This window comes from Lytechinus variegatus, chromosome 9 (assembly GCF_018143015.1).
Source record: "Lytechinus variegatus isolate NC3 chromosome 9, Lvar_3.0, whole genome shotgun sequence".
Classification (NCBI taxonomy): Eukaryota; Metazoa; Echinodermata; class Echinoidea; order Temnopleuroida; family Toxopneustidae; genus Lytechinus; species Lytechinus variegatus.
This window is the reverse complement of record NC_054748.1, coordinates 17,047,750-17,191,928: the sequence shown is the minus strand read 5'-3', so window position 1 is coordinate 17,191,928 and position 144,179 is coordinate 17,047,750. Positions and strand designations below refer to the sequence as shown.

Below are 144,179 nucleotides of genomic sequence, written 5' to 3'. Positions count from 1 at the left end.
TGTCGTGTGCGAGGACCCTGGTTCAAAACTCGGATTAACTTGGTTATTTTTTTTTTTATTCCTTCTCGTCCCTACCCAGCTTTTTTTTCTTGTGAAATCCCATTCAGACCTGTATTTATCAAATCTTATTTAATTGCTGCTTTTGATTTTCAAGTTCTTGATTAGATTCTACTCTTATTTGGGATGGGAGGGGTACAGGATGAGTTAAAAGTCAAGTCCACATCAACTAAAAATTATTTGAATAGAGTAATTTCCCTTGATATGTAAATTAGTGTTGTCACATCACATTCGTTTCTAATTTTTTTGTGGCATTTTGTTTTTTAATTCTTTGCAGATTTGAGTATAGGAATTTCTTCATCCGAACACAATAGGTTACATTTACGGAACTGTAACTCTAAATGTTATTTGGAGGAATTAAAATCCCTCTGAAAATTTTTCAGAAAATAAATAGAAAATTAAATATCAAATCTACATGTCATGTAAATATATCAAACAACAAAATACAAAAGAACTTAGTGCGTGTGACATAACGGTTAGTGTAATTTGCACATCGACACAGATGAGCATATCATCGTTTTATAAATTAGGCTAAATTTCTCAATGTTAGAGTAGTAATTATATTAATTTGAATCAAAGTTTTTATGAAATTTCCTGCAATATCTTATTTTTCTTTAAATTCAAATGAATTTTTGATTGTGTGGACTTCTCCTTTACTCTTAATGTAGGGAATGCATAGCAATATTTATCCAGAAACAAAATTGTCTTAAAATATGCAAATCTGTAATTGGGCACATGTTCACTTTTCTTTCATCCAGGCCACTTCCTCACACCCACCAGGCTTACAGTCTTAGAACAAAAAAAAATGATGAACCATCACACAACAGCACACAACATTCAGTGCTTCACAATAAATATTTCACTTCTGTTCATACATGTACATGCAATAAATATTGTGGAAAACAAATAAAAGGCGTACCCATATTCAAATACCGTTTAAAAGGACAAATATATTATACCTTTCGAGAAAAATCAGCACGTTAGATATCTGATAACAAAACACAAATATGGGGCACTGCAAGAAACTTATATTCCATTGCAAATCAAGCGTAAGTCTTAAATTCAAATTCAAGCGTAATAAGGTTGAGTTGCAATAGCAGTTCAACTACATGTACATGTTTGTCTTTAATCAAAGGACTTACCCTTGATTTGGGACGTGTGATTGATTAGAAAATTTCTTGCAAAATGCCCTAATAACATTAAAATTGTTTTTTTCGTTTTAAGTTGTGTGTTCTTATTTTCGACAAGCTGTATTCCTGTCCAAGTCAATTTTTTTAGTTCTCTCCAAAACTGTGCTCAAAATCGTTTCCAAGATCGATAAAGATAAATTTTCTGTTGCATCATTATCAGTCCAAAACTTGCATCGTAGCTCCTGGAAAGAGTGAAAAAAAAAATGGCTATATCCAAATCAGTAAGAAGACATGACGGAATCTCCCAGATTGAAGTAGCGAGCAGAGACCAGAAGTCACCAGAGTCAGCAAGTGTGCAGATCTGTGTGTAGAAGAGAGAAAAAATAAAGAAATAATTTAAATAATCAAATCAAAGTATGAATTTCATTATCTTGATGATTGACGACGTGCGGTGGCATGTAATTCCCGGTCAACAACAAATAATAGTAGGTTTAGACACCTGAAAAATTCCACTCAGAACACTGGTGCTCTACCTCAACGCTCAAGTGATGTTTGTGTAGGCCCCACTCTACTTACCACTTAGCGGTAGTGAATCACTTGAGGTACGGTACTCTGTGTCATTACAAAGAGTGCATTTATCTTCATTGTTTTATGTTGAAGGCACTACGCATTCATATGTAGAAACACCAGACTCTAGTTTTGGCCAGGAATCAGCATGATCAGGGTAACCACTGCTGAAAATTTGTCTTGCTTCATGACATCGGCATTATGGTGATATAATTCTGTGTATCTGGATGTATACGATACAGGGCCCTCCTGAGCATAAACGCATTGGGTACTAGACCTGTGTATAATAAAAACTTAAACATTTGGCCTTATCGTGAAAACATTCGGCCTTATCGTGAAATTTGGTGTTTGTGCGCTCGTTGTGTACAAAGTCAATGGGAGTGGATCACCGCCGTTGACGAAATAAACGGCAGTGAATGGACTGGTGACAAAAACTACGATAATGCCAAACATTCCTCTGAAACAGCATATTTTCAGCCATGGTCCATGCCAGTGCTCCTAAATAATTTAATCGCCTGAGTCCTGACCAGTTTATTTAGAAATCTGACTGAAGTCTTTGTGAAGAAAAATCTGCTGGAATTGTGCAAAAACATTATTTCTAAAATAAAGACTTTTTAATTTTAATAGTAGTCATGCCAAAATGCATGATTCTAAAATTATATCAGATCTGTATCTGTCATCTGACCTGAATGCATCGTCAGAACAAGTACAGACTACAGTTTCCAAACATGCTTACCTTGACTTTTGACTGGATCAAACAGCGTAACCTGCATCGGCAGCAAGTGAATGGGACCGTACACTACAGCTTGGAATCAGAGCAACACAACGAAGACTGTCGAGTGGACAAAATCGGTCTTTCCAGTTCATAATTCAATAAAAATGGACAAAGTAACACAGTTCTGGTTCTCTTATAGTCTGAAGATGTCGAAATCGGATATCACAACACATGAAGAAAACGGTAAATTCGAAGAAAAATAGAGACCAGGAAGGTGTATCAGTGTATTATGCACAGAGAGATAGTGTGTAGTCGATCATGTGACGTCATTATTCTCGACTGTTTTCGATCGCGTGAATGTCTGCCTGGGGGCGGCTGGGGGGCTGAGAAGGGTCTCTATTAATGTCATTTCTTGCATTTCCACAACATCTGTAAGACTTTTTAGTGACATATTTGTGTATAAAAAGACAAGACCTTTCCATTCATATATAATTTGTCTATAATCATCACTTTCGTGAATTTTCTTTGTGTGTATCCTTTAACTTAATTTTATTTGCATAATTTACATTAAATATTCTTATATTTGTTTATTTTCAATGGATTTCCTTCTCTTTTGATGATGATGATGCAGAGCATTTGTATATATATTGCCATATATCTGTCAAAGATATTTAAAGGCGCATTTTTGGAGGAGCCAGCCAATCTGGGTTCCCTAGACGGGCGCGCACTTATATTTGACTTTTGACTTTAAGACCACTGTAACTCAACCTGAAAATCTTTGTTATAGCGACCACCACTGAAATGGGTATAGCTAGAAGTTTGCTGATGCGTTATTCTTCGTCTTTGACCAGCGTAAGAATAACATGAGGGCAACGAGCGAGAGCCCAGTTTGCCCCTAAAATTCTCCCAAAAGCATGTTCTGGGGTGCTCCAAAATCTGTCACAATCAATATTCAAGATTACAGCAGAATGATATCTGCATTTACAATCTACTGCATGATTGCTCTTTGCCCATAACAGAAGCCCTTAAAGGTCAAGTCCACCTCAGAAAAATGTTGATTTAAATCAATAGAGAAAAATCAGACAAGCACAATGCTGAAAATTTCATCAAAATCGGATGTAAAATAAGAAAGTTATGACATTTCAAAGTTTCGCTTATTTTCAACAAAATAGTTATATGAACGAGCCAGTTACATCCAAATGAGAGAGTCAATGACGTCACTCACTCACTATTTCTTTTGTTTTTTATTGTTTGAATTATACAATATTTCAATTTTTACGAATTTGATGATTAGGACCTCATTGCCTGAAGCACAAAATGTTAACATAATGGAATTCCACGTGTTCAGGGAGGAATGAAACTTCATTTCACATGACAATGACGAGAAAATAAAAATATTTCATATAATAAAATACAAAAGAAATAGTGAGTGAGTGATGTCATCAACTCTCTCATTTGGATGTAACTGGCTCGTTCATATAACTATTTTGTTGAAAATAAGCGAAACTTTAAAATGCCATAACTTTCTTATTTTACATCCGATTTTGATGAAATTTTCAGTGATATGCTTGTTGAATTTTTCTCTTTTTATTCAAATCAAGTTTTTGTTGGGGTGGACTTGTCCTTTAAAATGAAATAAATAGCCCCCAAAATCATGCAATCGCCCCAACGTCAAGAAAAAGATAGCCCCCATGTAATGAACAATTATTTCCTACCCTGTCTTTCCCTTTTCAGATCCGCCGTCAAGCCATCAAAGAACTACCCAACCTATGCAGAGATTCGGCTGATCATCTACTAAGGATTGCAGACGTTTTAACGCAGCTTCTTCAATCAGATGATCTTCCTGAATTAAACATTGTCAGGTCGGCTCTTATGGCTCTATACAATATAGATCCTAAAGGTAATATCTCCTCTGATACAGGTGCTACTTTATGATATTGTGCTTTCATGTAGAATACTACTGTACCTATACAGGTGGTACTACGTAGCTTGCACAGCTGAATGTCTAGATAGGTGATATTTTATGACATTGTACTTTTATGTACAATATATAATTCAATACAGGTTCTTAAATGATTATAATAATGTGATAATGTACAACTACCTTTTATGTAGTTTGCAGGTGGCTTAATGATTGTTTTTTCACTTCTCAATTAACCCCAGACTAAACTACTTCCCTAGAAATTTGCAGTGTGAATCCGAAAGTTTATCCCACATTAAAATGTGGTGTTAACTCAATTTTTACTTTAACATGCAAATCAAAGACTTATTATTCCCATATTAAAGAGAAATGCCAGTAGTTGCAGTAAACACTGATTTCATGAGAAAGTCTGTAAAACCAGGCTTAATTGTCAGAATATTATCAAGGATCTAGATCTGGTACAGTTACATAAACTGAACTTTGTGAAATCTTGAAATCTATGCTGAAAAATGTTCACACTGAAGATCACCAACACAGATAGGCACACGTGGGACAGTGTATTAACCCTATCTAGGCCGGGGTATTTTGGGAGTTCCTATGGCCGGGGGGGGGCCTCCCAGGCCCCCCCCAAAGATCTCGGCCGTCGACCGCGTGATCGCGCCGAAAATTGGCACGCGGGTTGCCTGGGGCATAATCTACAAGATTGTATAGTAATTTATTTCATGCGAATCGCTATTAAGTGATTATGCTAATTTATGCGTAATTAGTATGCGAAATCATACTTTTCCCTCTAACTCCCTAAATAAAGCTCTAAATGTACTAATTTTTGGTATAGAAACTCTTTGTGGTGTCCTTAGCAAGCGTACATGAAAAAAATTGTGATATCGAATCATTTTCTTATGTATTATATTGCTTTTTGCAATTTCTTATGTATTTCATTGTTTTTTGGACCTTTTGTTTTTCATTGTTTTTTCAATGAAATTTGTTGGGGACTCTTCTGTGATCATAAAAAGCATAAAATGAATACATTTAGACTAGAAAAACAATAAATAATCATACATTTATGAATTTTGGTTGAAAACACAATTTGCATTGACTTTGTACACGAAATCACGTTTTTGAGCAATTTTCGGTCTGACATGCACTTACATAATGTTGCGTAATTTCGGAACCACGTACCCGGGTGATGCAAAATTGGTCTCAAAAGTTGCGCAAGACTTGAAAGTAAAAAGTCAGCGAGCGGCGCGGTCAAAAAATTTCGCACGGCGAAAATATCGCGCGATTCGTTGAGGGGGGGGCCTCCGAGGCCCCCCCCCCCGGCCTAGATAGGGTTAATATTGCTAGAATAAAGACCCGACGGAAGTGACCGAATCCACGCTTATTTTGCTTATTTCTCAGCAATTACACAATTTCTTCCAGAATCTTTTGGCACATATTTTTTATTCATACAAACAGACACTTGGGTGGTCATCTTATTAGATTCTGTAAAAAGTCAGTTTGAGATCGTTACCAAAACTGGAATTTATCTTTAAAGCCAAAAACATGGTAGTAGTGACCAAATTTGTTTGAACAACGGTTTAAATTTTTTTAAACATCTCCAGATTTAGGTATTTATATATTGTCTTCTACAAGTTAATTCCTTAAAAGGATCAGTGCATTTAAAGGTGAATCTCAGGGCACTCCAGTATCACCCTTGCTTTTCTTAGCCTATATTTTAAAGCAGTATTCAATGAATTATAAATAAGTGATTTGAAATGATCTGATTTTTTTGCAGGTACTCTTGGTGGAATCTTTAATCAGATTTTATCGGGAGAAGACAAGGTTAGAGATCGAGCTATTAAGTTCCTCAGCAACAAGATTCAGACGTTGCCTCCAGACCGCATACCTAAAGATGTTGAGGAGTTTCTGGTGGAGAAATCAAAAGAGGTGAACTTTGTCTTTATGATTTTGATAATGAGGGTTTCCGGTAATGATGATGGTAGTGGAGGTGGTGATGAAGGTGGTATTAATGGCAAGGGTGATGATGATGATGATGGTGATGGTGATGATGATGATGATGATGGTGGTGATGATGGTGATGATTGGGGTATAATATGATAATGGTGATGGTGGTGGTGGTGACAATGATGATGATGATGACAATTGTGGTAATAGTGATGATGAGGATGCTGGTGAAAGTGGTATTGGGGATGATAATGATGACAATAATAATAATGATCACCTTCATCACCTTTTTCTTCCCAGTATTCCCCATCATAATCTTATTATTCTCAATCATTTTTTCCTTGTTTGCTAGGTACTTGCTGATGTGACCGGGGAAGAGTTTGTTATATTCATGAAGCTTTTGACTGGATTAACCAGCATGCAGACGTTATTAGGAAGGAAGCAATTACTTGATCTAGTTACAGAGCAGGCAGATCTCACATCCGATTTCCAGGTTTGTACATGTTGGAATGCAGTTAACCTGTTGATTCCTGATTTCAATCATTCTCATAGACTTTGTACAGGATGGTACTGGTTCCAGAAGGAATTGGGTTAAATTATCTATACATGTAGCCAAATTCATAATTGTATCATTGTTTTTACTTTTGCTGAATTAAACAAACTGACTACATTCAGGGTTCTTAGCTAGAACCATTTTAGTGGTGGTCGCTATTTTATGGCGTAACAAGTTTTTTCATGCTGATTTAGCAGTTTAAAACAAAATATGAAGGAACATGTAACAACAATCTGACATGAGCAAATCTTTGATAATAAATAATATCTATCAAATTTAAGAATATTTAATGTAAATTATGCAAATTAAACAAGATTAAAGATGGAAATGAACGCAAGTTGTGGCGTGCGCCTGTAATCCCAAGCTATGTGGGGAAGTTACAAATTGACGCAAATTGAGGTTCGAGCCCTGGTCATGTCTTTCGGATGATGACGTTAAAGGTTGGCCTCAGACATAAATAATCATATCTGAAAACTTAAGTACAACTGCAATTCCTCTTTCCAAGGAGTTAGTTTTGAAACGCTTTTCATTTGAAATTAGTGGAGGACGGAAGCAGTGTTTTTCATGATGAGTGATGGTCGAACTGTGCCAGTTGGTCCGACTGCTGCCGTCCACTGTAGCTATAACACCGATTACATTTAATACATCATTCGTTCACATAATGTGATTCCATCTGTCTCTGAGATGACTTTATTTTGATCCCATTTCGTTCCCATTCACCTCAGCAGTAGTCAATACGGTCTACATTAATAATTATCGATACTGTATATTTTCCAATGTTTCTTCACAGCACACAGACTCTGACTGCGTTGATAGGTTGATACAGTGCATTCGCCAAGCCATGCCATTCTTTTCGGTAAGTCTTTTCCTCGCACGTAGGTATTCCTCCCTGTAACAGAATAGGATGATGGGGAAAAAATCCTCAGGAAGAATGAAATATACATGGATACCTTAAGGTATCATTGGTTGTACATGTATGTCCACACTTCTTCATTTGAGGTGTTATAGTTCATTTGTTAGGGTCGATATGGAGCTGGAATAAAAATGAGCAGTACCTTCATTTTTTTATAAAGAGCTTGATGGTGATGATGAGAAAAACGGATCGCACTGTAATTCGCAGTTTTGATTTGCAAATTTAATTGCAATACAGGGTCTTGGCGAATTGATAATGCGCATCAGACTTCCTTCGAATTTTAGTAATTTTTCTATTCTACTAATTTTATTTTCAAAATTGGATGTTTACTTTACCATGTTTACCCCTTCTATTCCTCAATTCAAACTTACCCCTTCTTCCACTTCTCCTAAGACCCCTCCCCCCCTGCAATTGCTGCTCTCTTTTTGTCTCTGGCTGTTAGGCTACATAATTGTCTTGACAAGCTCCCTTCCTTTCTTCGAATTCTTGTTGAATATCCCCCTTTCTATTCATTCATCAACTTGAAATACTTGCAGGAAAATGCAACAGAAAGTACGAGCCAAACTTGTAAAGTAGCATCTCAGTTTATGCATGGAACTCGATAGTTTCCTTCCATCTATGTGTCTATATCGTCAAGTTTGAATGTAGAGTTGTGCTCAAAATTAGTGAACCCCACCACAGCAACACTACAAAGTTGGCGAGTCCAGAGAAACTTTATTGAATGTAATATTTTATCACCTGACTTAACAATTACATATTTAATTACAGAACTCAAACATTTTAATGTGTTCATTTTCGTGTAGGGTGCACTAACTTTTGAGCATTAGTACATCTGTTCATATCTTCAACTTCTGATGTTTTGTCACAGAAAAACGTTCAATCAACTGCATTTGTGTCGTACATATGTGAACGTGTCCTACCCAACCTAAGCTCCCTTGCTTCATCGCCCGATGAGAACGGGGCAACGGAGGAAGAGAAGAAAGACAAGGAGAAAGACTCGGATTCCGACGGCGCCAAACTAGAAATGTTGAAACTGCTCGCCGAGATGGCGTCCAACTGCGGTGATCTACCAGACGAACCTCACATAGCAAACCTCTTCAGCACATTAGTGGTAAGTTCTTCCTCTGGTGAAAGTATTTCGCATCTGTTTCGGGACTGCCCTGCAACTCAAGAAATTTCCGGAACGTCCAACTCTCTTTTTTGAACAATGACATGTCTTTTTGGAGTTACCCAGATGCTCCATATTCCATTGTAAATTGTTATATTCTCCATGCTAAATACTTCATTGAAAATGAAAATTCCATTATATATTTACAGAAGTACATGCAATGATGCCCTCCCACTGAGAGTGAAGAAAGTGAGAAAACACCAGCTAGTCATGCACTCTTTCCACTTCCTATCTTTAATGATCATATTTTCATATTTATATACAGGAGTACATGCCATTACCACCACCAGCTGAAAATGAAGACAGTGAGAACACACCTGCCAGTGAAGATCCCCAGCTCCAGTTCTCGTACGTTGAATGTTTGATGTACACATTCCACCAGCTAGCCAGAAAGCACCCTGAATACCTCACCAGCGAGGAAGAAGCTGTCGCTGAAAGGCTAAAGGATTTTAGGCTCAGGTAAGTGTTTACAAAGTCTATTCTCAAGGCCTCTTGTCTTGGCTATTTTTCTTGTTAGTAAGTGACTGAGATGAGATGAGACGAGCATTTGGCGAAGAGAGTTGGGAAGACCCGGATGAACACGCAATCCAGCCAATCCTTTTAGATTCGAGCAGAGACGTAAAGGTATGAATCATGTACATGTATGAGCATGGCGATGTGCTGATCCGCGCCATCGATGCTGATGACTGGTCAGGAGTTCAATGGTGCGAACGATATGCTCACAGACTGTTGGGCCGCTACCTCTTAGGTAGCAATCGCGCAAGTTGGAAACAAATAGCGTAAGGAATCAAAGTCCGGTTCCTAAAGGCTCTGAGGCTGAGTACACATTCGCCTGACCTTTCGCAATTAGTCTTTTTTTCAGGCATTATGCGTTTGATAAACGTCATAAAACACACAAAGCCTTCTCTAAAGGCTTGTGTTTACATTGCTATGTTTCTTTCATCTGTTTCTTTCATCATCTAGTTGTAATGGCACCTGATGCTTTTGTCATGCCTAAAGGATCAAATAAGTGTCTAATAAAAGACTCTGCTTTATTCATGCTGTGAAAAAAATTTGTTTAGATGAATGTTAACTCTGACAAGTTTGCGCTGTTTTGGGAGATCATACAGCCTCGGGGAGGGAAAATTCTGCTGGGACTTGGCAATTTTGTTTTGGGTTAAAGGTTTGTGAAAAACAGTTTCAAACTTTTTTGAAGTTGACCGTAATGCAATATATTTGTCTTATCCTAATAGGTTGCAGTACTTTGCTCGAGGTGTTCAGTTGTACAAGAGACAGCTTCGTTTAGCGTTGGAGGGGAAGGTTGGCGATCAGCTGAAAACAGATGAAAACAAACTCAAAGTGGTAGCTCTCAGAATTACATCAAATATTGATCTACTAACAAAGGTATGTTCAGATTCACATTAGGTATCGTTTTACTTCACGAAAGTAAAAAAAATAAAGGGACCGGAAACCCTGCCAAATTTTATGCCATATTCACAATATGCTATACTTTCAATTTCCCCATGGGATGAATTAAGAATGGTATTTCAGTCACAATTCTTGTAAAAAAAAATGTCTGCACAATTTATTCTTCCTGTTTTTCCCCCCATAATAACGATATTACATACAATACACATCAGAGTTCTGGATTTTTTTTAAGTTTGACCTTTGTAATGTTAACCTATGTTTTTAATTGAATGTTTTTGAAGTAAGTCCCGTCTCTTTCTTTGTTTTGATTCAGGATCTGTTCCACAATCCCCCGTCTTATAAGAGTTCTGTCATTTTGTCATGGAGACCGGTTACTAAGCAACCACCATCACCGAAAGAACAACCAGGGTATGTATTGACAGATCATCATCAAGAATTTGTCTTTTTTCGGTTTAACCAAAAGCTTCCTGGTAATGATAATAATAGGCATTTTAGCGCAATCTCTCTAGAAATAATCTATTCGGAGGTGCAGTGTTTATTATTATAATTACCCCGGCCTTGCTCGAGCTGCATTTGATAATGATAATAATAATAATAGCCAATTTTTATAAAGCGCTTTTCCCAGAATGGCTCAAAGCGCGTTACAGCATATTATTACCCCGGACATTGGATTCATTTCAATCAAGCACGAAAAGTGCACAATTTCCACTCCCTGGGGAGCATTCCTTGCATTCATCTTTCAGTGCTCAGTGCAATCAAGGAATTAATCCTGCCGGGTACCCATTCCCCTCACCTGGGTTGAGTGCAGCATGATACGGATAAATTTCTTGCTGAAGGAAATGATGCCAAGGCTGGGATTCGAACCCACGACCCTCTGTTTCAAAAATCAGACTAATCCGCTGGGCCACAATGCTCCACAACGTACCGGTTGGTACCGGTACACTGTGGAGCATTGTGATCCATGATATGGGATCCATGCAGAATTCAATAGTCGAGTTAAAGACCGATTGTCATGTGTTTTCATGGGAAATTTGACACCGTTCAGATGTGAGTAACCTTAGGGTAGAACAAGATTTATGTCCAGCAGACATTTCGTAATGCCACTGGTTCCAAAACTTACAGTCATCTTGTAGTTTTAAACTACGACACTGCCTATACGGACATAAACTTAAAAGTTATAGCTGTCATTGTTACTTTAACTTTGAGGTTTAGATAACTTCCAAGTTGAGGGCCCTCGTGTGAACCCCACTAGAGATGATTTGACTTGGTATATGTTTGTAATTACATTCCTTTAGTCTTAATCATACTTCCATTTTCCTTTCAATTTACATCAGACAAAAGAGGAGTAACATCACTCCCATCACATTCCCTGAGGGATCTACACCTGCCAAGAAGAAACAGCAGAATAGAGGAGGCGGTGGTGGAGGTGGGCAGAGGAGGGGTAACAGGGGTATGTACGCACCCCCCAGCGGCAAGTACAGTCAGAAGGCAGGCTCGGCGCCCGGAGGCGGGGATGCCAACTATGGAGATAATTATGGTAAGTTTAGCATCTTTCCTATACTTCAGAATTGTTCTATTTAAAGGGCTTACACCAACTATGGAGATAAGTATGGTAAGTTTAGCATCTTACCTGTACTTCAGAATTGTTCTATTTAAAGGGCTTACACCAACTATGGAGATAATTATGGTAAGTTTAGCATCTTTCCTATACTTCAGAATTGTTCTATTTAAAGGGCTTACACCAACTATGGAGATAATTATGGTGAGTTTAGCATCTGTCTTATACTTCGGAAATGTTCCTTTTAAAGGGCTTATGAGCCAGCAGCCTTGAGAGCCCCACCTCAGCTACTCGTGTCTGACCAAGGGGTGTTTCACAATGGTTTAAGTATGACTTAGGTCGCACTTGAATGCTGACGCGTACACGATATACAACGCGCAATCTTATTGATCAATACGCAGTAGTGCGCGTCCTCTTGTCATGATCTGACCAATACTGCCATGCTTTTTATACAGCGAGCAACTAGACATTTGAGTGCGACTCTAAGTCATACTTAAAAGTTTTTTTAAACAACCCCCCATGTTCATTACCCATAATGCAACCATGGACCCTATTCTCTGAGCAGTGTAGTCTTGTAATATAGGCCCACTTAAATGATAACACACCAATTCACTACTCAATAAAATAGAGTCATGATTTACCTTTAGTCAGTAACACCCTTTTCGTTAAAATTTACAATTTTGCCTTACAAAATCCACCTCTTTTTCTGTTATCACTGGCCCGTTTTAGGAGCCATAATACCCCTTTTCTTTATCAAACGGCCCATGTGAAGTGATTTTGTTCTATTGTAGTCCTGCATCATTCATATTTCATGCAAGATCGTCTTACCATTACTATTTTATATCTTTTGTTTGCTAGGAGGTAATCAGAGGTACCAGAACCAGCGAGGAGGCTACGGTCGCGGTCGCAACAGAGGAAGAGGGAGGGGTCGATACTACTAGATAACCCATCATCATTGTATGCTAGCTGTAAATAGACAGAATACTTCACTCTAGTCTGTAGTTATTCCACCTCTGTCATACCTGAGGGGGGCGTTTCACAAATCGATGAGTGCGACTTCTGCGGGTTTGCATGAAACTTGCGTTCAATCCCCTATCATGCGCAATACCCCCCAAATAAGCATTGGTACTTTGATCAGGGATGACGTGAAGGCCGGTACTTCCGAGTCACGAGGTCGATGGATGAAACGCCCGTTGACTGTATGCACATGACTCGGCCCAAAGGCCAAGGCCGGCAAATCTAACCTCAAGGCCGGCCTTGAGCACACACCTGACTTTGATTTAACGCTTATTTTTAGTTGACTCCAATCTATTGCAACACCCAACCAATTTAACAAAAGTTTCTTGCAACACTCCATCAGTGTCATAGCTTAGACGTCAACCCGCACATGATATTTAATGCCTAACCTTGTTGGTGAATAAACAGTGGTGCATGTTGTCCGAGATTGATTTGACCAATGCGATGATGCGTTATATAACCCATGCAATTATTAATCAAGTATGAGTTTCAGTCGCACTTAACTTTTTATGAAACACCTCCCTGGTATTATACAAAATTTCTGTGACGAATTCAAGGTCGGCTAATCAAATTCTCTTTCAATAGCTGTGAACACCGACTGTCTTTTTTAATTGTGCTGAATGACCTGTCTCATCTATTATAGTGAGCTACAATTATGTGTTTTATTGAAATATTGCCGGTTTACTGGCCAAGAATGAATTCATCATTAGTGACTGATTTAGTAATATCGTGAAAGAGCGGCCATTTGTGATGATACTCATCCGTGGTTTCAAGTTGGTTCATGACGCGATAGGTGATAGACAAATCTTCACACTCTTGGTTTTTGCTCCATGATCACCAGCAAAATGTTCTCTGGATGGATCGCTCTGTCATCTATGACCTTTGAAAGAATTACGGTGTATTTAGAATCTTGCGTAGAGTGTACCCTGCCTTGAATGAATACTTTTGAGGATTATCCCAACTAATGATATGACTGAAAAAGACTGTTTTGTTGCTTTTTTAAAAAGCATGTTCGGTCATAGAGAACCAATCTGTTGGGAAGAAAGGTTGAAGAGGAGAGGTTTGGGCATCGTAACTTGATAATTTCAATAATTCAGACATCATTATCAACAAAACCCTCGCCGTGTTGGTGAAAGGTCACATGCACTCTTCTTTTCATGTAAGTCGAATGCATTCAGTTTGCAAAGGAAATGTTAGAGGATATTTTTAGGATTAAGCAGAATGTAAATTTTCATTTTGAAGAAGGTATATGTCTAAAAATTATCCTTTAAACACATGGGTCTACTCTATGTCAGGAACATCCAATGTCTAATTGAGCACACAATTACATCAGAATAAAATTACTCCTTGTTTAACATTGCTTTCTTTGGTTAAAATGATTTTAAGTTGGCCAAATTTACTTGTACTGCCGAGGTTGTAAAGACTCCTTTTATATTATGTCACTTTTATATTACTTAGGGGGTGTTGCAAGGTTTGTTATCATCAATTGCAAATTTCTGTTGCAATTTTATAATAGATTGATCAGTTTTGATTATAGCACACAGATTTATACCCCTTGTTGTAAAAAAGCAGGGCAGTAAATCAAGGGCAAAGTTGCATTTAATGGCGAGACGTATGGTTGATTTTGGACCCAAGGTAGACTAGCAATTGATCGCTAATTTCTTGCAACACCCCGATAATTTGTTGTTGACGTTAGTTTGGTTTAGGCACCACAGTAAATATCTCTTAGATGTCGTAGCTGTGCAGCATCTTTTAAATGTCTATGTTCCTGGGAATTAAGAGGGCGCTGTTGGACATACTACGCCCTGCACGCGGTGCCAGCTGCCCATTGACGCCGACTTGATATGATGCTGATGCAGATACCATGTTCTGAATGTCCAAACTCTGAGGATTCTTAGTTTATGCTTCAGCTGCTGTTCGAAGATCTTGGCTCCAACTTCTGCTGCTGTAGGAAGTGACATCAGCAAATTTTTGGTCCAGCACCGATGTAGCCAAAATCAGCGCAGGGTGTGTGTACTATGAATGTGTACATGTGCTGCGCAACTGACTGAAGATTGACAGCTGCATCACGTTGCATTGATCTTTGTAATTGCGGCGAGTACAGCACACAGCGAAACCGTCCAACAGCCCTCTCCTGAATCCCAGGAGCATATACCTTTGAAGCAGTTTCCCTTCCATCCTTTGTTGTTAATATGATGAAATAGCAGGATTATTTATTATTATGATAAAAATGCACTTTCCAGATTCCTGTTGAAATACATTTTTTTTTACTTTTGTTTTATTCTTTTAGTATACTGATCAAGGTTTTGTAAATGTTAAAAGAAATTTTGTTATAAAACACAAGTACACGTAATTTTTTTTTTTTTTAATTTAAGAAAGACCAAATTAGTCTATAATTTATATGCAAAGGAAACTGCGTGTGACTTATCTTCTACTTTTTTAAATAAAAATGCGGACAAAGAGGGATTTGAAATGGAGTTGGATTATCTACAAATGTAATGTTTTTTGCACAATTCTTTGGTGTGTTAACGAAATCTCATTGTCAGGAGAAATAGGAGGGGAGGGGCTTTAAAAAAGGTTAATTATTTATATTTGTAATGTTCTAGAACTTAGTAAAATCTATCAATGTGAGAAATAATCATTTTACACAATTGTGAGCATGTCAATAATGTCAGAAATAACGATAAATACATTCTGCTTGTACAAATGTTTTTAAAGAAGATTTTGTCCTGTTCTTTTCTGTACAATTTCTTCATTCTGAATTTCTTTAATGCCACTGCACACCTTAACCCTAAAAAGACTGGGGGGGGGGCTGATTCAGCCCCCCTCGACATTTTTCGCGATAGATCGGCCGCTCGAAATTGTTTGACCGCGACACTCTATGACTTTTTATTTTCAAGTCTCGCGCAACTTTTGAGACCAAAATTGTGACCCCCGGGTACGCGGTTCTGAAAATTACGCAACATTTTGTAAGTGCATGCAGACCCAAAATTGTGAATTTGTGTACAAATCCAATGCAAATAGTGTTTTCAGCCAAAAATTATAAAATGTACCATTATTTTGCCTTTTAGTGCTAAAATCAATTAATTTTACCTTATGGCCAAAATACAGTCCTCGACAATTTCCATTGAAAAAGCAATAAAAAACAATAAGTCGAAAACAAAGAAATACATAAGAAATTTAGAAGACAATAGAATACATAAGAAAATAAACGTGATGTTGAAATTTTTTTAAAAATAAATTTGATCAAATGCCTATCTAGAGTATGTAAAACAAAAATTAGCATTTTAGGGGCATCATTTTATTAATTAGAGCAAACTTATGATTTTAAGCATAAGTTAGCATAATTAATGAGCAATGAGATTTTTCGCAGAATTTGATATTATAGTTTTGTAGATAATGCCATGGGTAATGCACGCGCCAATTTTCATCACAATCGCGCGATGAAGGCCGAGATCATAAGGAGGGGCTGAATCAGCCCCCCCCCCCCCCCCCGTCTTCTTAGGTGTCGAAATAGCCCTGTCTATTTAGGGTTAAGATTGGTCGTGACCCGATTTTAGAATAAAACATAGTAAAATTTGTTGTGAATAACGAGACCTTAAACTAAAGTTCTAAATCATTGTACGAACATTGGGACTACCCTTCTTTCCACATTAGAATAAATGTGAATTCAGCATTTTAGTCATAATGACGTCATATAGCATCCAGTACACTTAGCTATGATTTGAAATCAATGTATCATCCTTTACTCCAAAATAGTGGCTTGCAATCATATGAAATTGGTACATTAGTTTTCATTGAACCTTAAATAAGATACTTTTCATTTGCCTATTCAGAAAATAATCAAAATGTGGTTTGTTCCAAAATCAGATCGTGGACCACTCGTGAGGTGTGCAGAGGCAGTTGTCCGTTTCCACATTGGTGTAGTCTTTTATCGGGTGCTTCCGCTTTCTTCTGTCTGTCACTGTGTCTGCCCTTCCTTTTGTATTAGACACGGTGCCCTCTCATCGCTCCTCCTCTCTGTGCCTCAGCTCCCCGCATCATGCATCACTCTTACTCTTTCTCAGTCTAACCCCCTTCTATCCACATATCTCCCCCCACACACAAACACACACGCACAGACACTGCACAGTCTTCCACCATTCACCCCCAGTTCCTTTCTGGACTCACACACACAAACACAACAGACACACCCACGTGTACCATCTACAACCCACATATGCGCTCCCAGCACACACTGTACAGTCTTCACCTTTCACCCCCAGTTCCTTTCATGATTCTCACACACACCCACACCAGCATGCATACCCTCACACACTAGACACACCCACACTCACGCACATACACCCTCTTAATCCACCCACACATGCACCCTCACGCACACACACTGACTGCACAGCTCCAATTACTGACCTACATAAGAGCAACTGATAAGTAGATTAATTGGAGAAGATTGGAGAAATAAATGGTCTCAATTTGTGAAAATGAAGATACATGTATAGTCTTCTAGATAGGGGGCTTTATTCAGAATTTTTGGTGGGGGAGGTTCGACAGGCTTATCAGGGGTAAAATTGTGTGCTGATTCCAAAAAATGTAAAAGATTGAATCTTATTGATCACACTCGCGCCATTTTGACCAATTCTTGACAAAAAATGACCATTTTGACCACTCTTTGGAAATGGTCCCTTAACAGAATGCTTTTGTAACCACATCCAATTTATCCTCAGTAAAAAGGCACCCAGATTCCCAATAAAGTAGTTTCATTTGCCAAATAATAATAGAAGTGGTCATTTTGGCCATGTTTTGACCAAACATGACCATTTACATGATTGTTTTTGTCCAAATGTGTTACAAATATTGATCGGAACTACGATTGGATGTCTTTAGAAATCCAGATTCAATTTTAAAATGTGCGCTGGATCATAACAACCTTATGTAATTTATTCCTTCAGTTTTGACCTATGAGGATCATTTTGGGTAGTGTAGACATAACTGACCATTCGGCCATTTGTGCAGTTTTGCATTATAAACTGTTTGAATAGGCACTTTTGTCAATAAATGTCCAAAGTGACTATCTTATTGTGATTTTTAGCATGGGCCAGCCCCCCCCCCCCCCCCACACATTTTGAAAACCATTCCATGGTCACTGAACAGCTCCACAAGTCCTCGACTACTCAAACCTGGCCAGAATCCTAACCCATAATGCAACAGTCTGAGCAGTATATAATCCTGTAAAATATATAGACCCACTTGAATGATACCACAGTATTGCTACTCCTCAATACATCGACAGTAGTAATTAGCGTTTATCAAGAAGCAATGCAAGGCCTATCATTTTGACATGTATCTTCTCTGTGCAAATATTAACTCATAGATATCAACTAAAAAGAGAAACCCAACAAATATACATTATACAACTTATCCTCTTCTTCTGATCTTCTTCCTCCTTTTCTCCTCCTCCTTCTCCTCCTTTTCTTCTTCATACTAGTAATCATTTGTTATATTATTATCTTGATTAGCCTATTTTTGAAAAAGTAAAATGTACATCAAACTGTGGAATACATAGGGGTGCATTAAAAAAAATATATATTGTTTTGTTCATCGCTTTCTTGGCAAATCTGCTCATTAAAGGAAAAGTTCATCCCAGTTTACTGGCAACAAAAACTTGATTTTAAGAAAAAGAGATATTTAAAATCAAACAAGCACAACTCTGAAAATTTCATCAAATCGGATGTAGAATAAAGAAGTAATGACATTTTAAAAATTTTGCTTAAATTTCACAAAACATTTATACGCACATCCTTGTCAGTATGCCAATGAGGGAACTGATGATGTCACCCATTCACTATTTCTTTTGTATTTCATGAAATATTCTAATTTTCTCTCATTGTCATGTGAAACAAATATTCCTCCCTGAACACGTGGTATATTACCATATTGTTCTAACTTTTTATGGCTCAGTGAAGTTAATTGGTCCTTATTGTCAAGTCTGTAAGATTGAAATATTGTGTAATTAAAAAAAATAGTATAGGGTCATCATCAGACTCTATTTGCATGTCACTGAGTTGTGCATATAACAGTTTTCTTTAAAAAATAAGTGAACCTTAAAAATATCATAACTTTCTATCTGATTTTGATGATTTTTTTAAAGCGACGTTAATTATGTTTCATTTTTACGATCAAATCAACATTATTCTAAGGTGGATTTGACCTTAAAAGGAAATGATACAATACGTTCAGGACACTTCCCTTTTGAGAAGAAAACACATGGCAATAAATAAGCGCAAAAAAACCCTAGGCCCACTGGAGGAAAATTAACAGCGGTGCGTAAAAGTAAACCTATATAAATTTGTTTTCTATTTGAAGATCTCACTTGCAAAAGGGGTTAGGTCCATTTTTCATCAAATTTGATTTTTATGTCTTAATGTATACATTTTTAGTAGTTCTATAAGACTATCATACCAAAGAAAAGTTTAAATTCCTGTTAAAAAGTGAATTAAAATGGCAAAGAAAACTCACTTTGTTTTCAAAAGATGTTAGGTCCATTTCAGTTTAGTTGCAGAAGGGGTTAGGTCCACACAGATTTTTTTTTTGGAAAAGAATATCTCAAAAAATATGAAGACAGGTAGATTTCTCTAACACCCAATTTCATGTTCTCATGTTTCATGAAAATTCAGTTTCGCATAAGAATATTGCAATACGGGAGAATTAAAAAAAAAGATTTTATTGGAGTGGACCTAACCCCTTTTGCAACTAAACTCTTCTGAAGAACTCATTTATCAAAAGGGGTTATATTATTCATAAATTTTATTGGTTTCTGTCTCTAAACTCATTTAGTCACTCTGATGCCAAAGACAATTTGAAAACGTGAATGAAAGTGGCAAAGAAAAATTACTTTTTTAATCAAAAGAGATTGGATTCATTTCAGTTTACTTGCAAAACGGGTTAGGTCCACAATTATATTTTTTTAATGTATGGAAAAAATTGAAGACAGGCAGATTTCTTTTATACCCAATTTTATGTTCACATGATAGGATAGTACATCATGACAATTTAGTTTCTCATAAGAATATTGCAATAAGTGAGAATAAAAACATGTTTTTTCTCGGAATGGTCCAAAGTGGACCTAAGCCCTTTTGCAACTAAACTCTTGATTTTGTACCGGTATTTCGTAATAAATTAAAACCGATGCATTTATAACCACTGAATACCAAATTAAACTATCCGAGTACTAGTAGTGAGCAGCAACGGGATTAAGAGTTCAATGTTTACGTTTTCGCGATGACGTCGTTCTCTCTCCGGCACGTGACCGAATAACGAGTACGATTCGGTCACGTGCCCGTGCGAGAACAACGTCATTCGGAGAAAACGTAAACATTGCAATTGTTCTCGCGGTACCGTTATGCAACGACATCAATGAAGCCGGGATAACAATGGAATTCACACACAAAGGATTCTAAACTTTAATATTAACAGATGGAACCAGACTTGGATGTGTTTTTAAGTGATCCAGTGCTAAATCTGTAGCCATATTCGTAAATCTTATTCCGATAACTTCCCGGTTCGACTTTCTGTGATTTTCGCGCGTGTAAAACTAGAAGAACGTTCAACGTGATTGTGAAGAGGTGAAACGTGAAAACAGCCCGCTACTCGACTAAATTTACAGTGACTTTTACACTACGAATTTCCGTAGAGAGGATTGTTAATCTTTTTCTAATTCTATTCCAGGCTGAGGCTGAACTTCTGAAGTCATGCATGTGATCAAGATGTTCAAAGTTGATGTTGTAAGTTAATGAAAGCTTGGGGTCTAACTTTTTTTATTGTCCGAAATTAATAGTCTTTAATTGTGGGTGTCTATTATTATTAATCATTGAACACTCACTCTTTCACTGAGAATGGCCGGCGTAAGTCAAAAGTGTGATATTGAAGTGTGATACCAAAACAAATCCAGTTAAAATGCTTTTTGCCAATCAAATGTTATATTCATGCTTTGTAATTAATATGGTCTATCGTTCAGTATTAAAATTTTCAAACAATTATGAAATATTGCTTGCAAAGTTCTTCGAATTGCGTCCTGTTCAGACAATCAATGCCTGACAAAGAGTCGCAAGAATATGGGATTTTATGTATGGTAGGGGGTCCTAAAGCTGCGCGGGTCCTAAAGCTACGCACCACTCATCACGCATGCAGTTTTTAATGGCAAATGCGCACTTTGTTTGGAATTGTGACTGCAGAGAGTGACGAACGATTCCTATTCAATTTTTTTCTACAGAGGCTGCAGTAAATCTCTAAATGTAGAGAACACCCACAACTGTTTTGAATTTTTGAGCTATATTCTTTTTAATTTCATATTATCCTATAATAGTATGAACATAGTTTAGAAATTGAGGCACAGGAAATTCTATTTTTCTGCATGATAAATCGAGTGCGTAGCTTTAGGACCCCTTCTAACATCGGGCAGCGAATTCAAGAGGTGTTCGAAAAACACGGCGGGATTTTCGTATTAGTGAGTTTTGAGATATTTTGTTCTTGCTTAATGATCTTTAGAATATTTGCCACAAGTTAGCGACAGATAATTTGTTCGAATATTAAAATTGGCATAGTTTCTATCGTTTGTAAACAAAGTGCGTAGCTTTAGGTCCCCCCATCATACATGTAGATTCCTATACTTACTTAAGCATTTAGTATGAATGTACAGCGGCGCTTTTTTAATCAGGTCCAAAACGATTACATCTATAACTAGTGCTATGACTGCTGCTACTATACACATTGTAAGTACTACAATAGTAATGATCCGTAGACCCTCTAATGATAATAATAATAGTAATAATAATGATAACAATAGTAATAATAATGATGATAATATAAATGTATCCCTTTTATCTTCCTTCAGGCCAGAGCAGTATGTCCCAGACTCATCCCATTCATCAACGGAACCATCCTCTACTTTCTGCTCCGACCGGAACCCTCGTGGCTGGCCATCGCTTGCAAGTGTCTCCCGATCCTCTGCCTCTGCGGCTTCGTCATACACGAGATTTACCTCTTCTGCAAGCAAGGGTTTTCGGTCTTTCCAAAGTACCATCTTGCAATCCTAACCGGTCTTGTCCTGTCCTGCATAGGCGATGGTTGTCTCGTCTACGTCAACCAATACTTCATCCACGGACTTCTCTTCTTTGCGCTGGCGCATGTCATGTACATCTTTGCGTTTAGTTTTGGTACAAACCCGATCAAACCCTCCATTCTGGTGCCCTTGATGCCCTTTGCTGGGGTCGTCTACGGCTTCCTCTACCCAGGTTTTGCCGCATACGAACTTACATTCCTCGGGGCCCTGTACATCATCCTCATCATGCTCATGCTGTGGAGGGCGATCGCCCGGGTCCAGTTTGCGGAGAACCTCTGGACATGGACCAAAATGGCCGCCGGGATAGGCGCGGTCCTGTTCTGTATCTCGGACCTGGTCCTGGCGACGAATATGTTCCGCAGCGCTATCCCATCATCCCAGTCCATCGTCATGACAACCTATTACACAGCTCAGCTAGGAATGGCGATGTCAGTTGTCAGCCATGGACACGTTATTGAAAAGAAAGAGAAATAAGCCTGTCTTCCAAGACATTGTACTTAGAATCCCTATTTTCATACCTAATAAATGCTGCTTAATATTTTAAAATATATATTGCGACTTACATTTATTTAGAAATAAAAAAGAAAAAAGTCTTGCTCTGTTTGTAATATAATATATTGCAATATATATGAAGGTAGAATATAACTTGCATTTTATCACATTGCACAAATTATTTTTGCATAAACAGTAAATATATATTAAAGTAATGTGCATTTTTTTTAAATGTAATCCATAAAGATTGTGTCTTTTGTTTAGTGTGCTCTTATACAACATGTAGATTTTTAAGATCCATCAGTTTCACCAAATCATCAGGGCATCCCTGTTTGGTCTTCCATACTGATTTATTATTCATTGGTTTATTTCATTTCTCTTTCAATTATTCAATTGCAAATAATAATGATAATGATACTTATAAAGCGCCTAATTATTTCTTTATCAAAGGCCAAAAAATTCTATATGAAGCACTCTACAATAAATCAGAAATACTAAACAAATCAATGATACAAAAACAAGTGAACTTACAGAAATTTGTGAGTGGGTAGTATGGATCATACTTAAACGAAATACATCATCATTTCTCAAATAAAGTATCAAAATTTTAAGATTTATGTTTGAGTGTTTTGTGGTCTGATCATGGTGCCTATATATGTACTTACATGTACATGTACAGCTTGTTCATGTTTTCACTAGTTAGGAATAAGCAATTGTTCAACATCAATTATTCGCAATGGGCAATTCTTCATGAAAAAAGAATCATCTCACTCTATATGTGTCAAGTTGTCAACCAAAGTGAAAACAAACCAAAAGTAATTAGCCACTACACAAATCTTTGGATACAACATTTTTGCTACATATGACAGTCTATACAAGTATATTGTTTTGTGAAAAAATGAAATTGTATCAATTTCAGGTCATTATATCGGAAAGAGTAAACACCGTATACCACAATATCTGAAAAGATTGTATTGATTGTAGACAATTTTTCTAATGGTATTCTCGTGTAGTGTTCTGAAAAGAAAGGATTAGGAACACATGTACAAGTAGTCGACAACAAGAGTAAAATTATACAATATATATATATATAATGTCCATCATTATCATCATTATGTGCACAATGTGATTTTTTCACAACTCGCCTAGTTAGCTTTACATATGAAAGGTCAAGTCCACCCCAGAAAAACATTGAATTGGATAAATAAAGAAAATTCAAGCAAGCATAATGCTGAAAATTTCATCAAAATCGGATGTAAAATGAGAAAGTTATGACATTTTAAAGTTTCATTTTTTTTTCACAACTCAGTGACATGCAAATGAGACAGTAGATGATGTCCCTCACTCACTATTTCTGTTGTTTTTTATTGTTTGAATTATACAATATTTCATATTTGACAATAGGGACTTGACTGAACCATATAGTATTAAACAATGCTAATTCCACATGTTGAGGGAGGAATTAATCATCGTATCACTTCACAATGAGAATAAAATTAATATTTCATATACCGGTAAAGCAAAAGAAATGGTGGGTAGATTATATCATATTCTCCTCATTTGCATACCAGCCAGGATGTGCATATAACTGTTTTATTGAATTTAAGCAAAACTTTAAAATGTCATCTAACTTTCTTATTTTGCATCCAATTTTGATGAAATTTAATAGGTGTTGTGTTGTTTGATTTTTCTCTTTTTATTCAAATCAACTTTTTGTTGGGGTGAACTTGTCCTTTAACTAATATTAACATACATCATTCAGGGAGCATATTTATTTTGCTGGCTGTGTTTCATCGCTATGCCTCAGGTAATATAAAGAGGTTTTAAACTTGCCATTGTTTTTCTGACTGAATTAATTAATGCGCATTATACTACCAGTAAGGTTTTTATCTGTTTGCAACTCCAATGTACATAAAGCAACTAGTCTTTATCTCTGGTGTTCTGGTGTATTTAGAGTTGATATTTGCACAAATAGGGTGGCTTATTCTTGTTATTATTTTGGTTTAAAAATCTTTAATACATGATTCTATTTTCCAAGGGTATGTTGGATGTATAGGTAAATGATATGAACTATTTTATCTTAATTCATGTCAATTACTATTTAATTCTTTAAATTAAATGGTAAAAAACAGTGTACATATATGGTAAGAGAGGCTGTTACGTTTAGATGTTTTTAGAAGGTTGTCTTAATGAGAAATCATTAACTTCATAGAATTGAATTAGGATATGTTCTTAATGAAATTGCACCTACCTGCATTTGCAGTGTTTTGGACACAATCTAATCTAATGCTTAAATTGTGGATATATCCACACTATATTCTGAAAAATATAAAAATAGGGGGGGGGGGGGGAGAGAACAAAGAAAGGAAAAAAATTGTCAGGTTTCAATATTCTCCCTTTTTTTGTGTGTGTGTTCAAAATCTTGAAATACGGGACAAAACGGCATCCTGGACAGGGTCTCACGGGACAAACTGCTAAATTATGGGACTGTCCCTAGAATTTTGGGACGCCTTGGGCCTGTCTTACAAAGAGTTATGATTGATCAAATCAATTGCAACTATGGAAAGCCAGCAAAGTCAACATATATACACTGCATGTTTGCTCAAATATTTTTCTAGATATGAATGTATATCCATAAATTCATTGATTTCTTGACAGCTCGGTGTGTTCTCCTTTGTTTACAAAGGACATTTGCACATTTCCTGTAGAAAAAATTATGACATTGATGGATTTCCATAGAGTTAATATTGATTTGATCAATCGTAACTATTTCAGACGAGGCCTAGGTCACCCTTTTTTAATGGCCCATTTGTATTGTATTTAAGATAAGCACTTGCCCGATTGCCCAGGGCATGTAAAAGTTAGAGTAGGGCACATATTTTGAAGTAAAGACCAAAACTACTTGCCCGAATTGGGCAAGCAAAATATCTCACAGTAGAATGACCAAAATTAGGGTCGATATTTTTTATATGATATCTACCCTAATTTTGGTGATGGTGGGCAAGATAAAATCACTTTAGAAAAAGAAATGCAATAACAAGGTACATCAGGTCAAGTGGTAAAACTTTTTTTCAAGGATTTTTCGGACAAGTGAAATGGATTTTTGGGCAAGTATATTCCAACTATTTAAAAATTTACTTGCCCGACTGGGCAAGTGCTTCTAAAAAGTTATGTTGCACCCTGCTATTATCTATGATTATTTTTTTTTATTTTCTATCATGATCATGCATGTGGAGTATTCCTTGTCATAGATAGCAATGTATGTTTGCTATTCTCCACTGTTTGTTTATTTTTTATCTTTTTTTATGTACATGAACATGTATTAATGTATTATTTACATTGGCCCGTATTCTGAAGTCGGGTTTAAAGTTGTGGTTTAAGTATGGATAGCCAATTGTTACATAAATCACAAACAGTAGAGATATCATATTTCAGCTCATTTGGCTCTCAAATCATTCATAATTGTCTAGGAAGTTTAAATCGATGATCGTCTTCACCATAGAATAATCAGGAAAGAGCAACGTAAATATAAGAAACATACAACTTAATAAAAATGTTGATACTTTTGGCTTCCCATATTTAAACCACAACTTTAAACCTGAGTTTAAGTTAAACCTGACTTCAGAATACGGGCTCTTGTATTTATTTTCTTCCTTGATTTTGTTTTATCCAAATTAGACTGTATATAAAGAGAGAGAGGGAGATGTATGTATGGCATTTAAAGAGAAATGCCAGTAGTTGCAATAAACACTGATTTCATGAGAAAGTCTGTAAAACCAGGCTTAATTGTCAGAATATAATCGAGGATCTAGATCTGGTACACTTACATAAGCTGAACTTTGTGAAATCTTGAAATCTACGCTGAAAAATGTTCACAATGAAGATCACCAACACAGATAGGCACACGTGGGACAGTGTATTAATATTGCTGGAATAAAGACCTGACGGAAGTGACCGAATCCGCGCTTATTTTGCTTATTTCTTAGCAATTACACAATTTCTTCCAGAATCCGTTGGCACATATTTTTTATTCATACAAACAGACACTTGGGTGGTCATTATATCAGATTCTGTCAAAAGTCATTTTGAGGTCGTTACCAAAACTGGAATTTATCTTTAAGTTAACTACCTATAAAGTGGCTTTATATTTGAGTATTTTTTCAAGATTTTTTTGTAGTGGGACAGTTTCACACACACAAAAAGAAATGACAAAGTTCCTCAACCTACTAATTAATGCCAGGTTTTCAGTAGCTTGTAACAATTGTAACTTGCCAGTTAAGGGTTTGTGAAACAGGGCCTATATTCAGATTGATGCAGGTACTTATTGAATTTTAATCTCATTATTGTTCAGACTTACACATGCCCTGGAATGCACTTATAATAAGAGCGCTTTGGCTGTATTATCTTTATGGTAATAAAAATACTATAAAAATCCACAATTAACGCTGTTTTTTTTTTTATTTCTCAATATTCCGTAATGACCTTGTGAGCTTAGGAAGTCATGTAAAGAGTTGATTGCTCTCCTTTATTCTTTCATTTCTTTGCTTTTATTCACATCTGTGGCCCATCTTACATTGATCAGATCAATCGCAACTATGTTAAGCCAGCAAAGTCAACACATAAAATGCATATTTGTTCAAAATATTTGCCAATTATGAATGTACTTGTATATCCATAAATTCATTTATTACTTGATAATTTGGTGTGTTCTTTTTTGTTTAAAAGGACATTTTCCAAATTTCCTGAAGTAATTATGACACTATGACTATTGAATTTCAATGGCAAAAGAAGCTGCTGAACACTGCTTATCTAAAAAAAGAGCCAATGGAGTAAAATAGAGAGTCAAAAGGGGCCTAAGCTTTCGATCCTAGCAGAATCTATTTCGGAGGTTCCATAGAGTTACGATTGTTTGGATCGATCTTAACTCTTTGTAAGATGGGGCCCTGGTATTTGTTAATGGGAACTTCCCATTCAATGTTTTCTGTATTTCAGGCTGAAAATAATGACATCTAAAATTCTAAATAATTACACTCTTAAATTACACTCTTGTCAGGGTGAACTTCCCCTTTAAAAATGTTGGGCAACGTACTGTCCACACAACTATTGGTTAAAACTTTATCCAATTCTGGGTAGTTTTAAACAGATAATGTGTGCTTTGGGTGAAGACTACACAGTATTGGTTGAACTGGGCGTTGTGGCTTGTGCCTGTAATCAAAGCTGTGGGGAAGTTACAAATTGATGCAGAGGTTCGAGCCCTGGTCACGTCTTTCGGATGGTGACGTTAAAGGTCGGTCCCAGACGTAAATAATCATTTCTGATTGATACACGCCTGACAAAACACAAAACACACACACACAACTTGAAAACTACCAAGAGTTGGATAATTTTTTTTTATAACCGATTGTTGTGTGGACAGTATGTTGTCCAAAATTTTAAACAGGCAGAATGCTGAAAATTTCATCAAATCTTAACAACAGTATAAAATATATAGTTATTGAACTTTTCAGTTTGGCAACATTCTGTGGAAACAGTAATACGCGCACACTAGGGAATATGCTAAACATGTGCTTTATCATCATATCCCCACTTTCCTTTTTCAAGTTCAAGGTTCATCTTTATTTATCCATATTGGAAATTTGTTTTGTTCACAACTTCAATTAAATAAACATATAAAACCATTAATAGTAATACATTTATAAGAATTATATTCAGTGAAAGTAAATACATGTTTACATAAAGACTAAAGCCATATTACCACCAAAAAGGTTTTTAGATGTGTATAATCAATATTGTATCACTAACAATTTGAAATTTCATTCCAATTATCTTCATGTAGTATAATTAACATATCGATTCCAAAAATCATTGTATTGCCTCCAAAATTGTTTAAAATACATGTGTGTTATCAGCATTTCATTACAGTTTAAAAACTTTCTATTGCATCAAATATATAATCAACATTTGTGTAAAGACATGTCACTCTTATTTTTCCTTTCTTGGGGAAAATTTAAAACATAATTTCATGTAGTGCAAACGAATAAGTGGGGATATGATGTCGTCAGCTTGTTCATTGCATAGTCACGATATACACAAATATAAAGCTGTTCCACTGAAATAATTTTGAAATATAGTTATGTGATTCCTTGTACGATGTAATGTTTTGTCCCATTTTACAATATCTGTTCACATCTCGCAATTTTCAGCCTGGACTACCCCTTTAAGTAGAGAGAGGGAAAGGAGCTCGCGCTAAATGGGGGAGGGGGAGCCTCGTTGATAGTGTGGGTGTGGGTGTGTTTTAGAGAGAGGGGAGGAGGAGTGAAAACCTATAGAAAAAGGGAGGAAATAGCTTAAGTGCCTGTACATGTGGTGATGTGGTTTAAATTGTCATTATCCGGAATCCGAAAGTAATTTTTTATGATTCCCCTACAGTCTACACTAGTAATATGCTTCAAATATTTTCTTTTTAATATAAGGCGAGCATGGGCGGAAATCCCAGGGGGGACGTGTCCCCCCTACTCAAAATAGTAGGGGGACACAATATCAAATGTCCCCCTACTATTTTTGGTATTTTATGATGGTAAGAAATACATCATTCTAAATCGAAATAAAAACATGTATTTTGGGACGAGATGACCTTACTTTGGTGATGACAACCTTTTTTTTGCTTATCAAATTTAAAATTTCCCGCCCTTGTCCCCATAGGCGGATCCAGGGGGCCTAGTGCCCCCCCCCCCTCTTGGCGGAGCAAAAAAAGAAAAAAAAGTAAAAAAAGGAAGGAAAAAGGGAGGGAAAAGAGAGGAGAAAAGAAGAGAAGGACGACGAGTGCATAAAATAAGATGAGGGGAAGACTTGAAAAATAAAAAGAATTTTTCGTGCCACGTTTTTCGCGCTCGCATTGCCTCTTAGGACTGATTTACATATCTTGGAGTTCGAATCAAAGTTCGAATATCAAGTTTGGAAGTCAATACACAAAACATATTTCACCTCGGAAATCGAACTTTCATTATTTTGTGTAATTTACAAATTGGTTTTTAAAAAGTGCTCTGTAAAAATGTCATTTTATGGTCTGAATGTTAATATATGCTGCTTGCGCTGCGTGCTCGCAAATTTTGATTTATCAGGTACCTATTATTTTTGTGTATTCCATAAAGTTTTCAAAATATCCCTAGGTCTGACTGTCAAGACGTATCAGCTAGCGCGCTGCACGCTCGCATTTTGATTGGCGAGTTATATGTTTCAATATTGATTATACAACAAACTACTTAAAATCCCCTTTTCATTGCAGTTGATCAAAAATTTTAGCTCGCGATTTGCGCTTGCATTAATGGTTAAAAATATATTAACTGATGCATCCAATTCATAATCACAAAAGTGAATTGTTTAGTTTTTACGCCACGACATCATCAGATTCCGCGACCTCATCATGCTCATTAGGCATTAATAAATATGATATTAATTTAATAATTAAATTGTCCCTTTTGTTTCATCTCGCACTTAGCAAGAGAAATAGCAAGATAGTCATCATTTTCATTATGATGACATGTCGTAAGGATGTCCAGGTCCTATGTCAAAACTCAAAGTATTAATATATTTTTAAGTGCGATCCATACCCATGCACCTTACATTTTTTCTGCAAAGTGCTTGAAATATAAAGCTCTTTTTCAGATCGGAATATCAAACTTTCACGATTTTCATGATTAAAGTTGTATATAAAATGCCTAGATTCTAGGTCTAAATATGAAACACGCTTGCGCATGTTTATTCAGATACTCAACTTGTTCTCAGTCTAATTTAAATCATTATCCAGTTTCAGATCACAATATCAAAATTTTTCTGATCGCGCTTTGTGCTCGCATTATTAATGTAGGAAGACCCCATATTACTCATCCTTTTGATGACTTACAAAACATGAACAGAGTGGTTTTTAGGTCTAAATCTCGAATTTTTTTCTGCTCGCGCGTCGCGCTCGCATCAATCGTTAAATTATATAGCTATCTTGTTCATGATTACAAAAACTGATTAAATTTTCCATTCTTTCTTTAGAAAGTGTATCGTTCAGTAAATATTATAGGACTAAATCTCGAAATTTTCCGCTCGCATTAATTGTTTACTTATACCTATTCTGCTTGAGTTACAAAAAGTGCTTAGAATTTCCATTCTTTAGGTGAAAATGTCAAAAAAAATTCAGCTCGCGCTTCGCGCTCGCATTATTTCATTGTTAAATATTATTTTAACAGGTATCGTTTCCATCAGTTCATTTCTGCTCGCTCTTTGCGTTCGTGGTAATTATTAAGTTGGATACACATCTTTTTCAGGATAAACATTGCCCAGAATCAGTTCAAGTTTTAGGAAAAAATACATAAAATTTCCAAAAAAATCAGCTCACGCTTAGCGCTCGCATCATATGAACAAGGATTATAATATCATATATCAATTTATAAGAATAAAGCTAAGAAGTGACTAATGAGGACTACCCCTGCAAAGAAACAAACAAAAATCATCTTCGAGCTGCCGATCGGGGAAAATATCAAATTTCCGCCCCCCCTATTGGCGAAGGCTGGATCCGCCCCTGTGTCCCCCCTAACTTTTGGGAGAGATTTCTGCCCCTGAAGGCAAGCAACTGACCCTTTCCCCCGATCAATTGGTAATTTTGTTACAATTTTCAAACTATGTACAGCTACAGTAGGCATGGTAGGCCTCTGCTTTTACGCCGGCCAATGATGAAATTTAATCTTTGACGTGTTTACCATTATGGAATCCCATTTTTCATGATAACCTCGCCCCCCCATTAAGAGAGAGAGAGAGAGAGTGGGTGGGAAACGGGGGGGGGGGGATATAATATTGAGCATAATGGAAATGGGTCCACTAAAACAGTACCCCCCCCCCCCTTTGAAAGTGAAGACCTTTTTTCTGATTTTTTTTGGGGCGAAATATCCTAAATTTTTTGTTATAAAAAAAAATTATTTTATTTATTTACCTTTTTTTTTTTGGGGGGGGGCTTGTAAAATTTTCCTCGGCAAAATGTGCCCCCCTTCTTTTGGAGGTCTTGGATACGCCCCTGGTTAACGCGTTCCGATGCGATGCCGTCGGGATGTCGTACCTTCCCAAATGTAAAACAAGTGTATACGGCCTAACAGTCACACCCTAAACATAGATCCCGACCGATCAAAGCTAGTATGTGCTAGCTGACGTTAACGGCACACGATACAAATCGATCAAATACTATTCCGATTCCGTGTGACTGTTTTGCCACGGTTGAAGCTAGTGCCGCTTGCGTCTCCGCCTAAAATCATAAGAGGGACATCATGAAACTCCCGAAAAAATTATTGCGAGGCGTAAGAGATCGGGAAATTGGGATTAAAAGGAAGCCTGGAAGTAATGATATCCTTAGAAATTATGCAGATTTTATTAGTGCCAAGTATTCTTCTAAAATTGTGGTAAGTAAGACGAGCGTTTGTAATTCTTTGGTCCCGAGTGCTTGTTTTTATGTAGGCCTAGGCTAATAGACTGTGGGATGGTCGCTAAAATTGTGACTTTCCGTGGGGCGGCAAATACAACCACGGTTCTTGGACATGAAAATATGTAAAATATTATGAGTGAATACATGCACAATGTTGCCATCGGTAAATTCTGCTCCTGACCTCAAAATTAAAATAATAATATGCAAAATCGTACCATTGATTCGACTGGAAATTCCGCCATTCACCCCGTGTGTTAAGGACTTCCGTGAACGCGCGCAAGCGTGCACAATGCATGTAACCTCGTTCGCGTTTTATTTTTTTATTCGCTGTACATGATATACGTTATAATACAGAATGTACGATGGCGGATAAGATGTCGTCGTCTTCGTCGTGTTTTGACAGCGAAAATGACGATTTATCACTAGCAAATATATGCTACATGCACATCTTACCCAAGGAAAGAGGGCCAGTAAATTCCTTTCAAGTAAAGAGCTAGAACAAATTTAAGCCTTTGCTGCATTCGTTGATGTAGACTACCTGGGACTTCAGAATAAAAATAGCTATTCGTGCAGCAGAGAAGTTTGCGATTGACTTGCATGCAGCCCAGCCCCGGCAGACCAGCCCGACGTCCGACCAGCATTTCAGCAAGATCCGAATGGATCAAAATAATAATAGACGTTTGATGTAGGCCTACTGCGTTTACATCTTGCCCAGAGCCAGGTCAAACATTGTTCGTATATCACCAGTATTGAGCAATCAAGCGATCGAAGGTAATTTGTTTTCACTTTGTGCTCTTGCATTTCACTCTCTGCAAAAGTGAAGCGGTGCAAACTTTGATTTTTGTATAGGTCTACATCTAGATTTCTTAATTGAGTCGATGAATAATGTGACTCATGACTTACTTCGTCTTCTATTCATAGGCTTGTAAATGTGGCGGTGAAGTAAGTCATGACATGAGTCACATTATGTATCGATTTAATTAAGAAATCTAGACCTATACAAAAATCATCAAAGCTTGTACTGCTTCACTTTTGCAGAGAATGAAATGCAAAAGCACAAAGTGAAACAATTTTGGCATGGACAAAGATCGCTATAACAAGGATCACCATCTCAAAATCATCCTCTGTATCTTTTACACCTTCGATAGCTTGATTGCTGGAATGCTGGTGATACGAACGATGTTTGACCTGGCTCTGAGCAAGATGTAACGCGTTACATATATAACGTTAGTGTGATCCATTCGGTTCTTGCTGCAATGCTGGTCGGGATGGGCAGGAGCGTTACGGGTCGGTGGCCATGCAGGAGGGGAGAGCAAAAAAATCTCCGGTCTTATCAGGGGCAGATCCATGATTTTCCAAAAGGGGGCTAATTTTTCAAAAGGAAAGTTTCGACCAGCCCCCCCCCCAAAAAAAAGTTTTTCAACCAATTGACAAGCAAAAAAAAAATTTAAATAAAGGTTTTCACCCACAAATGAAGTATATTTCGTACACGAAAAAAGGGTCTTCAATTTCAAAAGAGGGGGCACACCTTTGTTTTAATGGCATATTTACATTACAAATTTTAGTATTTTGTTTCTCAAAGGGGGGGGGGGGCAGGCAATGGTGTCATGAGGCAACATTTTGAGGGGCGATATGGTGTATCGGGTAAAAAAAAACAATGCAAGTGAGCAAAAAATTTTAAATTTTTATTACAAAAATCCAATTTCAGATTTTGACATAATGTTAAAGATAACATATTTTTCACCCTTCTCTCTTTCCTTTTCCTTTTTTTTTTCTTGGTCTGTACGCCACGGTAAACAAGATTTTGTTTATGATTTTGCATGCTTATTTAAAAAAAAATAAAATCACCTTTTCATGACAATCTATCTGTTCTTCTTTCTTTCCTTTTCCAGTTCCTCTTTTTCCCCTTTCCCTTTCATTCTCCCCCTTTTCTTTTTTCCCCTTTCATTCTCCCCCTTTTCTTTTTTCCCCTTTAAGTTCCCGGTGAACTCCGCCAGGGGGGATAGCTTGCCCCCCCTGCACTGTTAAGCCACTGCTCCCTGGGATGGGCCGGGTTGCATGCAAGTCAATCGCAAACTTCTCTGCTGCACGAATAGCTATTTTTATTCTGAAGTCCCAGGTAGTCTACATCAACGAATGCAGCAAAGGCTTAAATTTGTTCTAGCTCTTTACTTGAAAGGAATTTACTGGCCCTCTTTCCTTGGGTAAGACGTGCATGTAGCATATATTTGCTAGTGATAAATCGTCATTTTCGCTGTCAAAACACGACGAAGACGACGACATCTTATCCACCATCGTATATTCTGTATATAACGTATCATGTACAGCGAATAAAAAAAAATAAAACGCGAACGAGGTTACATGCATTGTGCACGCTTGCGCACGTTCACGGAAGTCCTTAACACACGGGGTGAATGGCGGAATTTCCAGTCGAATCAATGGTACGATTTTGCATATTATTATTTTAATTTTGAGGTCAGGAGCAGAATTTACCGATGGCAACATTGTGCATGTATTCACTCATAATATTTTACATATTTTCATGTCCAAGAACCGTGGTTGTATTTGCCGCCCCACGGAAATGAAAAACTAGAGACATTTTCCTTGTCCATCCCACAGTCTATTAATAAAGTGAGGTTATTTATTGATCCAGCGACGAAAACGCGACGTTATACTAGTAACACTAATGACTAACAGACTGAATGGGGCCTGGGGCCCAGGGACCAGTAAAATAATATGAATATATTGCTGTACTCCTGCATAACCAAAAAATGCATAAAAAAGAGAAAGAACTCGACTCAAATTCAGAGATGCCAAGTTCAAAGACCAGCAATGCGAGAGATTTTCTGTGAATCTGAGTGAGATCACAGACATTGTGTACAATGTATATGGGGATAGGCTGTGATAGTTGCGTGAGACAGAGATTTGAGGGGATGAACAAGAGTCCAAAATGCTTGAGTCTCACGCATAATGCGTGAGACTTGGTAGCTCTGCTCTTTTTTTTTCAGTTTTGGACGCGGGCCACGCGAGCACATATATAGGCCTAAACGTTACCCTTATTCCTTCAATGTTTCTTCTTCTTCTTCTGGAAACAGTACAGTCCACCGTCGGTGTATTGTCGTACTGGTTTTAAGGAATAAGGGGTGGTCTATCAAAAACACTAATTTAAGAAAAAGGGTGGTTGTGAAAATGAAAGAAAGACTACTGCGGGGTCAAACGTAGACAGCTGGCAGCCGTCTGTTTCGAGGAATTTTTTAACATTTAGATTTTGTCAAAATTTCTCCTCGCGTACCAAGACGGCTCATGATCGTGCAGCTGCCATTAGCGGGGTTAACAATGCAAATTCCCCCTGACGGGGCTCATCGATTTTTGTCTATATTTCATAAAAATATATAAAAAGAACTGGACCAAATCAAGTTTCTTATTCTGTTTTGGCCTGAAATGCACCAAATCGGGGAAAATAAACTTAAAAGGAAAAAAAATGTGCGCATCATATGCGTCAGAAAATAATCAAATACGCTCAAACCTTTGCAACATCCTTCCAAAGGAAACTTGAATAGAAAATGATGAAAAATGATCAAAAACACAATTTCGAAGTCTTTATAACCTCAAATAAAACAAAATATGGCCAAAAAATCTCATAAGTGACTTTGTTGTTTTCCCAACTTTTCCGATAGAAAACACACGTTCAGAAATACGATCCCTTTTTCTAGTGACCAAAATATTTCACTTGCGAAGAGAGGTCCAGTGGGAAGCTGATGTTGTAAAAATGAAAAACAATTTCGGCAAAATTTCTGCATATTTATATTTTGTAGGTATTTGTGTATTTATGGTGAAAGTTTGGTGAATTTTATTGGAATAATGTGTTTGAAATGATCAAATTCATGAAAAGTGTTCGGTAATACGATCCACTACCATACTTCGTCTCTCGCGCAGCTCCCACTCCTTGGTTTATCCAAACTCAATATATAAACATGGCTATTGAGTCCCTGTACAGATCGAGTTAGAACTTCGGTCTCTGTATTTGGTTAGTTGAGCCAAACCAGAGACCGAAGCTTTTGGTCTAGGTAAAACGTAATTAGGGTACTGCCCGGTAAATATGTTTTTTTCCCGAAATGATTTTCCCCAAGCTTTTTTTTTTTCCTCGGGCCCAGGGCTTTTAAAATAATCAACGTTAGGCTATGTGATGAATTTGGGATGACACTTGTTAGTCGATAGCCATGGAATTTTGAGATTGCATTACCAGCGAAACCCTTTACTTACTTTATAATTCCGTCAAGCGAATTTGACTTTGGAATCTTGCCTTCCATCTGGCACTTAAGATTTTGATTAATTTTGTGTGAAATACAAGAAATTTTTGATTGAAATTCAACTTCATGATGATTTTTAAAATAATGCATGCAGCGGAGTGCGTTAGTGGAAATGCAGAGCATGCGAGGTTTCTTTAGATAGGTGCCGCACTGTGCACGAGCCGCTGGCGGCGAGTGCCCAGTGTGCATCATCTGAAGAAACCGAGCTTTCTCTGCATTTAATTTTATGCACGACAGAGCAAGTGCATTATTTGTAAAATAAAATAGCAACACAGAAACAAATTCTTGAAAAGTTACAGGACAGTTTTGTTGGACTTTTCCTGGGACTTCTACCACACTGGTTTGCTCGAGCGTGCAATATCAATTTTCGTTGTGCACCTTTTGTACTGCCGTGCAGTGCACCAAAAAAGTTGGATGTCATGTGACGCGTATTGGCCAATTGCGATGCTTGAAATAATACACCTATTTTATAAAACGTTATTCTGACCTTTGTGCTACTTAAACTTTACTGCACTGGGGCCTGGGTGGCATGCACTACCCATGAACATAGTTTTGTCTATTTTTTAGCTTTGTTAGCAAGTAGACCAAACTTGTTGAGGTGTCATAATTCAAAATGTGTAAATGAAGCCTGCAAATAACTTGTTTCTGGGGGTTATTTTCCACACAGAGAAAAACTTGTTTAGGGGGTGTTTGGAGATAATTTGGTCACGCATGAGTACAGCAATACATTTGACTGCCCCCCCCATGGGGAATGGGGCATAATGTCTAATAATTAAACTACCGGTAATGATTTAAAGCCTGTGTATAGCTTTGGTAAAGGGTCAATAATGTGATTGATAATCGAATATCATCTAATATGACAGTCTTACTGAAGCGTAGAGACCGTTAGATATTTTTCCAACTGCACTTCTCTGAGAAAATTTCAAATATTCAAATCTTGGATATCTAGCGCCCTCTCTCGGCGATGCTTGTTTTAAATAAAAAAATGGGCATTCAAGCACTTATCTTTAGTGATTAGATATCCAAAAGTTACAGACAAAGAACATATCTTGAAAGTTTCAGCCCATTCCATGATTTGGAATAGGATTTGATTGAAAGACAAAAACACACAGATATTTTAATTTGATCGGGTGACCCGATCAAGTTAAATTTTCATGTAAAATCGCAAAATTTATCCTGTAAAACACATTTTCATTTCATATCCTCCACATCATAACTGTTGTAGGGCATATCCATTCATATTAGCTAGCAATGAATTGGAATAGTGATAGGTGCATTTTGGTGGATTTACCAAAACTATACACAAGCTTTAACATGGATTTCTCCTTTAAAACTCCACAAATTTTCAGTTGATATTGTTCCTTAATTTTGAAGAGTATGTGTGCCAAAAATCTCGAGAAAATCAGAAGAAATAAGAATCATTATTTTTTTGCAAATAAAAAACCCCACGGCCTGCTTGTCATTACGGTAGACCCTAAACTGAGAGTTATCTATCTCATAACAATTTTGATGCTAGTATCTAGAATTCGAAAAAGATGATGAATATGATACCCAGGTTGGTTGATCGAAAGGTTGTTGAACCATTATTGGCAATACCTTCCATTTCATTTTCAAAAAGTACAAAAAGATCTAGAACTACAATGTAGTTTAACTTGGAGTCCTGGTTTCCTTTTTCTAAATCATCTATGCATGAATTGAACCATTCATATCACACATGTATTTTGAATCAAAATGAAGAAGAAAAGCTTGATTTTATGATAAGTAAAGACCGTTCAAATGGTTTTGCTATGTTGAATTTTTTTGTGGGACACACTGTATTGTGTTCTTTTATGTGTTCTTCCTATGCAGCCTTTGATGCTTCAAAGCAATGTCCGCTCCACCTTCTTGGTCAGCTTCAGCCATGACAGCGCCCTCATGGCTTCGACCCATGGCAACCATCATATCTATATCTGGACGGTCAAGACCCAGCAGTGTATACAAACCCTCGTGGGTCACCCTCGGACCCCATGGACCATCATGTTTCATCCCTCTTCGAAGGAGATCTTGGCTTCCGGGTGCCTGGGTGGCGAGGTTCGCGTCTGGGATCTTCAGGTAAATACACATAATTTCATGCATTGCAGACCCCAGTTTTCTGGGATGTACGTGAGCCTGGCCTTGAGTGTGTGTGTGTCTTTGAGTTTTGTCAGATGTGTATCAATCAGATATGATTATTTACGTCTGGGACCGACCTTTAACGTCACCATCCAAAAGACGTGACCAGGGCTCGAACCTTAAACCTCTGCAGCAATTTGTAACTACAGTACAGCTTGGATTACAGGCGCATGCCACAATGCCAAGACCAAATGATGGTCTTGGCCTTGTTCCAAGCCACGTGTACAAAGTCTATGGGAGAAGGTTTTCTCCTGCAGCCTCTTGACCCAGAAATACTGGCCTTGACGACATCCCTGCTAGTTCTCCACTTTCTGAAATGCCAGTCTCGTGTCCTTTAGTGCTCTAATTATAGTGTTCTTTGTAGACATGTACAAAAGCATGTATATTAAATTATAAGTAGTGAAAATCTAAGAGAAAACTGAGTTTCCATGCTAATAAAGCTTGCTAAACACTGTTACATGTGAAATGTTTGATTGGCAGATTTTCAACCATGCACAGTTATGTTGTGCGTATTGGATTTTGCTTTGATTTAATGATTTTCACTGTATTTTCTTGTAACCCAATTTTTGGGGCCTATTCCTTTTGTGGCATACGTTTGATTAGACATGGAGGAAAAAATACCTCTCGAAAAGTTGCTTGAAATTTGCATTTCACATCTCTTCATTCATGAAGTGGCTATTGTCCATATTGCTTTTGAAAGTATTCTAAACAAAAACAGTAACCAAGACAAGTTTGATTATTCCCTCCTTTCTACATGTAGACTATGGAAGATCAAATGATGTCACACTAGCAGCAGGTTGCAGAGAGAGCTGCGATCAAATGCAACTTCAAAAATCAAGCACGACTTTGCTTTCAACCAATGAAATGTCTGCATTAGATCTGCTCCTGATTTTTTTAGTTGCATTTTCTTTCTGCAATGGGCCCCAAATCTGCCAACATGGATGTATACATGTTGGATTTGAATTCCACATTTAGTTGAAGCAAATCACAATGCCATTCTTCTCTCTTGAATTACAGGGTAGCAGCGAGAAATGGTGCTCTCCGAACCGAACCACCATCACATCCCTCTCGTTTCACCCTCGGGATAGACTCCTCGCGATAGCCACGGGCAACCAAATCTTTCTCTGGGATTGGAACGAGCCATCCCCGTTCACCAGCGTGCAGACCAACAGTACCTTTGAAACTGTCAGGTAAGTAGTGTGCAGGGGGTACAATAACATGGGGCTTGGCGTGACTTTGCCCCTGGTAATGTTTTAAAGGTCAAGTCCACCCCAGAAAAATGTTGATTTGAATAAAAATTTTGTCTAAATCTGATGTGAAATAAAAAAGTTATGGCATTTTGAAGTTTTTCTTAATTTCACAAAACAGTTACAATGTATATGCACATCCTGGTCGGTATGCTAATGAGGAGACTGATGACGTCAGCCACTCACTATTTCTTTTGTAACCTACTATATGAAATATGAAATATTTTTATTTTCTGACCCTTATGTGAAATCGAGTTTTATTCCTCCCTGAACATGTGGAATTAACATTGTTTACCATTATGTGGTTCAGTCAAGTTTTACGTTATTGTCAATTCTGTCAAATTTCAATATTGTATAATTCAAACAAAAAACAAACACATTACTATTATTGTTAAAATCATTGACATATATATTTTTTTTATTATATTGATTCAATAAAACACATAAAAAAAACAGTGAGTGATGGACATCATCGACTCTTCCATTCGCATTTCACTGAGTTGTGCATATTATTGTTTTGAGGAAAATATTTTACATCCGATTTTGATGAAATTATCAGTATTATGCTTGTTAGATTTTTCTATATTGATTCAAATCAATATTTGTCTGGGTTGGACTTGACCTTTAGGCCTTGAGGTATACAGCTTTGGATTTACCTCCTATAGTTCTAATCCTAATATCTGATTTTCTGCATATTCTGTAAAGTGTAAAGTTGTAATTTGTTGACATACATTATTTCTTCAAATCAGAGTAGCCATTCCAAAATGAATATGAAATCCTGCAAATTTGTGTATTTTCCCAATTTACTTGGAGAATAGCAGAAGAACAGATTAAAATTCTTGTAAATTGATATTTTTATTTCATTTCATTTTCAATTCCAGATTGGTGAAGTTTGACTCACTCGGCCACTTCCTGTTGACTGGCATTGCCAATTTGCTACCTGAACAAGATGCGAGCAATAGTGACGAGAAGTAATTCATCTTTACATTCCTTTGTTCACATTTACTAAACTTTTATCACATTTTTCCAAATGAAATTAGAGATAAAGAAGCTCCTTATCACAGTTAATAAATAATGACCTATCATGTTCCATTTGAGGAAACCAATCTTTACAAAATGGCCTATTTAACCCGTTCGCGACGGCATAGTAGAATAGGTTCTAACACCCCAAACGAGATTGATCAGCCGACCATGTCAAGTTCGAACAGCTCCATTGTTCCGTGCGTGCGAGCTGGATCGTTGATTACAAAAGCGTGTGTGCGATCCACGATGAGTGAATTGATCGATCGATAGTTTTCGCGCATGCGTAGTTCATTTCCTGTTTTGGCTGCACGGAGTTCAGAGCTCACCTGTCGCTCAAGTGCTATAATTATGTCCGCACAGAGTGACTTCTTTGAGAATGTATTGTTTGTGATGTGGGTTTTGAAGTTCTTCTTGGACTTCTTCTTTTTCGATATTACTATTATCATAATATCATTCTCCCTTCCTTTCTTCTTCCTTTTCTTCTTTTTCGATCTTATTATTATCAAAATTATTATTCTCATTTCTTTTCTTCTCATATTCTTCTTCTTTTTCGATATTCTTCTTATCTTATCATCCTCATTTCCTTTCTTCTTCTGTTCGATCTCTGTCTCATCTTATTGTTCTTATACTTCCTATTTATAGACCCCCCCTTCTCCCTTGATATAGTCTTGCTTAACATTGTGATCAAGGCGCTCTACTTATTTATTACCCGGCTTACATCATTTGTTCCGTGAAAAGCATTATAGGCCTGTTTGCAGACATAAACATAAATATTTTATTTTAATATATTCTGCTTTTCATTCCCTCTATCTTCTCGAATAATATATCCATGGAATGCATATTTACTCCATGCTCTGGATTCCTATCGCATCACATTTTTTATATGCAGGTCAAACCAAACCACGATAACATGCTCAATCAGAATAAAATCAATTGGGGAAACCTTAGATTTTTTGAAAATTCATATAATGAGATTATATGGATAAAACATGCTTCATATACTTTGTACATTGTAAATAACACATATTAGTCTTCATTAGCATGATTATGCCTATGTCACGGCGTTTATCACTCTTTGGTGTTAAACCAAACTGACAAAGGGTGAATTCATCCGTACATCCTTCCCTTTCAAGTCACTCTTTTACATTGTTAGTAAGTGGCAACTTTATTGATCTTCGCTGGATGCCCTTTTGTCATTTTCAAAGGAAAGGGGGCCATGCCTCCATCAATTACCCCATCCGTATCGTTAGAACAAAATAGAGTGTATGTACGATCCGAGGTATTCTCAATAGCCAGCTGTATACACTTTTTGTTTAGGATTATAGAAATCGATATCAACTTAAAGTCGTGTACTCTCTTCTAGTTTGATCTAGCTTGATCAGTTCATGAAGTTGAATATTATGACAGCCATTTTCAAGAGGCAAAATAATGCACCTAAATGAAAGAAGAAAACAAAAATCGATGTGTTATAAACTGAAACCATGATTTTTCTTCTTCCTATATTTTATCAACGGCGCCATTTTGAAACCTCACAAGCAATCTAATATAGTATCGATCTATCGTTGATCATATCAGCGCACGCACGCAGCTCTGCGTGCGTTTTGGGTTGCATTTCGCTGCTCCCATTATTTTCCCTCACTTTTATTGATTACGGTATATACGTGGTTCTGCGAAACTGAAAATCATTGAAATCAAGCTTCCATCGCGGCAATGCCCACTGTACGCCAATATTGGACTCTCATCGAAGCATAACTCGTTTTATAATGCTTTATAAACTATAGAAACAAAAGGTAAAAACGTATGACTTTCTGGAATGTGTAGTTTAATTAATGGACATTGTAATTATAACACAGAAAAGGCAGAAACATAGTATGAAATTGTATTTTTAAAGCCTGCAAATGGATGCGAGTAATAGCCTTTGGGGAACCGACTATATACGGCTCCCGTACATGAATGAGTTTTAGGGAACCGTACATGTATATAGCCGGCACCCGTTGGCAACGGGTTAAATTCAAATGATAAAACACAAAAAATACATGCATAGTTTGTGACATCATCAGCTTTCTCATTTGCATATCACCAATGATGTACATATCAATGCTTTTTTTTATGGAGGAATCCTGGAATATGATAAATGTGATCATTGCAGCTATATGTATAATCACAGCTGTGATGACTCATTTATCTATCAGTAATCGCTGAATTTTTTTTACATAATGTTATACTTAAGTCACATTTGCTCTATGGTGGCCGTGCGGCGAGTAAAATATGGCCATTTTAAAATTTTTTGTACTAGCTACATATAGGCGGTTTGAATAAAAATGAATAAAATGGCTGTTTTCGACTCATCGTACGGCCCCCGTAGAGCATATGTATCTAAGGTGTGAGTAATATTCAATTTTCATGTGTGCCATTTGCACTGAATGAGTTGAATCCAACCATTACCATTCTTTTCACTGCAGCACCTTTTCTTATTTTGTTCGCAGTGCTCAAGACTCCAACCAAGGGTCGGAGGAGAGTGACCCGGAGCCTCTGGAACCTGATACATACCCCGCCCCCTCAATACCAGAACCAGCTATACCCCCTGATATACTACAGGGACAGCAAGGGTAAAATATTTATTTGATATTGACTGCTGTTGAGTGCAATGTTAAGGATATACCATGAAAGAAATGCAAGGATGAAATATGAGTGTAATACTGCCTGCTTTTGAGTGCATAATTTCTGATATACCATGAAAGAAATGAAGGGTTAAAATTTATGTACCGTTGTATTCGTCGCTCAAGAAAGCAATATTTCTGATATACCATGGAAGAAATGCAAGGGTAAAAGAGTTATGCAGATTGAACTGCTTTTGGGTGTAAATATTTCTGATATACCATGAAAGAAGTGCAAGGGTAAAATATTGATGTAATATTGACTGATCTTGAGTGCAATAGTTCTGATATACCATGAAAGAAAGGCAAGGTTGTTATGCAATGTTGACTGCTCTTGGGTGTAATATTTCTGATATGACATGAAAGAAGAGCACTTGAACATAAGATATTTGTGTAATATTGACTGATATAGAGTGATATATTTCTGATATGCTATGAAAGGGTAAGGCTAAAGTATTTTTTTTATATTGCTTGCTATTTAGTGCAATATTCTGGATATGCAATGAAGTGCAGGGGTAAAACATCTATGTAATATTATCTGCTTCTGAGTGCATGAAAAAAAATCATTAAAAATTTCACTGAGCTAAATTGGTGTTTAATACGAATAACTTTTTCTTAATTTGATCCCCTCAGAGAGTCTTCTATGAATCGTCCAATGTCTCCAGAGTCCATGGACACATTAGAACAAGCGAGGGAGTATGCGGCTTCCGTGACATTGAACGCATTACGAAGCCGCCACCAGAGGGGGTTTGTTCCTGGCGATCCCCCAAACTACCCAAGTAGCTTTGCGCAACCTCTTGGGTATTTAACCCGTACCAGCCTCCCGGCGCACGAGGCTTCTACCTCACGAGAGAGGAGATTTACAGGCACGATGCAAGAACAGAGGACAAGGCATTCTGTGGAGTCGCTGTCAAACCTTGCCAACTTTGCTTCTAATCCTCCGACCAACAGCCTCTCTCAGTTGTCTCAGAATCTCACTAACGAGTTTGCCCTGCCACGCCCGGCACCCGTCGAAGCGGATAGCACCAGCCCTGTCAACGAACAGCCACAGGAGATTGTCATCCCCTCCGATGATTCAGACACCCCTCCCGTGTCTATGGAAGAGTCCAGGGAGGCGGAACCGGTCATGGTGGAGGTTGAAGGGGAGAATGTCCAGGTTGCGGTGGTGACGGACACAAGAGCTGGTCCGTCGTCAATCCAGCCAAGAGCAGAGACCGCCTATGTTGCCAGGATTCCTTCCCGAAGACCACGCACACAGCCGAATGCAGAATCCAGCGGGTCACACTTCCCTACTGCCCTTAGTCATGCCATGTCTGTTAGAGGAAGAAGTGTAGCAAGATATCAAGGTATCTATTTCAATATTAAAAGTCCTCAGAAGAGTATACATGTACCTAAATATTTCAAAGGTTTACCAGCTTCATTTCTAAATTATATCTGTCTTTAAAGCTAAAAATAGAAAAGTATAATTGTGGTTCTGAGTATGATTTAGCTTTGTAGGTTCATAATGAAAATGAGTTCATTGTGTCTCTGACATCTTTAATCTTCTCCTCTGCTCAAACTACCGTCGCAGCTCAACTGTCTTGGCGCTCCCTCCCAGGTAATTTGAGCGCTGCAGGTCGCAGGTTCGGGCAGGGCTTATCCGGGGAGCTGCAATCTTCATCGAGGGAGGAGGGGGAAGGGTCATCGTTGCCGGAAGGATCATCGAGACGACGGAGGGCCATGCCGCAGCTGAGCCGACGTTCCCTCCAGGGGCAGATGAACATCGCAGGCCGGCGGTATAACCCCAGTGTTGTTGGGGAGCAGTCGTTGGGTAGACAGGGGGATGATGAAGGCCAGTCGGGTGAGGGAATGAGAAGAAGAAGACCGTCTAGGTTTGGATTCCATCGCACGGCTCTCAGGTCAGTCCGGTTTCACTTTAATACGCAGTGTCCTGTATTCTGAAATCAGGTTTGATTTTAAAACTCTGTAAACAAAAATGTCTTGTCACAGAAAATTCAGGGAATTTGATAGGCCCCAAAATCAAAAGTAGTCAGTCAGACTCTGTTAAAGAATTTTTGCATATCAAAGCAAAAATTAGTAGATGGCTAAGTATGATTTTCTTTTGTATAGCCTATTTGACTGCAGTTCAGATATCTGTAGTGCATTACCTAGACAAGGCCTCTACTTTTAAACATGATTGTGTAAACTAAAGATCTAATTGGGAGTGATGCCACAAGTTTAAAATTTGAAATGAGTTTAAGTAATTATCCAGAAGTTTGTGACTTTATCAGGAAAAAATCAAATAAATATCAGGGAACTTTGATTTCTTGAAATACTGGGAAGTCTGTGTCTTATTGTTGCACACTTGCTCTACTTCTTATAGATACATATAAAGCCACATAGTCGATAATCAAAAGAGGATTTGATGAAATATTTGTTCGCCTTTGTCTTTTGCAGGAGACGGGTCCTACACAGTCATTATAGTACAAGTTTGTTTGATAACACACAGCCTCCGTCACCATCGGTACATTATGCTATCAACAGAGCCATTGCAAGTAAGTCTAATGTAGGCTGCACAGTTATTTTTGTGAATGTAATTTCCTGATTTTCGTGCATCATTTTTTCAGACATGAGGGCACTCTTACATGAAGCTTAAGGCCACCGACTGGTCTACGCCCAGTCAAATATATTGTTGTACAAACGCGTAAGCAAAAAAAACATGTTTAAAGTGGTGTTTCTCAGTTTTGGACGCGATCCGCGTGTGGACTTGTTAAGGGTATCAAAAACACAGATTTTCAAGAAAAAGGGTGGTTTTGAAAGACTGGTCAATGGTCAATCGCGGGGTCAAACGTATGTAGGGTATGTTTTTTCCCCAAAGTTTTTTTTAAACCCTATCTAGGCATAGTGCATAATGCAGTCTGAAGTAGTGAGACTAGATGTAGATTTACTATGTACTGTGACTACCTCTTGCTTGACAAAGACAGAGAGTTTGGAGTCTAGTCTTTACTCTAGACATGGTATAATTAGCTTAACCCTATCTAGGCTTGTTTGATAACACACAGCCTCCGTCACCATCGGTACATTATGCTATCAATAGAGCCATTGCAAGTAAGTATAATGTAGGATGCATAGTTATTTTTGATGAGGTACTTCTAGCTTAGAATGGAGTAAATTCTCATAGAACACTTCAAATTGATCATGATCCTGTATTTTTTTTGTTTGTATTTGGCCCAGATATATTTGGTGTAAATAACATGGACTTCCCTTTTCAGCTAAAGACCTGTAGCTGCAGGAAACAATGATTTTAAGAGAAAGTCTTTAAATTCAAGGTTTACTATCATATCTTGGTAGATTTACATCTGGTTCATGAATCAATCTCTGAAAACATGAAATCTGAACTGAAAAGTATTACAATTAAGATTACCAACATAAATAAGCACATGTGGGACAGTGTGTTATTCTTGCTTGGAAAAAATGACCTGAAATATGGCTTGAATGCCATGCTAATTCCATTCAATTTTAAGCAATTACCTATTTACTACTAACTTATTCAGCACAAATTCTTTGCTCATAAATGTATATACAAACACTTGACCGGTCACTTTATTGGATTCCTATTGAAATAACTTTCAGGGGTGGTATTCTGAGATCCATTTTATCTCAGATAAAATAAAATATTTTATCTCCGTTAAAATCAGTGAGATAAAATACCCTTAAAATCTCTCCGAATTGGTATTCTGAGAACCATTTTATCTTCATTTTATCTCTGAAAGACACACCTATTTTTTAATCAATATCCAATTAGAAACGCGCTTTTAAAGCTCTCTCATATCACTCAACCAATTAAAATCCATTCCGCCAGGAGGTGTGGCAGAGGGGTGAGATTGCGTCAATTTATTGACTTCAAACACGCTTGCACTATACGCTTACGCGTCTTTACGGAGATTTCTTTTTAACAAAAAGGACAATACTCTCATCCCTGATTATTACCGCAACTGGCATTTATGGTTGACTTTCAAATTTCCTTGAAATTCCTTGAATGCTTGAGCCCCTAGGCAGCCCAGCTAGAGCCGAGGTAATAATGATAGCAGGGCCTGCTGGGAGAACAGTTTTCAGAACTGGGTAAATAAACCTGTATTGTTAGTATTAAACTTCTTTGAAACTGTGGGACTTTCTAAAGCTACTCTCTTTTCTCTCACTCATCCAGATGCACTGGCAGGGCGAGGCCAAATGGCTGTTGCAAATAACATCAGTAACCGCACCCATAGGCTTCAATGGTGGGATATGTCGGATTATTACCTACCAGACATCACAGATGGTAAGCTATTTAAAGGGGTACACTGTACTACTGTGTGCTGATACTAAATAGTGTAAAATCTCACGAGCAAAATGCTGAAAATGTCATTAAAATCTGATAACAGATGCCAATTCGTCCAATTACCAACTCATCTACTATCATTTGGTCTCCCATCAGTTCGTCCACTGTCCACATGGTCTAATTACCACTTCGTCCACTCACCATTTTGTCTACATGTAATAATCAGCTGGTCCAATATCCATTAAGTCCATACACCATTGGTCTAATTGGACTATGTGTTAATTTGGCGAAATAAATGAAAATAAAATGGACATTAGACCAACCGGTTATGAGACGAACTGGTGATTGAACCAAATGGTTATTGGACCAAATGGTTGTTAGACGAAATGTTGATGGACGGAATGGCATTAGACTGAAAGAAGGTAGACTGTGTGGTGTGTTAACGAGTAGTAGATGAATTGGCAATTTACCCAAATATCAAGGTCACAGGAAGGGTGTTGCCCCCAAATTATGTGTGAATGTTTTCTTCTCATAGAGGTACATGTACAACCGGTGTGTTGGCTCAGTTGGTAGAGCGTCCGTCTCACAACCGGGAGGTCGGGGGTTCAAACCCCGGCCCCGTCAGACCAAAAGACGTTAAAAGATGGGAGTTGCTGCTACCATGTTTGGCGTTCAACAATTAAAGGGATAGAGCCTCGTCGATGTGGTGCTGCACGGTGGCTGCCGGGCCCACGATCAAATGGGCAAAGCAAATTTTCAGAGTATTTCATTTCATGTCTATTTCGAACAATAAATTATGGATTTTCATTTTTCATTTTCATTTCATTGGTTGGTAAGAACACACCTGTGTTAATGATATTTCTTTTTTGTCAGAGCTCGTAAAAGACTGTAAAATGTATGTCCGTATTTATGTTTTGCCCAGTAATATTGTAGTACAGACTTTAGTAAATGAATGATAAACAAATATATCAGGCTTTGAGAAAGTATAGTGGAATTATTTATCCGAGGTTGGTCTGGTAATTACTATTTTTCCTGAGGCGCGAAGCCTCGAGGCAAATATAGTAGTTTTGCCAGTCCGACCGAGGATTAATAATTCACACTATGCTTCAGCTTTCGAATGAAACGCCTGATAAATTTGTTTTATATCCTTCTTTTAATAATTTATAACCAAAATATATGCGCCGAGCTTGCTAAGTCCGGTTACTTGCGTTGAATTACCTTCTTTTCTCTTTTTTTCTGCCCGAGAGTTTAGCTAGATATCCAGTTTTCTGAAATAATGATGTCAGTATATTGGTATAACGAAAAATATATCGAGGTCTGACGTCACGCAACATTATAGTTGAAATATATTCGGTCACATGATGCTATTTGAACCAATCACTATACAGGATTCAATCTATGTAGGATATAACACTATATATAGTCTGGTCTTGTGAGGAATAGTGAAAAAAACAAAGAAAGTTTTTAATGAAAATAAGATAATATAAATCACAAACATCATATAATATTGAATATAGATTTGACTAGATTATGTATTGAGAAAGAGACATAGTTGTGTCTTTAATGCTACCTTGACTCGTAAAAGTTGGGTGATATTGTATATTGTATACAATTGTATATAGTTGTACATGAAATCGAGATTTTTCATTACATCCTTTCCTAATTTGCATTCTTTTTATAGCACAAAGTAACGTGATCGTCGCAGAGTGTAAGATCCACAACGATGCCAGCGTTGATATCTCGAGCGATCGCCGTCTGGCTGCGTTTATCCCGAGTCACATGGGGTTTCCGGATCATGGCGTCCTGGCGGTTTGTTCACTCGAAAGACACAACCTTGGAGAAGTGCTCTTTACTAAGAGTTTTGGTAAGATCTTCCATCCATTTAGACATACGGATTACACTATGTGGGACTACACTGTAGAGACTGCTTAACATGGTACCACACTGGATCAAAAAGAAAAAAGAAAGGGAAAGATAAATCACTGGTTAACAGAATAGAGACAGAGGGGTGCTTACTAGAAAGACATAATCTTGGAGAAGTCCTCTTTATTAAGACTTTTAGTAAGACCTTCCATCGATTTAGTGTGGAGCGTTGTCGCCCAGTGGATTAGTCTCCGGACTTTGAAACAGAGGCTTGTGAGTTTGAATCTCAGCCATGGCGTAATTTCCTTTGGCATGAAATTTAACCACATTGTGCTGCACTCGACCCAGGTGAGGTAAATGGGTGACCGGTAGGATCTATTCCTCAAACGCTTTAGCACCTATTAATATGGCGTCTCAGCTGCGGCTGGGGTAATGATATGATACCAAGTATCAAAACGCAGTTGAGTATATGCACATAATCCGCGCTATATAAATGGACATATTATTATTTTCATTATTATGATACATCGATTAGCCTACACTGTGTGGGAATTCACTATTTTAGTTATATGAATTTAAAAAGACTATCACATTGATTGAAAAGAGAAAGGAAAATTTTACCTTTACAGCAATTTGTGCTTTAATTTGATACTCATAACGTATGTTGATATATTTTGCTATGTACTAACAATTTTGATTTCAAAAAATATGTGAGAAACGGTGAATTAAGAATGAAACATCCATGGAGGATTATGATTTTGTTTTCGTACTGATTGGAGGACCCATCGCTATCACTGTTAGTCTATACGGCTCTGGTATTTGCATGTACAGTTGATTAATATCCACATGTAATATTTTTGTTTTTAAACATTATTTTTTTCATGCTTATTTCAGGACCCAATGCCATCACTGTAAGTCTATCTCCCTCTGGAAACTACATTCTTGTCGGTCTGGCTGCAAGAAGGCTCCAGTGGCAGATGTTTCATGGGGTAAGGTTCCGTAATCCAATTCATTCCAGTCAATTTATTTGTCATATATTCATAAAAACAAAACATAACAAGTGCTTTGCTGACAACAGATACATTAACATAAGTGTACATAGTGTATTGCAAATGAATACATCAGAACAGTAAGTACATCAGAACAAAAATAATAATACAAAAATGGAGATATCCCCACTCTCCGATAGATTATTTCTATATAGATGGTGCTAAACAAATGCCTAATATTACTCTTCGGAACTTTGATCTTTAACCCTAATAAGACGGGGGGGGGGGGGGGGGGATAAATCCACCGGGAAGTTTTTTGACTGCGTCACTTGCTGACTTTTTACTTTCAAGTCTCGCGCAACTTTTGTGACCCCCAGGTACGCGGTTCCGAAAGTATGCAACATTTTGTAAGTGTATGCAGACCTAAAATTGCTCAAAAACATGAATTTGTGTACATATCGAATGCAAATAGTGTTTTTAGCCACAATTCATAAATGTATCAGTATTTTTCCTTTTACTGATTAAAATCATAACTCATTTGGTAAAGCGGTGGTTTCAGATTTCAGTGACCAAGGATTCAATCCCAATTGGTTTGCTAGTGCCATTTGTAAAGCCAATACCAGTTCCCTCGCCCTCTGTTAATAAAGCAATCATGTAAAAATGTTACCACCACCACCACCATATTAAAGAAATTACCTATTCAACAAACTTTTCTTGTTCATAGTTAATGGCCGATGTCTACCAGCTTCAAAAGCCAGAAGCAGGTGAGGACTCGATGACGTTCGTCAATCGTATAATTCATCCATTAGACCCCCAGCAGAGATTGGTTGTTAGCGTGAACATTGCTCGATGGATCCCAAGACCCCGGAGCTGGTCTGGTCTACGGGACAAACAGAGGGGACCTTTGCTTCTGCACTCCAAAGTAAGCTAACTTTTCATGTATATTTCATTGAGGCATTGTGGTTCTGTCCCTTCAATCTTTAATAAACAAAGGGTTAAGGGTTCAAATCCAACCCAGCAAAATGAAAAAGAAATTGGGGGAAAAGGCTTTTTTTATGCAAAAGCCTTCGGTATGGAATTCCCTCCCACGAGAGATCGGTGATAGCCAGTCTGTCGTAACATTTAGCCTAAACAATAGAGTTACCTACTATCCTTTCTATCAGTGATTGAGTCGAATATTTATTTTTTCCTTTGTTGTTTTGTTTTACTCCCCTTTCACTTGTGTGCCTTGAGCATCTCTAACGAGATTGATATAGCACCTTATAAATTGCATATGTATTATTATTTATTGCTGTATCAAAGAGAGTACCCTAACGCAGATGTGTTGTGAAGTATATTGAATAAAAATGTGTTTTACATGGGGCCTGTCTTACAAAGAGTTGCGATTGATCTGATCAATAGCAACTATGGGAAGCCAGCAACGTCAACATATGAAATGCATGTTTGTTCAAAAAAATTTCTAGATATGAATGTATATCCATAAATTCATTGATTTCTTGACAATTTGGTGTGTTCTCCTTTGTTTACAAAGGACAATTTGCAAGTTTTCTGTAGAAATAATTATGACACAGATGGATTTCCGTAGAGTTATGATTGATCCAATCAATTGTCAATCTTTGTAAGATGGGGCCCTGGATATACAGTATCTCATGATTTTACATTGAATTTGATTCGTTGTTTATTGCAGGCTGGACAATGAAGATGAACCTGTGGTTAGTCAAGGCACATCAACATCAGAACTTTGTGACACCACGGCTAATCAGTTGGACATGGTGGAACGTCGACGAAGCTACAGAGAACTTGGCATGATGGCTGTCCGACTGTCCAACTCTCAGACCGGCAGTCCATCAAGCGAAGCATCCCGCCAGGCATCGGTGTCTCAGTCTACCCAGACAGGAAACAGCATGGTGCAGAACATGTCCACCCAGACTGATTTCGGGAACGAGGGCCACGTGGCGGGCAGGGAGAGGATAGCTGAACGGAGGAGCGATGTCTACGAGGCTCTTCGCAGCGGCACCTTTGTGGAGGAGAGGGCAGCAGGGAGCAGCGAAGGAAGTGGCGAAAACGATGTGGAGGAGATGCAGGGGCCACCTGGATCGCATCAACGTCGGGTGTTACAGGATGACGCGACAGGAGAGAGCGATGATAGTGGGGAGAATTCATCAGGAATCGGTGGAAGTGAACGCCGCGAAAGCTGTGATGCAAGCACAGAGGTTGGTAATCATGGTGACCAATTTATGAGAGGACAGGATGGTGGCACTGAGAATTCAAGAACAGAAGAGTGCCAAGCAGAAAGGCACAGTGCATCAGTCAGCCATCAAGGTTCTGATACCATAAGCAGACTTGCATCAACAAATGCTATTTGCCGTCAACCGTCCGAGACAAACTCTACCCAATTTCCTAGCTCGATTAATCCAGAAGCAAGGATTGTCTCTCCACTAGTGGTGCCCACTCGGCGTGCGTCTACGGAGAGGGATATCCCAGCATCAAGTCAGTCATGCCGGATGCTTCGGCTGGACTCGCCAGATAGCTTTGAGCAACCTGACAGTACTTCTTCAGGAAACGGAATCCGTTCCTCGTCGATGGGAAGGGAACGTTCAGCATTTCATGTTGTTGGACCCGGTGGAGATGTGAGCAGCTCTGGCCTGTCATCGTCATCTCGATCATCTACCATCTCGTATGGACATCGCAGCCTGAGCAGGCCTCCAGTCAGATTCATTGAATCCATGAGCCAGGAATCGGATGGCAGCGATCCTGAGGAACAGAGGAACATGATCGGTGTAAGTCAAAGTTTGAACTCCAGAGGGCGCCCTATTCAGAGCAGAAGACAGCATCTAAGTTTGGACTTACCTGCCACTCATGTTGTAAATTCAAGCACAAGTGACAGTCTTTCTCCAGGCGAAGTCGACGAAGGAAGTTCTACTATATCAGAAACACCAAGGTCAAGGTCTTCCCATCTTTTAATGGAAGATCAAACGTCAGACGATCAAGTCAGTTCAAGGTCAAGACCTCAGGCAAACCCAGATGGCCTTCATGTAGTTATGGACAGTCATATTACAGTACAAGCATCAAACCTGAACACTGACCCCTTGAATGAATCCTTACAAGAGCACGAACAGTACCAGGAACTAGAATCGGATCCAAACTCTTTTGCAGGAAGTGGTGCATTTTCAGACACTGAAGGGCAATCGAGGCTGGCCACAATGGAAATTGATGATGGGAGCAATACAGCCCAAGATTCTTAGAATCTTTTTTTTGTTCATGAATGTCATAATTTGTTGCTGGGGTAATTTTAGAAGTTATATCTCAAATCTAGGTGTTGGTGTTGGGCTGCTTTTGACATCTGCATACCATCAACTGGAAATTAGGTTGGTGGTTTGGGGACAAATTCTACGTTGAGCTATCGATGTTGTGATTTGAATCATTATTGTAAACTCAGATCAGGTGCATTTATTTTTATTTCCAAAAAATCACCATTGAAAATCAAAGAAAAAAGTAACCTAGGGGTGTTTTACAAAGATTGAAGTAAGACTTATGCCGTTTTCATACTGAAGGCGAAGTGGAGTTACTCCGGAGTAACCCCGGAGTGAGTTGATACGATTGTACTGCGGACCGAAATTACACCCCCTTTCAAACTGGCAAGGCAGTCGTTTTCGCGCCGTTTGTGTGGAAATGAATGAGAGGTGATACCGCATTTCCGGTGCTGACTAGATCAGACCAACTCCGTTTGTAACCCTCTTTTCGAAGTTGGTTGAGTACTCCGCATTGAATCCGGATCGAACTAATCCTAGAAATTTTCATACCGCCCTCCAAAGTGGAGTAACTCCTTCTGGATTCCGAAGTAACTCCACTCCGGCTGTCAGTATGAAAGTGGCTTAAGAGTTGCACTTTAATAGATGCCGACACATACATGATATGCAACGCGCAATCTTCCTGATTAATATGCAGTAGTGTGCGTCCTTGGCATGATCTGACGAATGTGTCATGCCTTTTCTAACGCACACTTAAATCTTTGTGAACCCCCCCCCGGTTATTAAAATTTTTATTTTGTAGAAGGGGGAATTGACAATTTATTAAAATTCTTACTTATATGTTTGTAGAATATGAATTTATGCTCAAAATGAGCATATGATGGAGTAGTGGTGTGTGGTATGGTCCAGTAGTATCTTGTTAACATGTCAGACTATGTTTGAATATTGTCCAATAGTTCTGGTGCCAGTTTCATAAAACTTGTTATAATAACAAATTCGCAATAACAGTAAAAAGCTACTGTAATCAATCAATCTGATTGGCTGATAGCAACTTTGATAAGGTTTTAATGCAGTCTCTTCATCTTGGATAACGGGAAACCCAAAAGCTGCTAGTTTTGCCAGTATGCCTACAGATTATGTCAAACCTTATGAATTATTTTCTGTGGTAAATTTAAAATTCAATTTCAATTCAAATTGTCAAAATTGATAATGAAATATAATGTTTCTTTTGTAATAATTTGTCTTGGTATGTGTATTTTATCTTGCCATTTTTTATTCGTGATTTTAATCCAGTGCTTTCCATCTAAATCTAATGGATCATGTTTACAAGTTTTTTTGTTTTTTGTTCCTGTCCAATGATTTATCATACAAGGAATGGCCAACATTTTTTAATGAATTCAAATACATGAATTTGTTTCATATTTATGATAAACTGCATTTGTTTCAGTGAACCTATGTGTATGGCTAGTACTAAACAAATAGCTTCTGTAAAATTACTTTCAAAATATCAATGCTCTGAAAATTAGAAATTTAAGATGATTCTTATTAAATTCTTGGGCATTTCTCTGATGGGATACTGGTATATAGAGGTCCTTTATCATCACGATCATAGGTATTAGAAATTGTTTTGAGATGAAAATCTGCCTATGATACCCATCACAATCTACAAATCTGTATCGTCAATTGCGCCCAACCTCATTGAATGAACAGCTTGGAGTTCCCTCATGTACAAGGTTATGATATAACATCGTTGTCCTCAGTTAAAAATATGTGGTGAATGGAAGAATGGAATGTCTAGATATTTTATTTTCTGTGGGTTTTCTTGATCTAGTGGATAAATACCTTTTTGCACAGCCAGTGTTTATTGGACCTACAGACAATTGTTTTTCATATTGCCTGGCCCTAAACTTACCGTAGTTGAAGTCTTTGAATGATTGTTTCTCTAATAGAAAAAAAGGAGTTATGGGCTATATGTTTTACTTTCCACCAATAGAGGGCCTCCCAAAATTATGCTCAAAATCACAGTTTTTGAGCATGCATGTGAATGAAAAAGAAATAATTTCTGAGAATTATATGGAAAAATGGATTATTAATGATTGGAATTGAGTATTAGAATTTTTTAAAGTCTTTTTTTTCTTTGGATTACACTAAAAATATGAATTCAATAGTTGTTATCATCTATTTTGTTTTCTCTAATATATTTCCTAACATTTTGTACTAAAAATTGATGAAACTTCGCTTGTAAATTTTTCCAAATGCCTTTCTTAAATTGATCGTCAGGACACACAACCTGTCCGGACACAAAACAACTTGGGGTACGTGTTATTAAGGTGATATTTTAAACATTGTTTTAGAGAGTGTGTTGTTGCATAAAGACTCAAGGACTGTCGGGTGGTCGCAGACATGGGCGTCGGGGCAGAGGATTGTCCTTTGTTCATGGGGGGGGGGACATCTATTGCATCCCCCCCAAACACAGAAGGCAATCCTTTGTGCAGATGCCCTTGGTTGCAGACTACCAGTGCTTATAGGTGTGGATGTCTGGAAAGAGATTGGTTTGTATTATATATGTCTGTAAAGCTATTTTGGAGATAAAGGCCCTTATTCTGAACTCGTGTTGAAATTAAGATTATGGTCTAACTTGTGGTTAAAGTATGGATAACCTATTGTATAATAGGAATCTCTAACAGTACAAGTTCAATTGGCCAGCTCAGGGCCCCCGTCTTACAAAGAGTTACGATTGATCTGATCAATCGTAACTATGGACGGCCAGCAACTTCAACATCTATTATGCATGTTTGTTCAAAATAATTTCTAGCTATGATGTATATTCATGCATTCATTGTTTTCTTGAAAATTCACTGCACTTCTCTTTGTTTACAGAGGACATTGTGCAAAATTTTTTGTAGAAAAAAGTATGACACTGATGGATTTCCATAGAGTTACGATTGATCCGATCAATCATAACTCTTTGTGAGACGGGATCCTGATCATTCTTAGCTGACTGGGAATAATTACTGAAATCGTTCTCTTCATCATTGAAAAAATGAGGAAAGAGCCAAGTCAAGACAAGAAACATGCAATTTTGACACATTTGGCTTTCCATAATTTTAACACAAAGTTAGACCATAGCCTAAGTTAAATCGGACTTTAGAATATGGGCCAAATGGTTTAATATGTTTCGTACTGTATGAATCCATGCTGAGTATTGTCATTCATTTGATTCTCTTTAATGAGAGAGAGAAAAAAAATCATGATTGAGATTAAATTAAAGCTTGAGCTAAGCTATTGCTGCTATATAACATCTACATGTAGTGTTTGTCTTTTACTTCATTTGTCATTTTAAGCCCACTTTGATGGGCTAGTCCTGCCCAATAAAACATGAATAAAAAGAGAAAAATATAACAAATATACCTCTGAAAATTTCATCTTAATTGGATGTAAATTATGATCTTTTACAATTTAGCCCATTTTTCACAAATCAGATGCAAAAATGGGCATATGTTTCCTGAAATTAAGGGAAAATCTAATACCCCTTTCATAAACCCCATTAAAATGAATTAGGCGGCTAATAGCAGCATAATTTGGTCGTAAAATTGGAGGAGGACAAGAGTTATCCGCATTACTCTGATGCTGCTATTATCCGCATAATAGCAGCATCGGGACAAGATTTTGAGTTTATGAACGCATTTCCAAATTATGCGGATAATTGCCATGGTGCGGTCACAAGGTCACCCTTTTCCAACACAACCGCATCGGAGGGGGCGTGTCCAGTTGTCATGGCGATTATCCCCCTTTTTCAGGACGGGCGCTCGTAGAAATAATGCGGCTTATTTTCGGAGTTTATGAACGCAATTTTTATTGAATTATCCGCATTACTCTTAGGCGGCTAATTGGAGGATAGGTTTATGAAAAGGGTATAAATTGTCTTAACCTTTTTATTTTACATCCAATTTGACATGGCCATGTGCATAACATTTTTTGGAGGGCGGGGGGTGGGGGCAAGCAAAATTGTTGAAGGAACTCGACAGTGAAGGGACAAAATTTGTCATTGGGCCCCGGGGGGGCCACTTACATTGACGAGTGGATACCATGCGCGACCAAAAAAACACGTAAAAAGGATGTCTTTTTCACGATAGGGCACGTTACGTACGTAACGTGATAAGGGTGTCAAAAACACAAAAATAATGAAAAAAGGGTATCTATTTCGCTAGGAAAATTACGTGTTTAGGGTCTAATTTGCGGGGATGATAAAACAAAATTAAAATGTTTTAAAAGGATGTCATTTTTGCCCGAACACTTCGTGTTTAGAGTCCGATTTGCGCGAGGTGTTAAAGTGGGGTCGTACTAAACCAAATAAGGTAAAGCCGACGACCGAAGGACCCGTAACAATAAAACATTCCTGTACTTGTTTAGGGGTTCATTTGCCAAGAGTATCGTTTTGTTTCCAATACTTGTTAAGGGTAGGGTTTCACACGCCAATACTTGTTAAGGGGTTCATTTTCAGAATATGGATATTACGTGTTTAGGGTGCTTTTCGAGACCCTTTGGTCGCGCATGGTATCCACTCGTGAATGGAAGTGGCCCCCTGCCCGGGCATTGGGCGTTGTTGCAATCTCTAAATTAAAATTTCTTGCACAGTTGATGTGCCTTTTTTTCTTGGGGGGGGGGGGGGGGGCCGGGGCAACTGCACCACCTATGTTGATGGATTTTATTGAATGTTTCAACGCTGCCTGATATGTTTTCTTTCAAAACTACTCTTTGTTTTAGACTTGCCCTTTATAGATGAATAATATATGAACAGGATGCATTTTTTACTACTAGAAAAAGACTTCAAAGACTTATAATGAAGCTTGAATTGTGAGCAGAAATATTACTTTTATTGGTGATACAGGGAGATTCACTTCCCGGTATCATTCCTATTTGAATCTCCCTCTCCTTTCTGTTTTTAAAGGGGGGGGGGGTGGGCATCAGGGCCGTTTCGGAGCAGACCTTTGTTCTTTTGTTTTCTTTCATTTTTGTCCCTTTTTCCTCACCTCTACTGTATGGTGGCGTGTATATATAACAAATAATAAAAGAAATTCAAGACCATACACAACGCACGCCGCGCCGGGTGCCGATGATCATTGATAGGCGGCGGAGTTGTTTAAAAAAAAAAAACATCCGCATCTTCTGTTCTCGTTAGCCCTGTTTTAAGATGTAAGTTGACTTTTGTTCATTTTTTTAGCTTCCTTTCATTTATTTTGAGGCCTAGAGGTGTTCATCGTTTGCAAGTTGAGAGTGAGACTTCTCCGAGGATGCCGAGTGCAGTTACGGTACGGTACCGGTACCGGTACGGTACCGTACTTGTGTAAAAATGAGAAAGTGCAGCCGGTGCGCGCCTCTGGCTCTGCGGGGTGGGAGCTCGTGGTGGTGAGGGGCGCTGGCCGGCGAGCGGCGTCGTACATGGGTAGTCCCGACCTCCCAGCATGGCGGCGTGATTCGAATGCAGAGATGCCAAGTTCAAAGACCAGCTATAAAAATGCGTGAGATTTTCTGTGAATCTGAGTGGGAACAAATACTTGATTGTGGCATTATCGTGCTTTCTGACTCCGGAGACAAAAAAGATCTGGGGTCCAAAATTTCTTACAACGCCTATACTATAGTCTCGACAAAGGGTCTGAAGTTCCATCCGCGCTCGAGTTGGCTCACGATCATAGAGTCTATATGCTCACGATCAAAATATGTGTGTCCGCGCACGATCGAGGCTATACTTATCCTCTCTCTCAAATATCTCATTTTCTTTTTCGCTTTTCGAGTGTTGGCTTGGACTAAAATAAAGAAAAACATATTGGAAAGTTGTTTGTTTGATTCTGCTCTTTTTTACAGAACGTTGTTTTCACTGACGGGATAATACTGACTAAAAATAAAATTCGTGTTTGGGAATATACCTCACACTTTGTCAAATCATTCCTGACTTTCAACAAACTAAATGAATATCAATAATCCCTGCAGCTCGATACACAGCTTTCACAAAATAATTACTTCCCAAAAAATGATATTTACATGATATGTATATTACAAGTGTGCAGGAATGCCTAATTCAATAGACATAAAATTTCACGGCTTGAAATGCTTGTGCCACATGCATGCTTGTTTCTCATGCACACCTGTTGATTGACAGAAAGCAGAATTTACAGTTGTCTACTAAAAGTTGATAGAATCAAAATCGTCCTAAATTTATTTAGCAACAATCACATTGATGATCTTCCCAATTTATAGTTATGTCTTATTTTGTCAGCCAAGTCAGGACTCATGACTGACTGACTTAATTGACTGACTGAATAAAATGATCGGCCTATTTATTTAGTCAGTGCCACAAACTTTATTAACCTACTAACAATCTATCTTAAATGTAGGAAAGGAAAAAAATCGAATTATAAAATAACCCTATCATATGCAATCTTACATTTTATTTAGTCAGCGATAATTAAGCCAAGTTTACATTTTTACTCCACTATTCATAGAAATTTCACTGTCATTTAATTAACCCATCGTTTTTTCTTCTTCACTCTTCAACTTGTGCACAGTATATCAACTGTCTATATATTTATCGTTCTATTTGGCTTTTCCAACTAAATACGCACTGTAATTAACCTGTATATATTCCATCAACCCCTCTTTTCCCTTCTCTTCCCTTCTCTTCAAAACCACTCTGCCACTTTTAGACAGTGGGCTATCCACTAAATAAATCAATTCAAACTGTCTATATCTTTATCCTCCTTTTTGACTCCACTTTTTTAACGATACGCACGGTAATTAACCTGTATATATTCCATCAACCCCTCTTTTCCCTTCTCTTCAAAACCACTCTGCCACTTTTAGACAGTAGGCTATCCACTAAATAAATCAATTCAAACTGTCTATATCTTTATCCTCCTTTTTGACTCCACTTTTTTAACGATACGCACGGTAATTAACCTGTATATATTCCATCAACCCCTCTTTTCCCTTCTCTTCAAAACCACTCTGCCACTTTTAGACAGTAGGCTATCCACTAAATAAATCAATTCAAACTGTCTATATCTTTATCCTCCTTTTTGACTCCACTTTTTTAACGATACGCACGGTAATTAACCTGTATATATTCCATCAAACCAATCTGCCACTTTTAGACAGTAGGCTATCCACTAAATAAATCAATTCAAACTGTCTATATCTTTATCCTCCTTTTTGACTCCACTTTTTTAACGATACGCACGATAATTAACCTGTTTATTCCGTCAACCCCTTCTCTTCAAAACCACTCTGCCACTTTTAGACAGTAGGCTATCCACTAAATAAATCAATTCAAACTGTCTATATCTTTATCCTCCTTTTTGACTCCACTTTTTTAACGATACGCACGGTAATTAACCTGTATATATTCCATCAACCCCTCTTTTCCCTTCTCTTCAAAACCACTCTGCCACTTTTAGACAGTAGGCTATCCACTAAATAAATCAATTCAAACTGTCTATATCTTTATCCTCCTTTTTGACTCTACTTTTTTAACGATACGCACGATAATTAACCTGTTTATTCCGTCAACCCCTTCTCTTCAAAACCACTCTGTCACTTTTAGACAGTAGGCTATCCACTAAATAAATCAATTCAAACTGTCTACATCTTTATCCTCCTTTTTGACTCCACTTTTTTAACGATACGCACGGTAATTAACCTGTATATATTCCATCAACCCCTCTTTTCCCTTCTCTTCAAAACCACTCTGCCACTTTTAGACAGTAGGCTATCCACTAAATAAATCAATTCAAACTGTCTATATCCTTATCCTCCTTTTTGACTCCACTTTTTTAACGATACGCACGGTAATTAACCTGTATATATTCCATCAACCCCTCTTTTCCCTTCTCTTCAAAACCACTCTGCCACTTTTAGACAGTAGGCTATCCACTAAATAAATCAATTCAAACTGTCTTTATCTTCATCCTCCTTTTTGACTCCAGTTTTTTAACGATACGCACGATAATTAACCTGTTTATTCCGTCAACCCCTTCTCTTCAAAACCACTCTGCCACTTTTAGACAGTAGGCTATCCACTAAATAAATCAATTCAAACTGTCTATATCCTTATCCTCCTTTTTGACTCCACTTTTTTAACGATACGCACGGTAATTAACCTGTATATATTCCATCAACCCCTCTTTTCCCTTCTCTTCAAAACCACTCTGCCACTTTTAGACAGTAGGCTATCCACTAAATAAATCAATTCAAACTGTCTTTATCTTTATCCTCCTTTTTGACTCCAGTTTTTTAACGATACGCACGATAATTAACCTGTTTATTCCGTCAACCCCTTCTCTTCAAAACCACTCTGCCACTTTTAGACAGTAGGCTATCCACTAAATAAATCAATTCAAACTGTCTATATCTTTATCCTCCTTTTTGACTCCACTTTTTTAACGATACGCACGGTAATTAACCTGTATATATTCCATCAACCCCTCTTTTCCCTTCTCTTCAAAACCACTCTGCCACTTTTAGACAGTAGGCTATCCACTAAATAAATCAATTCAAACTGTCTATATCTTTATCCTCCTTTTTGACTCCACTTTTTTAACGATACGCACGATAATTAACCTGTTTATTCCGTCAACCCCTTCTCTTCAAAACCACTCTGCCACTTTTAGACAGTAGGCTATCCACTAAATAAATCAATTCAAACTGTCTATATCTTTATCCTCCTTTTTGACTCCACTTTTTTAACGATACGCACGGTAATTAACCTGTATATGGGCCATTCCGGTTAAGGAGAGAAAACGGCAAGGTCAAAATCAAGCCCCTCCCCAAAAAATATATATCAACTTAGGAAATTTGTAGTGAGTGAATTATTATTCACTAGTCCTGTAGAGATAGCAGTAATAACTTCAAGACGCAATTTTTTTTCATTGTTGAGAATTTTACGATTTAAGTATGAATTTCTCCAAAAAATGTACTGAAAATTTGGACAAACAAAATATATACTTAAACAAACTAGAATAAAACAAAAATAAAGACAAATGTGATGGAGTTGGATTACCATAAAGAAGTCCGATGTGTATGTTTGTTGATAATTCCAAATAAATTGTTGACATGTTTTACGTTTCAGAAATATTGCCGTTTGAAAAACTAGTATTGAGACGTTACAGTGTCCGTCCCCTGATATTAGATTCATTAATCTCTTATCATATCGAGCCTTTAAATGATCTTGTCATTCTTAACCTTATCATATTATACACTCATGTGGACTCTTTCAATCCCATATGGTATGATCAGATATTCCATGCACGAGAGATATGAAAATGTACTTTAAAAAATCTGATATTTTTGTCCGTCCACTTCGTAACGTCCCAACTTTCAAGTTTTTACCAAACACACGATATGAGATTCATCTCAAAAGTTCTTGAGCACGTGCGCCGGTCAACTCTCTTCATACATATACAAAGTTTTCCATATGTGTTTCCAGTCACGTAGTCCCAGGGTGAAAAAAAGCATGTCCGTCCTCTCAATCTGTTTGCCGTAACGTCTAAACTTTTGTGCTTTGTCTTGGGTGATTGTTGTGTTTTGGTGTTGATTTATCGTATTTTGTCGCGGTGTGGTTATTGATTAGTGATATTTTTCCGTCCTACCATCATTTCTAAACGTATTTGTAAAGATATCCAATGATTTTCTTTCTTTATTAGAATATAAATTGCATTTACTTGAATATATGTTTTCAAAATACGACGACCTAAATATTGATGATTATTACAAATATTAAGGTTAAATCTACGTAATTCTACAAATGACCGGGAATGTAGTAATCAAGAGATGTAGTCTTGTTGGGAGTTACATTCTGAACACACAAATAAAAGAAATTATATATAGGTAAGGAGATAATCCGGAAAATTTTTCAGATATTATGACGACGTTACTCATTTAATGTGGACATGATTTGAGGGTGTCCACCGTCGCGTCTCAATCTAAAACAGTTTACTTACATGCATAATCGGTACTTTTATTGAATTCTGATCTACAATCATATCTAGTTGGCAAGATTATCAAATTCTTATCCTTCATAATGCTGCAAAATAAAGCAAGAAATTTTCTTACCTTTTTTGCCATGCTTCACCTTCGCTAGGATGTTATTCTGAATCACAAAGACATGTCCAATATTTTATCAAATAACGTCCAAATTGTAAAAACGGCACATCGTACATTATCTACTCTTTTATGGATATAAAGTTGTATTTCAATAATAAATCTTACGACTGCCCATACCTTCCGAGATACTTAAAAATGTTTTATCAATTTTTCATGTATAAAAATGATGTAAAAACATTAGAACGAACTCGACGTTATGATTTTCATGAGGACAATGTAGAATTAAATGTCTGCAATATCGTCCTCGTAACAATGATATATTTTACCGTATTTAGTTTTATATATATTTAAAAAACATATCAAAATCTTCTAATCGTTCTCAGAAAAAAAGTTTAAATCACAATCAGGCTTTACGTTTATAAAGTGATCACTGTACATGATGTTTATGGCTGCTCTCTTAACTTTAGACGTTATGATTTTAAAAGACAATGTCTTCCGTAACGTCGCACGACTTTTTACACCATAATTTGTTGGTGGTGATTCTTTAGGTTTAGGTGGTTGTTTTATTCACATGAATTCATGAAATAGTGCTCTTACAAGCAAATTTGATGTTCTGTTTTAGATTTAAAAAGTATCAAAAGATACAAAAACTAAAAATTAGACGTTACGACATTGACAAAACTATATCGCATATATAATGTTAAAAATGCTTGAAATTGTCTTTATTTTCATTTTCTTTTTACCTCGCAATAAACTAGTATTCAAGAGTTGAAAAAAAAGAAAAATAATAATTTAGGCATGCAGTAGTAGCAAGCGATGCACGATGAGACAAGTGTCCTTTTATGACGTTATTTATTCTCCTTAATATTCCACAATGTCTCATAATAACAAATCCAGGATTTTTGGAAAGTGGCGGCTAACTTTTTTGACATCGAGGGCTGCGAAACGGGAAGTGGGGGGGGGGGGGGTCGACCATGCAAAAAATCACAATTTGATTTTTTTTCTGATGGGATAAAGCCATCCCAGCCCTCCCCCCGTTCTGGGACCCATGGTATCAGCAGCGGTTTGGATTTAGGTGCCCAAATTATGTCAATTTCAAGAAATGCTTTTTACGATCATTCGTTTTTCAATTTTTTTTATGAACATTCATTAGAATTTAGGGCCTATATTTCCTTTTAAAAATATTCATAAGTTTCCTCCCCAATATACCCGATATTAAAATTCTGCAAATCGAAAAAAGGTGTTTTTTGTGTGGCCAATGTTGTAATTCGAATTGTGACAGAATTCCATTTTCTTCTCTTTTGACAATAAAATTATAATGTTGCTGTAATCAAATGCATTTTATTTTTTTTATTTTGGATTTGGAAACAAATGTATTGAATAATCACATTTTAATGGTTCGCTACCTAAAAAGATATTTTATACGGTTTCATTTGTTGCTGAATGTCCCATACGGCAGATCCGGATATGAGAAGGGGTTCAAACTAATGACTTCCCAACTAACAAAATTGATATATTTTGATGTTCTAAAAACTATTCAAGTTGGCTTTTTTGACGTTTAGTGAAAACATTTTATGGGCGTAAGTTTTAGACGGTTTAAACACCTTTTTTAAACGTTAGAATACCCCCCCCCAAAAAAAAACCCTTTATAAACCTTTCGGAAGTTCGATGAGATGATGATGATTGATGGTGATGATGATAATTACAATGAAGGTAACAATGTCGCACAATGAAGATCAGATTAATGGTCGTAATGACAAGAATGATGTGAAATCATTTTAACAAGCTTTCTGCCTTTTTATTGCATCCCCGATTTTCTATCAATTATCTTTCAATTTGTATAAATAATTATGTGCCAACAAATAATATCACTTTTGTTTTAATTTATTAAAATTTTGTCAGATGATTATTTTATCACCCAGTACTTTTAATGAATTTGAAATAAATGCTGAATTGATATTGACAACTCATTGTAGCATGAATAATGCATTACGCAATAAAAAAAGATGGTTCATTGAGGGCAGAAATTCTGTCAAAGGATGCATAAACGATAAAAGACACATCACGCGAGAATTTGTACCTATTATTATTTTCTTCTCCATAATTTCATTCAAGGATTTCATCATGAAATCGTTATTTAAAAAAAAAGACACATCACGCGAGACATTTTTTCCTTTTATTATTTTCTTTTCCATAATCTCCTCACAGAATATGTCTAAAATATAACACAACAACAATCAATCAAAACGTTCACAACCTAATAATAATAAAAAAAATAATTCTTATCAAGCGCTTTTTCAAAGGTTGAAAAGTACATATACATCAGACATTAAAAATAAATTGATTAGATGTAACTACGTTATTTTGATATTGTTCCAATTTTCAATCAAATTTATTTGTTTATTCTATACATTATATTTCATTACTAAGTTTTAGTTCTTTCATTCAAGTTTATCTATTTCAATTTTATGATTATCAATTCTGCCCGAGACTCCCCGTAATGTTACCGTGTCATTAATTTGCGTTCAAACAGTCACATCGTTTGTAAAGCCGAGAAAATTTCCTTTTCTTTTATTTGAAAATTTGTTCCTTCATTAGCACCGTTACGTCTCAACAGTGGACACGCGAATTGTCTTCACAACTGCGAAGAATTGGTGCACAAAACTCGATGTTTCAGTCTTTTATTTACTAGTATTTCATCAAAGATCAGAGATGTTTGTCATTTAAAGGCATTTTCAAGTCATATTTTGAAATTATGCAATTGATTTCGATATCGCTTAGAGTAACGTCCCAACAGACCGGCGTATCGAAGATTGCGCTTGCGACTGAGCTTGGCAGCGCAAACTAGTGCTTCAGTCACCTCCAAGTTTTTTCTATGATCGACTTTATGCATAAAAACAACGGAAATCATCCTTATTTATTCATTTTTATGCATGTCCACTCGGGAAGAGTAACGTCTCAACATTTTTAGAAATCAGGTGATATTGTGAAATTGACATGCCAGCTTATCTTTTCCATATCTGAACCAGTTTACCAATGTGTTAGCCCATCTAAAACACATGAAAAATCAAGCCTAGCGAGTACTTTATTTTTCGACCCCTTTGTCCAAGTCTTAACCGGAATGGCCCATATATTCCATCAACCCCTCTTTTCCCTTCTCTTCAAAACCACTCTGCCACTTTTAGACAGTAGGCTATCCACTAAATAAATCAATTCAAACTGTCTATATCTTTATCCTCCTTTTTGACTCCACTTTTTTAATGATACGCACGGTAATTAACCTGTATATATTCCATCAACCCCTCTTTTCCCTTCTCTTCAAAACCACTCTGCCACTTTTAGACAGTTGGCTATCCATCCACTACAATTTCAACAAGCTTATTATTTATCTTCCTTTTTGACTCCATCGCGTGTTATCGCGTGGCCAAAACCCATAGACGGAGCCAAAAAGAACGATAAAACTAAGATTCTAGGTTTTATCCTCCTTTTTGGCTCCGTCAATGGGTTTTGGCAACACAATAACACGCGCTGGAGTCAAAAAGGAAGATAAAGTAATAGTACGCTGAAAATTATTGTGTGTGACTGTGTATGATATCATATCATCTGGGATGATCCATTATGATTTGGGGGTGTGATGATGCGAGAGTTATCATGCAATGTCGTGTCAACGGAGAAATTGTCCCACGTGCGAGAGTCTTGTCCGCGGAGAGCGAGCCGAGTGAGCTTGCATTGAACGAAATAAATCTATTGAAAGTCAACGAGGCGTAGTCGTGCTTAGTGAAATTCAGGTACTGTATACTTTATGGCTCCAGAGTCAGTATTCACGATATGGCCGACATTGTGTACAATGTATTTTATAAAACGGGTTCAAGGATGTAGCAAATGAGTGCGTATTCAACTTTCAAGTCACGTGTTTATGCTTTAATTATGCTAGGCACGGCCGTAGTCACTAGATGGCGCTGTCGCGGAAGTGCGCAAAATTTGTACGTAAGTTTCATCCGCTTGTCAATGAGTGAAATCGCATAGCGATGCGATATCGTCAAAATTAAGCCCCTGTCAGCGCGGATGAATATGATATTTTCTCTTTGTGATTGTCCTCCCGAGTCCCGTGCGATGAAAAATATGTCATCGTAATGCATAGGACTTTTGCGAGCTACCGAAGTCATTTTCGTGCCCCAAATTCCATGAAATCTTCCAAAAATAACCATGAAAGTGTCGGTAATTAAAAAGTGTCGTGAGTTGCTCTCAATTCTTACCTTATTTAGTTGTATTTCTTGCAAAATGGGTCTCGAAGGGTTCTGGATTTTCCGTTGATAGTGAAACTTGAATTGATTTCCTTTCTGTGTCTTGCAGTTAAATTGCAGCGCGGGGAATCTCGCAAGGGCTGTGGAAGCCCTTCTCAGTGAGGTTTACAAGCTGAGCTGCCCTTGAATTTGGTCGAATTTCGAGCCATTTTAATCGCGCGCACGGGATGATTAATTAACATAACAATTAGCTGATTAGAGATCAAGATTACGTCACGTACGTGCGTACGTGTGATACACAGAAATGAAATAGAACTTGAATCACACGGAATCACAGTCAAGAAATGCTTTGTTTTCTTTGTTTGCTAAATGATTTCCTGAATTTAAAATCATGAATAAACACCAGAGTAATGACATGAAGGAGATAATCATGGTCATATGAGGAATAACTAAATATTTTCTGAAAACGAGTGAATATGATGGGGCAATAATGTGCATGCACTGGAAAATGAACATTCACCTCACTGTCAGTGCCGTGGTGTCAGTCACTCAGACACAGTGCTTTACTGCCTTTTACTGGCCTTTTCTTTGCACTGCCGCCGCCACTGGTTTTTCTTTTGCCAACTAGATTAAAACTCATTTATTAATATGTTTATTGCAATTTTTGAATAAATGGTAATACAAAGTGGGAAAAAAAATGAAGATAAAAATAATTTGGACTAAAAACTTGTCATGCCATCACCCCCCCCCCCTCTAAAAAATACACACTATCTTGAATGACTCGTTAATTTAATTTGCATTGAAAAAATAATTGTATTTATGCACTTTTTTTATTTCTCATTCTTTCTGCCAGAATATCAGATGCCATCATGAATAACCTCACCACCAGATTGAACTCCTAAACATCTTGATAATGACTATCTACTGAGATATCTTGCCTTCTTGAGATTGGAAGTTTTAAGTTCAAGTCAGAGTGACCTAAGGCCCTACTAACAAGAAGAATCCAGATTTACATAAAAACAAATCCCACGAAAGATACAAACTGATTTTACTCTTAATGTGTAGTGTGTATGTGAGACACTGTGTTTGTGTTTATTTTGAGGAGGACCTCCTGTCTCTGTTTTTATTATTTTATTGACTGAATGAATGATCAATACCTAAAAGTGAGAACTGATTTTTGAGGAGAGTACATTAGTGTATGGTTTGGAGTGAATTTGATTTGAGTAACTGTTTTTCTTTATTATTTTTCTCATAATTTTGCCTTTTATTATATATTTTCAGTTATATATTGTCAGTTTACTTAAAGGGGAATGAAACCTTTGGAACAAATAGGCTTGTGTAGAAACAGAAAAATCAAAGAATAAGAATAAAGAAAGTTTGAGAAAAATCAGACAAATAATGAGAAAGATATGAGCATTTGAATATTGCAATCACTAATGCTATGGATATCCTCCCATTGGCAATGCGACGAGGATGTGTGATGTCACTGATGAACAACTTTCCCTTTGGTGGACTATAAAATACCCTCAAAATATATCTTTTTGCTTTTTCTTATGATGATACAAACTCTTTATCCATGATGTATTCTTAAAAAATATGTATTACATGCCCTCGTGTAGAAAGAACACATGATCTATGGATAGATGTGATAAAAGAGGCAATTCAAGTAAAATATATACTAAAGTAATGGGGAGAGTTGTTCACAAGTGACATCACACATCTTTGTCGCTTTGCCAATTTGCTGTCTCCATAGCAATAGTGATCGCAATATTCAAATGCTCATAACTTTCTCATTATTTGTCCGATTTTTCTCAAACTTTTGTTGATCTCTTTCTTTGATTTTTCTGTTTTCACACAAGCTATCTTGTTCCAATGGTTTCATTCTCCTTTAACATTAAGTTGAACTTCCAAATTTGATCAAAGTGTTCAATTCTTGGGATAGAATTTTATCAGGTAATAAAACTGAGTTTGATAAATCTAAAAAAGGACACTGAAAAAATATGAACACTTGGAGATGCTCACTAAGAAGAGGAAAAAACATGAAAGGAAATGGAACTTAAGTGGATGTTATAGCATGCCTTTCGCAGATCTCCAAGCACCAGGAATCATAGGCGGCGGAAGTGGGGGGGGAAGTATCCCCCTAAATTTGAGGTGGGGAGGGGACGATTCCATCCCCCTCAATTTTTTGTTGATAACCTTATTTTTTACTTTTTTTGGCTTGTCAATTTTCAATTTTGTTTCCTGTGTCCCCCCCCCCCAAGATATTATTTGGTCACTATCTTTTTTTGGGGGGTCAAAAGATTTTGGCGGTTCCCCCTAAAATTTTTGGCTTCCCCCACCAATGCCAGGAATGTTGATGTTCAACTGAGAGTTGCTGAAGTGGAATCTCCGTTTGTGAACTTGTTATAGAGAATGATTATTCCAGGACAAGTTAGATGATATTACCCAGCCCATAGCATACATCCCAACAATGGAATGGAGGCAATATACCCCTGTAATACATGAAGTATCATATTATCTTTAGGTTGGTTTGGAAAGTAAGTCCTCTAGTCAATATTAATGTCAGCCCAACAAAATGGGACTATCTGGCAATTTGGTGGTTCAATCACAAGCAGAAAAAGTTTAGTAAATTGACACTAGTAAGACAAACAAATATAATACAGCCAAACTGTCTGACCCCTTACTTGACTACTGACTTAACTAATTATTGAAAAATGACAAGGGATGCTTAGGCCCTTTGTAACCATTTCATTGGGCAGACTGAAGCAGATGACTAGAATTCATACTTTCATGAAGATGAAGGAACATCAAAATGATTATTACAATTTAGCAAATACCGGTATGAATTTATAACACTGTCATGGTTATAAAAAATAATGAATTTCTATCAAGTAAAATGACAATACAATGTAAGACATAACTGCAATAAAGTAATTTCATTTCCAAAAGATATCTTCCATAATTTAATTACCAAATTTCTCAAGATAATATTTCTTCTGCACAAAGTGTATGAAATGCTCAGTGTAAATCATGCTGTTTATAATTTTTTTCAAAATGAAAATACATGTAAACTTAATCAAAACCAGGGGTGGTGGATCCAGGATTTATCCTGGGGGGCACATTTTCAGGATGAAAATTTGTCAAGCAAAAAAATGGCCTTACAGGGGGGGGGGCATTCTTTGATGAAAATTGCATATTTTCATTACATCTTGACTGTAGCTCTCAAGGGGGGGGGGGGTTGAGCTAGATGTGCCCTCCCCCAGATCCACCAGTGATAAAAATCAACATTTATGAAAGATTGCATACCTTATATTCTGAATTGGTAAATTCAATGCATATGTCTACAAAATGAAACTGACATGTTTGGATAAATTTGTTATTTTTGTTTCAAGAAAGAATTCATCAATAACAGCTTAGAGTTATTGAGAAAACATCAAGAAAAAATAACATTCTGATATGCAATAACTATATCTATTTTATATATGCTTTTTTTCAAAAAATTTAATCCTTGACATGGGGGGGGGGGGGGCTGGTTTAGTAGTCAAATTCACCCCCCCCCCCCGTTAAGTAAAATGCTTTATCAAAATAAGATTATGCTATCATTTATAAATTACTGCATTTTGGAGCCCATTAAAATTCAAAATGAATCATAGAGGGCAGTGCCACACCTTATTCACTGAAATTAAGGAGGGGCATGCACAGCTGAAAAACTATCAGCAGGGGCAATAATTTTCACTGCAATGTTAGATATCCTAAAAAAAAATCCTGAAAACACATAATTAAAATGAAATTAAACTCCCAGGAAGTGCCCCTGTATACTATTACAGCCCTTGACCTGTATATTCTCAAGGGGTTCAACAATTCCTTCTCTTCCCTTGTAGAGTCGGTTCGGGTGCGAATGTGTCTGAAAAAAAATGATAAGTAAAAAAAGGAACATTAGTAAAAATTGTAGAGAGAACAGAACATATCATTTTAAAAAAATTTAGCAAACAAAAACAAAGATTGATCTGGCATTGGAAAATAAAAGGAAATTAATTAACACCGCCCCCCCCCCAGCTTCAACATTTTTTTTGTTGTTTGCTTCTGCTTACAACTTTATAAATTTACCCGATACACCTTTCAAAACTTTTGGCTCCATTATCATGATTATGCCACTGTTCAAGTATTATTTATTTGGAAACCAATGCTAAAACTATAAGGTGAAATGAAATTATATAAAGAAAAAAATATATATTTCACAAAGTATAAAATCATAATGATGTAGGTCATGTTGAAATTAGACCCTGGACTGGACTCAAAATTATATCAAGTGTAGTGTAGACCAAATAGCAATTAGAATATTTTTTTAAACCAAATGGGTCAAGCCATTTGGTATATGGTATAAAGACTAAAATATATGTATATAAGTTAAGAAAATATAATTAAGTAGCCTAGGTTGTGCTGAAATTAGACCAACTGGACATTTCACAAAATGAGAATTAGACCAAGTGTAGACCAAATGGGTTTAGCCCATTCGGCATTAGACTAAATGAGAAGTGTGCAAATTGCATGTGAACCAAATGAATATACATATTTCCAATGTGGAACTGCATGATATAAAGCCAATTTTATGTACCAGTATTTGACAAAGTAAAAAATATATAATTATGTAGGTTATGCTGAAATTAGACCAACTGGACATTTCACTAAATGAGAATTAGACCAAGTGTAGACCAAATGGCAATTTAGTAGACCAAATGGGTTTAGCCCATTTGGCATTAGACCAAATGACAAGTGGGCAAACTGCATGTAGACCAAATGAAAATACACCAGAAAACACATTTCACAAGTTGGGACTGATATAGAGAGCCGTAGCAGACGACGGAGATGGGTACATGATCTGCGTCCGCAAAAAACGCGCACGCATCTATGTACTAACATGAAAAACAGCATATGGGACGATCTGACTAAAAATCGCACATGCGGGGCTATTTGAGAGTCACAGCAGAGGACGGCTAGCAGACGCCAACGGGCGCGCGCATTTAGCGAGCACATCGTGATCGTTTAAACTATCGATAGTAAGGACAGTGCATTAACAGGGACCCGCGATGTCTATGAGTTTTTCGACTCATGTTGGTGCTATGAAATTGCTCTTTTTTGCAGTTTTAATGAATTTTACGTAAGTTTTAAGTGGTTTCACATGACAAATTAGATATTAAGAAATTTTTTGATATCATTCTTGGGGACAACAAACACATTTTGAAATTCTTGTTGTCCTGCCTAATTATGCGCAACCTTCCAGTTGTGCATTTTTCGTGCAGCACGGTGCATTTTTTGTGCAACACCGTGCAATTTTTGTGCAGCATTAGTTCCAGTAGCGCGTAAAAACTGATACGCGTTCAGTAAAAGAGGCTGGCTAGGATTTTGATGCGCTTACTTAGGCGCGCATAGTAGATACGCCTGTGATGTCATAATTGACAGTCTTGTGGTCTCTTCGTCTGTGCGATCGTACACAAGTTGGAGGGATTTGAACAAGATTTCCATGAAAAAATCATTTTGCCGACCTGTTTTATAAAACAATGCACATTTTAAGATTCGTGATGTTAGTGCCGATGCGAGCAACTCTCGGGCATTCACAATATTATGCAAAAGCACTCGGCGCAAGCGCCTCTTGCTTTCGCATAATTGTAAATACCCTCGAGTGTGCTGCATCGTCATAACACACTCATAAATGTGCATTAATTGTATATGGGGATAGGCTGTGATAATTGCGTGAGACAGAGATTTGAGGGGATGAACAAGAGTCCAAAATGCTTGAGTCTCGCGCATAATGTGTGAGACTTGGTAGCTCTGCGAATGTCGGGTCTAACACTGTCTAAACAGGTTAGACTATGTCTATCTATGACTATGGCCAGGCCAATACAAAAAGCTTAGTCTAATGTTATAAAAACTTGAGAGAAAAAATACAAAAACAAAATAATTTGGCTAGGCCTAACTCAATTCAACTGTAAAAAAAGTCTGTAGGCCTGTTCTCATTCTGTAAGTGTAACTCCGGCATTGGCATTGATTGACTTTTGATTGACATGAACTCAGCCATGCATGCACCGCCGTATGCGCCAATGACATGTTTTGTCTCGATTTGAGCCAAGTGACGACCAGCCAAGAGAGAGGGCCTGGCGCTGGTAGTGGTAGACCGATCAAGATCTACTTATATTTAATTTGGCATCAATTGCATGCTGCAAAAAGTAAATGCAGGATTGATAATTAAGAATGAGGGAGAGTATGCCTACTCAGCTCAGTAACAGGACTGGAGTAGAGTAGCCCAAGAGCAGCCCTAGTCGACAGCTGGGCAGCCATCTGTTGCGAGGATCTCCTCGTACACAGATGGCTCGCAATCGTGAAGCAGCCATGATAATTCTTTATTTCATAAAAATATATAAAAAGTACTGGACCAAAATAAAGATTATTATTCTGTTTTGGTCTGAAATGCACCAAAACAGGAAAAAAAAGTTAAAAGGACAAAAAAACAGTGACTTACTTTGGCTGTCGCGCAACTTCCACTTCCCTTGTTTATCCAAACTTAACACATAAACATATATGGCCATTGAGTCCAAGCACAGATTGAGCTAGAACTATGGTCTCTGTAATTGGTGAGTGGAGCCAATAGAGTTCAGCCGAACAACCAATATAACACTACAGAGACCAAAGTCATTGGTTTAGGGCAGCCCAAGACTGCAAGAATCAAGGCAAAGGGCCTTGATTCTAGGACTAGCTAGAAGTATGAAAGAAAGAGTATGATGGTGGGCCCCAAGTCTGCGTACCTAACAATTTGAGTTAAGATTTAACATGAATTTCTTCTTATTTCACAAAATCTTTCAGTTGATAATGTTCCTTACATCATGATGAGTTAGTGTGCCAAATATCTCATAAAAAATTGAAAGAAATCATAGGATTTTCTTGGAAAAAACCTCGGGCAGTCATGTTCATATTGAAAAAAAATGGTACCCCATGTCTGCGCACTCATTCACTTTGCACACGATTCAGGGATTTTGATGACAAAGGCTGCATTTTGAGGCTGTCACATGAAATGCCCGAAATTCATTATTTTTCCACCATTTTGAGTCAGATTTTTTAAAGAACACCTGTGTATGCATTGCATGTGCAAAGTTCGTGCTCGTTGCGTATCTTCATATACGCGGGTGCGCAGACTTGGGAGACCGCGCAGACATGGGGGAACTGACCATAAAAAAAGGAGGGTAATTGGAGGGGGAGAGTTGAGAAAGAGAGGAGGGTAATCAATCCTGGGTTTAAGGGGGAAAAAGTTTGTCTGCATCCTGCAGAATTGACCACTACACAAAACTATTATCACACAACCATTTTTTATTGATAGCCCCTCCTAGACCAAAACTCCCTACCGAAGGGGGGGGGGGTGGCAGCACCCATGGCTGTGGGGGAGGGCTATAGAGCTATCAATTATTTTACAGTGTGATAATAGCTGGGATGAGTTGTTGGGTGAAGTTATTAAGCAACCGCTTCAGTGTTTGCAAATTATTTAGTCCCCTGAAACCCAGGATTACCGAGAGGAAAAGCGGGACGAGGAGGAGTAGGAGAGAAGATCATCGAGATCAGTTGGAGGAGTGGTGTAGAAGAAGGGGAATCCATTTTTGCCCAATGGCAGTAAGTTCTCATTAGTTGCTGTCTATCTGCAAGAAAGCTGTCTGGTTTGTAATCTCCTACACCCTCCCCCACCACCCCCCCAAAAAAATGATATTGTACTAACAAGTACTTGATTCCGTTCATTATGATTTATGATCTGTTTTTTCGTTGTAAGAGTTGTAAAGCTTATGTTTTGTGAGGGTTTATTTCCAATTCGTCTAATGCCATTTTGTCCAATTGCCATCTCATCTACTCATTTGATGATTGGACCAAATGGTTGTTAGACAAAATGTTGATGGACGGAATGGCAATGTTAGACTAAATGAAGGTAGACCATGTGGAGAGTGGATGATGTTGGAAGAGGACAAATTGGCAATTTAACGTTTGTGAGGCCCTCTAATATTGGTGGAATGTAACAAATGTAGCTCACAAACTTTCTTTTTTAGATAAAAAAATTGGGTGAAACTGATACCCTTTTTACACAGGCTAAAATTTCCTTAACCCCGTACTATAGGTGGGGCTTAATTGCCATTTAGCCCCACCTATAGTACGGGGTTAAGCTTAGCCCACTTTCTTTTTACACAGCATTTTTGCAAAGTGGGCTAACCCCACCTTTAGTACGGGATTATTTGGCCCTGCAAAAAAGCAGGGTTATCCCAGCAATTGCGGTGCTAAGAGCAATAGTACGGGGTTAAGATCGCTAGTGTAAAACGAAAGTGGGCTAAGCTTAACCCCGTACTATAGGTGGGGCTAAATGTTTTTAGCCCCACCTATAGTACGGGGTTAAGGAAATTCTAGCGTGTGTAAAAAGTGTATGAGTGAAGTACTTGTACTACGAATGACCAACAAAAACCACTAGTCCGGGGTTAGCGAGTTTCGTGTGTGAAAAGCAAGCATTCCTTATCCGGGGTTAGCAATAACAATTTGGCATGTGTGAAAAGGAAAAAAAATAGTTCCGGGTTAAGGATAGTACAGGGTTAGCGATAGTCCGGGGCTAAGAAAATCCTGTGTAAAAAGGGTATTAAACTTAGTTTTGGCCACCCCTTCAGAAGGAAACCTCACATTTTGGGTTATTGAATGAGTAAATCAAGTATGATCATGTCTTTATATTGTCTTTCTCTAGGCTTTTCTGGTGTGACTAGAAAGTTAAACTGAGAGGCTCACGATGGCAGAGATTGCTGAGGCATTCATGTTGAAGGTAACGGCTGGATTAGATGAGCAGCTTGCCGAACTTGACAAGAAAATTACAAGGTTTAATGCTGGTAAATACTTTCCTTTATTTCATGTACATAAATGCATTCCCTTGTCCTGTATTCCATGTATGTATTTCGGAAACCCTACTGGGGTATTTCAAAGTAATGAATGTTGGCCAATAAAGCAATAAAAAGTTTAAAAACTCAAAAGCTCTCTTCAGTATAAATGTAGTAGTGGATGTCCCCCCTCACACCCCCATTCAGTCACACTGCCTACTGAATCCCTTGCAATTTTACTCATTCACTTTCCCTCCTTTACTTTAACCCTAAAAAGACTGGGGGGGCTGATTCAGCCCCCCCTCGACATTTTTCGCGATAAATCCGCTGCGCAAAATTTTTTGACCGCGACGCTCGCTGACTTTTTACTTTCAAGTCTCGCACAACTTTTGAGACCAAAATTGTGACCCCCGGGTACGCGGTTCAAAAATTACGCATCATTTTGTAAGTGCATGCAGACCCAAAATTACTCAAAAACGTGAATTTGTGTACAAATCCAATGCAAATAGTGTTCTTAGCCAAAATTCATGAATGTATCAGTATTTTTCCTTTTACTGCTCAAAATCAATTAATTTTATCTTGTTTAGGGTCAAAATAAAGTCCCCAACAATTTCCATTGAAAAAACAATAAAAAACAAAAAGTCGAAAAACAAAGAAATACATAAGAAATTTAGAAAACAATAGAATACATAAGAAAATAAATTTGATTTTGAATTTTTTTAAAAATCAATTTGATCAGATGCCTATCTAGAGTATGTGAAAGAAAAATTAGCCTTTCAGGGGCATTATTTTATTAATTAGAGCAAACTTATGATTTTACGCATAAATTATCATAATTAATGAGACATGAGATTTTTTGGCGAATTTGATGTTATAGTTTTGTAGATAATGCCATGGGTAACGCGTGTGCCAATTGTCGTCGCGACCGCGCTATCAACAGCCGAGATCATAAGGGGGGGGCTGAATCAGCCCCCCCAGTCTTTTTAGGCGTCGAAATAGCCAAGTCTATTTAGGGTTAAACCTCACTAGTCCAGGATAGAAGAGGCGTAACCTTGTTTTTTTACATATACAATATTTTTTAATGGTTTCTTGTCAATTCGAGGGTGCTGATTACGAATCTGAATGATGCCACTGGTGTAACCTTGAGCATTTTCCGCAAATTGGCAAAATCCAATATGGCCGCCAAAATATGCAAATTACCCGTAAAAATCCTAAAATTGTCCGCACATTTGCTACGAAATGCATGAAATTGTGTGGCAAGAGTGAGATACTCTCTGAAAAATTAATTTTTGACAACATATTTATTTTCCTCATATTCAAAATAGCTGCAAAAGTCCATTGTATACTCTATTATGTGCAATATAAAGAGGGAAAACTAGCTTTCGCAAAATTGAGCACTAAACTGAAAAAAATCGCGATGTATGAACGAAGTGATATATGCAAATCATTATTACTAACGAGATATATCATTCATTATATCATAAATGGGAAGTTTTCTGTATTTTGATATCTAAAATGGCCGCCACTGGCCCAAACAGTATTGCGTACAATGGCAATGGGGGCCAAAAAATTCACAAGAGTGATCACTAAAATGCATATTATTAAGATTACACGAGTGGAATACTGACTATTATAAAACATAACTGTTAACGAAATATATCATTAATATGCCATGTATGTGATGAATGTTGTATTTTGATTATCAAAATGGCTGCCAAAGGCCCTAAAAGTACTATGCACAATGAGAAAGAGGGGCAAAGAAATCACAAGAGTGATCACTAAAATGCATATATATGTGATAAATCAATGGGATACTGTTTAAAAACATATTTTCTAACGAAATATATCATTCAGGTTTAAATTTTGTGTTAAAAACTGTAGTTTTACTTTCAAAATGGCCGCCATAGACATTAAGAGTATCATGCACAATGCAAAGTGGGAAACCAATATGAGCACCATAAATGCAAGTATTAGTGATCTATGAGTAGAATATTGTCCGAAAGCATAATTTATATTAAGAGATATCATTCATTCTGCCAGTTGGAAAGTCAAAATGGCCGATACAGGCCCTTATGATATTATGCACAATGTGAATGGGAACAAATTATTTCAACAGAATTTGGCTTTGCTTGGCCAAATGGTGATGTATGAGTGAAATATCGTCTGAAAACACGATTTATAACAAAATATATCATCTCTTAATTTAGGTGGTAAATACTGTATTTCAACATTCAAAATGGCTGCCATATGCCCTTTTTGTGAACATTATTTGTCTACACTCAAATTGTATATTATACGATAAGGGCTTATGGTGGCCATTTTCAATTTAAAAATGCAGTGTTTATCACCTTAAATACACGAAATTATGATACACTGTTAAAAAAACCCTGATTTTACAGAAAAATAAAAGAAGATTTTGCAGAAAGCAATACCAGAATCATTCTTTAAATTCATGAAACAGGAATTTTTCTGCAATTTAACAGAACAGGTCTGTTAGAAAAAAAAAGAGTGTTTTATTTAAGGAAATTTGTAAGATTACACACACCAAATACCAATTTCCTGTAAGATTACGCAATCTGGTAAGATTACAGGTGTTCTCGAGACTCTGCTGCAGGAACTTCTTTTAGTTTAAGGATAAATTTTCTAACAGTATATTGTTAGAAATCATGGTTTTAGACAACATTTCACCCTTGCATCAGAATTCACAATTATTGGCAATATTTAGAGTCAAATGTCCAATGTTACAATGTACATAATACTTTTAGGACCTATGGCAGCCATTTTGGATTTCAAAGTACAGCATTTATTACCTCCACAACCAATATGTGATGTATTTAGTTAGAAATCATGTTTAAGACAATATTTCTACTCGTATTTCACAGTCATATGCATTTTATGATTCTCACTCTTGTGAAAATTAGTTTCTCCATTCGCATTGTACATAATAAATATAGGGATTATGGCGGCCATTTTGAATGTCAAAATACAGCATTTATCACATAAATGGCATATTAACAGTGATGTTTTTAGTCAGTATTCCACTAGTTTATCTTAATTATATGCATTTTAGTGCTCACTCTTGTCACTTTTTTCCCCGGCCATTGCCCTTGTACATAATACTCTTTTTGCCACTGGTCGCCATTTTGAATGTTGAAATACAGTATCTATCACCTAAATTACATAAGATAATATATATTTTGTTATAAATCATGTTTTCAGACGATATTTTACTCATACATCACCATCTGGTCGGCCCGGTGTAAAAATGGCAGAGGTAATAATGGCAGAGGTAAAAATGGCAGAGGTAATAATGGCAGAGGTAAAAATGGCAGAGATAAAAATGGCAGAGGTAATAATGGCAGAGGTAAAATTGGCAGATGTAAAAATGGCAGAGAGGTAATAATGGCAGAGGTAAAATGGCAGAGGTCATAATGGGAGAGGTAAAAATTACAGCTATAGGTAAAATATGGCCAGCCTCAAACCCGGAAATGAATTGTCAAAAAGCCCCCGCATGTACATAGATTAAATTAGAAGTGCATGTCACGGTTAGGCATTTCATCATATCATTATGTCTTTATCGGCCTAACAATGCTATTTACGAATTCGTTGGAGGTGTACTGTGAAGGCTTTTTAAAAAGAAATCAAACGACAAATATTTTTTTCATTCAATTCTTCAGGAGCAAAATGAAACTGCACTATTCTCATTCATCATTTTATAACATTACTTTTTGTCTAGCTGTTTTTTTATATCTAATGTTTTGCCAGGTTTACCGTTACAAAAAGGAGGAAGAGTAGACATAAGAGAGGTGGAGAGACAGAGAGGGTTAGAGGTGGGAAAAGAACATAGCAGGAAAAGCTTAGACCTTGAAATTGTCACGAATGATTGTGGTTGAATATTATGTCCTAATTTGTAATGTCGTCTGTACTATTCTTGTTAAATATTTGAATGACAATAAGCATGCATTCCCAGGTTTGGCACTGAATATGTAACTGATTATGAAAATCAATAATAATCTTGACTGGTAAACCAATTTGGGGTCGATCGAGTGGTACCGTCTGGTTCAGATTCTTTGCATAAAAGAAGACCCTGAACCTTCTTTACTATTGCATCCAATATGATATAGACGGCTTGATGGTCATAACCCTTGGAAGCGGAAGTGCTGTTGGGTATTTTGTACACCATAAGCAGCACCCTCTTGGTAATTAGCTACTGCACTGTGTAATCCTACATGCATGCATTTGTATAAACTTACAGAAAATTGTATTTTGTGCATTTACTGATACAAATTTATTGTAATAAAATTGTTTTCCCCTTTTTAAAAACATATCTGTTCTTTTAAATTGTAGAAAAATTGTGGAAAACCCTCCTGTTATTATAATCTTCAAAATTATTTGGTTTTTTTTCTGTAAAACATGTTTTTTTTTAATTTTTCTTCTGTAGAATCTACTGTTTTTTCTAATAGTGTACCTCGGCCACTTTTACCTCTGCTATTGTCACGTCTTCCATTTTTACCTCTTGTCATTTATACCTCTGCTCTTTTAATCTGCTGTTCTTACCTCTGCCATTTTTACCTCTGCCATTTTTTACCTATGCCATTATTACCTCTGTCATTTTTACTTCTGCCATTTTTATCTCAGTATCTGCCATTTTTACCTCTGCCATTATTACCTCTGCCATTTACCTGGCACCATCTGCCAAGCAAAGCCAATTTCTGCTGAAATAATTTGTTCCCATTCATATTGTGCATAATATCGTAAGGGCCTGTAGCGGCCATTTTGACTTTCCAATAACAGTATTTATCACCAAACTGGCAGAATAAATGATATCTCTTAACTGCTTAATATAAATTATGCTTTCAGACAATATTTTACTCATAGATCACTAATACCTGCATTTATGGTGCTCACTCCTGTGAATATTGGTTTGCCACTTTGCATTGTGCATAATACTGTTAATATCTCTGGCGGCCATTTTGAAAGTAAAAATACAGTATTTAACACACACTTTAAACCCGAATGATATATTTCGTTAGAAAATAGGTTTTTAAACAGTATCTCATTAATTTATCACACATATATGCATTTTAGTGATTACTCTTGTGATTTCTTTGCCCACTTTCTCATTGTGGATAATACTTTTAGGGCCTTTGGCAGCCATTTTGAATATCAAAATACAACATTCATCACATACATGACATATTAATAATATATTTCGTTAACAATTATGTTTTAAGTCAATATTTCACTCGTTTAATCTTAATAATATGCATTTCTGTGATCACTCTTGTGAATTTTTTCGGCCCCCATTGCCATTGTACGCAATACTGTTTGGGCCAGTGGCTGCAATTTTAGATATCAAAATACAGAAATGTTCCCATTTATGACATGATAAATGATATATCTCTTTAGTAATGATGATTTGCATATATTACTTCGTTCATACATCGCAATTTTTGCGGTTTAGTGCTCATTTTGTGAAAATTAGTTTTCCCTATTCATATTGTACATGATAGTGTATACAATGGCCTATGGCGGCCATTTTGAATATCAGGAAAATAAATATTTTATTAAAAATTATTTTTAAGACTGTATTTCACTCCTGCCACACAATTCCATGCATTTCACAGCCAATGTTCGGACAATTTTAGGATTTTCATGGGTAATTTGCATATTTTGGCGGCCATATTGGATTTTGCCAATTTGCGGAAAATGCTCAAGGTTACACGAGTGGCATCATCCAGATTCGTAATCAGCACCCTCGAATTGACAAGAAACCATCACAAAATATTGTATATATAAAAAAACAAGGTTTGGTCAAGTTTCTATGGGGCCTATCCTGGACTACACTCACAGGACTAGATATTCATACCAATACTTTTTCCATGCATGTCATGGAATATACATGTGTACCAATTGGCATAACTTGAGCAGAGCAATAATCTTTTCATTGCTCTGCTTAAAATGTTGAAGTTGTATTGACTGCTATTTTATTTAGGCAATAGCAAAAATGATTACTCTTCAATGATTTCGAGATACAGGCCTACTATCTTCTTAATTTTCTTTCCCAGGGTGAAATAGTACACTGTCGTATATTCTCAAGATCATTCTGGTGCAATAGTTTTATTATTGCCCCCATGAGCAGTCAATAGGCCTATCTGTATGTTCTGTATAAATCCCAGAAAAGCTCAAATAATGTTAATGCTATTTGTTTGATATGACTCTCTTGAAATGTATCTTTTTGTACATACATGTAGATGTCACACCCCAGAATGAGAAGCTCCTGAATGATATCGGGACCGTTCACCACCGATGTGAAGAGCTACATGACGAAATTCAGGGTCTACTAAATAAGCAAGGGTGAGTGGTCATTCTCTTAAAGGAAACCAGAACCCAAGAAGAGAAGTAATCTTATTGGAAAGAGTAAAATGAGAGGAACAATTTAAAAAAAGTTTCATCAAAATCGGTTATGAAATAAGCAAGTTATGGGAGTTTGAAAACTCTTGTTGTACTTTATATGGGCATCCTCAAATTGACAAACGTGCTTCAAAATGGCTGATTTTGTGGTAAACTCTCCATTTGTTTTGTACACAGATTTTCAGATTTTCCTCATCTTTCAAATTGCATCTTGCCTCCTGAGCACAACATATGTCATGGGAAAATATAATCCACACCATATATGTCATGGTCAGGAGGAGATAATGTGAAATATGTAAAATTTCGGGGAAAATCTGAAAATATTCGTACAAAACAAATGGAGAGTTGTCCACAAAATCAGCCATTTTGAAGCATGTTTGCCAATTTGAGGATCCACATAGTAAGTACAGCAAGACTTTTTAATCGTCCATAACTTGCTTATTTCATAACCGATTTTGATGAAACTTTTTTTAAATTGTTCCTCTCATTTTACTCTTTCCAATAAAATTGCTTCTCTTCTTGGGTTTTGGTTTCATTTAAGACCCAGTCACATCATTCTGTGCAGGCCCAACTCACGGTAACCATGGAACTACTACAACTGGACATTCAACGAATCCCCTCCTTTGGGCCTAAGACCGTCACCGCTAATCCTCATATAAACAGAGCGCTGGAAGCTGACACCCATCAAGCCGATCGTAAAACAAGCTGTTACCGATGGACTGCACAAATCAAATGTGCGCTGCTCCTACACATTGCGTATAGAGAAAGTTAACTATGTGACAGCAATTTTGACAGCTGGAAACGGGTGGTGGTGGCCATAAAATGCTCTCGTTGAATGTCTATTTGTAGTAGGTCCATCCTGTAACAGAGCATGTTCACAACTTTTGTGTGTTCAAATCAGACTCCTTGCGGGCAACTGTTATGGGGCTACTTTTCGCAGCTTAGGTCTATTGCCTATGTCTGCAACATGGGATATTTATTTATATTATGTTGGATGGCTCAGAATGAAATACCAGAAATATTCCAAGAGTTTGGGCAATATTTGGAATATTTCCGGTATTCCATGAAATAAAGCCATCCAATATTTATTATAATCTACCCCACCCCACCCCCAAACAAGAAAAGAGGGAGAACTTTAATTGAACAGGTCATATCACTTATCTCATTATGGCAACATCGCTTCATTAAGATAAATTTTGTTGTTGACCCTCGACTTGCGTGTAGTCCATCATGACGTCATTGAGTGTTGTCGTGCTCTTGCCGTGCATCGCATTGCTTTCATTGTTGTACGCGTTGTATATTTCACACATTCGCACTATACTGTTGAATATGCTCTCATATTCAACAGCAAATTTTGTACAGGAGCCTATGGGATATTCGACGGATGTCGGTCATTTCAGGGATATGCTCTGATACTGCACAGGCAATATTATCGATGCAGACCAAAATACACATTTTTAAATCGCGAAAACACTGTACATAGATGACAATAAGCTTTATTCTTTGCAATGAATGAAGATTTTCCAGGGCTCCATTTTGAGTTTTCAGGGTTCTTCTGAGCATTTCAGGGGCAAAATTACTCCAAGCAGGTACAAGCCCCAGAATTTTTCCCCCCCTTTTTGGAAATTACCTGAAACAAGATAATTAAAGTGTTGTTTGGTCAACCATATCAAGCTTAAACTCGTGCTCTATGTACCCCTTTATTTCTGCTTGTTTGTACAGAGAACGGGAGAAAGCTGCGAAGGAGAGACAAGATGAATACGACAAGAACCACCTCTTCAAGTCGCCCATCTCACCAAGCAGCAACCCCAAGACGATCCATGAACTCTATGAAGAGATGGACCTCCTCGACATCGATTCAGATGAAGACAATGACCACGACAGTGGCAATGAGATGGGCGATGGTGACAATGATGACGTGCATTCTGAAGATGAGATCATCTTCATTGGAAAAACTGACCTTCCTCCAACAAGCCAGAAGCGATCAGCTAATGAGGCACGGTTGACGCCACCCAACCCTTTAAGTCGACCAGTCGGTAATGAAAGTGCTGTCCAACTCTCCTCTTGCAATATGCAATTTATCTGAAATCCCATTATTCTCATGCATGATGTTTTGTGTACTTACTATGTAACTCTCCATGCAAAACCAGCAGCTATAGCTACCAGCTGTTTATTTCACTTTTTTTATCCTTACCATTTCTTACTGTATTTTAACCTTGACCTTTATCATTTCCTTTTTATAGGTATGTATTTTGTATTTGTTATTTTACTTACAGAAATTAATAAAAAAGCAAACAAAAACTCTGTGATAATTGTAGGTTGAATAATTCTTTTGAAGCTTTTGATTTCTGCATTTCTCATAGGACCCATGGACAAGGAGACTGTAGGAAAGACAGCAACACCGCCACGTACTTCACCACAGAAAGCCACACCCGTCTCCAAACTCAACACGATAACACCTCAATCATCATCATCATTACCAAGTACTCAGGAGTCCCCGAAGGCAGCTAGTGTGTCCCCTGTCACCTTAGCATCGAGAACATCCTCCACGACAGCACCTGTCATGACCCAGACTGTAACGGTTGAAAGTGCAGGAAGCACTCCCGGTAGAACCACTGTTGCCAAGGTTCAACAAGACGGGAACACAAGCACTATAGTTATACCAGCATCCATGCTTCCTCGGCCGAAGAACTTGCCAAACGCACAACAGTCCAACGCGCCATTGCGTTTCCTCATGCTGACCACTGCTAAGAATGCAGCTGGTCAGGAGGTAAAGAGCGTAAAGACTTTGCTCTTGCAGAATCCTCAAGGGGTACCCCTCAATGGCCAAGTTGTCTTGAAGATCCAAGATGGACAACAGAATCAGCTGATGCAGCCATCATCACAGGTCCTTCAGGTTTTGCCACATGGCAAGGCTCAAGGAACCCCTTCTGCTCCTGCAGGAAAACGTCCTCCAGGACCTGCAGAACCTTCCAAGACTTCTTCCGAGGTTGTGGAGATCGTTGATGATGACGATGACATCGTGATGGTGAGTAGCACTCCAGCAACCTCTGCTGCCAAGAAGAGTACCCCCGTCAAAGCTATGGCCAGAGCACCATCGGCCATTCCTGGACAAGATGGAAGTCCTGGAAAGGTTCGTCAAGGAGTTCAACTGATCCATGGGGCTGACTATGATGCTCATCTGATGGAAGGAGAAGAAATGATGTTTGGAGATGATGAAGCAACGTAAGTACTTAAGGGTCTTACATAAATGTGAATTTAGTGATAATTCTAGGCAAGTGGCTGCTGTATAGAGATCCTGGGGGAGGGGGGGGGGGCACTTACATTGACGAGTGGATTCCATGCGCATCCAAAAAACACGTAAAAAGGATGTCTTTTTCAAGATATGGCACATTGCGTATGTAACGAAATAAGGGTGTCAAAAGCACTAAAATAAAATATTTTGCTAGGAAAGCTATGTGTTTAGGGTTAAATTTGCTAAGGAGTCAACCATACGTGTTAAGAGTACGATTTGCGCGAGATGGGTTGTACTAAACCGAATGATGTATGTACGTTAGGTAAAGGTAAAACCGACGTCCGTCACATAACATTGAAATATCGCTGTACTTGTTTAGGGGTTCAATTCAGGGAATATTGCCAATAGTGTTGTTTTCTTTCCAATACTTGTTAAGGGTAGGGCTTCACATGCCAATACTTGTTAAGGGGTGCATTTTCAGAATATGGAAAATACGTGTTTAGGGTGCTTTTTGAGATCTCATGGTAGCGCATGGTATCCACTCGTGAATGGAAGTGGACCCCCCCCCCCCCCCCCCCCCCCCCCCCCCCCCCCCCCCCCCGGAGATATAGATGGGAAGGGTCCACAAGCCCAAGTGTTACATGTGTGTACATTCAAGTACATGTACGTGACATGCGTCAAAATATTTTGATTGTTATACAGGTTGCCAGGGCTTGTTGAAGGCAAGAAGGTGTTGGCCAAAGGGGAAGAGAGTTTCTGGTATCAGGGCATACTCATTGGACCTCCTATACATCATAAAGGAATGGTAAGATCCTCTCTTCATTGTGCTTTTGCATGGACTCATAGTGATACATGTAAGTGCTGATACAGGGAAGGGCTGAGATAGGCCAATGCTTTTTTGCTACTTCCTTACATCCAGGACCTCCCATACACTATAAAGAATTAGTGAAATTCTCTCTTCATTATTTTTTTTTTCATGGACCCGTGGGATAAATGCTAATACAGGGAGGAGCTGAGATTAGCCTATTCCTTTTTGCTACTCCCTTACATCCATGACCTCCCATAGAGTATAAAGGATTTAGTGAAATTCTCTCTTCATTAGATTTTTTTCATGGACTCGTGGGATAAATGCTAATACAGGGAGGGGCTTAGATAGGGCAATGGCTTTTTGCTACTCCCTCACATCCAGGGGGCCGTTTCATAAAGCTGTTCGTAAGATAAGAGCAACTTCAAGAACGACTGGTGAACCTTTCTTACGCGCTAAACCATCGCCAATGTATATACCATTTTCCACAAGAAAGGATCACCGGTCGTTCTTAAAGTCGCTCTTAACTTACAAACAGCTTTATGAAACACCCACCAGGACCTCCTGTACACCATAAAGGAAGTTTCTCTGTACATTGAGGATTCCCAGACCAATCAGTGAATCACTTAAAATTACTTTACTTTTTATCCAGTCTTGGGATAAGTCAGGGAATGTTTTTATTTGCCTAAATTAAAGGGGAAGTTCACCCTGACAAAAAGTTTATTGTAAAAATAGCAGAAAAATTAATGAAAAATATTGCCAAAGGTTTGAGAAAAATTCATCAAATAATTAAAAAGTTATTAGAATTTCAATTATTTGATTTGTGACGTCATATGCGAGCAGCATTCCTACATAGCGAATGGTAAAAAATCAATAAAATGTCATTTTCTCAGAAAATTGAAAAAGGTTTTTTGACTGTAACTTTTGTATATCAATAGGCAAATCGTTTTCACACCCGATCATGAAAAGAAAACTAAATTAAGTCATCAGGAACCATACAAAATTTGAAATTCATGCATTTTATATTACATAACACATGGGACAGCTGCTCGTTTATGACGTCACAAATCCAAAACTTTGAACTCTAATGACTTTCTTACTTTTTAACGGATTTTCCTCAAACCTTCACCAATATTTTTTACTATTCTTATGCTATTTTTACAAGAAAGTTTTCTTCAGGGTGAACTTCCCCTTTAATAAAACTTGTTTTTAAGAATAAAATTTTTGAAAATCGTTAAAAGCTTCTGAAATCCATCAATCCGATTGGCTAATAGTAAACTTGTATAGAAGTTCTGCATTGTTATTACTTTTATTATTTATTTATTTGTTTAAAGCTTGTGTATAGTTTTGGTAAATCCACCAAAATGCACCTATCACTATTCCAATTCATTGCAAGCTAATACGAATGGATATGCCCTATAACAGTTATGATGTGGAGGATATGAAATGAAAATGTGTTTTACAGGATAAATTTTGGGATTTTACATGGAAATTTAACTTTATCGGGTCACCCGATCAAATTAAAATATCTGGTGTGTTTTTGTCTTTCAATTAAATCCTATTCCAAATCATGGAATGGGCTGAAACTTTCAAGATATGTTATTTGTCTGTAACTTTTGGATATCTAATCACTAAATTTATAAGATAAGTGATTGAATGCCCATTTTTTAAATTTAAAACAAGCATCACCGAGAGAGGGCGCTATACAGTGCGTATCAAAGAAAAGTTTACACTTTGAAAAAGCCCTGGGAATTAAAAAATATACAACATGCGGGTAATTTTTTCACATATAATCTTGGGTTTGGGTCTCATCTATCCAATGAAAGTAAAAGTTTTGTCAGAATGTTACACTTGAGTGAGCACTGTCCATTTCTGTAAAGCGCGCAGAAATCTGTTTGCGCAGAAATGCTCGTTTTCATGCTGTGTCAAGGGGAAAGGGCGAAACCAAACTTACACTACGAAAGATTTATCATGCATTTCCCTTGCACTTTTAGTCAATTGGAATAAAACGGATAAATTCAAGCATTTTGTGACAATTTTGCCACCCAAATTGAAATTTCAACACTTAATAAGCACAACCTTTTCCCTATTTCTGCCAGCTGGATCTGAGGACATAACTGAATCTGAACATAAGTTTATATCAGACATCTCCAGCATTTTTTACTCAGTTTTTATCATTGAAAGTTGGTTTACATTTCATTCTTCATTTAATACTTGTTTCTCCACACTTTTCCCAAGCTTAGCAATGATTAACAAAATGAAAATCAAGCTTAAGCCATTCCATGCAAATCACAGCTCAATGTAAAGCAAATATCGTCACGATGGCCTCGGTTTGTGGGGAAGTGGGGTGGGGCGAAATGCACTCTTCGAAGTGTTTTGGGGCAAGGAAACAAGTCAAACAATGTAGAAGATTTCTTCAAATCAATTTTACTAGCTAAATTCCATGTGTTCTTCATGATTAAGGTCTACTTTTATTCGCATAACTATTTCAAATTTCTGCGCAAATCATTTTTCACTAACTTTTCAAAAGTAAGTGGTGCTCACTCAAGCGGAAATATTTTTCGACAATTATATCGTCATTTACTTTAATGGACCTGTTCCAGTGTTAAAATGTGGAACAATCTTCAGGATATTACAAATGTATAATTTTACAGGATTTTTTCAAAGTGTAAACTTTTTTTTGATACGCACTGTATATCAAGTATTTGAATATTTGAAATTTTCTCAGAGAAGTGCAGTTGGAAAAATATCTAACGGTCTCTACGCTTCAGTAAGACTGTCATATTAGATGATATTCGAATATCAATCACATTATTACAAATTATTACAACACGCATCAACGAGACAATCCGGAGCTAAGCGGCCTAGGCCGTCGGCTACCCCGTCTACCCCGTCCAGCCCTGATGCCAACTTGGGCGTGTCATCGGAAATGAAGTCATATCTTGACGACTATTTTGGAAAAATTAGTGAAAGGTTGTCATCGTTGGAACGCCAAATAACTGTACAGAATACAAGACTTGAACATAGAATGGAGGAATTGGTGGCATCGCTAAATTTTCAAGCAAAAGAAATGGATGATTTGAAAGTGAAACTGAGGAATCTACAAGAGCAAAGTGATATGAAGGCGAAAAAACTTGAAGCTGAAATTGATAGACTTTCCGCTTACATATCGCGAGAGAACCTAGTCTTTTTGGGAATCCCAGAAAGTGGAGAGGGTGACGAGAATACGAAGGAAACTTTGAACAGATTTCTCGTCGAGAAACTGAAATTGAGAGAAGATTTTGTTAAAGAAATTGAATATCAACGAGTTCATCGGTGCAAGCTATACACAGACCACGCCCCATCAAAGCAAGGTTCCTTAGATTTGAAGACAAGTTGGCGATAGAAAAGAATGCCAAATTGTTAAAGGGGAGTAAGATGTACATTGCACCAGATCTACCCAAACGAATTCGAGATGAAAGGAAAGCGCAGGCACCGGCCTTGAAAGCGGCACGGAACGCAGGGAAGCTTGCTTATTTCTCACGGGCAGAGCCGACTAAACTCTTCGTCGCTGGAAAATGGATCCCACGGGAGAACCAAGATGAGCTCATCGGAATATGGGGGAAACAGAGTGGAGCAGGAATGAATAACTCCTCCCTGCAGATACATCGGGATCAGGCAGGAGTTAGGTTGGAGCGGAATGGAGGAATACAACGAGGGAAAGCAGGTGACAGTGCACCGTTTACATCGAGAAAGATATGGGCAAGGAGTGACGAGGGTCCGACCGAAGATCAAGACGGCATCGAAGGAATGGAAAGCGGCGGCGCTGCACATGAGGGATATCTGGCAGGAGGAGCCGGAGGAGGAGAAAACGTCAAAGAATCGTAAATATACATATATATAAATAGGAAGTAGTTTTTTTTTTAATACAACAAGAAACAGCCTGGAGGATAATTTTGACACATTCTTTGGTTCTTGTAAATAGATAGAAATGATAGGAAAATTGAAGTTCATGTCAGTTATAATTGATCATACCACATCGGATGGAATTTTGTTGTTTGTACGTTATTCGGAAAAATAACGAACATATTTAGAGGACAAGAATGGACAGAGAAGAAGAATTTGAAGTTTAAATTTCTTGATCGATATTGGTCGATGTAATGACTTTCAAGAAATTTATTTATTAGCATGGAGACACATTCCTCTGTGTATATGTGGGTGTGGTGTTTTTTTTTTTTCATCAAGTCATGCCTTTAAAAAGAGTTGAAGAAAATATGAAATATATGATCCATTTTGTTTCATACATAATCATTAATAGATCAGTTTAGGTCATACATGCATGTAAGGCAGGTTATTCAAGCTGGATGAAGCCCTTTTTCTTCATTTAAACCTACAAACAAACTGAAGCTTAAGCTTATATTTTAAACACACACACATAGGAAAGGTTATTGATTTATAAAGGTTTTTTTCTTTTTTTTCTTTTTTTTTTAAGACGACGGATTGTAACTGATTGGAATTTTGTTGTTTATTTCAAACTAGGTTAAGGTTGAAAAATAATGAATAGAAAACCTTCATCTAAAGTTTATTTGATCGTAATGATACGTGTGTAGTGGGAATAAAGTATGAGAGGAATGGAAAATGCCATTGATGACGATTTCGATTTTTGATACTTTTATAAAATATTGACTCGTGATTTTGAGTAAAATGAAAAAGTAATAGGAAGTACATGTAAAAAATAAAGGAGAGAAATGAAGAAAAACTCATTCCCAAAATTTGTGGGGGTCTTTCCGCTTATCAGGTCATACCTGATACGAGAGACGACACTTTTGTGTAAAATATGAAATATATTAATTCTGTTTCAGATTATCTACTTTGATGGAATATGACTTATGTCATTTATGTTGACACTCAACTGCATGTAATGCATCAGCAATTGAAGACAGATTTGTGTAATTCTAATAATACATTCGTTGATAAATAACAAAACAAACTAGGTCAATTATAGAATCATAGTTGATAAGGTTGCGGGTGATTTGCATATCTTGTTATTTTTTTTTTTTTTTTTTGAAGAAGCGCCTCTGATACAGCAATAACCTATATGTATGTTAACACAATGTAGTTTGATATCAATGACCTCATCACATTCACATGTTTCAAATGAAGCGTATATATGGACACAGGTCATAGAAAAAAAAGAGATGAAACAACTCAAGAGGAATCTTGTTCTTGTTCTTTTTTTTTGCAGCGTAAAGTCATTGATATCGAACTGCATAGTATTTATCAGCAATTAAAGACAGATTTGTGGAATTCTAATACTACATTCGTTGATAAATAACAAAAGAAACTAGGTCAATCATAGATTGTAGTTGATAAGAGGTTGCGGGTGATTCGCATATTTTGTTATTTATTTGAAGAAACGCCTCTGATACAGCAATAACCTATGTTTATGTTAATATCATGTAGTTTGATATCAATGATCTCATCACATTCACATGTTTCAAATGAAGCATATATATGGACACATCTATAGTTCAAAAGAATGAATTCTATAGGTCATAGGAAAAAAAAAGAGATGAAACAACTCAAGAGGAATCTTGTTCTTTTTTAATTGCAGCGTATAGTCATTGATATCGAACTGCATGGTATTTATCATCAATTAAAGACAGACTTGTGGAATTCTAACACTATATTCGAAACTATAGGTCAATTATAGATTGTAGTTGATAAGAGGTTGCGGGTCATTTGCATATTTTGTTTATTTGAAAAAACGCCTCTGATACAGCAATAACCTATGTGTATGTTAATACCATGTAGTTTGATATCAATGCAATGACCTTATCACATTTACACGTTTCAAATGAATATGGACACACCCAGTTCAAAAGAATGAATTCTAAAGGTCATAGGAAAAAGAGATGATACAATTCGAGGAATCTTGTTCTTTTAACTACAGAGTATAGGTTTGATTATTCTATGTAATCAACGTAATTGGTAGAAAATATTTTGATAGGGTGGGGAGAGGAATGGAAGGAGGAATCGCTGGAGTATATAATTGTTAATGTCAAGTGCTACAGTATGACTCCTTTCTTTCTTCTCCCTCCCCCTCTTTCCTTTTCTGCCAGATATGTTGTGCGAATGAGATGCATATTTTAGAGGAAAGATCCAATAGTCAGAGTGACGGTGAAATGTGTAAATTCCATTCTGTTGATTTGGAAAATTCAACTTGTGCTTACTTAAAGAAACATTATTCAGATTTTAGAATTTTGGACTGGACGTCTGGAAAGAATGTTAATAAGACGCTAATACTTTAAAGGCGTCGTATAGTTCAAACAATAGTCCTCTGGTATGTTCTTTTACACGACTGTTTATTCTTGTTAATGTTATTTAAGAACGACTGCAATTTCCTTTATTCTTTGTAAATGTTTAAGACGAAAGATTCAGCATGTTCAATATAATCCGACAGGGTATTATAATTATAAGAAATAATGATATATGGTCGGGTGGCCACATTAACTCGATTGTAATGGGAATTAGTGAATCCACTGGTATTTTAATAGACATTAGAATGAAAAGGAATGAAAAGCAAATATTTCAGAGACAAAACACAATAAGTCTTGTAAAGAGGGTTATAGCACGTCTCACGTGTATTCAATAGATTGTTAAAAACATAATGCAAATGAGGTGGGGGGAGAATCTCGTCAAGCTTGTGTTAATTTATTCGAAACAAGTATACGAAGATTCCTTTTCTCTTCCCACACCTTTTCTTTTAAAACAGATAAATGCAATGTCTGCTTAGAGATTCGGTGGTATATTTGATTAGATAATAGGTAACCATGTTTACATAACCTTACTGATCATGGTTTGGAAAATCTTAATTGAATCGTTGGTGGGATCTTATATACTCTTTTAAAATCAAAATGAATTAGAGTGAATGTATCCTGATGCAAATTTCGAAAAGGTTTAAGGTTTCAATAGTGGTCCTTTTGTATTATCCTTTTCGGTCTTAAAGGAGAAGGTTTTCAAAAGAATGTAAGGTGCAAATCAATTGGATAAACATTGAACTTTTAATCCATTTCATAGTATGTGGGTCGCCGGTATTTAGGGCATGAATATAGTCGAGAGGCAATTTCCTCAGCATAATGTAGTGATTGTAGTCTTCATTGTTTTTTTTTTTCTCTCTTTATTCTCCTTTGCTCATTACTGACTTACCTTCGAAATCAATCTTAAGGGACAGGTCCACCCCAACAAGGACTTGATTTGGATAAAAAAGAGAGAGGTTCAGCGGGCACAGCGCTGGAGATTTCATCAGGGTGGGGTGGGAGGGTTGTGACATTTTAGAATTTTGCTTATGTAGTTGTATGGGCGAGCCAGTTGCGTCCGGGTGGGAGAGTCGGTGGTGTCACTCACTCGCTATTTCTTTTGTTTTTTGTTGTTTGAGATGTGAAATGGTTTGATTTTCACGTCATTGTCGTGTGGGGTGGGGTTTCGTTCCTCCCTGGGCGCGTGGATTTCCATTGTTTTGGCATTTTGTGCTTCAGGCGGGGGGGGGGGGGGGGGGGGGGTCCTGGTCGTCGGATTCGTAAAGATTGAGGTATTGTATAGTTCGAGCAATAGATGACGGGGGAGATGGTGGGTGGGTGACGTCATCGGCTCTCTCATTTGGATGTGGCTGGCTCGTTCATATAACTATTTTGTTGAAAAATGGGCGAAACTTTGAGGTGTCATAGCTTTCTTATTTTGCATCCGATTTGGGTGGGGTCTTCAGCGCTGTACTTGTCTGATTTTTCTCTGTTGATTAGAATCAACATTTTTCTGGGGTGGACTTGACCTTTAAGTTAGGGAGAGGGGGTGGCGAGACATCATGAAGATGTCTAAGACATGTAAGAGGGTTTTTGTTTTAGACACTTCCTTTATAGGAAGATCCCCCTTAATCGTCTTGCTTGTTGATGTTAGTTTTATGTGCACTTTGTTTTTCGTTCCCTTTTTCCTTTCAGGGTCAGTTGGCAGTGGCATTTTGATCATGATCAGATTTACATGTAGGCTGGGCAGGCATGGGTGCAGCGCTCTTCCTCTTCTCATCCCACGATCTATTATCTTTTCCATACCCCTGTGTTTAATCCTTTAATCTGCAATTTCATATCCTTAAATGTTAAGGGAATCCGAGAACATCATAAGAGGCAAAATATATTTAAATGGTGTAAGGATAAAAAAGGCCATATTATTTTTCTCCAGGAAACTTTTAGCACTCAAGATGTTGTTAGTAATTGGAGTTCCATGTGGGATGGCTTTTGTATTTTTAGTCACGGTACAAACCACGGTAAAGGCGTTATGATTTTAGTAGATAAAGGGCTTGATATCTCAATAAAACATACAATCATAGATACAGGAGGTAGATACATTTTTATTATTGGATCTTTGCAAAATCAGGAAGTAATATTGGGAAATGTTTATTTCCCTGTAAGTAGTAAAGAGCACGAGCAACTTGAGTTTTTGGATTCTATTATTAAGATTTTAGGAAGAAAGGAGTTCCAAAATAAACCTTTTATTATAGGAGGTGACTTCAATATGGTTAGGGATATTTATTTAGATTATGATGGAAAAAATGTAAACAAGAAGCAATCTAAACTTAGTTCAATGTTTGAACATTTTCTTATTGATTATAAGGCCTTAGATATATGGCGTGTTAAAAATGATGCCAAGAAACAATATACCTATCATCAAGGAAATCCGTATATGCAAAGTCGATTAGATTACTGGGTGGTTTCAGATATTTTAGAAGAGAAAGTGTTGAATTGTAAAATAATACCTTCATTATCACCTGATCACTCAGCAATAGAACTCAATATTAATTTTAATCATATGGTCAAACCAACGATTAAGACTGGTTATTGGAAATTTAATAACAGTTTATGTAAGGACGAAGAATATGTTAAAAGTATGAAGGAGGAAATTATTCGTTTGAAACAGATGTTATTAACAGAAATTATAGACAGCAGAATTTTATGGGATTATGTTAAAATGGAAATCCGAAGTTTTACTAGGAAGTACTCAAAGAAAAAGGCAAAAGATAGAAGAGAAAAGATTACAAAGTTGGAAAAGGAAATTGTAAAATTAGAAGAAGAACTGCAACAAAGACCAAGTAATAAAAATAATGATTCAATTGACATGTTAACCAGGAAAAGAAATGAAGTAAAAGCAATTTATACTTATGTTAATGAAGGTATAAAAATCAGATCTCGAGCGCCGTGGTTTGAAAGTGGGGAAAGGGAAACCGCATATTTTAAACAATTGACAGATTCTAATGGGAAAAAATGCGTAATTAAAAAACTTAAGGTGAATGAAACTACAATTAGTGATGAAATTAATATTTTGAATGAAATTCGAAAGTTTTATTCATCATTATACGCTAAATCTGAGGCGGGATTATGCGACGATAATACGTTTTTTCCCAATAGCCTACCCAAACTAACAAAAAATCAGAGTAATCACTGTGAAGGAAAAATAAACCAAGGTGATTGTATTGAAATCTTAAAAGAAATGCAACTTAATAAATCTCCGGGGAATGATGGACTGAGCGTCGAGTTTTACATTACATTTTGGCATGTTGTAGGAGATTTGGTTATTAACGCGCTTAATGATAGTTTGATACATAAAGAATTATCGCCCTCTCAGAGGCAAGCAGTAATTACACTAATACACAAGGGGGATAAAGACCCTACAGTCATTAGCAATTACAGACCCATTTCACTTCTCAATGTAGATTATAAAATTCTCACTAAGATACTTTCTAAACGAATAAAAGCGATTCTTAGTAACATTGTTTCAGTTGACCAGGTAGGGTATTTAAATGACAGAAATATTGGTGAAGCAGTAAGATTAATTAATGACATGATATTTCATACCTCACATTTTAATAAACCGGGTTATTTATTAGCAATCGATTTTGAAAAGGCTTTCGATTCAATTTCACACGCTTTTCTTCAAAAGGCACTTTGTTCATTCGGTTTTGGAACGATGTTTAGGAATTGGGTCAAAGTAATTTATACTAACACACTGTGCTGCGTTTTCAATGGAGGGAGATCAACTGGTTATTTCGATGTTGAGCGGGGGCTAAGGCAGGGGGACCCCCTGTCCCCATATCTTTTTATATTGTGTATAGAGTGTTTAACTCACTCTATTTGAAACGATAATTCAGTAAGGGGTATTTGCTTTGGTGATACAGAAATTAAGCAGGTTCTTTATGCTGATGACATGACATTATTCGTGTAAGATTTAGATTCTATAGATAGATTAGACATAATCCTTGAGAAGTTCAAGAAAATATCCGGACTGAAAATTAATAAAAATAAAACTTTCATTTTGCCTCTAGGGCCTCCTGTTCCATCAGGGAACAGCTTTCCATTCGGTAAAAGAGTTGATATTGTGAAAATACTGGGTATTTACTTTTCACTCAATCCTGATGTGGCGGAAGAAATGAATTTCAAAGAAATTTTGAGCAAAATTAAAAAGTTATTAAATTGGTGGAAACAACGAGATCTCACTTTGATAGGAAAAATTCATTTGCTTAAAACATATGCGTTTTCCAAATTGACTTATGTGAGCTCCCTATCTCCAGTTCCAGACTGGGTTTTCAAAGAAATTGACGATACATGTTTTGACTTTTTATGGCGGGGGAAAGACAAAATAAAAAGAAACACTTTATATCTGGATTACAGGCAAGGTGGGCTAAAAATGCTCAATTTCAAACTATTTATAATGGTACAAAGAGTGATGTGGATTAAAAGGTTAGTTACTGGTGACCAGAGAGCGAAATGGAAAAGATATTTTAAATTTCTCCTGAGAACATTTGGTGGTATTTTGATATTTTACTGCAATTTTTCCCCTGATATGGTCGATGTTAAATTACCAAAATATTACCGAGAAATGTTATGTATTTGGTCTGATATGAATATTTTTATTAAAAACGATACAAATAGTAAAAGAAATGAAATTTTCTTTAATAATAAGTATTCAGAATAAAGGAAAAACTTTTTTTCATGAAAATCTATTTCTTAAAAATATCTTTAAATTCCATCACATTACAGATGTTAAGGGGGCACTTAAGCCGGACAATTATTTCAGATGTATGGGATTGGAAGAGGAGGAAGTATCAGTTATTCAAGAAATATTTGCACATACCCCCAGAGAATGGAAAGACAGATTAAGAAGGAATACTTCAGTGGACGGCTTGAATATTGAATTTGTCTTTCATGAGAAAAAAATTCAATTCGACTCGGTTACTTCCAAAAATCTATATAGAGAGTGTATAAAACAAATTGCTGAACAACCAGTTAGTTTTCATAACTTAGCATTATTATATAATCTGTCAAATAAAGAAATTGAGAAAACATTTTATCGTCCTAGATTTAGTACGTTGGATAACAAATTGAGAGAATTTCAATTTAAAATGTTATACAATATCATCTTTCTGAATCATCACTTACACAGGTTTCATTTTATAGCAAGTGACAAATGTTCTTTCTGTAGCAAATACGAAGAAACATATAAGCATTTATTTTTTTAATGTGAAAAAGTAGGGGGTTTGTGGGAACGGAGTAGTAAGTTGTTTAGCCTTCCAATTCTCAAAAAACTAAGCTGGATGGAAATCCATATTGGTCTCGAGGAAACAACCGAAAACATACAATTACTTAATCATATCATTTTGCTAATCAAATACTTAATATATCAAGGGAGAGGGAAGGGTAAACCACCAACTCCTGAAGAGATAAAGGAAAAGTTACTTATTAGCAAAGAAGAAGAAAAGAAGATTGCACTAGAGCGTAATACGTTAACGCGACACTATAAAAAATGGGAATATTTGAAGGTTTTAAACATTAACCAAAATAAAAAGGATGGGGAAGGGAGGGGTGCCCCTCGTCTGCCCGTGCATGGAATCGATCGATCACTGTCACTGTAAACTGACCTCTGTCTTGTCTGTTATTGGTTCGTCTTTTTTTTCCTAACTGTTCCTGTCTTATGCTTGTTTGTTTGTTTTTTTTCCTTTTGTTAATGGTTCCTTTTTTTTCTCTTTTTTTTTCCTTATTTCTAATTCCTGTCTACTAGTTTGTTGTTGGTGTGTTCAGCATGGGGTCTAAGGGGGGGGGGGGGGGCTCATGGGATGGGAGAAACTCATATATATATATATATTCATTCTTTTAATTCGCGTAGTTTCGTCTTTGCTTTATCACTTGCTTTAGCTGCATACATAACTTGTTAAAATGTTATATTTTATATGAGTTAGGATTATGTCTCTGTTCTGAAACAATTTGCCTGTTATGTTTATTACACTGTTATTTAATTTGTGTATTGCACTGCTGCAATTATTATCTTGTTCTATATTTTCTTGATTATGTATGTACGAAATTTATTTTTGAATGAATAATAAAGATCACTACAAAACAAAAAAATTATTGACCCTTTACCAAAGCTATACACAGGCTTTAATCAAAGGGTAGTAGCAACTTCCATCTTTAAAGAGAAATTCCAGTATTTGCAGTAAACACTGATTTCATGAGAAAGTCTGTAAAACCAGGCTTAATTGTCATATCATCGAGGATCTAGATCTGGCACAGTTACATTAACTGAACTTTTTTGAAATCTTGAAATCTACGCTGAAAAATGTTCACACCGAAGATCCCCAACACAGATAAGCGCATGTGGGACAATGTATAATTATTGCTTAGAGTGTTGGGCCCGACGCTCTACCCGAATCCTGTGCTTATTTGCTGATTTCTCAGCAATTACACAAATCCTTTGGCACATGAGTTTTATTTATACAAACAGACACTTTGGTGGTCATTTCATTGTATTCTGTTAGAACTCATTTTGATATCGTTACCAAAACTAGCATTTACCTTTAACCCTAAAAAGACTGGGGGGGGGGCTGATTCAGCCCCCCCTCGACATTTTTTGCGATAAATCCGCCGCGCGAAATTTTTTGACCGCGTCGCTCGCTGACTTTTTACTTTCAAGTCTCGCGCAACTTTTGAGACCAAAATTGTGACCCCCGGGTACGCGGTTCCAAAATTACGCAACATTTCGTAAGTGCATGCAGACCCAACATTACTCAAAAACGTGAATTTGTGTACAAATCCAATGCAAATAGTGTTCTTAGCCAATATTCACAAATGCATCATTATTTTTCCTTTTACTGCTTAAAATCAATTAATTTTATCTTTTTTGTGGTCTAAATAAAGTCCCCGACAATTTCCATTGAAAAAACAATAAAAAACAAAAAGTCGAAAAACAAAGAAATACATAAGAAATTTAGAAAACAATAGAATACATAAGAAATAAATGTGATTTTGAAATATTTTAAAAATCAATTTGATCAGATGCCTATCTAGAGTATGTGAAACAAAAATTAGCATTTCAGGGGCATTATTTTATTAATTAGAGCAAACTTATGATTTTACGCATAAATTAGCATAATTAATGAGACATGAGATTTTTTGCAGAATTTGATGTTATAGTTTTGTAGATAATGCCATGGGTAACGCGTGTGCCAATTTTCGTCACGATCGCGCGATCGACGGCCGAGATCATAGGGGGGGGCTGAATCAGCCCCCCCCCAGTCTTCTTAGGCATCGAAATAGCCCAGTCTATTTAGGGTTAAGTGGCCGGGGCTTGAAGTGAGACAGACATTCTACCAACTGAGCCAATACACCGGAATGCTGGAAAAAAAAAAGTTATATGATTTAAGCTACTGTTATTATTATTATTCTTATTGATATTTGTGATATTCTTTTTTCATTTGATGTCCTCAGAAAAAGTATAAAGTGAAATTTGAGCATGGACGCAAACGGCTGTTATCCAGCAAGTTTTTGGCTGTCATCACATCTTCCAAACCAGCAGACCTTGCCGTGGGTATAAGGGTAGTTGGTAAGTATTTATCTCTTGAGAAAGAGAGTTTCTCTCTCTGAGGTTGTGGGCTTGTTGTGGGTTAGTGGTTCTGACTCTCGCCTTTCAAGCAGAGGGTTGTTGGCTTGAATCCTAGCCATGGCATGTTTTCCTTCAGCAACAAATTTATCCGCACTGTGCTTCACTCAACCCAGGTGAGGTGAATGGTATCGTGGGAGGATTAATTCCTTGAATGAATTGAGCGTCGTTGGGAAAATGTTAGCTTGAGCTAAACCGCGGTAATAATAATAGCAGTGTTTTTTATCCTCAGGCAAAATAGTGCTATATAAGTCCAGCTATTATTATTTTGTGTCAGTTATTTTGATTTATGCAGATATTACAATATGGAGAAACTTAATGAAAAAAAAATTACAATGACAATAGAGTACTGAAGCGATGACATCAAACAACACCATTTATGGTGTTGTTTGAATAGTAGTTTGAATAGTAGTTTGAATAGTAGTTCATATTGGTTGTTTTCAAAGTCAGCACTGCTGCTATATTGAATTGTGTAATGTAGGCGATACTAACAAAGAATTTCCACTTGTTTCAGCTTCTTACCTGGTGGAGGAGGGAGCCAAGACAAAAGGAATGTATGCTGGAATTATAGCAGAGGTCCCGATGAAGACAAATAGAGGAAGGTTTGTTTGTTTTAATCTATATGTAGATTTGGAAATTTTGATTATTAATGGTCTAGATTAATCAGTTTTACTCCTCAAATTAGTAGCAAGGAATGTTTTTGTTATCGTAACATACTGAGGTTCTACTGTTGACAAATTGAGGATAATAATTGATTATTTTTCAATCCATATTGTAGAAATTTACTCTACTAGATATTAATATTTTTCAGCCCAAATAGACCTGGGTTTAGAAACTGCAGTTTGTAAAGCATGTTAGAATTTTGATTTCTACCCTTTTTTGTTTCAGATATTTGGTGTTTTTTGATGACGGGTATGCTCAGTATCTTTCATGTGATAAGATCCATATTGTCTACCATTCAAGTAAGTAAACTGGATTTGATTAGTTATCTATATATGCCAGTATCGGACGCATTTATACGTATACGATGGCGCACAATAGAAGGAGTGCATTTAGTGGTCATAGAAAAAAAGGAAAGGAGAAATTCAATAAAATCCCGATCACGAACAATACAATGGTCAGGTTTATTGTTAGAAATTGTGACTTGATGCACCGATATGACAGAGTTGCTTTTTTATGGGAGATACTTTGACCAAGTAAGTGGTTAGTTTTTTTCTTTATCACCATAGTATGGTCAAGTTCTGTCAGATTATCATGAGTTTGGTATGAATACAAAAAAAAAGATCATGCCATTTATGCAATAACCAGAATAAAAAGGGCTAAAGTTTTGTCTAACATGTAAGTATAAACAGTAATAGACCAAATAATGCTTCATTTCATCATTACATCAGTAATCCAATACATTTATACTGCCAAGAGAGCCCAAATACTCTGCAATTTCGCGATACAACGTCTCCTTAAAAAGTTTTCAGATAAAAGTTATAGCCTTCTAAATAATAGAAAGTATTGTACCATGTAGAAGGGTTCACTGCAAAGATAATGCCACAAACATGGGATTTACTGGTCAACGCTTGAAGAGTTATAGACAGGTATTAATGTACTATGTAATTTACATGTACTTGCTTTCATAATTGTCTTTTAGGTGCGTGTGTTTGGGCGGATGTAGATATTTTCTCACGGAATTTCATCCGCGAGTACCTCGATAAATACCCTGACCGGGCCATGGTCAATCTAAAGAAGGATCAGTTAGTCATGACAGAGTGGAATGGCAAATGGTAAGTCGATTATTGTCATATAATATGATTGGCTTTGAGGGAGATACTATGTATTTCCCGAGGTACATGTACTCTCATATTGCCCGAGCGTTGAATGGGTCTTCTGAGGGAAATTTAATGTATTATCTCCCGAAAATTAATGGCAGACGGTATTATTCTTATTACTACCTAGAGGCTCACAGATGTTTGGTATGTAATGCTATACAATTAATGCACATTTATGAGTGTGTTATGACGATGCAGCTTACTCGAGGGTATTTACAATTATGCGAAAGCAAGAGGCGCTTGCGCCGAGTGCTTTTGCATAATATTGTGAATGCCCGAGAGTTGCTCGCATCGTCACTAACATCATGAATCTTAAAATGTGCATTAATTGTTTTATAAAATGGGTCAGCAAAATGAATTTTTTATGGAAATCTTGTTCAAATCCCTCCAACTTGTGTACGATCGCACAGACAAAGACATCACAAGACTGTCAATTATGACATCACATGCGTATCTACTATGCGCGCCTAAGTAAGCGCATCAAAATCCTAGCCAGCCTCTTTTACTGAACGCGTATCAGTTTTTACGTGCTATTGGAACTAATGCTGCACAAAAATTGCACAGTGCTGCACAAAAAATGCACAGTGCTGCACGAAAAATGCACGACTGGAAGGTTGCGCATAATTAAAGAATGAACACGTGACTTGAATACGCACTCACCATTTGCTACATCCTTGAACCCATTTTATAAAAGGTATTATTTGTAGCAAGTTTTGTCTGTTTGCCTATTTGTACTTGAAGTCAGGTCATTTGTGAACTTGATGAATTAATCATTTCTCTTTATATAGTGATGTAAAGTGTATACAGTGCAGTTCCGTGTCATGCATGGCTTAGGAATATGCTTAAACACGTAAAAAAGACTCCCATTATTTTGATGAAATGGGAATATGGATATTATGGACCGATAATATGTTATATAGGCATAATAGGAAGATTTCATTATCTCCTCCTGGCCTTGATAAATATGGTGTAAATTATCCCATGGCATGTTATGTGTAGAAGGAGACAAGATGCAATTTCAAAGATGATGGGGAAAATCTGAAAATTTGTGTACAAAACAAATGGAGAGTTATCCACAAAATTAGCCATTTTGAAGCACGTTTGCCAATTTGAGGATCCCTATAGAAAGTACAACAAGATTTTTCAAACTTCCATAACTCGCTTATTAGATAACCGATTGTGATGAAACAAGTTTTGGATTGTTCCTCTTATTTTACTCTTTCAGGTAAGATTACTTCTCTTCTTGGGTTTTGGTTTCTTTTAATCTTTTTTCCCTGTTTGGGTTTCTTTATCAGGTGGAATGCTCGAGTACTGGAGGTTCAAGGAAGTCTTGCTAACATGCTGTTTGCAGCCACCCCATCACGGAGAGCAGAGACCGAATGGATTTACAGAGGATCCACTCGGCTTAAACCCCTTCTTGACTTGGTATGCATTTTAAAGGGGGCGTTTCTGTTGAGGTAACTCTGGTAAGAACTTGCCAAAGTAGCTTCTGCAGCATCAATGCCAAGCTAGTATATAACCAATTATATTAGAAAGATTTTGGCCGAAATTCACAAGGGTGGTTTTTAAAAGGATCGGTTGAACCCATAGTTTATGCAGATATCTTGAATAAATTACGCTTATTTTCCACTTATATTGAAAATGTCCGATGCTTATGCACAGTAGCGGACCGTGACCCGGACGAGACAAAGCATGGGGGGGCACTGCATTGTCTGTGAACAATGCTGTGCCCCCCAATGCTTTGTCTCCTCCGGGTCACGGTCCGCTGCTCCTTATGCATGCTTTTGTTGCAGTGCGCTAAATTGACGCCTATTGCCGTGGTTATCCACACTATTGTATTCATAAGTCCAATGTTTTGAATTAATGAGTCCACTCTTCAAACAGTGGACTCATGAATGAAATAGCATATCAAACCATGGTAACAGGCGTCAATTTGGCGATTTTGTAACAAAAGCGTGCATCAACATTGGACATTTTTTTATTCGCGCACCCGATATGAGCTAAATTAAGCGTAATTCAAACAGGAAATCTGCATAAACCATGGGTTCAACCGATTGTTTTAAAAAAACCCTTTGTGAGTTTGGGCCACTACGTCCAAGTGAATTAGTCATAGTCGCTGACCATTATAGAAGAATGTTATATCGTAATCACATTTGCTGTACAACAACTGTATATTATTATGATATTCCTATTTTTTTTCTTCATTTTGTCTTTGATATCCTTGACACAGGGTGACAAGAAGAATGCTGGGATCAACACCGTTCCTACCCCTGAACAACTGAAACACAATCTTCCATACGTAGAGATGACGAAGGTTCATTCAGACCACATCTTGCCAGGTATGGAAAAGAGAATACACAGTGTAGAGAAATTAAATTGTGTAAATGCTCCATATCATACTCTTGTGAAATGTCAAATTTGTATATTGCATTTTTGATTCATTTCCAATCCAATCCAAAAGTCATTTGATATAGCGCCTTTTCCTTTCGGTTACAAAGCGCTGCACACACACTACTCCATATTTGTTTTGGCCACTAAAATAACTGTTCTACACCTCGGAATGATCAGTCTAGTCCTTGCAATTAATTGTCCACTTAGCAGAATAGATGGGATTTAATGGCCTTCTTGAATTGGTCAACAGAGGAGGCCATCTTCACTGCAGCTGGTAGATGATTCCATAGTTTTGCAGCAATCACAGGAAAGGACGTTTCACCCGCACGTCTCTTGGAAAGGCGTTGAGTGAGCCAGATTGACGAAGATGAACGAGTAGTACGGACTTGAGAACGACGAATGAGAATGTTATCGATGTACTCCGGGCTTCTGTGGTTGAGCGACTTGAAGACTAGCAGCAAAATTTTGAAGGCTATCCTCTGTCTCACAGGCAACCAATGGAGTTCCAGTCGGAGAGGTTCTGTGCGAGTCCGAAGGGGAGCAGAGAAGACAAGCCTAGCGGCAGAGTTCTGTAGTCTCTGAAGTCGGTCTAAGTCCTTCTTGCTAAGAACGCTGAAGAGACTATTGCAGTAGTCCAGTCTGGAAAGAACAAGAGCCCTGACAGCAGCATGACATGTTTGCTTGTCAATAAAACGTCTCACTCTCCAGAGGTTACGAAGATGAAACTTGACGTTTCTGCAGACCAAGGTGACGTGATGGCTGAGATTTGCAGAAGGCTCAAATGTTATACCAAGATTGTGAACAGACTTACAAGGCTGGAAAGATTTCTCGTTAATTGTCAGTCTGACATCCTTCATGAGATCAGATGATAAATGATGTGGTGAAGCAGAGACAAAGAATTCAGTCTTTGCATCATTGAGTTTGAGCTTGTTTGCCTTCATCCAGTCATGGATTTCAGTGATACAGCAGCTAAGTTTGTGAATAGCAGTATCATTTGATGCAGAGATGCCAAGTTCAAAGACCAGCTATGCGTGAGATTTTCTGTGAATCTGAGTGAGATCACAGACATTGTGTACAATGTATATGGGATAGGCAGTGATAGTTGCGTGAGACAGAGATTTGAGGGGATGAACAAGAGCCAAAAAAAAGGCAAAATGCTTGAGTCTCACGCATAATGCGTGAGACTTGGTAGCTCTGTTGATGTAAACATTTTCGTAATTATATTAATGGGCAAGGAATTCATTTCATTCATATAAACCTATGAGATGAGAAAAATATATAATAATGATTGAATAACAATAGTTATTTGCCATGCCAGACTTTGTCCTGTTATTGGCGTGAAGGCATAGGTTAATGTTGATTTGGCTTGAAGAATATGAGCTGCAAAGTCCCAATGGTTACATGTGTTTGTGAGATGTTAAAAAGTAAATCACTGGTCAAAATCACACCTGAAAATTATTATTTGATATTAATACACCGTCCCACATATGCTTTTCTGTGTTGGTGATCATCAGCATTGTCGGATTTAAGCTAAGATTTCATGATTTCACAAAAATAAGATTACAATAACGTACCAGGGTCTCATAACACAAAGGTTAGCGATTGATCTTACACTTGGATTTCATGATTGATTGTACATTGTAGTCAATGGAATCAATCGTAGAAAAATGTTCTACGAGTACGATCATTACTAAGCTTTGTGTTATGGGCCCCAGATCTACATGTAGATATATAATAATATGGTTACAATTAACCTTGATTTAAAAGACTTTCTCATGAAATAATTGTTTGCTCCAACTACTTTCTTTTACCTTTAAACTTTGTTTTTAAATTATGTTTTTTCACATTTTTTTAAAAACAGAACGACAGATACCTCAACCCAAGCCTGCAATGTTGGGAAGTCTTAATAATCAACAATCACCTTCGATGACATCATCATCGTATCACTTCTCACAGCTACTACAGCAGTGTGCACAGCAGACTGCAAATGCTCCCTCGTTTGCCAAAAAATCTTCTTCGTCCGCCAGCTCTGTTAGCACTTCATACGAGAGCAGCAGGAATGAACATAAAAAGAAGAAAAAGAAGAAGAACAAGCATAGGGAAAGAAGGAAAGGTATGGGCCAGTATTCAATCTAGAGAAATGATTGATTAAATAAATTAGTTAGCAATTTACTCGGCTAATTGAAGTACTTGTATTCGGAATCAGATCACTTCTAGAAATTTTACTTTATCAAGAAATCCCTATTGTTGGTCAGCTCTGTAAGCACTTCATACGAGAGCAGCAGGAGTGAGTATAAGAAGAAGTAAAAGAAGAAAAACAGACATAAGGAACAGAGGAAAGATATGGAGACCAAGTGAAATAGATTTCACCCCCATCTTTTTTACCAGGAATGCTACTTTCCAGACTTTGAATTTAGATTTTTCAACATATTTTTGGCAATAAAAATGCCTTTTTCGTTCAGGAAAAGGGTCATTCTAGATTATTTTCAGAGTTTTTATTATCAAGCCTTAGTTGCATTCTTGCTGCATTGAAAAGAGTAAAAAGTAATTAAGGGGATGTTTCTAAAAGATATAAAGATAAATGCCATTGGTAGTAACAAGTTCAAAATGCTTTTGTTCAGAATGTGGTTAGTTCTCTCTACTTTTGATCCCGGAATTCAAATATATTTTCATTGGAATGAATTTTGTTGTTTTGTTATACAGATCGGTATGAAGAGGATAAACTGTTTGAACCAGAGACTCGAGTAGATCGTTTCGTGAGGAAGGAGCGACTTAGATATGGTTAGTATACCTGTATGATATGAGAATACATCAAATATGAATTATTTTGTCCCAAGCTTTCAGGCAAAGGCAGTATGGTTGATGTTCCATGGTTTTGTCTCTGTGCATCTGTTGGTGCTTTTGATTAATATAATTATTATCCTGATTTGCATCTGTACAAGGCAGGACCATGTGCTGAACTAAATGTGCATAATGAAGGAACATTTACAAAACCATAATTCTTATCATTTTTCAGATTTTCCTCATCTTTCAAATTGCATCTTGCCTCCTGAGCACAACTTATGTCACGGGAGAATATAATTCACATCACTTATGTCAAGGTCAGGTGGAGATGATATGAAATATGTAAAATAAAGGGGAAAATCTGAAAAATTGTGTAAAAAAACAAATGTAGAGCCATTTTGGAGCACCTTTGCCAATTTGAGGATCCTCATAGAAAGTACAACAAGACTTTTTAAATGTCCATAACTTGCTTATTTCATAACTGCTTTTGATGAAACCTCTTTTTAAATTGTTCCTCACATTTTACTCTTTCCAAAAAGATTGCTTCTCATCTCGGGGTTCGGTTTCCTTTAATTAATTGATACCATCGTAAGTGAACTAAATTTTCTTTGATATTCCTGTTTCTCAGTCCCCCATGTTTGTAGTCCCCTCTGCCTTGGATCAACGCCTCAAGTGGTTGATCGTACTCGGAATCCACTCCTGGTACCCCTGGATCTGGGCTGGGTGAGAGAGCTATGTAAGCAGGGCGGGAGCAGCTACAAGAGACACGTCGTCTACAGGGCGCCTTGCGGGAAGAGTCTGGTGAGTGGGCGAGAATAATTGGGGAAGTTCAACTTCATAATAAGTTGGTTTTAATGAAAGTTGAAAAATTGAGGAAAATATTGGTTAAAATAAATCAAGGAATAAGAAAGGAATTTAACTAAAACATAATTGAAGACACATTTGTGTAGGGAAGAAGATGTTCATTTATTAGCAATAGGAGTAACCGAAGCACAGTAGAGTATATATCTATCATACATGTATTACTATTTTCAAAGCTTTTAATTTGGGATGTCATATGCAAGCAACTCCCCTATATGCATATATACATGTAATATAGATTCCTTTTTTTAACTGAACATAATGAATAATTATTTGCTTATAGAAGTGGGTATGGAATGATGTATTGACTGCACAAATAAAATCACTCTCACTTTATTTTCATGTTGCGAATTTGGTTTCAAACGATTCATGAGTGGTGAAAGAAAAATAAATTCATGAATTAATGCTGTGGCCCCCTTGTGTGAATAGTCGAGGGGATGATATCCTCCCCCCAATTTAATAGGGTTACTTGTAAACATTGGTGGCGGAGCAGAGGATTTTCTTTTGTGTTTGGGGGGCGCAACAATAGATATCTATGGTTGCGTCCCCCCAAACACAAAAGATAATCCTCTGGTCTGTCGCCAATGCTTGCAAATGTAAAATGTAATAAGAGTTGTGAATTGAAAATAAAACTACCCCATTATTTTTCTCTCCTTTTCCTTTGGCAGTGTTCCTTTGATGATGTTTCCAGATATCGTAAGTATTCATGTTACATTATACTTGAGAACTGCTTCCTTTGAATTGAAACTAATGCTCTTACTTTGCCCATCCGTCCTAAGATATGCATTTACCTGTATCTGTATAAGACTATGAGGCTGTTTAAGGATCTTATTGCAATCAATGACAAGTTAATATGTACACCTGCTGGGTGTTTCATATAGCTCTTCATAGGTAACAAGTGACTTAAGAACAACTGGCGCCCGTTGCAGAAAGAGTTGCGTTTATACGCAAGTCAAATAATAAATTGCAAGTCCCAAATGTGTGCTGTTTATTGGTTGAAGATCAAGTTACGCCTGATTATTAGAGTTGCATTTGATTGCAACTCTTTCTGCGCCGGACCCCAGGTGATCCTTTCTTGTAGAAATTTGCACACCAAGTATTTATTAGTGTTGATTTAGCTCCTAAGATACGATCACCATAAAATTGCTTACGAACAGCTACCAGGGCCCTGTGACACAAAAGAGTAGAGATTAATCGTACGCTTGAATTTCACGATTGATTGTACATTGTGGCCAATGTAATCAATCTTAAGAAAATGTTCTACTATGATTGCTAAACTTGTGTTACGGGCCCACTGGTGTTGAGGTTTATACAAAAACTAGTGTGCTGACTTATATAAATTGCTTAACAAATGACATGTATTGTAATTAACTATGCATTGACAGTGTGCTACTTGCTCTGTTTTCCTTATTATTACCACAGTAAGAGAAACCAAATCGGAAGTGTTATCTATAGATCGATTCACCTTTGCGTCACATGTCCACATCAGTTTCAAACAGCGGAATACCAGACAGAATAGTCGTTTCTATTACATGGAGCTTCCTGACCTGTCGAATGGTGTCGAGAAAGTTCCTGTGTCTGTGAGTACTCCACCTTGCCTAACAGTTTGCTTATTTTATAATCCTTGCCCACGCGAAAATCTAAGGAATGGAATCTTAAATGTACAGTATGTATTGTCATGATTTATTATTGCACATTTGCCCCCTCATCTTACTCTTTATATTACATTGTACTTTGTATGATTTATTTATAATGGTGCGTAGAACCCAGATTTTGAAAGGTCAGTGACCTCTACTGCCCCCCCCCATATTCTTTGTATTTATGTTCATATTTTTCTTTTATGTACACGTATACCATTGAATGTATTTGCTTTGAGATCAAATGAAATGAATGAAACAGGAAGCCATTGCAATTATTCTCCTGTATGTTGATATTCCTGTTAATTCAATGCCACTTAATACTTACAAGCCTTCAATGTTGGTTAAAAAAAGAAAAATATGTGTTTATCCATGACAAAGCGATAATACATGTACTCCGTTATAATAATATTCTAAACATGTTGGTACATCGGATTAATTGTTAACTGTGGACCCAGTAACATAAAGAGCAGTGATTGATGGTAAAGCTGATTTTTTTATGATTGATCATACATAATAATCAATGCAATCGATTTTAGAAAACAACCTCTCGATCATACGCAAAGCTTAATGTTATGGGGCCATTAATGTGATTTTTTTTTTAATCTTACAATGTAGTGTGTGAATGAGTACGATACCGATGAGCCACCTCCCCTGAAATACATGACGGAGCGTCAGGCGGTCTTGAGGGGGTCAAAGGTCAACACAGATCCAAACTTCCTCGTATGCTGTGAATGTACCGATGATTGTTCAGTAAGTGCAATGACCTTTATAGCTTTATAGGGGTCGGATCAAATGTCAACACAGTGAATGTACCAGTGATTGTTCTGTTAAGTACAATTACATTCACGACTTTATAGGGGTCAAAGGTCAACAGAGATCCAAACTTTCTAGAATGTTGTGATTGTACCGATGATTGTTCAGTAAGTGCAGTGACATTCATACCTTCGTAGGGGTCATAGGTCAACAGAGATCCATTCTTCTTGAATATGATGTGATTGTACTGATGATCGCACAGTGAGATCAGTGAGCTTTTAAACTTTTCAAGTTCAAAGGTCAACATTTGGACTAAAACCTGTCAACTTTGCAGAAAATTTCATATTTATTTTTCTCTATTTTCCAGTCATCTATGAGTAGATGAGAAACTGAATGGATTTGTGATTGGCGTGAATCAAATGGATACACCACTAATTATTTCAGCTGAATTCCTTTTGCTTTCCACATGGTCATTTAAACCATAGGCCTACACATAAATTGTACATTGTACATTGACCATGTTATTGTTGATTAATTTTGACAAGCTATCCAAGTATATATGGAGTAATTTCTTTCGTATGTAATTGTGTGTAATGGTTTTTAATGTGAAATAAATTAAATTAAATAAATTAAATAAAAAAATGAATTGTGCATATCATTTCAATCATATTGTTGGTTTTGGGATGGCTATTGTAATTGTATTTTTTGTTTGTTTGTAGGATGCTAGTAAGTGCGCCTGTAGGCAGTTGACAATTTCATCATCAGCGTGGACACGGGATGGCAAGCCTAAGCCGGATGTTGGATACAAGAACAGACTACTCAAAGATCAAGTCCAAACAGGGTAAGTCAATCTGCCACTAAGTCAAGTACTTATGTACCAATCAGTTAAGTAATTAATTTATGTACATGTGAGACTACATGTAAATAAGGTACTTATATAGGACTGAGTGAAGTACTTATCTACCACTCAGTCAAGTACTTATATACATGTATGTAACACTAAATAAGGTACTTATATAGGACTGAGTGAAGTACTTATCTACCACTTTAGTAAAGTACTTATACACATGTATGTAACACTAAATAAGGTACTTATATAGGACTGAGTGAAGTACTTATCTACCACTCAGTCAAGTACTTATATACATGTATGTAACACTAAATAAGTTACTTAAATAGGACTGAGTGAAGCACTTATCTACCACTTAGTAAAGTACTCTACCATGCAACCAAGAACATATCTACATGTACATCTCAGTCAAGTACTTATATAACACCAAATAAGGTACTTATATACCCCTGAGTGAAGCACTTACCTACCACTTAGTAAAGTACTCTACCATGCAACCAAGAACGTATCTACATGTACATCTCAGTCAAGTACTTATATAACAAAAAATAAGGTACTTATATACCCCTGAGTGAAGCACTTATCTACCACTTAGTAAAGAACTCTACCATGCAATCAAGAGCGTATCTACATCTCAGTCAAGTACTTCTCTACCACTCAGGCAAGTACTTACAAACATGTATCACTCACGCAGTACAACTCGGTCAACTAATTTTCTACCACTCATTCGAGTACTATCTACCACTGAGTAAATTACTTATCTAAAACTCAATAGAGTGTGTATTTTCCACTCAGGCAATTTCATTCTACTCAATAAGGTATTTATCTGCTACTTATTCAAGTACATTTGTTCAACTCAATCAAATACTTATCTACTACTCAATCACATACTTATCATCCACTCAGTCGAGTTCATATCTACCACTCATTCAAGTATGTAACTACCGCTCAGTCAAGTCCTTATCTACCACTCAGTCAAGTACTTATCTACCACTTAGTCAAGTACATGTACATACCTGTATCTATCACTTATCTACCACTCAAGCAAGTACTTATGTTTCACTCAGTGAAGAACTTAATACATGCACTGTTTATCTTATCTCTTTTTTCATTACTGAAGGATATTCGAATGCAATGATAATTGCAAATGTTCAAATCGCTGTGAGAATAAGGTTGTACAGAACGGGCTTTCACTGAGATTACAAGTCTTTAAGACCTATGACAGGTAAGGATGATCTCTTACACATTTAGGTGAGGGGGGGGGGGTTGTTAAGGCTTAATATAGGCTTTGAAGATTAAAAATAAAAATAATGAGATTTCAAAGGCCCTTATTCTGAAGTCAGGTTTAACTTTAACTCAGGTTTCACTGAGATTACAAGTCTTTAAGACCTATGACAGGTAAGGATGATCTCTTACACATTTAGGTGGGGGGTTGTTAAGGCTTAATATAGGCTTTGAAGATTAAAAATAAAAATTACGAGATTTCAAAGGCCCTTATTCGGAAGTCAGGTTTAACTTTAACTCAGGTTTAAAGTTGTAGTATGGGAAGCCAAAAGTACCAAAATTTATAATAAGTTGTATGTTTCTTGTGTTTACTGTGCTCTTTCCTGATTCATTGATGGTGAAGACAATCATCTATCTATACTTCCTAGACAATCATGAATGATTTGAGAGCCAGGTGAGCTTAAGTATGATATCTCTACTGTTAGTGATTTATGTAACAATGACTATCCATACGATCAGATTATGGGCCAAAGTGTTTCAAAAGAAATCGTAGTCCTTTCCGGATGATGGCAAGATGAGTAATGATTATCAAGTCTTCATTATAAGTTTATGTAGTTAACTGTAATATTATGATTATTCCAATTTTTCTGCTCCAAGAACATAAGGATAAACAAAGATGAACCAATGATTTAAGAACACATGGTGGTGCCTCGTAAAAGTTGTCTAAATTGTTAGTGCCGACAATTTCAATTAAATCCTTGGTTTTGATTGGCCGAGAGGCACTGACCTCTTTCTGTTACTATGGTAACTGTCAGAGAAAGTAAACATGTCAGTGCTGATGACTTTCATAAAATGGTCCCACGTTTGAAGATCATGATTATCTGCTATTGTTAAAACAAATTGAATTTTAAAATATTTTAAAGGACATGCATGTAATTCAGTATGTTAAAACAAATTGAATTTTGAAATATTTTAAAGGACATGCATGTAATTCAGAAATATTTTAAAGGACATGCATGTAATTCAGTATGTAACTTGTAAGGTATGTTTTTTTTTTATATGCTTCTGTTGCCTCCCTTTTACCTGCTTCTCTTGCTTTTTCTTTCACCACACTTACCCCCTCTAGGGGATGGGGTATACGTTGCTTGTACCCAAAGGAATGTTATTATACAGTGCGTATCAAAAAATACGGGACAGATTTGAAGTCTATAAAATTTTTGTTTCAAATAATGATGTCTATATTTTGGTGTTAATAGATGCTCTAAGGTCTTATCTTTGAAATGCAATTTAAAAAAATAAATTTTATTCATGCTTGAGCGAACACAGGACATTTTTGTTGGGGGTTCAAAAAGAGGCTTGTGCCAGAATTGCAGAATATGTGTAATACAATGATCAGACTTCTTGCTAATCAGGAGACTTCCTCTTGACCTTTTCATTATCTGTGCCACAATTTTCGAATTATGCTCTCAAATTTCATTTACAAAGTTATTTATTTAATTGAATTATTTAGTTTTTGTCTCACCTGCGAAGCAAAGTGAGACTATAGGCGCCGCTTTTCTGACGGCGGCGGCGACGGCAGCGGCGGCGGCGGCGGCGTCAACATCAAATCTTAACCTGAGGTTAAGTTTTTGAAATGATGTCATAACTTAGAAAGTATATGGACCTAGTTAATAAAACTTGGCCATAAGGTTAATCAAGTATCACTGAACATCCTGCATGAGTTTCACGTCACATGACCAAGGTCAAAGGTCATTTAGGGTCAATGAACTTTGGCCGAATTGGGGATATATGTTGAATTCCCATCATAACTTTGAAAGTTTATGGAACTGATTCATGAAACTTGGACATAATAGTAATCAAGCATCACTGAAAATTTTGTGCAAGTTTCAGGTCTCATGATTAAGGTCAAAGGTCATTTAGGGTCAATGAACTTTGGCCGAATCGGGGGTATCTGTTGAATTACCATCATAACTTTGAAAGTTTATTGATCTAGTTCATTAAACTTGGACATTAGAGTAATCAAGTATCACTGAACATCCTGTGCGCGTTTCAGGTCACATGACCAAGGTCAAAGGTCAATGAACTTTGGCCGAATTGGGTGTATCTGTTGAATTACCATCATAACTTTGAAAGTTTATGGATCTGATTCATGAAACTTGTACATAAGAGTAATCAAGTATCACTGAACATCCTGTTCGAGTTTCAGGTCACATGATCAAGGTCAAAGGTCATGTAAGGTCAATGAACTTTGGCCGTGTTGGGTTTTTTGTTGAATAACCATCATATCTCTGTAAGTTTATTGGTCTAGTTCATAAAAAGTGGACATAAGAGTAACCATGTATCACTGAACATCTTGTGCGAGTTAGAGTAGTATTCAAAGTCAGCACTGCTGCTATATTGAACCGCGTGATGCAGGTGAGACGGCCAGAGGCATTCCACTTGTTTCATTTAATCTTCTCTTACCTTTTAATTTTCCTTCATAAGTAACTGAGAAAAGAAGATTTTTTTTGTCAACCCAAGCAAGAAGATTTGAATGATTAATTGGGAAAACTTGTGATTATTAAAATCGTTTTATTATGTGAAACAAATAATGTTATGTACCTTTAAAAGACATGAATCTATTTTTCAATGGGTCATTAATTCCTTGACCAAGTTTAATTGCTTGACAGGAAACACAGGAAGGGATTCATGTCTTTCAATGACAATGGTGTATTGAGTCAATTTTGAAGGAGCTAGATATGGCAGATCGGGTAAAATGTATTAAAAAGTTGTGAGCGAGCGAAGTGAGCACGCAAATATTCCCACTTTTTTAATTACAATATCAAATTTTGTGATAGATTTTGACATATAATATTCAGAAGATAATATCATATTTTACTTTCTATCTGTCCTTTTATTTCCTGTCCTCTTTTTTTTAGTCATGATCTTTTTAATTGGGGGGGGGGAGCAACCCGAGCGCCCACCCATCTGTGTGGCTTTGTTCAAAAGGCACCATAATCTTTGTAGCACATAATGAAAGGATTTGAATAAAAAAAATCCATGCTCTCCCATAATTCGGTTGAAAAAAAATAATTTTAGCTTGAAGAAGGAATATTCAAAGCTAACAGAGAGCATATTAAAAGAAATAACAGAATAATTCAAGCAAATAAATAGATCTGAAAATGAATTTTGACCGCATGATTTGAAAATTATGGCAAAGATAATGAAAAGGTTAAGAGGAAGTCTGCTAATAAGCAAGAAGTCCGATCATCATATTACTCATATTCTGCAATTCTGGCGCAAGCCTCTTTTTGAACCCCCAACAAAAACGTCCCGTGTTCGCTCAAGCATGAACGAAACTATTTTTTTTAATAGCATTTGAAAGACCAGACCTTAGAGCACCTATTAACACCAAAATATAGAAATAATAATTTGAATCTAAAATTTTATAGACTTTTCAAATCTGTCCCATTTTTTTTTATACGCACTGTATATTAGCTTCTTCTCTTGCTCTTACTTTTATCACACCTCCTCCCCCTCCTTTCTCTACCAATGGATGGGGAGTAAGATGCATGCATGGAGATGATATGCCTATTAAGAAATATTATTTTTGTTTTTGTTTTCTCTTGCTCTTCCTTTCACCACACCTCCCCCCTCTAGGGGATGGGGTATACGATGCTTAGACGACATACCCAAAGGCATGTTTGTTTGTACGTACGCTGGTCAGATATGGAATGAGGAAGAGGCAAATCGGAAAGGAAAAGAACACGGGGATGAGTATTTCGCCGAGTTAGACTTCATTGGTAAGTTCCTGTGAAAATTCCAGCTTTTTCTTCCTTTTGCACTTTGGAGGATTCTACAAAAATAAAAAACAGTCACTACAGATTTGTAGTATACAGATGATTCTTGGGACCACAGACATCCTGTCCAACTGAGTCAAAATTTGAGTTAAAAATTGTTATTTTGGGTATAATATTCCGGTGACACATTATTTCCTCCTGCAACAATTGCTCTGGGCTAAGATGTAGGGTTAGGTTTGGGGTTGCAATATGGTTGGTTGTATACAGCTTTTTCTTCTGCACTTTGGGACAGTTGTTTAAGAATTACAGTCATTTCAGATTTGTAGTATACAGCTAAATCTGCTTCAGTCTAATTTCTTGGGACCAGTACTAAGCTCAGAAATCGATTTGATTTGGTAACAGTCGACATAGACTGTAGAAGATTTAAACGTCACATGTGTATTCTATTCTCGTCCACTTGTAGAGAATGTAGAGGCCAAGAAGGAAGGTTATGAGAGCGACGTCGAGGATCCAATCGACAATGACCTGTCCGACAAGGATTCAGATGACTCTAATCAGAAGTGAGTAGCGCTGTTTCCCGGGCCCTGTTGTTTGAAGCTTTAGGATTGATAGTGGGGCTGATTTCTATGATTGGTTGCATTGATTATTGTGTATGATCAATCTTAAAAATCGACTGTGTGATCAATCGCTAAGCTTTATGTTACTGGGCCCTGAAATAATGTTAAATTTAAACTCTAGTCTATTAAAAGTTGTGGCTTTACGATTGAGAGCCAGATGTTTGTATTTTTTAGCATCACAGATTCAATTCATCAGCCTTTTTTATTAGCTCATGTTAAAATGTGCTTAAGAATAAGGGCATTAAGATCTAACTGCCCTGCCTCGACTGTAAAAGGACTGGACTTTGTTGGAGGTATTGAGGAATAGGGGCTGCTGTTTGCGTGTCATGAAGAGGTAAAACATGAAGGAGAAGAAGAAAGGCAAGAAGAAAGAGGAGGAAGTGAAGAAGAATAATAAGGAGAAGAGCAAGTAGAAGAGCAAGTAGAAGAAGAGGAAGAAGAAGAAGGAGAAGGAAGAAGAAGAAAAAGGAGAAGAAGAAGAAGGAGGAGGAGGGGGATGAGGAGGGGAGGAGGAGGAGGAGGAGGGAGAGGAGGAGGGAGAGGAGGAGGGGGAGGAGGGGGAGGAGGAGGGGGGGAGGAGGAGGGGAGGAGGAGGGGAGGAGGGGAGGAGGAGGGGGAGGAGGGGGGGAGGAGGAGGGGGAGGAGGAGGAGGAGGGGGAGGAGGAGGAGGAGGAGGAGGAAGAAGGAAGGAGGAGAAAGTGGAAGAGGATGAGGAAGAGGAAGCAAAAAAAAGAAAATGAAAGATGATATTTTGTTTTCTTTTCTCAGAACTCAAAGTTCTTCAGATGAAGACTTCAATACAGCTCAATCAGAACTGTCTAGTGACGATTCTGCTGACATCATCAACCCTTCATCTAAGGCTAATACCAAGGATTCAACCAATCAAAAGTAAGTATCAATGCATCAATCACTTTGTTCGTTATATTTTATTTTTACTAGTTCTTTTGAGATTCAATGGGGTTCATATGCTTGTGGTCAAGCGGAAGAGCTTGCCGAAATATTGTGACTAATATCATGTAAGTTATATTTTTGATTGCATATTTAGGAGGACAAATTAATTTCCCGAATATTTTTATTCTATAGTAATTCCATAAATTTGTATGTCTGACCAACCCCCATCCCCCTTGTAAGTAAGACCTTCCCCCAAACCAATGATAAGTTGCCCAAAATGAATTTTGAGATGTTTATTTAGCTTGAAAAAGTCACATCCTAAGCTTTAAAATGATATAGCTACGCAAGTCAAATTTGATCCACATTGACCCAAATAAGTACTTGACTGAGTGCAGAACAATATTCAATTTGAGCTTCAGAAATAAGGAGAAAATGAGGTGGGCACATTGTGCAATCTTAAAGGGGAAGTTCACCCTGACAAAAAGTTTATTGTAAAAATAGCAGAAAAATTAATGAAAAATATTGCCGAAGGTTTGGGAAAAATTCATCAAATAATTAAAAAGTTATTAGAATTTCAATTATTTGATTTGTGACGTCATATGCGAGCAGCATTCCTACATAGCGAATGGTAAAAAATCAATGAAATGTCATTTTCTCAGAAAATTGAAAATGGTTTTCACTGTAACTTTTGTATATCAATAGACAAATCGTTTCACACCCGATCATGAAAAGAAAACAAAATTAAGTCATCAGGAACCATACAAAATTTGAAATTTATGCATTTTATATTACATAACACATGGGACAGCCGCTCGTTTATGACGTCACAAATCCAAAGCTTTGAACTCTAATAACTTTCTTACTCTTTAACGGATTTTCCTCAAACCTTCACCAATATTTTTTACTATTTTTTCTGCTATTTTTACAAGAAAGTTTTCTTCAGGGTGAACTTCCCCTTTAATGAAAATTTCAAGCAGTCCACAAAAAGGATGTCAAAGAAACTCTTGTATCTTATTTTAATTCAACTTTACAACTTCAAAATTTGACAGTAGAAAGAAGAAAAATCTACTCTTTCAGATATAAGTAATTTTTTTGTAAGTGCATTTTCAAGACCAAATTACTATTTTGACTATACAGAACCCTCCCTGGAGACTTATTGTTGGTTTTCAGATGGCCAGTCATATATTAAAAGTTGATATGCCCTCAAAGGATTGGGAGTGCACGAGTCATGAATAGAGGAAATTTGGGAGTCTGAAGTGCCATGAGAAATAACACGCTTAGTGTGTGTTCAATGATGATCTTCAAGTTTAAACAGCAGCATGAATCATGATTGAAAACTCAATTACAAAACACAGAACACAAACACGATCAGCGGTGCACTGTCCAGTGTTGAAATATACAGCTGATTATTTGTCTTTCGTTAGCACTGCGTTAGTGTGCAATATGACCCATCACAAAGAATGGTCAATTCTACTGCGAGAGCAGATTTAAAGACGTTTCAAAAGTCAATTGTATTCAATGTCACATCCGTGAGTTTGCAGGTCGTACAATCCGAGCTGATCGCGTTTACAAACACATCTTTTTTGCGAAAAATTTTCCTCCGAATCATGATTTGAAAGACGTTTACTTTTACGACCAGGAATGGAGGACATTACACACACCCTCTATTTTTCATTATATCTGCGTTTTGTAATCGTTTTTTCAATCGTGATTCAAGTTGCTGTTTGAATTTTGAAACTGACATTGAACACACCCTTATTCTTATTGCTATCCATGTCAATGATGCTTATAACTTCGCACCGTCAAAATCTCTCATTTTGTTTCTAACATCTAATTCATCACCCTCATTGTTGAACTTTAAAACAAGAAAGAAGATAATTCCATTCTTAACGGCCCTGTCACATAGTTCCATGCAAACCTTGCGGTTGACTATTTTTGCTACTCACATGTCACCCGCATTGACCGCATCTGGCACGCAGTTGCCCGCAGAAGCGCACGCAAGTCTGATGTGCACGCAGAAAAGTTTTAAACATGCTTTAGTCTATGTTGCGGGTGAGTTGCGGGTAATCACCCACAACTCACCTGCAAGGCTTGCACGGTACAATGTGACAGAGCCTTGAAAGACGAAGTGGGAGGAAGTACTTGGATAATTGCCCACACCTGGGGGAGTGTTTCACAAAGATTTAAGTATGACTTAGAGTCGCACTTTAAAGGGATGGTCCGGGCTGAAAATATTTAATAATAATAATTAGACTTATATCGTGCCAAATCCACTCTGTAGAGTGCTCAAGGCGCTTTTTAGGAAATTATAAAAGAAATTAAGAAGAATTGAACAGAAATGTTTTGAGGTAATGTTTGAAAGTTTCAGAGGTCAAGCACTGTTTGATGTTTTGAGGGAGGCTATTCCATAGCTTATAGACTGTGGGATGGACAAGGAAAATGTCTCTAGTTTTTCATTTCCGTGGGGCGGCAAATACAACCACTGTTCTTGGACATGATAATATGTAAAATATTATGAGTGAATACATGCACAATGTTGCCATCGGTAAATTCTGCTCCTGACCTCAAAATTAAAATAATGATATGCAAAATCGTACCATTGACTCGACTGGAAATTCCGCCATTCACCCCGTGTGTTAAGGACTTCCGCCAACGCGCGCAAGCGTGCACAATGCATGTAACCTCGTTCGCGTTTATTTTTTTTTATTCGCTGTACATGTTATACGTTATATACAGAATATACGATGGCGGATAAGATGTCGTCGTCTTCGTCGTGTTTTGACAGCGAAAATGGTGATTTATCACTAGCAAATATATGCTACATGCACGTCTTACCCAAGGAAAGAGGGCCAGTAAATTCCTTTCAAGTAAAGAGCTAGAACAAATTTAAGCCTTTGCTGCATCGCGCGCGTTCACGGAAGTCCTTAACACACGGGGTGAATGGCGGAATTTCCAGTCGAATCAATGGTACGATTTCGCATATTATTTTAATTTTGAGGTCAGGAGCAAAATTTACCGATGGCAACATTGTGCATGTATTCACCCATAATATTTTACATATTATCATGTCCAAGAACCGTGGTTGTATTTGCTGCCCCACGGAAAGTCACAATTTTAGCGACCATCCCACAGTCTATTAGAGGATGAGTAAACAAATGATCTTTCACCCCAGGTTTTGGAAACTTTGGGGGTAACAAGAGAATACATAAAGTAGAGTTCACAGAGCAAAATGCCAAAAATTTCATCAAAATTGGATAACAAATAATTAAAGTTACTGAAGTTTAAAGTTTAGCAATATTTTGTGGGCTGATGATGTCACATCCCCACTTTCTGTTTTATGTTATTACATAAAATCATATTTTTTTTTCATTATTTCATACTTGTGTGAATAATATGTCTCCCTTATAATGAAATAAGTTGCAGCAATAAATATCTAATCCACTAAATCAGTAGTCAATCCAATTGCTCTCGCTCTTGGAGGAAAAAAATTGAATAAACCTAATTTAGTATAATAAAATACAAAAGAACAAGTGGAGATGTGACATCATCAGCCCACCTAATGAACATTCATGACGACTGTTTTCACAAAATATTGCTCAATTTTAAAATTCAATAACTTTGTTCTTTTTTATCCGATTTTGATGAAATTTTCGGCATTTGCTCAGTGAATTCTACTCTATTTATTAAGCTATAAAAAATTTCAGCCCGGACCATCCCTTTAAGATGCCTAGTTGCGTGCAGTATTAAAAGGCATGACCGTATCAAAAGCCATGACAGATCATGTCAAGAGGAAGTGCACTGCTGTGTATTGACCAATAAGATTGTGTTTTGCATATCATATACGCGTCTGCATTTAAGTGTGAGTATAACTCATACTTGTGTCTTTGTGAAATACCTCTTTTAGTATCTTTGAGCAGTCCAAACTAACTTTGCTTTGTCTGGGTCTACATGTCTACACAGTGCATTTGATTTTAACTAACTTCCTTACTGGTGTATACGACAGTGTGTATCAATAAAAAGTTTACACTTTAAATAAATTGCTAACAATACAACTTGGTGATAAATTCTTTCATGCATTGATGTACTCTATATATTTTTTGGCTTTGGTCTCAATTATCAAATGAAATTGACAGAATGTTACGCTAAAGTTAGCACTGCCAATTTTTATACAGTTCGTAGAAATCGGTTCGCACAAAAATTATGATTTTCACGATGTGTAATGTGAAAAGGCAAGAAACAAACAGACTGCCGTACATTTCTTTCTCTCTCGCTCTCTCTTCTTTTTTGGGGGGATTTTTAGTCAGTCAGAGACCTATAGATACCAATATTTGAATGAAGAAAAGCTTCCAGCTACTGCAAATATACAGTGTATCATTTTATAGTATATAAAGTGTAACCTTTTTTTATACACACTGTACTTCATATTCTTGCATGCTATTCACATTTCATTCTTGTATGGTGTTTTTAAAGGGAGTCATCCGGTGGAACTCGGCTGGTCTTACGAAGACAATCTGAGAGCACAGATCAAAGTCAATGGTTAGTGATTGAATTACTAACATCTGTGTGCCCCGCCCACCTCAGTTGTAATCATAAGCCACTTATGTAATTAGCTCAAGAGCAACTCTTTGAGAATGACCTTCCTTTTTGTCCAATTGGTTCCGTGAAAGTCCTCAATTCATTTTTTTTAAAACATCATGTTTTATAAGCTTGCTAGGGGGCTGTTTCATAAAGCTGTTCGTAAGTTAAGAGCAACTTTAAGAACGACTGGTGATATTTCTTGTGGTAAATGGTATACACAAAAACGTTCATTGGCAAGGGCTTTGCGCATAAGATCCCCAGTTGTTCTTAAAGTCGCTCTTAACTTATGAACAGCTTTATGAAACACCCGCCTGGTATTCCAATCTGCAATATTCAACTCTTCCAAAGAAACTAGTGCATGGACCGGTTCAATGACACTTGCTCCCATGTTATAAAAGGGGAAGGTTACCCTGACAAAAGGTTTATTGTAAAAATACATGTAGCAGAAAAAAAAGTAATAAATATTGGTTAAAATAATGGTTTTAGAAAAATCAATCAGTGAATGAGAAAAATATTAGGATTTTGATTATTTGATTTGTGACGTCATATGCGAGCAGCTTTCCTGCTTTTCGTATGGTAAAAATAATGAAATACAATGTATCATTTTCTCAGAAAATTGAAAATTGCTTTTACTGTACCTTCAATATATTTAATAGGCAAATCATCTTAATTTGACTAATATTTGGCCCATCGCCAAATACCAGACATGACTGAACACTTTGTTGTTATTTTTTAATACAATAAGCATTTTTAAACGTCAAGTCCACCTCAGAAAAATGTTAATTTGAATCAATAGAGACAAATCAGACGAGCGCAATGCTGAAAATTTCATCAAAATTGGATGTAAAATAAGAAAGTTATGACATTTCAAAGTTTCGCTTATTTTTAACAAAATAGTTATATGAACGAGCCAGTTACTTCCAAATGAGAGTCGATGATGTCACTCACTCACTATTTCTTTTGTTTTTTATTGTTTGTATTACACAAAATTTCAATTTTTACGAATTTGACGGTTAGGACCTCTTTGCATGAAGCACAAAATGTTAAAATAATGGAATTCCACATGTTCAGGGTGGGAGGAAACTTCATTTCACATGACAATGACGAGAAAATCAAAATATTTAATATTTTTTATAATAAAATACAAAAGAAATAGTGAGTGATTTCATCAGTTCCCTCATTTGCATACCGACCGAGATGTGCATATAACTGTTTTATGAAAGGAAGCGAAACTTTAAAATATAACTTATTTTACATCTGATTTTGATGAAATTTTCAGAGTTATGCGTGTTGAATTTTTCTGTTTTTATTCAAATCAAGTTTTTGTTGGGATGGACTTGTCCTCTAAGATAACATATCAATGATCATGCTCATCTCTGTGATTAAAAAATGCACTATTCCATTTTACGGCCAATGACTAACATCATTCAGGGCCCCGTCTTACAGCGAGTTACGATTGATCCAATTAATTGTAACTCTTTGGAAATCCATCAGTGTCATAATTTTTTCTACAGGAAATTTGCAACATGTTGTTTGTAAACCAAAGGCGAATGCACCAAACTGTCAAGAAAACAATGAATTGATGAGTATACTTCATAATCTAGAAAACATTTTTAAAAAACATGCATTTTCGATGTGGACGTTGCTGGCTTTTCATAGTTGAAGGAGAATGAAACCTTTAGAACAAGATAGCTTGTGTGAAAGCAGAAAAATCAAAGAAACAGATCAACGAAAGTTTGAGAAAAATCGGACAAATAATGAGAAGGTTATGAGCATTTGAATATTGCGATCACTAATGCTATGGAGATCCTCACATTGGCAATGCGGCAAAGATGTGTGATGTCACTGATGAACAACTCTCCCCATTACACTAGTATATATTTCACTTAAATTGCCTCTTTTATCACATCTATCAGTAGATCATGTATTCTTTCTATAGGAGAGGAATACAGATTTTTAAAGAATACATCACGGATAAAAGTTTGTATCACCATAAGAAAAAGCAAAAAGAGACATTTTGGGGGTATTTTATAGTCCATCATAGAGAAAGTTGTTCACATGTGACATCACACATCCTTGTCGCATTGCCAATTAGAGGATCTCCATAGCATTAGTGATTGCAATATTCATATGCTCATAACTTTCTCATTGTTTGTCCAATTTTTCTCAAACTTTCTTTATTGTTATTCTTTGATTTTCTGTTTCAACACAAGCCTACTCATTCCAAAGGTTTCATTCCCCTTTAAGGTTGATCAGAACAATCGCAACTCTTTGTAAGACAGGGTCCTGTTCATGCTTGACTTAAAATCACAAACTGGCTTATCATGACCCTTTACTATGAAGGCTCAAATTCTCAAATGCTGTATTGAATCTTCTGGGGCCTGTCTTACAAAGAGTTGCAATTCATCCAATCAAATAAAACTATGGAAAGCCAGCAACGTCAACATCTGAAATGCATGTTTATTCAAAATATTTTGTAGATATGATGTAAAGTCATACATTTATCGTTTTCTTGAAAATTCACGGTGCTTCTCTTTTCTTACAAGGGACATTGTGCAAATTTCCTATAGAAAATTTTTTGACATTGTTGGATTTCCATACAGTTCAGGTTGATTAGATCAGTTGTAAATCTCTGTAAGAGAGGGCCGGTGGTCTGAAGCAAAGGTTCATGCAGATTTAATGCGTTGATTGTGTTGAATAAATTGAAATAAGGTGAAGTAATCGATATATGCTTTTATTTACAGAGCGCTAAGATTGTGTTTTTTTTTACTAACGAAGGCTAAAGCAGTAATGATTATGCATCTTGCATGAATACTAACATTTCTTTTTTTTTGCTTAATGCCCCTTCCCCATTGCAATGTTTGGGCAGTGCTTTGCATGAAAACATTACTGCTATGTTCATTTTCATCCCCATCATCATTATCATCATCACTGTTTTTTGTTTTTCATCTTGATTATTTTGAATTATTCTTCTGCAGCCATTGTCAAAGTAGTTATAGTACTGGTAGGAGTAGTACTATTAGGAGCAGCAGTAATATCGAAGTAGTAGAAGCACTTGTAGTAGAAGTAGAAGTTGCAGTTCATTTTGTAGAAGAGCAGGACCCTGTGTCACAAAGTTTAGTGATTGATTGTAAAAAAATTTCACGATTGTTTATACATTCTGTCACTTTAGAAAATATGTTGTACTATGTTCAGGGATGCCAGTTTTCAGGGAAAAGCCCGAATTCAGTAGTAGAAGCACTTACAGTAGAAGTACATGTTGCAGTTCATTTTGTAGAAGAGCAGGATCCCATGTCACAAAGTTTAGTGATTGATTGTAAAAAAATGTCACGATTGTTTATACATTCAGTCACTTTAGAAAAACTATGTTGTACTATGTTCAGGGATGCCAGTTTTCAGGGAAAAGCCCGAATTCAGGAGTAGAAGCACTTATAGTAGAAGTACATGTTGCAGTTCACTTTGTAGAAGAGCAGGACCCTGTGTCACAAAGTTTAGCGATTGATTGTAAAAAAATTTCACGATTGATTATACATTCAGTCACTTTAGAAAATATGTTGAACCATGTTCAGGGATGCCAGTTTTCAGGGAAAAGCCCGAATTCAGGCTCTGGCTATTTATTTTCAGGCCATAGTGTTTGCATTTTTGTGTACAAAATATTTTATTCTAGGTGATTTCTAAGCCCTCTGATCAATTCCAACTGGCTTCCCTACATGTTAATTGCTATAAAGCTTTTTGTTTTGTCCCTCTCCATTTTTGTATACTTAGTTTGTTAAATGCTTATAAATACATATCAAAACAAAGGCACAGTGGCTAGCTTGCCTATCATAGAAGCATGACTTGTACTTAGCCCTTTTCATTTACCTAGTATTAGTAAAGGTAGATGTGACTATATTACACCTCAGTTCCGATTTATCCTTATATTTTGTTGTATTTAAATCTACTCATTTTGATTTATTTACTATGTATTGCTGCTTTGATGGTTTTTGGTGTGTTTTATTTACAAACATCAAAATGAATAGATCAAATCTCAAGCTTCCCAGTCACGTTTGGATTGTTTCTTTCTTGATCACCGAACTTGAAGTGAGAACGTCATCGTATTTTCAATCGTTTGTTTTTGAGTAGGTCTGTATCTCTAGCCAGTCCCAACGCGAAGAAGGATGCGACCCCTCCCCGATCTACCCCTGGGGTGGGGTCATCAGTGTCGACACCGGAGAGTCAGAAAGCGGCATTGCTGAAGTACGGTTACGACCCAAGCCTTTGCAAAGAGGTTCTGGACCAAAAACAGGTGGAGGCGTTTAGACAACGGAGGCAGGCTAGAAATCGACAAGCGTCAGGAGTCAACAGTGAAGGTACATGTATCTACACAATATGGCAATGGTTCAATGGAACCGGGGGGGGGGGGGGGGGGGGGGGGGTGTGGAGGGGTTGGATGTTCTACAAAGATTTAAGTGCAATTCAAAGATCAACTCTGATGTAAAAGGTCTGCTTAAAATATAAATGAACTCTTATAATGGTAACAAGTAAAACAAATGTTTACAGAATTGAACAAAACTTATACAGAATTATAAAACCTATAAATGAATATCTGCCCAATGATATTTCAGAAAAATATATGAGCAAATAAAGATAAGAAAATCCCTGAAAAATGCCTGTCCATTAATAGTGTGGTTCCAAATGTTGTTTCTTGTGTTAGCTACACCAAGAAAAGCATTTGGTAATGAAATTTGAGCTAGTCTGAATTAAACTTTTAAGCTTTGTTGTTCTAAATGAGAATTCTAGCATTATGAATTGCTTCCAACCATTTCCTAATGAAATTAGATTTCTATACCAGAAATTGATTTTCAGGTATCTTTTATTTCATTTTGTATATTATGGCTTGTATATGTTAATGAAAATATAAAGACAGAAAATATTTTAAACTCTAATCCATTTAACATTCCCATCTTCAAAATCAGAAGATAGTAAAAGAGAAACCACACCATCATCAGGAAGCAACAACGATGACGACATCAAAATAGTAGGAGTGCAAGGATTGTCATCAACGAAGGAAGAGGAGGATGATAAGAAAGTTGCCATGGAAACGGATTTGAGGCGAGAGGGCAGTGTTTCCAAGTCGCTGAGTGAACTTGGTTTAGAAGAGACCAAGGATGAGGACGATAAGGACAAGAAACCTCCCAAGCCTAGTAAGTGGTAATCAAACCTAATAAGTGGTAATCAATCCTAATAAGTGGTAATCAAACCTAATAAGTGGTAATCCAACCTAGTAAGTGGTAATCGAACCTAGTAAGTGGTAATCAAACCTAGTAAGTGGTAATCCAACCTAGTAAGTGGTAATCAAACCTAGTAAGTGGTAATCGAACCTAGTAAGTGGTAATCAAACCTAGTAAGTGGTAATGAAACCTAGTAAGTGGTAATGAAACCTAGTAAGTGGTAATCAAACCTAGTAAGTGGGAATCAAACCTAGTAAGTGGTAATCAAACCTAGTAAGTGGTAATCGAACCTAGTAAGTGGTAATCAAACCTAGTAAGTGGTAATCAAACCTAGTAAGTGGTAATCAAACCTAGTAAGTGGGAATCAAACCTAGTAAGTGGTAATCAAACCTAGTAAGTGGTAATCAAACCTAGTAAGTGGTAATCAAACCTAGTAAGTGGTAATCAAACCTAGTAAGTGGTAATCAAACCTAGTAAGTGGTAATGAAACCTAGTAAGTGGTAATCAAACCTAGTAAGTGGTAATCAAACCTAGTAAGTGGTAATCAAACCTAGTAAGTGGTAATCAAACCTAGTAAGTGGTAATCAAACCTAGTAAGTGGTAATCAAACCTAGTAAGTGGTAATCAAACCTAGTAAGTGGTAATCAAACCTAGTAAGTGGTAATCAAACCTAGTAAGTGGTAATCAAACCTAGTAAGTGGTAATCAAACCTAGTAAGTGGTAATCAAACCAAGGATGAGGACTTCAACGGGGAATATAAGGACAAGAAACCTCCCAAACCTAGTAAGTGGGAATCATCAACTCTTTGGACCGTATTCTAAAGTCGGGTATAACTTAGGCCATGGTCTAACTCTCAGCTAAAATTATGGAAAGCCAGCAGTTTCAAAACTTTGAATTACATTTCTTGTTATGTTTACTGTGCTCTTTCCTGATTCTTCAATGGTGAAGACAGTTACCTTGTTCATACTTTCTAGAAAATTGAGAATGATTTGAGAGTCAAACGAGCTAAATTATTAAATCTCTACTGTTAGTGAATTATGTCACAGTTTGCTCTCCATACATGTACTTAATCCACAACTTTAAAGATGAGTTTAGATTAAACAAGACTTCAGAATACGGGCCTTTGTGTGAAAGGCCATGAACCCCTCTGTGCTGAATTATATTAGGGAGGGAGCAGGGGGGTGTTACACAAAGATTTAAGTATGACTCAAGGCGCGCTTAAATACTGATGCATACAAGATATGCAACGTGCAATCTTATTGGTCAATACGCAGTAGTGCGCGTCCTCTTCGCATGATCTGACCAATGCGGTCATGCCTTTTATACCGCACGCAAATAGACATTTGAGTGCGACTCTAAGTCGTACTTAATCTTTGTGAAACACCCCCAGGAGGTGTAAACAAAATGGATTTGCTCAATTCAACTCGCTATTACTTTTTGCTGCAACAGTTTGAAGGGAGATGTTCCCAGCAAAGTTGTAGAGAAATTCACAAGCTTTCGGACAATATGATAAATTTCTTTTAAATGATAAGAAAATTTGGTAAATAATGGGGCCATTCCATGCCAAAATTGCCAATTCTCCCAATGAATATGCAATTTTGCACCTCATGTTCTCAGAATTTGTCGAAATTTGGTACACATGAAATTTTTACATGGGCCATGCACAAAACAAAACCGGCCCGTTGGTTCTCGCGCTACAACCCCCTTTTTCTCTTTTTGACCAAAATTGGTCTGACCGCCAACTTTCAAATTGCCATTGCGTCGTAAAGAGTCGACCAATTACCACAAAACTGGTACCATTTAAATGAAAATTCAGAGAGGAATTTAAAAAATGTTTCAGATCAAAGTATTGGCATTTTAAAAGGTCATGACCTTTTGACCTCTACTTTGACCTTGAGTTAGGTTAATCTCCAGTGTTTATTGTTTTGTTTTTGTCAGAAGTGACAGGGCCAAGAGCGAGGAAATCGACAAACTCTCGGATGAGACAACGTTACATGGGTAGTCCTGGAAACTCATTGGAAACGACACAGACACAGAAGAAGGAGGAGGAGGAAAAAGATGGTGAGAGTTGCATGTAGAGAGGGAATTTTATTTGTTGGGTTTTTTTTGTTGTATTTTTATAACAAGTGTTTAACTGGTTTGTGTGATCAATATATAAAGGAAATTGAAATTGACAAATATCCCAAATACCACTAAAAACTGATTCAAATTCTGCTAGTCAATGATTAAAATTACATTAAAAAAAAGAATAAGTGTAATGAGGGCTGAGTAATAACATTTGAAGAAAAAAATGAAATTAAGAAATAACTAAAAAAATGCCCCCTAAATTACTAGAATATTCCCCAAATTTATGTCACACTGCTATGAAATTAGACTTTGAATGTAGCATTTAGTCAGAAATCATCCTAATTTGAATGGAAGATGAAGTGAAATTATGTCAGATTGCACTTCTAAACTTACGAAAAGGTCACATTTTCAATTCTGTTTAGATCTAGCTCTACAATACGACAATTTGAGTATGTGGGGACAAGGTTTGCACCAAGTTGGGATGGTTTTACCAACATCCTGTCGAGAAAATGGGGATACACTTGAATTACCAAATAAATGGGGATTGGATGTACAAGCAGGTTTAAACTGCAATGTTGCCAACCGTTTAGTTTTTAACTGAATTGCCCAGTTTTTAAAGTTTTTATTTCCCCCCAAAAGCAACTGATCTGTCAGATTTGGGGATTTTGAGACATTTGGCTATCTATACTCGCATAGTGTGTCAATTATTGATATTTTTATTTTTTTTAAAAGTATGAATCAATTTCTGTATTCTTGGGAGCGTTTCATCAATATTTTTGTCCAACAATTTGTCAGATCTGACAACTTTCCTTGATTTTGATAGGCTGGGAAGGCACTGTTATGATAAATGGTGGATAAAACAAGACTTATCGAAAGAGTCATCTGACAAATCCTTTCATGAAACGCTCCCCTGGTTTAACAAGTCATAACACACCCAGATAGAAAAACTCTTGAGGTTGAATTTTCTCTCAAGGTGCATGTATGCACCAGATTGCACAATTGTAGTTCCAGAAATGCAAAAGCTTTCTACCATGGGAGGGAGGGGAAACACCCCACTCCCACATCCACTCACCCTCGCTTGCTCTGCTCCCTCGCAATAACTGGTTAAGTTTGCTTCATTTCAAATGTTGGCAAGACTGTAATTTGCCCCAGATGCATTTTACGTAATGATTAGTTTATTTATTAAGATTTTTTTGTATGTTATTATCTTTTTCAGAAAGGAAATCATCTCATCCCAGCTTGAGAAGTCTGTATGGTGAAACCCATTGCTATGTGATGGATGCTAAGTACATGGGAAACCTTGGCAGATATCTCAATGTAAGACTTCCATGAGTCGTATTTATGTATTGGTTGTAGACCTGGTGATGATTGGACCATATGTCAATTAGACCAAATAACTATTAGCCGTAGAGGGTAGTAGACCAAGTGATTGTTGGACCAAATATGAAATGACCAAATAACAATATGCTCAAGAGGAAATAGACTAAGTGAAGATTAGACCAAATAAGTACATGTAAATTATAAGACCAACTGAAGATTTAACCAAGCATCGATTACAGACCAAATATAAAGTAAGTAGGAATTTTTCCAAAATGAAGATTGGACCAAGTATCGAATGACTGCATAGGAATACGAACAATAGAATTGGAGATATTCAATATCAATTAGACCAAAGTGTGTGTTCAATGTTATTTGATAAATTTATTGTGATGTTTGAAAGGATGAAATATGTAATAAGTAGTAGTGTTGGTTTCTTTGTTTTATCTTTAATAGCTGCAGACCTAATTTATTTGTCCGATATGCAAAGATTTTTTTTTGATGCGTTTTATGGCAATGCTTATTATTGATTTGTTCATTTTATCTTACAGCATAGCTGCAGACCTAATCTATTTGTCCAGAATGTCTTTGTCGATTCACATGATCTGCGATTTCCATGGGTAGCTTTCTTTGCAGCTCAGTGAGTATTGTCATTTATTTCAAATTAACCTAGCGAGTGTTTCATCTTCATTTTTCATCCGACAAGTTATCAAATCTGACAACTTCCCCGTTTCATGGAATAATCTGTCGAAAAACCTTAGGAATATCGCAACATATTTCACAACATATCATATCAAAAGTTTAGGAAGTGTATAAAAACACATTTATTTAGCATTTATTGAGAAATTATCTAACATTCTAAATTTACAGAACTATGGCAGCTGTTCTGTTTGTTTTCATCCATTAAATCTTTTTTGCAAAGCAGCCTATGCTCACTTGTCTTGCTTTATTAGATTGTCTATTTATCTACTTCAATGTGGTGCAGGTTTATCATATGAGAAGCTGCAATATTTGTCAACCAAAACTATGTCTGAAGCAAGACAGAAGTTTTTAGGCGGTGGCTCCGCATCCACAATGTGTACTTGTACATGTAGTCTCACCTGTTATAAGCCAGACCCTATACTACTAAATACTTTGGAGTTATTTTATATTATTTCATTTCAATTTGTAGTCTCACCTGTAATAAACTAGACCCTATACTACTAAATGATTTGGAGTGATTTTATTTTATCCTTTTTTTTTCTCCCTTGCCTTTTTCTCATAGGTTCATCAGAGCCGGAAGTGAGCTGAACTGGGATTACATGTACGAGGTGGGGTGTGTCCCTGGAAAAGAAATCAAATGTCTTTGTAAAAATCCGGACTGCCGAGGGAGGCTTTTGTAATTAATATCGACAACTTGCACCGTGAAAACACAAACTGAATCTGAAATGAAACTCGCGTCCTTTTGGGCAAAGCTGTCCTTGAGTTGCAAGCGACTTCATGAATGACTGGTGATCCTTTCTCATGGTAGGTTATACACATCTGTGGTCCGTTGCAGAAAGAGTTGCGTTCAAACGCAAGTCCCAAATGCGCGCTGTTGATTGGTTGAAAATCAAGTTGCGCATGATTTTTCGAGTTGCGATTGATTGCAACTCTTTCTGCAACGGGCCCCTGGTTTTCGCTATACCTCAGTCACATTTTCCTCTACGGCCACCATTCCGCGAGTGAAAAACAGCCGTTTTATCTTCTTTAATTCAAACCACCCATATGTAGCTGGTGTGATAAATGTTCAAACAACTGTTTTTGAATTGCCGTCCGGCGGCTGTAGGGGAAATGTGACTGCGCGTATTAGTCTTGATATTGTTCTTAAGAAAGGATCACCAGTCATTCGTAAAGTCGCTCATAATTCACGGACAGCTTTATGACAGCCCACCAGTTCAGATACATGCGTGATGCTTAAACCTTACAATTTCATGTGCTAATCGATAGGAAAGGATGCAGCAACTATAATACCATTCACCTTGAGCCCGATCAAATGATTGGGCCTGCTACACAAAAAGGTTTGCAGTCAATCACTAAAATCAATGGCAATGGCCAAACATATGTGCATAGTCACGCTCAATCAATCATTGTATTTATTGCGGATCTTGGTATCCACTCTGTGGTGATTATGTTTCAGATAGTCAATGAATTACATGACTGTATGTTTCATGATGTAATTTATTGGAATGTTAATGTTTGTGTTGTATTATGATGTCATTGAGGCTTTTGATTATAACTTATATTCCTGGGCACCGTCTTAGAAAGAGTTGCTATTGATCAGAGTAATCACAACTATGGAGGGCCAGCAACGTCAACATCAAAAATGCAAATTTGTTCAAAAAGCTTTTTAGATATGACATTCGTTCTCTTGAAGATTCAGTGTGATTTGCTTTTTTTTTTTTGCTGAGGAGATTGTGCGAATTTCCTGTTGAAAAAATTATGGTATAGATGGATTTCCATACGGTTGAAATTGATGAGACCAATTGTAATTATTTATAAGTTGGGGCCCTGACTGGCTGATATTCTCGTCAGTCGAGAGGGGGGGGATGTGGGTATTATCCCCCTGCCCTGATCATCTCAGCTGCAGAATGCATGATCTTGACAAAAAAATGTTCATGATGGTGGAAAATGACAATCTCTCTGGTTTGAATAGCCAAATTTCAGTAAATCTATTAATTTCATTTGGATTTGGATTGTATTAGTTATGCTAATTTATGCAGCATTATATTCAAATTTGGCCATAAATGAAAAGCAAAGGCCCCTGAACTGCCAGTGTTGTGTTAATGTATTCTTGTTTTAATCATTCCAGGGTTAAAGTGATTGGTTAACATTGGTTTGACTTTAAAAAAATCTGAGCTAGAAGGTCACACTTGTCACCTGTGTCTGTGATATGTTACAAAAATGAAGCCCAGAAAAAATTGCATTCGAAAATAATTATTCAGTGCTTCAAAAATTGAAATATAAAGTGACCGGAAACACCATCCTAATTTCATCCCATACACTTATGTGTACTATTTAGGCGTCTATAAGACACCTATTTACAAAATCAGGGTTTGCCTTGTAGTTTTAGCTTTTCATTCTCAATAATGGTTGTTTTCAGGGTTTATTAGTTCTAATACATGCACTTGTACACATGTTTCATCTTGGTTTGAGAATTTTTTAAATCGGCTGCTCACAAAGTTGAACAATACCTTTAAAGCGTTCATAGCTTTATATTGTGGGGCATTGTGACCCAGTAGATTAGGGTCAAGGGTTCAAATCCCAGCCATGGCGTAATTTCCTTTGGCATGACATTTATCCACATTGTGCTGCACTCGACAAAGGTGAGGTAAATGGGTACCTGGCAGGAATTTATTCCTTGAAATGCCACCTCGCTGTAAAAGGCTGCGGTGCTAAAGCCAGGGTAATAATATCCAATTAAGTGCATAGGGACACATTTGGCAGTGATATGTGTGTGTATTTGAGTTTTGTCAGACGTGTATCAATCAGATATGATTATTTACGTCTGGGACCGACCTTTTACGTCACCATCCGAAAGACGTGACCAGGGCTCGAACCTCTGCATCAATTTGTAACTTCCCCACAGCTTGGATTACAGGCGCACGCCACAACGCCCAGGCAGTGATATGAGCTACATGTACATGTATGTAAGCATGTTGGTATTATCATTATTACATGTACCTCTTTCTGTGCCTTTGGCACTTTACAGAGTGAATTCGGCTCTTTACAAGTCACATTAACAAGAGCAGGATCTTTTAAAAAGACATTAGCATTTTTCCAACTTTTCTTTTATCATGCTTTATCATGCATTAGCTATACTGACTTCAGGAAGTGTCATTATCGCACAATTTCGCTGTTCTAAGTGTCATAATTCTGACATTATTCCAAGAGGCTGAATTGAGTTACATGTATATTTTCATGGTGGCAATATTCTCATTTGTCTGAAAATCAAACTGAAGTTGAATAATAGACATGCACAGAAGGGAAATTAACGTATCTCACTTGAGATGGGACAATGTAAATCAGAGGAAAATACTTCACCGTAAATTGAAGGTAAATGCTAGTTTTGGTAACGATATCAAAATGAGTTCGTAGAGAATCCAATGAAATGACCACCAAAGTGTCTGTTTGTATAAATAAAACGCATGTGCCAAAGGATTCTGGAAGAAATTGTGTAATTGCTGAGAAATGAGCAAATAAGCACAGGATTCGGGTAGAGCGTCGGGTCCGACGCTCTAAGCAATAATTATACATTGTGCCACGTGCGCTTATCTGTGTTGGGGATCTTCGGTGTGAACATTTTCAGCGTAGATTTCAAGATTCACAAAGTTCAGTTAGTGTAACCATACCAGATCTATATCCTTGATGATATACTGACAAGCCTTGTTTTACAGACTTTCTCATGAAATCAGTGTTTACTGCAACTACTTGAATTTCTCTTTAATTGCTGAGATATTTGGAAGAGACAAGAAAGTTAACCAGGGGCCCAGAACACAAAGCCTAATAGCAATGATCGTAGAACACTTTTCAACGATCTTTTAGTAAATTGCCTAACCATCGTTGTTAAATTGCACTTTGTGGCTAAGACTGACATCTTAATGCTTGTTAGTAAGTATTTTGCTTAAAGTTGGCTTGATAAAGTAAATAATTAAATGTGAATTGAATACGAGTGTACAAGTTTGCTTAGACAGGTAAAATGCCAAGTACTTTACTTTACCAGTCCCTACTCTCATTTTTGGTTGCTGAAGTCAAGCCCTGCATATGCAGTGGGGCCCAGGTCTCGACCGCATTTCGCCCTATGCGAGAACGCGCACAGATAAGAAAACTACACTCCGCTACGACTTTTAGTTACTAGCAACTCTCAGATCTGTTTGTAAATGGAGATTACAAATTGAATTATTCCAGGTATTAATGTTGTGATCGTGCGTGTTTGTTGAAAGAAAGAACATTTTGTACATCGCTAGTTATTACACTGTAGAAGCCGAAAATTTTGAGGTAACTCTTTGACCGTTGTGTTGTGAACAAAAGTTCAAATTTTCTCAGATATTTCATGTTATGAATGTTTACAAATTTGTTTGCACTGACAAAGCTAACATAGCTTCACTGGCCACCAAGTACATGTTCTTGCTCAATCGAAATGTAACAGAAAGCAGAAAGGCAAAGGGATGCTTTGGACAAAAAAAATGGTCACTTTCATGTGAAAATGATCCTATAACCAGAGGCGGCGGAACATCAGGCTCGGACAAAGAAAGTTGAGGAGCACCCTTTGTCTGCCAAACAATAGGTGCCCCTCCACTTTCATTGTATGAGCCTGACGTTCTGCCTCCTCTGCCTAAAACCATACAAGTGAGTTAATTTACATTTATTATGTCACACCCTCACATTTCATATGTGCCATTTCTCATTTTTTCTGAAAATTCCAATTTCTATCACGAACTAGGAAAACAAGCCCAAGACAATCATGCGAGATACATGTAGAGCTACTTTGATGTATTCGGTGGTAATGATTTTGACCATACCATTCCTCAATTTTTTAGATTTTATTTATTTTTTTAACTTTGCCTTTTTATGACTGTCCTGTTGTATGATAACATGTGATAGCATGATTCTGTACATTAATTTCAAGGCATTTTTTTTCATGTACATTATTTTGTGGAAAAGATTAATGTCACTCTGCTGCGACATTTTTACAAAAATAAGAATAAATGTGATTTTACAAAATACTTCAAAAACTTGCAAGAATTCCTATTTTACTTGTGAACTATCCCTTTATGTACTTTGGGTGAAATAGAGAGAGAGCACTTATTTTAGTGTTTACAGATTTATTATTTCCTTGGGTCATTGCATTCAATCACTCATTCTCACACGCAATGTATGCACAACCTCCACTCCCTGGGGAGTACTCCAACCAGTCGCCAAAAACAATAATTGTGATTTTACAAATACTTCAGAAATTTTCAAGAGTTCCTATTGTACCTCCCAACTACCCCTACATGTACTTTGGGTGAAAGAGAAAGCTAACTTAGTGCGTATTTCCCTGGTTATCAGATTCAGTCATCGTCACACGAAATGTGTGCACATCCTGCACTCCCTGGGGAGTATTCCAACCAGTATTCTAACCAAAACGATAAACATGATTTTACAAATGACTTTACCTTCCAACTACCCCTACTTGTACTTTGGGTCAAATAGCAAGAGAGAGCTAACTTGGTGCTTTTCCCTGTTCATCGGAATCAGTCATCGTCACACGAAATGTGTGCACATCCTCCACTCCAAGTGGAGTATTCAAACCAGTCCCCATTGAGGCACATACATGTACAATATATTTGTATTATCTCTCTCTTTAATAATAAACACTACATGCAAAACAATAAATCTTAGGCTGAATATTCATTTTATTCATATCTTCATTTACTGTACATATTCTTAGAATCATAGTTTAAAATCATTTCAAGTAACCTCACAAAATGAGGACGTTAGCTTTGCTTGGATCCTTGAAAAATACTATATCACTTTACCATATTTTCAATATGGGGTCACCAAGCACACCCCTGTTACAAAACAGTTGAATACTCAAATCAACTACATGTGTGTCTTTTTTTTACAACATGCTCGTGCGAAAATGAATTGCTTCCAGCTCAAAATCCATACATTATAAACGTTAATTCCAAATCTATCACATGTACACTAATTTCATCACATTTCAGGATTCCACAGAAATTCGAAAACAGAATTCCATGCCTTTTTGTCAAAATTCTATTTTTACACACTTTTTATGTCTTTAAGTTAACACAAATTTATCCAATGTTTGATCCCCCTTTAAGCAACTCTATTTACTATAACGCTGTGGGCTTGGACTTGAAATTATCACATATGTATCACTTTAAAAGACTTAATTAATTAGTGCATGCACATATACAAAATTTCATAATACATTGAATTCCGCATTTCCCACTACATAACATGTATTTACACACAAATTTTTAAGGAAAAAATAATAATTGCAGCAATAAGTATGTCACATGACCTTAAAGCAATGTAAATATCAATACGTGTACATGTATCACACTTCAAAGTATGAACGATTCAAAATACATTTCCACAAAATAAAACATCATTTAATACCAAAGTGTACATTACACCACTGACCAGAAGAAGAATACATTTGATGTACATACAAGAAATCATTGGCCCGAATTCACAAAGGTGGTTTTGAAAACCCACGGTTGAGTCCATGGTTTATGCAGATTTCCTGTATAAATTACGCTTAATTTAGCACGTATCTGGCGCTTGTATAAAAAATGTCCAATGCCGATGTGCGCTTTTGTCACAGTGGGCCAAATTGACGCCTGTTACAATGGTTAGATACGCTTTTTTATTCATGAGTCCACTTTTCGAAGAGTGGACTCGTGAATAAAAACGATGGGCTTATGAATAAAATAGCGTGGATAACCATGGTAACGGGTGTCCATTTAGCCCACTGTGACAAAAGCGCGCATCGGAATTGGACATTTTTCATACACGCGCCAGATACGCGCTAAATTAAGCGTAATTTATACAGTAAGTCTGCATAAACCATGGACTCAACCGTGGGTTTTCTAAACCACCTTTGTGCATTCGGGCCATTAAGTTTCAGTCACATAGAAATTCAGTGACATGCAAATTTATTGCATGCAAGCTCGTAAATCTAGGACGACACACAACGATACATCACAGAAGAGTAGAAGAGTACGCAAGTTGCTGGATGGAATATAAAATGCAAAAGAATAAACGACAAAAAATAGTCCAAGTAAGAAAGTACAATGTATATTTTGTGCCTTTAGAAAAATTTTATATCACACAGCTACAATCACACACGTAATAAGGTGTATGAATTTTTCCACATGAATGAATGGTGTCACATAATATCTTGAAGATTTTTCAACCTTCGCTTTTATTCCTTTTTTTACAACAAACAAATGTAAATAATGGAAACCAAAGGGGGTGTACATGTATGACAAAGTAAGCTAACAACAAAGAAAGAATTAAGAAAATAAATCATGCTATAGGTTAAGATAGAATGAAAACTGTTTCTCTCCAAAGTACATATGAGACCAACGATTAGAAATATAATTATATTCATTATTAATCATTGCTCCAACTGTACAAGTTCATATCATAAAACTAACCCCAAAATGTAAACCCGGGCCCTGTCTTACAAAGATTTGCGATCGATCCGATCAATCGCAACTATGGAAAGCCAGCAAAGTCAACATATCAAATGCATGTTTGCTCATTTTTTTTTCTAGATATGGATGTATATCCATAAATTCATTGTTTTCTTGACAGTGGTTTGTTCTCCTTCCTTTACAATTACATTTTGCACACTTCCTGTAGAAAAAATTATGATACTGTTGGATTTCCATGAATTTACAATTGATTGGATCAATCGTAACTCTTTGTAAGACGGGGCCCAGGCATGGATAGCATCACCCTGCACAGGCCTGCATTCTGAATTCTGATTTGATTTCAATTCTGGTCTTAAAAGTGTGGTCAAACTATCAGGGCTCCCAGCTTTTCAAGAAAACAAAGTTCCCTGATTTTTCCCTGACAAAGTTTAAAATTTCCCTGATAATAATTCAAACCCATTCCCAGTTTTGCATGTTTTGTAAGTCGCTGCAGTTAATTACATTTTTTTCAGTATAAAAACAATAATGTAAAACTATATTAGTACAACCATCACCAGTTGTTTTGATATGCAACGTAATATTACAGAGTCTGACTGACTACCCTGCTCTCGACTTTGGGGCTGATCAAAATTCCCTGATTTTTTCCCCTCATTTGAGACGTTTTCCCCAGATTTGAGGTATTCTTTTATCAAACTCCCTGATTTTTCCCTGACTGGAAAAAAGTAAAATAATTTTTCCGATTTCCCTGATGGGCTGGGAACCCTGACTATGGACGGCCAACTGCGACACAAACCTGTAACAGTACAAGATCAATTTTCTCAACAGATTCGACACTCAAATTATTCAGGAAACCATATTACACTCAAATTGTTTCCCTCGACATTTCATGAGGAAACAGCAAAGGGAACATAAAGAACAACATTAAAAAATCAAACAAAATTGTCACAATTTCAGCTTCTCGTAATAGTACAGAGTTAGACCAGAGTTTAAATCAAATCAGAGCTCAGAATACGGGCCATATAGAATGTAAAATAAACTTAAAATTCTCAAAAGAGCATAACGCGAGACCTACACGTACACATGTAGTAACTTGATTACTTGAAACATCCCAAAGCATACACCTATAGATTAACACTAAAACCGTACACTGACAAAAACCTAAGCATGCATGCAAGAGCCAACCCTGAAAGCCCTACACCATTAAGTTCCATACTAGATCCAACACTAAAACCAAATAAAAGAGCAGTCAATTTTTATATACCACTTATCTATAGCAGGGAAATATTAAAAACAATTGTTCTGTTCAAATTATGCTTATAGGTACGTACAGAATGTATAGGGAAACATTTCCCAATGTACAGTTCATTCTGAATGACAAATAATGTAGAATATTTGCCAGGTGTTACCATAAATGTGTGTCAATAAAAATCTAACATAATGTACAGTTAACCAAATTGACCAACACAAATATAACTGGTACTTACTCTTCTAATAAAAAAACACAATTCACAACTTCCAAGAACTTGTAATTTCACAAGTACCGTATGTAAATATATGTAGTCAATGAATTACCTCTGCTTTTACAAAAATATATTTTACCCGTTAATAACATGCTTACATATTCAATGACAATATCAATCACTGATGATAAAACTGTTATCTATAAAACATCTTATTTTTAAGAGGGGTTATGATGAAGAAAAGGACATATTCTCTATACACGTATGTCATAACATCATCAAAACTTCACTTAAAGAGAGAAAAATTATTCTGAAAATATTATACAAGAATTATACATAAATTCATTAGTATGAAATTATATATGCAGAAGCAAACACTTAGTCATTCTTAACAATACTACATTTAGTCTAGTAATAATACACACATACATTACATGAATCTGTCTCTTTAATTTTTGTTCTGTAACCAATGGTATCATTCTTTCTATATTGACAAGAAGATTAGACTGTATTCAGACACAAAATGCTTTAAAAGGATTTAAAATGACAAAGATTAACACACGATGGGATTAGTCTTTCTTCACAGACAATAATTGTAGTACAAGATTATGGAGTCTTCACAAATGATAATCTTTGCAAAATGAGATGAAATACCATTTTTCAGATGATTCTTGAATATGAGAAAAAAAATACATTTTTATACTATGGCTCTAAAATATAAGCCTGCCTCTACAGACAATGATTGCCACAAAATAACATAAGCCTGTTCTTCACACAATGATTGTAAAAAGGAAATAAAACTCTCTTTTTTGAAACAATTATTCTAAACCCTCAGGATGAATATTTTTTTTTATAGACAAGGATCATCATTCCAGTCTTTATAGACAAACATTGCAACAAAACAATAATAATAAACGAAATAGATTTATAGAGCGCAGAAACTATTAAAAAAATTATGTATTCTACTGCGCTTTTAAACAACTCCTGGGGCCATTTCCTAAGCTGTTCGTAAGTTAAGAGCGACTTTAAGAACGACTGGTGAACCTTTCTTACGAGTTGAACCATTGCCAATGAAAATTTGGGTGTACATGTATATACCATTCACCACAAGAAGGGATCACCAGTCGTTCTTAAAGTTGCTCTTAACTTACGAACAGTTTTATGAAACACCCACCTGATATACTCATTATCAATGAAATAGATGCATTTTAAAACTAGATGGCAATTTTTTTCAGATGATGTTAAAATGAGATTAGCCTGTCTCTTTTAGACAGAGGGGTTGGTGGTATTCCTGATTGTTTTGTTGAGAACATTTTCATATTTCACTGGAATGCAAAAAATCATCTATGATATTCATTCAAAAGAAACATCTGCCAGACAATTTCGGCAACTTATCAAAAACTGGAGCAGTGTCTTTGCCGCAGGAATCTTGCAATTGTCTTTCCAGTGCTAATTCCCATATTTTTTGTAGACAGAACGACACGGCACAATGCCAACGGTCGTAACTTATCTGACATTAAAATATGTTCACCATCTAATGATTATAATATAAAGGGATAACCTTTCTATTTGAAAAATTACACAATGATACAAAACAAAATTAGCCTGTAGGCCCTATGGATATTTCAATAAAGTTGGCTAAGCTAAGCAACACATCATTTAAGTACTGATAACTCTTTAAAATTTTCTTATCATTCGTAGGAAAATACAATGTTCCGACTCAACGACTGAACCAAGGCACTGTAAAAGAATACCCTGTTTTAAGAGCAATTATCATAATTACATTGACAAGACGAAAATGATACCATTAAGATCCAACAACCACTGGCACTAGGTCTACACTTACATAGTCTAATCCCCAACTGGTCTAAACCTAGTTTGTCTACTTAAGGCCACCACACACCTTACGATATCATTGGTCATTAGACCTGCTACGGAATAAAATGTAGTAGACTTTGGTGCTCATGTTGAGACATAAAATATCTTACTGTGTAATGTTCTCTATCATCAAACATGTATAAATATCGATGTTCAAATCTGTGACTCTGCCATCATCATTTCATATAATAGAATAAATTAAATTCAACACATAGTTGTAATGATGTCATAGCAATTGTACGACTGGCTACAATTCAAAACTAATTTGGCCTTTACTCCAAAGCAAAGGTTTGCAATCATCCAATATTATTATATTAGTATTCTCAGTGGCGGACCGTGACCCATGGGAGATAAAGCATTGGAGGGGCACTGTATTGTTTGTGAACAATGCTGTGCCCCTCCAATGCTTTGTCTCCTCCGGG

General features: G+C 36.9%; 4 protein-coding genes across 6 annotated transcripts in view; all 4 read left to right on the top strand.

The window, feature by feature from the left end:
* The window catches only part of LOC121421095 (apoptosis inhibitor 5-like), a 19,818-nt gene extending 5,309 nt beyond the window's left edge, over nucleotides 1–14,509 (top strand). The window contains exons 3-12 of the mRNA XM_041615710.1: nucleotides 4,204–4,369; nucleotides 6,165–6,316; nucleotides 6,687–6,827; nucleotides 7,678–7,743; nucleotides 8,669–8,911; nucleotides 9,234–9,427; nucleotides 10,201–10,351; nucleotides 10,689–10,783; nucleotides 11,710–11,912; nucleotides 12,792–14,509. Of these exons, the coding sequence (XP_041471644.1) occupies nucleotides 4,204–4,369; nucleotides 6,165–6,316; nucleotides 6,687–6,827; nucleotides 7,678–7,743; nucleotides 8,669–8,911; nucleotides 9,234–9,427; nucleotides 10,201–10,351; nucleotides 10,689–10,783; nucleotides 11,710–11,912; nucleotides 12,792–12,874 (1,494 nt within the window). The 3' untranslated portion in view covers nucleotides 12,875–14,509. The remainder of the gene's footprint in view (nucleotides 1–4,203; nucleotides 4,370–6,164; nucleotides 6,317–6,686; nucleotides 6,828–7,677; nucleotides 7,744–8,668; nucleotides 8,912–9,233; nucleotides 9,428–10,200; nucleotides 10,352–10,688; nucleotides 10,784–11,709; nucleotides 11,913–12,791) is intronic.
* Nucleotides 14,510–20,627: 6,118 nt separating this feature from the next.
* LOC121421746 (lysoplasmalogenase-like protein TMEM86A) lies at nucleotides 20,628–23,797 on the top strand. Its single transcript, XM_041616539.1, has 2 exons — nucleotides 20,628–20,734; nucleotides 21,844–23,797. The coding sequence occupies exons 1-2, from the start codon at nucleotides 20,702–20,704 to the stop codon at nucleotides 22,543–22,545; spliced, it is 735 nt and encodes a 244-aa protein (XP_041472473.1). The 5' UTR covers nucleotides 20,628–20,701; the 3' UTR covers nucleotides 22,546–23,797.
* Nucleotides 23,798–31,812: 8,015 nt separating this feature from the next.
* LOC121421120 (activating molecule in BECN1-regulated autophagy protein 1-like) lies at nucleotides 31,813–55,985 on the top strand. The gene is given in 14 exon segments (XM_041615757.1): nucleotides 31,813–32,000; nucleotides 38,182–38,424; nucleotides 39,502–39,674; nucleotides 40,613–40,702; nucleotides 43,241–43,363; nucleotides 44,045–44,757; nucleotides 44,982–45,309; nucleotides 45,848–45,945; nucleotides 47,598–47,708; nucleotides 49,390–49,572; nucleotides 50,466–50,560; nucleotides 51,285–51,422; nucleotides 51,424–51,482; nucleotides 52,248–55,985. Coding segments are annotated over 14 exon segments (4,044 nt in total). The 5' UTR covers nucleotides 31,813–31,868; the 3' UTR covers nucleotides 53,806–55,985.
* Nucleotides 55,986–58,899: 2,914 nt separating this feature from the next.
* Nucleotides 58,900–135,119, top strand: LOC121421092 (histone-lysine N-methyltransferase eggless-like). Of its 3 annotated transcripts, none has more exons than XM_041615707.1 (30): nucleotides 58,900–59,007; nucleotides 76,912–77,050; nucleotides 83,293–83,395; nucleotides 85,175–85,488; nucleotides 85,816–86,677; nucleotides 87,390–87,492; nucleotides 101,277–101,391; nucleotides 101,963–102,050; nucleotides 102,337–102,410; nucleotides 103,091–103,223; nucleotides 104,564–104,693; nucleotides 105,499–105,607; nucleotides 107,521–107,772; nucleotides 108,363–108,440; nucleotides 109,072–109,244; nucleotides 109,973–110,000; nucleotides 110,727–110,884; nucleotides 111,560–111,694; nucleotides 112,417–112,538; nucleotides 113,668–113,772; nucleotides 117,411–117,553; nucleotides 118,014–118,110; nucleotides 118,936–119,055; nucleotides 123,529–123,594; nucleotides 127,759–127,985; nucleotides 128,595–128,819; nucleotides 130,785–130,907; nucleotides 132,130–132,230; nucleotides 132,782–132,870; nucleotides 133,495–135,119. In XM_041615707.1, the coding sequence occupies exons 2-30, from the start codon at nucleotides 76,954–76,956 to the stop codon at nucleotides 133,610–133,612; spliced, it is 4,488 nt and encodes a 1,495-aa protein (XP_041471641.1). In that variant the 5' UTR covers nucleotides 58,900–59,007; nucleotides 76,912–76,953; the 3' UTR covers nucleotides 133,613–135,119. The 3 variants fall into 3 exon arrangements, with proteins under 3 accessions (XP_041471641.1, XP_041471640.1, XP_041471642.1); XM_041615706.1 differs by having other exon boundaries at nucleotides 128,592–128,819; nucleotides 133,495–135,118; XM_041615708.1 differs by lacking the exon at nucleotides 123,529–123,594 and having other exon boundaries at nucleotides 128,592–128,819; nucleotides 133,495–135,118.
* The last annotated feature ends 9,060 nt before the right edge of the window (nucleotides 135,120–144,179 follow it).

Excerpts from the sequence above, each read along its gene's own strand:
- LOC121421092 (XM_041615706.1), top strand. The coding sequence starts at position 76,954 with ATGGCAGAGATTGCTGAGGCATTCATGTTGAAGGTAACGGCTGGATTA. Across the intron at positions 107,773-108,362 it reads GCATAGGGAAAGAAGGAAAG|ATCGGTATGAAGAGGATAAA; the intron begins GTATGGGCCAGT and ends TTTGTTATACAG. Across the intron at positions 128,820-130,784 it reads CAAGAAACCTCCCAAGCCTA|AAGTGACAGGGCCAAGAGCG; the intron begins GTAAGTGGTAAT and ends TGTTTTTGTCAG.
- LOC121421746 (XM_041616539.1), top strand. The coding sequence starts at position 20,702 with ATGCATGTGATCAAGATGTTCAAAGTTGATGTT. Across the intron at positions 20,735-21,843 it reads AGATGTTCAAAGTTGATGTT|GCCAGAGCAGTATGTCCCAG; the intron begins GTAAGTTAATGA and ends ATCTTCCTTCAG.